The following is a 144,179-nucleotide window of genomic DNA, read 5'->3' on the forward strand; positions in this document are numbered from 1 at the left end:
TTTGAGGAGATTTTTTGTGAAAAATCAGTTGGAGAACTAATTTATCATAAAAAAATATGGAAAGGGGTGTCTCATATTTTTTTTGATATATTTTAGTATGAATTTTTGAATAGGGACGATAACACATCAAAAGTCCATGATCTCTAAGACTCTTCACCCCATCTCTTTACACATTGAAATAAAAGGAGTTTTATTTCATTCTTGTATGTGTAAGAGACATGAGAGAGAGGCCTTCATGTGGAGAGGGGTCTTGGGCATGGTTTCATGGTGTGAAAGAATAGGAAAGTCCTCTTCTCTTGGGGTGTATGCAAAAATTAGGTTTCTAGGGTTTTGGTCCTCAGGGTTTGGGAAGAGAGAAAAAATAAGAGAAAAATTATTTTTCTCTCCATCTTTCTTTCACCTCTTCATCTCCTCCAGAAGTCCATCTTCAACCTCTGAAATGGTTCTAAAGATTTAAAGAAGTGATTCAGATCTGCCAAGAAGAAGGTCTTCATGCCAGCTAGCACTCCCAAGAAGACCGATCAGATCGGGGCTTCGAGTAGATTTTTCGTAGAGACCAGATGTGTGTGCGGCTGTGAGCAATCAGCAAGAATCTCCTTTACCATATCTCTCAGCAGTGATAATTATCAACTCATGTAAAGGTATCGAGTTTTGAACTCAGATTAGAAGTAGATATGATCTACTGCTCACATGCATACATGCTAATTTTATCTTAAATATTTTTCAGATTTTATATGCAATATATCATGTCATAGATCCTAAAGTAGGTTGATTTGATGATTAAATCATATGTATATTAGATTAATTTGATTAATCTAACTATCTTCCACTGTAATTTATTTGAAAAAATTTTGAAATACATACATAAAATTACTTATATTTTCCAACGAATTTAACATAAGACAGAATCAAAAAGCTCATAGATTATTTTTAAAAAAATTAAATTTCTCTTTTTCTCTGTTTTCCAGCAGAATGACTGCTACAATTTCTCATTTGACTGGAAGAGAGTTGAGCAGAATAATAATTTATTCTTGAATTAGAACATTGATCCCATCATATCCAAAAAAATTTATTAAATTATTTAATATTTTTAGATTCATTTGTATAGTTTATTTGAAATTCATCTTATAATTTTTGAATTCTTTATAAATTGGCTGCAAACATCATCCATTTTATACTACATTTACATAAGAAAAATATTTTTAAAAAAATATGCATGGTGTATGTTTTGTATCATTATTATATATATTTAATCTAATGCATAAAAATATTCTTTTGATTTAAAAAAAAAATTGGTCTAAACATTTTTTTTTGTAAAAATATTTTGTGGCTCATAAATGTGCTGGTGCAAGCACGTCATGCAGACGCACAATGCCCGGATAGGTGTGCAGACATCACACGGACGCGCAGCATCCGGATATAGGAGCGCATGCTGCTTTGCCCGGGCCTATCATGCACGAGCGCATAGATAGGACTGGCAAAATATGATTTAATTCATCAATCCGATCCGTATTCGATTTGCTATAAATAAATTTAAATTTTAACTAAATAAATTTGGATCATAAATAGATCGATCCATTTAATCTATTTAATAATTGAATCGAATTTGAATTTTAAATATCTAACCCATTTGATTTGTTTAATATTCAAGTCAGATTGAATCAGATCTCTCATTTAAGCTATTTAACCCGTTTAATCTATTTTTGATCCATTTAATCCGATCTATTTAACATGTTTAATCTATTTAAAATTTATTTAACATGTTTAAAATCTGTTTAATCTGTTTCTGATCCATTTAACTAAATTTGTATAACATATTTAATCTGCTTAATCTATTTAATCTAATTTAATCTATTTAATAATCAGATTAAATGAAACAGATTAAATTATTTATTTAATAAATAGATTAAATTTAAATTTAAATTTTTAATTTATTTAATAAATAAATAAAATTTAAATTAATAATTTTTTATTTCAATCTATATTGATTCGATTTATTTATGTTTCGATCAGTCTCCTCCACGAGGCAGCCTAGAAACGCGCTGGACCGCAAGTGCGCAGTCACGATGCGATCTTCTTTTTTTTTTATACGGCGCACGCGCAGCTCAGTCACGATGCAACATTTATATATGTATATATATATATATATGGTGCGGTGTTTACGTGCAATCACGGGACCTCGTACAATCACGGGACCTCGTCAAGCCCTCTGTTTTTAAAGGTTAACAAGTCAACAATCAACCGTGAGGGAAACAAAACATGGTCAACAGTCAATGGTCGGACACGTGTGGTCTTAATCGTCTTCTTTCTTTGATAAATGATAAGATTTAAAAATAAAATTTACAAAGAGAAAAACTTTTAATATAAATCTAAAAAATATATATAACATGCTATTGAAAAACTTATTTTAAAAGCTTTCCAACGGTATCAATATTTAAATAAAATAATAATTATGTAAGGAAATATATCTAATCAAAAGTTCAATCTTTTTAACCTAAAAAATATTGTTTCTCCATTGTAAAGGGTGTTACCCGATGAGATTTTCCAAAATAAAATGACACATAGGAGAGCATAGTTCTACAAAATCTTGGCCTAACATAAAATATTAAAAAAAAGTATTAACTAGGCTTCAAGAATCCTAATATTGCAAAATAAGAGAAAAATAATACAATATCTAACCATAAGACTTCTGCAACAAACTATAAGTCAAATACGGATTACTGATTCAACCTTCAGGGCTCTGGTACTAATGTTAAAAAATACTTGATATCAATCAGATTTTGAAAGAGTTACCTTGGAAAATTCATAAAAATTGAAACACTTAGAATCTATAAGGTTGAATTACGTATTTTCTACTTCCGAAAGACTTTAGGTAATATGTTCAATTATAATGGAAAACACACAAAAAAATCCATAAGGTTGAATTATGTGCTTTAATTGCAAGAATAAGATGAAAAGAGAGTAATTAAAAATTTACAGATATTCTCTCTAGGGAGTCTTTTCACGTGAATTCTCTTTAAAATAAGAATTCTGACAATATAGGAGAGGGAGAAAGAAAAACTATCATATATTTTCTTCTCTCTTCTAACTAATCCCTCTAATATTTGAATTTAGATGATCTTGATCGGGCTAGCTAGCTCATCATGGAGCGCCCAACCAAATCCAAAACCCAACAAAAGGAGACAAGGTGCAGCTGCTACTTCATAAAGTTACCAAAGCAATTTGCCCAAAATGATAAATTGGGTCTTACAGAAAGCAGATAGAGGAGATGGAGCAAAGAATAGAAACAGGGCAAAGTAGAAAAGGATTTTACAGCACCTCCTTTAGCCGCGACATTAATCAAAAACCTAACGGTGTTAATCTCTAGTAAAGATTGCGGACTTTGCTTGAAATTTGAAATGATAAAACTGAAACCTGGCAAACTGGCGTCCCTACATACAGGATCGACCAATCAGAAGCTATTACAGAATTTTGTATGCCACCAAGATGACTGAAGACGCTTTGCCAAGGAAGATACTAGAATTACTTTTATGCAACAGCACCAGATAATCACAATAATCATCATCTGAGAGGTCTGTCTTGATGAGGGAGGACAAAAGGTCCTACACCAAGTTGAATAGCAGAAAGTAAGGTGAGCATGCAACGAGGGCATCTGAAGACAGTCACAGAAAGACTCCCATATCTTTGAAATGACTGGACAAGATATGAAAAGATGATTAGGGCCTCTCTGATATTAAGTATAGCAACAGGCCTATTATAGTCAAGGGCTTATGGCTTAGCACATTAGGTATTATCCACTTTGACCTACGGCCCATAGTCCGGGGGCTATATGGGTCGTTTTTGGGCCTTACGATTTTGTCCTTTAAAAGGTGCCTCATGTGGGAAGGATTTTTCCTCCTATATAAATTTGATTTTTCTTTAATTTCAATCAATATGGGACTAATGATATCTTTTCTTCTACACCATAATAGGGTCAGGTAATACCTCTTTAAGAAAGACAATTGTAAAGTGAAGATGTTGAGAAGGAACCGTTTGATTCCAGACTTTAGACTACCTGTTCTGAATCAAAAGATAAGGAAACTCCCTAGAAGATATGAGAAGATTATGCTTTAATGCATGAATGGCTTCAGAAGACCTAGGCTAACATTGAGATTCCAAGATCTACTATTGTTAAAAAAGGATGCAACCATTCAATTTTTATTCCTGCATATCTAAAAAAAAAAGGTTAGGGAATAAAAGACTCATTTGATTTGTGGAAAGAACTTTTCTTTCATGGAATATTATTTTGGAGAAGTTGATTCATGAGAATATGATATCCGAATAAATGATTTTGGTTTATTTGATTGTCCATGAGAAAGTAGCTTATTCCAGAGTAGTTTATATTTGATCGAATATCTATTTTTTTGAAAAACTATATAAAATACTTATTATACCCTCAATAGATATAAAATTATTCCTTTTTGCTCCCATCCATTATATAAATATTAGCATAATACTTATATAAATATAATATAATATAATATTAGATCATAATAATTTATTATATTAATATAATATTAATATTTTAACATAACTTTTATTTATATAGATATTATTATAATACTAATATTCTTATTAATATTAATTTATTATATTTTATATTAATATTAATACTAGAATAATATTAATATATTATTATATTAATATAATATAAAAGGCTAGCATTAAAAGGCATATTCAGAGAAAAAATGGTCTCGAATAGAATTCCAAAATCTATCTCTTTCGTGGATTTTTCTTTTCCATAAAATTTATAAAAATTGTATCCCTATATAAAGATCTTTTTCCAATCTCCCTCCTTCGAAAATCCAACTAAAAAAAGAGATTTTCTCTGCTTCTTGAGAATTATACTTTCCCTCCAATTCCCGCCAACCATACAAGTCCAAAATCTTTGGAGAGGCATTGGAGAGCCAACTATTTGACCAAAAGAAAACTGACAACCCATTGCCAACATGAAAATTGCATTTATTCCACAAAGGAGGAAGGGATTCGATTACATCCTTCCAAATTTTTGAACACCATTCAGGGGGCCTCCAACTTTCCAAGAGTTTGCATTTGTTGAAATATAAACCAGCTATTAACCTCCTCCAAGGGGCCTTATCCCCTTCAATATATCTCCATCCTAATTTAGTTAGAAGAAATTGATTAGAGAAAGACAGATTTTGACACCCAAGTTACCTTCTTTCTTTGCAAGGCAAACCTTATCTCAATTCTCCTTACATGACAGACCACTAGCCGAGCTTGAGCCTTTCCAAAGAAAAGATCTCCGAATTTTGTCAAGCTTCTGAATCACCCATCTTGAGAGCTTAAAAAGAGACATATAATAGATGGGTAGAGAGGACAAAACAGTATTGACAAGGGTCAATCAACCACCAAACGAGAGTAGCTTCCTCTTCCAAGCAGTGAGCTTGAAGTCAAAATGGTTAACCAAAGGCATCCAATCAGATTTAGATAATCTTCTATGTTTCAGTGGAAGACCTAAGTAATTGAAAAGAAAAGAAGTTCTACAATTGAGCGAAGATGCTCCATTTTCCAAAAGAGATTTTGAGGGATCAATATCCCCACTGCTTTTTTGGAAATTGATGGTCAGACCTGTGATAAGTTTGAAAGAGTAGAGGCTGTTCTCTAGGACGGCTGCATAATTTTTCTGGTGCTGTTGGGAAGAGAAGGAATATTGCGAGGATTAAAATATTCCTCGATCGCAGCTCCTCACTGTTGGCTGCTGTTTTCAAAATCTTTCAGCTCCTCAATGACTGATCATTTCTATGCAATCAGAAAGAATTGTTGGCCTTTATTAGAATTTGCGTGAAACCCAAAACTTTCTACCGTCTCACGAAGCTTATCTCCTTGTGAATGCTGAAGTGGAGCCTCATTCATTATATTTACCTTCATATATATATATGGAGGCAATCTACTTCAGAAGAGAGTTAATCATGAAGCATGACGGATGAATGGAAGCTGTTCCCAGCCACTGTGCTCTGGAGTCGCCTTCTCTTCATTCTGACTGGCAGAAAACAATCGCCTTGAGCATTCTCCTCATCTTTATCCACATACCTTCTGACCAGAAGCTGGAATTGAGGAACTGCACAAATTCACGGCTCCAAAAAAAAAAAAAGAAAACTGGTGTAAACGTTCCTATCCCTTACTTTCTGCTTCTAGAAAGGTTAGAAACCTTGCTTCCTCAAGCTCAGCTGAGGAGGTCGTGTCTTTGTTTCTTATCTTAACCCCCTCACTACCAATTTGTAAACCTTTTTCTTTTTCTTATGTTCATGCTTACTTGTTTGCTCCCTTGTATATTTTCATGTCATCAATAATAGTGGTGGCTTGGCCACCTTAAGTTTACTTGACAAAAAAAAAAAACAGAAAGTTGAGGAAGCATAAGCTCTAGTATTTTATTTTTGAAGTTTACTCTTTTGTCTTGTGCATTGTCAGTAAATGGAACTTAATGGATCCCAACAGGGTGCTTTAAGATAAGAACAAGTTTCCTTTTGTAGTCAAGGGCTTATGCTGGTGCTATCTAATAACCTAACGAGCGAAGAAGAACGAAGGAAAATTTTAAATGACATGGAATGGTAAATTTTTCGAGAGATATATCCGATGGTGAATGCATAAAAACAATTTCAAGGTGGTTCTAAATTTTTAAATTCAAAAGTAATTTTGAACTAACATTTATTAAACTCAACCCTAGTCAAGCTCAGGTTGATCATACTCCTAACAAATGAGAGGGAAATAATAAAATACATATATACATGTATATATATATACATACATGTATATACACAATATATATGCATAAATGCATACATGCTTATGTGCACACATCTACTTATATCCACGCAAGCATATATATGCATGGATACTGTTACGGGAGAGACTCACCGACTGGGACCAATCCTCCATTAAAGTGCACTCAAGATAATGTGGTGAGGTCACACTAGCTGTGAACCCAGGATCATCAATTCAGCAAACCGCATAAGTAAAACCTGCACCTGATCGACATCCATAACTAACAACCTTGATTTAGAAAAGATGAGAGATATTCCTCTCCTTATAAAGGGCCAGAATGTAGCTTAATGAACTACAGAGCTAGACCTAAAAACTCACAGATTCTGACTAGTGGCCTAGGGCTCAATCTCTAAATAAAAGAGGTACGAAGAAAACCCTCAAGTAAGCAAACTTGAGCACTCGAGAGAAGAGCAAGCCTAAGGGAGGAGGGAGGAGGAAGGAGAACTCTCTCCACTCTTCTGGCTCTCGTTATATTTTCTCTCTACTGTTTTCAAAGCTCCGACTGACTTAAATATCGGAGGGTCTCCGTCGGAATATTCGGACAAGTGTGGACTTTCTTTATAAGTACTTTCCGGCATCATAGAGCTCGAGCGGCATCCAACTTTAGCCACATCAGCATCTCGCCGGAGCCTCACAGCATCAGATACATATGTACATACATATATTCATTGGTCAAGGAAGGTCATTAGACTTATTTCAGATCAATTTGGGTGCTTTGAGTATACCTGGATGAGGTTTGGAAGCAAGAACCATCGTATCCAAGACGTGATCACAAACTGCAACTTCTGGTGGCCATAAATTTCTGATAAGATATTGTCCACCTTCAACATTCCATACACCAAAATAATGCTCTTAACAGGAGGTACAACTACTCCTAACAGGTTTATCAGACTCTACTAATATAGAGGTCCGATGATTTACTGGAGCCAAAATGTGTTGATTAAAGTAAAATTTTCTATCTTTGATGATATTTTAATTGAAAGTATTTTATAATGCAAAAGGAGTTGGGTGATGTGGAAAGAAACAAATTTGAAATAGGAGTTCGAATCTATCTTCCGGACTAGTTTCAATCTTATATAATTTATTCATTAGAATTTCTTATCTCTTTTAACTAGAAGGTGGATTTGACCTAAATTTGGGAAATGCTATCCTGACTAGTACATAAACAAACGCTTTGTATATCTTACCCCCCCCCCCCCAAAAAAAAGGCTTTGTATATCAGATTATTATCTATTAATAAAAATAAATAGAATCGTGTTTTTGAAAGATCTTTTATTTTTTGATATTTTTCTATGAAAGATTCACTACAAAAAAAACTCTTTTAACCGATGGTTATTAGTGATGGTAATTTTGCCGTCACTAATAATATTTTTTATCGACGGCAAATGGCGACCAACAAATTTACCGCCGCAAAAAAAAATATATTAGCAACGGTATTTTTTGCTTTTAGCAACGACAAGATGCGTCGCTAATAAAAAAAATATATTTTATAAATTTGATTCTAGATTATTAGTGACAGAGTTATTTTATTAGCGATGGTATTTTACCGTCGCTAGTAATCCTAAATTTTCCCCCCCCGCCCTTCGATTCCCATAGTTTTTATCTAATTGTGCACCTTCATTTTCCCCCACTCCTTGCTCGTTTTCCCCCACCAGCGACCGACCCCCTCCCCCCGATTTTCCCCTCCCCGAGCCTCTGAATCCCATTTTTCTCTACCGGCGGCTAACCAACTGCCAGATCCTGCTCCCTCAAGCCCCCGGCCACCTCTCCGAGCCTCCATCCGTCGGATCCTGAACCCTTCAGCTGTCTCCTGCCTCCCCGAGCCCCAGCCGCCTCCCCGAGCCCCTAACCTGCTCCCCCCGGCTGCCTCCGATCCCCCTCTTTCCCTTGCTTGCAGATTGAGCTTTTTCGAGCACTGATCCCCTGGCCGCCTCCCCGAGCCCCCGACCTACCTCCCCCCGACCACCTCCCCAAGCCCCTGTCCGTCGGATCCCGAGGCCCTCAGCCACCTCCCGCCTCCCTGAGCCCCGACCAACCTCCTCCCTGCCCCGCTCTACTCACCGCCACCTGCTACCGGTCTCCACTGTCGCCTTCCTCCCAGCCTTCCCCTCCGATCTCCCTCAGGTGCTTTCCTTTCCATAGATCGGAGCCGACCTCCTCCCTGCTCTCCTCACCACCACCTTCCGTTGGTGTGTGCCGTTGCCTTCATCTCCATCATCACCAGCGCCGGCCTTCCCCTCCAATCTCCCTCAGGTGCTTTTTTTTTCTTTTCAAGCAGTATTTTTTTCCTCTTTTTTACTCCAAACTATTCCTGAGTCCTCTAGAACCTTCCCGACCTCTCGTGGATCCTCACCTCTGCTCCGCTCTCCTTTCGACCACTTTCCACCAGTCTTCACCATCTCTCGCCGTCTCCGCCATCACCTTCCTCTCCACCGACGTCGAGCTTTCCCCTACAATCTCCCTCAAGTGCTTTCCTTTGTTTTCATTGATTTTTCCTATAGTTTCTCGATTTTTCCTCCATTTTTTTCATCCTCAAGAGTCCAAAGTGGGTGGAAAGCTTGGAGCGACCGAATAGGGAGGCTTAGATGATGGTTGGAGCTTTGTGCTAGGCAAGTTTTTCCTCTTTTTTTTTCCTTTCATTTCTCTCTTTTTTGGAGATCTATTGGAAGGAAAGCATTTGAGAGAGATCAGAGGGGAAGCCTGATGCCGATGATGATAGGGAGGAAGATGACAACAGAGACCTACAGGACGTGGTGGCAAGGAAAGCGGAGGAGGTCACCATTTATCTTTCTCCCCACTCCAGTAGTCCACTCAAAATCCATCGAGAACCTCTTACATCCGGCTTAGATCTATGTTTTTTCCTCTCCTCCTGGATCTCTGTACCCCACCAAGGAATCGATCATCTCCAACATTTTTCTTCATAAAAAGCTCTCTCTCATCTCAAATGGGTATTTTTTTTATGAATTTTTTTGGTTGTTTCTTTCTAATTTCTCTCCATGTTTCATGTTTTTCCTTCCATCCTTCGACCTCCTTTGCCCGTTCTCCGTCAATGATGCTAATCGAGCATAGATCTTGCCTCTCAGCTTTCACAAATAATGTTTTTCATCTTTTTTTTTTCCATCTCCCTCTTCTTTCTGAGTTCTCCGACAATGGAATGAACCCTAACCCTAGATCTAATCTAACACTAACCTCATCCTAACTCTAACCCTTAAGAACCGAACCCACTGCTAATACTTTTCGAAACCCTAAATATAACCAAACCCTAACCCTAATTCCTCTCTAACCCTCAATCGAATCCTACCGCTAACCCTCCTACGAACCCTAGACCTAACCGAACCCTAACCGTAATTCCTCTCTAACCCTTGCCCCAAGCCAAACTCTAACCTGATTCTAATCCTAACCCTAAATCAATCCTAACTCAACCCCACCCCTCACCTTGGTTAGACCCATAACTCAATTCTGATACTAACCCTAATTGAACCCAGTATTAACCCTAACCCAACTTAACCCCAACCCTGCCACTAACCGAACCCCAGGCCTACCATAACCTATAAACTCAATAACCTAAAATCCATTAACCCATCCCTCCAATCTATTAACCCATCCCTAAAATTCATTCTAGCAGCAACATTTGTCCAAGTTCATGGGCACTGAAAGGTTGCTCCACTACAGCGGCAACTGTGCTTCGAAATTTTTTTTCAGGACAGCAAGGCTACTACATCGTGCCAGCAACTGTCTGAATCCTCTGAGCACCCCTCTCCTCAAATGATGTTATGAAATAAGGAGCAAAAGGCTGTTGTTACTAAAATAGCAACTCTCCTAATAGCTGATGAAAAATTGAATTAGGTTTCTCATATAATGCTAAAAACTATATAATACTAATGAAAAATTAAAAAAAATTACCTGATCCTTAGCTGGCTAGAAACTCCCTCGCTCAAAGCAAGGTATGGTTAGTGGTATCATTTCTTACTGATTATTTTTTTCTTTTTTCTAATTATTGTTTTATTAGTTTGCTTGAGAAGAAACTCAAAGAATTGAGCTAGAAAAGATGAGTTGCATTTTTTTTTATTAGTTTGTTTGATCATTCATTATGCTTTGTATTCCCTCATTAGCTTAATGGAATGATGTCGATGCAAATCTGACAGCTTCTAAATTCTAAGAGGAGAGTTCAATATAGCAAAATGAAGTTGAGGTTCAATATATGAACTTGAGGTTCAATATAACATAATGAAATTATCAACTGCACCTAGTAGGTAAGACTGTAAATCTCATTATCATATTTTTTATTATTAATTTTTTTATTATATTTTTAAGAATATGTTATTATTTTTATAGATTTTGATTCATGAAAAAAATAAATTTTAAGTCTATATAGAAAAATATCTTGTCTTTTAATTTTTTTCATCTTTTTTTTATTTTTATTGATTTTTTATATTTTTTTAATTTTTTTTTACTTTTTACATTTGTAGAAGTCTCAATCAAGTGAGAGGCTCGAAGTGGCTAAATAGAAAAGTTTAGATCTATCTCAACTGGATGGGAGGTTTGGAGCAGACAAGGTAGCTTTCTCTCTCTCCCTCTCGATAAAATTTAAAAAATAATTATAAAATAGATTTTAAAATATTTAATTATAATTTTTTAAAAACATAAAATTATTAGCAATGGTATAATAATTTTTTTATTTTAATTAAAAAATTATTAGCAATGGCAGTAGCAATGATAATTAAAAAATTAAAATTATTAGCAATAGCTTTTTGTCACTAATACCATTGCTAATTATCATTATTAGCGATGGAGAAATTACTGTTGCTAATAATAATAATTAGCGACAAGGTTATTTCTGTCAGATTTTTAGCAACAACGTTCCTTCGCTAATAATATTAGTGATGGTAAAATAACTATTAGTGACGATAATTAGCTATCGCTAATAGTCTGATTTTTTATAGTGATTTGAGTGATCTAGATTGAAGAAATTATTTTTTCTTTCTTTAGCGACCGTACACACATCCATGCATATTTGATATGCATGCACACATGCATGCATGAATATATACATATGTATTTACATACATATTTACATTACATATATATACTTACACATATAATATACATAATATTTAGCTATTTCTAACCTTCCTTGGAGCGTCTCCAAGCTAAAGTTGATCAAGATTGGGTTTAGTAAAGCTTGATATAAAGCTAATATCTAATCAAGGTTGGCTCATTTGTTTGTTTACCAAGCCTAATTCTAGCTGAAATCCGTTGGAGATCATACCAAGCTTGAATTAAGCTTAGTGCAAACCTAACCCAAGCATAGTTGAGTATTTATCCAAGCTTCAAGCAAGCTCAGTTCTAGTTTGATTTAAACCCATTTAAAACTTGATTTAAGCTTGATTGAATTGTTAATTATATGATAATACTATTGTTCAAGTATGTTAGTGATTGATGATATCCTAACTAATATATATTTTTGCTTCTATTATCTAAATTTGAATGTGTGGGGGCCCATGTGAGGGTTTAAACCTACATTAGTTATTTGATAGATAGATATTGGGAACATATAATGCAGGACCAAAGAATTCAAATGATATCTTCCAACTAATTTTTTCTAGATAACATTCTGGATCATTAAAAATTATATCAAAGCGGATCACCAAACTTGATATAGACTATTTTGGATACTATAGGGAAGACTAAATGGGATCTAGAAATGAAATTTGCTATATCAGAAAGCTGAATTATATGCCAAACTTCTGAAAGCTATAACTTCCCCGTATGATGCATGATTAAGATGCCTTAAAAAAACAAAAAAGGTAGTTTTTGAGCTTGACATATGGTATTCTCCTTCCAAATGGTGCAACGCACTGAGTGATTGGGATTAAACTTTATCATTTGGATCCTGAAACGAGTTGGTTAAAATAAAAGTTTTCTTTTTGGGAAAGTCTTTAACCTTTCAATTAAAAAAAAAAAAAAATTCAATCTGGATTATGCAAGAAATGACCTCGTAGTATGAATAGAGACTAGTATCTCAATTCATTATTGATTAATGAAAGCAAAAAAAAAAAATCTTAGAGCCTATTGTGGTCAATCTTTCTACTATTTTCTAGATTTTTTTTAGAGATTCGAGTTGAGTGGGTTAAAAGAATTACTTATCTCCTATCAGATCAGTTTTGATTTGATCATAAGGTTGTATAGGATGAGTGTAGATGAGGAAGATAATAGGTGCTTTAAGACATGTTTCTTTGCTATTTCTAATGGACATATTTGTTTAACATATTGAGGTAGACTAATAATATTTTACCTAATAAATTAGAAAAATTATATTATGTTTGCGTTGCTATCTAATGGGTGTGGATTAAAATGCCAAAACGTTAACCGACTCAAACGAAAAGGATTGCAACAATGCTGCTGAGTTTTGTCAACCCCTCCAATTCTCTCTGTATATTTTTTTTTTTTTTTATTTGCATAATTTAGTTGTTTCTTTTTTTGTTTTTAGTTTCACTCTATGGATTTTTTGTATATTTGATTTTATATTTCTCAATTTGTCTTCACCGTAACTATTTTATTTATTCTTCGCAACCAAAAGCTAAAATTGTTAAAATATTATAAATAATCAAATCTAATATCCCTTATTTTGATGTCATTATTTTTGTCGAGTATGCATTACATGGGCTGATTTACTAATATAGACGTAATTCATTCTATACCAGGAAATTAATAGATGGAGTTGCATTTTTTGCATCCAGCTGCGTGCGTCCAATTGTTAAAACTCTGAGAATGTTTTATAAATAGAAGATAATGTCTGAATTTTACAAAAAAAGAAATCAATGATGTGATTTCCACCGTCTTGGATCAAATTTGGCACCTCTCTCTCGGCACAAGGATTAAGGAAAGAAGACAATCGACAACTGGCTGAGAGAAGTCCTCTTGCATACGGTGTCTAGATAATCCAAGGTGTTGAAGACTTTAATCCATGGTATAAAGGAATTAGAAATAGCCAGACAAACTAAGCTTTCACATAGAAGATTTGATCTTTGCTATATTTTTAACATTTGTTTGACAAACTCTTACCGGGGCCACAATGCATTCCACGTCCCAATATCAATGGCATCTCTTTAATTATATCTGGGACATTTTTAATTATATCTGCAGTTGAAACGGCAATATTGGCATTCAAAATAATTTATTAAAATGCATTACTGAGTTTTCACTTTCGGAGGACGTGATATGAGAAGAAATATTGGCTGCACAGAAGCTCTGGGTCAATCACAGATGACTCGGTAAACGCCCTTAAATATGAGCGTCAGCATTTTGTGTTGGTCATGGATTGTCCGAGACAACCTAATATTAGCTGATGGAAAAAAATTTTGTAGTCATACGGAAAAAATTATGATCAGACTATCATCGTTGCCACATATGTATATTGAAATATCTATAAAGAAAAAGATGATTATGTGATGTTTATCTAAACTGTTCAAATATCTTTAAGATTTATCCATTCTTCTTTTCTTAGTATTCGCGTATGTGGCCACTCATTTCTTGTTGGACTTTTTCGAAGTATATTCGACCATAATTCTTTCCATGATCGGTCCGATTACAAAAATTTTATCCAACTTGATGGCCTTGGGCACCGTATGTTTGTTCTAACTAAATAACGACAAGTAAAATAATTGCTCAAAATATAAAGACTAGCGAGTAAATAAGATCCAATATTACATTTACATCATCTTCATTTTACAGATTGTATGTAATTAATTCTCTAGAGATCTAATTTTAGCACCATTATTGTTTCAAAAATTGAATGTTATTTAGTGATGAAGCACGCAAAATATCAACTTCAAATTTGATGCTATTTTATTGCACTAATATTTTTAATATTTAAATCAGAAAAAGAATTATTTGGTGATAAAGCATGCAAAATATCAACTTCTAACCAAATGTCAAACAAACGTGCATACACCATACCATAGCTATGTATTCTTTTTCTTATAGGAACAGCATTTTTCCCTTGGCCAAATTTCAAACCAACACCCACCATGCACGAAAAGAACAGCCTACCTTCCGCTGATCCTTTCATCACGCCCCTCTTTGACCATCTACTGCCCTCATTCTTCTATATTATTCTTAGGTTAAGGTCACGTGGTCTTGCGCAAAGAATATAAAGTAAATCAGCAGTCCTTGCTGGAAGAACGCCCAGCATCTCGAATTGAGAGATATGGGATGGAGAGGGAAGGAGAAGAAGCTCCCACTGTACCAACGATTGATCGAGGGCTCCGAAGAGGACCGAGCTCCGAAAGGATACATCCCGGTTCTCGTCGGCAAGGGGCAATCGGCCGAAAGGTTTCTCGTCCATGTTAAGCTCTTTAGTGACCCATGCATTATTGTCTTGCTCGAGATGGCTACCGATGAGCTGGGGGGCAAGCAACAAGGGGTTTTGAGGCTCACTTGTGATGCCGATCATTTCCGAAGAGTGGTCGGTGTAATCTCTAAGAACAAGTGATCGATACGGTTTCTTCATCTCTTCTTGTGGTTTGATCACTCAGGCCCGTCTCTTTCATGTTTTGTAACTAGAATGGTAATATGGCTCTGTAATTTTCCAGTTTTAAAGATCGAGCATGCACGTCTCTGTATATTTGTGTGGATGTTTTAGGATGGAAACGGTTGTAGGATGTTCCATCTTCCTACAGGAAAAGGGAGAGAGAGAAAAAAAAGGACAAGAACCATGTATAGCAAGAGTTCTTGATCCTTTAGTGCATGCAAGTCAGATATTCGCTCCCAGATGGTCTTTTAGTGGAAACGGGAATCTATCTGCTGTTTAAGCAATAAACCATTCTGATGACGTCCAATCGAGGAGTATTGTTCACTTAAAAATGTCATTGTTGGCGCAGATCCTTCAGGACAATATCTATAGGTAATTGGATTGTCTTCAAATCACAATTCCTCACGTTGAACTATAATAGTTCTAACCTTTTTAGCCGTATTCTTGAATTTTTTTTTTTTTAATATGAAAAGGGAGGTGTGACCACCCCCAATATGTGTTACCTAAAATATTAAATATATAATCCAACAAAACATCCTCTAAGCCTCAGCAGTTACACAGCTCTAAAAGAGATGCCATTAAATACAGATTAGAGAGGCATAAGACTTGCCATCGTTCTTTTTATGTCCGATTTTTCTCCCCACTTGAACACCAACCCATCTGAGTAAACTCTCTTCAGCACATAAATTAGGTTGGAGATTGCTACTTTGTGTTTGCCCAAGTAAGTTGAAGTCCATTGTTCAAAAAGGAGAACACTGTTGCGTTTCTTCCACAGATCCCAGCTGATCACTGCAACCCAACAATCCCATGCAGCCGATCGGATGTTCATCGGCAGATTAGCTCTTCAGGATGTCCACAGTTCCTCAACAGCTAGAAGGTGGAACTTGAGGCATCGAAAGAACTTGGGAGGTTTGCTGCCATAAGAATTGTACAATATTCATACTCCAAAAACAAGTGATTTGTTGTCTCTTGTTCTTCTCCACACAGAGCAGCTCTGAGGAACCAAAATCTTTCTCTTCTTTAAAGTTTCTGCTATCAGTTACATTTAAAAAAAAAAAAAATTTCTGCCGTCAGGATCTTATTGTGAAACGCGAGCCACAAGAACACTTTCACTTTCTCTGGTATGAGGATTTTCTAGACTCTTTTAAAATTGTCATATATTTGGTTTATATATGTTACAAAAATTGATATTATACTTCTTTTTTATTTAATGTTACTATGCAAAAAGTCCAAGCATCTTTCTCATACTACGCGACCTGATTTTGGAAGATAAAGTCTCTCTTAATTCAGTTTTTTATTTTTAAGCAAAAGGAAAAAAAGATAAATATAGAGTAGAGAAAGCAGAAACAATATAAAGATATATTGATACTATTCTTTTCATAAGTTTAGTTAGAGAAAATAAAAAGGAATTTTAACCGCGCATATCATTTGACAGGATTGATCTACCTTGTGGGGAATCATTACCTGCCGCCTATTCCCTCCACCATCTCAAGCTATCTTTCTTTGTTAGATGTTATTTAAAAATTTATTATTCATTTTGCGAGAAAATATCTGTTTTTTTAATCAAAAAATGATGCATATTTAACGGTCTCTAGAAGATTTTGCCCCCATACGTAGGGATAAGATAAGCTTTAAGTTTTGTATTTGATAAATTTAAAGATATATATATATATATATATATATATGAGAAATTGCTTTCCAGCAAAATCCCAGATGTTGAAGCAGGTTCCAGAGAGATGGAATTCTACATTAAATTATTCATAAGAGGTGGAAAGAAGAGTTTTAAAAGAAATTGACTCTTAAAAATAGGAGAATGAAGCTCAACAAGGTTGGGCTCAGGTCTACTTTGCATTAAAAATTCACTACTAGCGAAGACGGCTCTAAATGAGAAGAGAGGGTCAAGGACCCCTATTGGCCAGGAATACCAAACTAAGTTTGATCTTTCAACATGGTCACTGCTTAGTCTCACCTTGCATGAAGGAAAGATTTCGATCTGTGTGTGTACACATAAACACACATATAATAAGGCTTGGCTACACTTTAGTCCGGATTATAAAGATTTCACATCAATGATTTGAGCAATTGGATGCTGTCTGCAAACTCCTTACATATTATAAATCATATGATTTTGGAGATCCTAATTAACCTAGCCATCAAGTAGTTAAAAAAAAAGCTACTATTTAAATTGTCCAACTTTTTAATCACTTGAAGTCTAGGCTAAGGTTCTCCAAGTCACATGATTTTTTGGTGGAGACAAAATTATGAGCTCCAATATAGATTATAATATAATGATGATGATGCTAATGATGATATAACAGTAATTTGATTTGTTCATGCAAAATCAATAATTAAATAAATTTTTGAACAAAATTCACATTATTTATTACTAACCAATTGATAATTAGAAATGTAGGTCTACTAAAGCACTGCTGATATAGTACTTGATATAGTTGGGAGGTACTATGGTTAATTGAATGTGCTAAATGATGCAGTAGCAAGCAAATTTGCAGCCAAGAACTCTAATAATCAAAAGTTTTATGGTTTTTCATTACAGTTGGCATAAGGTTTTGTCAATTTTTTATATTTTGTGGTTGAGTAATTTAGTCCCATTTTCTATTATTTTTGGTTCGCTATCCTATTTTCAGCATAGCCAAAGATATAAGATGGATTGCCATAGAAGTTTGAGGCAGACTGTTTATTGAATAACAGTGAAGTTCTCTACCACTTTCCTTTTCTCTTCTTGTTTCTTGTGCTATTATCTCTCGCAATATACAGGTTAGGACCTGTGCATACATCGAAACTCTACACAAAGAACTCCTAACTGCCAACCAGGGCTTGGGTGTGGTGGTTGGCACTTCTATCATCAAATATTTGCATTAGGCTAAGGTTTTAGGATGGGATGGTCGTCCTCTTACCATATTAATAATAAATTTAAAAAAAAAAATGAAACTGCCGTAGTGTGAGTATAATACGTAACCCATATTGAGCTTCACAAGACTAAATTTAGATGCATCATCCAACGCCACGGCCAATTATGAGAAAGGGCTACAATTGAAATGTCCCTTCCAATGGTAAACCAACCACCATAGACATGAACTTCTGTATTGACCTTCTCTGAGAAAATTTCTGCATAATAATAGAACTGTGTTACCAAAATGATGAGAATTATGCTAGGAATGGCAATAGATCATAAATGGGTCGGATTAGTCCCTACTTATATCAACCCTGCAATTAAAATCTTCATATCTATACTTATCCTGAGTTAGGTCGAATAAAGTAGATAGTGCAAATCAAATCAGATAAAAAACCCACCATATAAACATTCTAAAATAATTATAATTTTTTTAAAAATTATTTAGATTAAGATTATATCATATCTTATTCAGAGTGGGGCACACCATTATCCAGATCTAACCCTAACCAAAATTACATATGGGTCAGATCAGCCTATATTTATCCATACCCGCCTTGAGTTAAATTGAATAGAATAGGTGATGTAAATTGGATTAAATAGAGAACTCATCGTATAAACATTCTAAAATAATTATAACTTTAAAAGAGATTATTTAAATTAAGATTATATCTAGATTGATTCCAAATAGGACATATCATTATCTACATCCGATGCCAATCCATTTCGGATATTTTATCTAGAATACATACCCACCCTAGATTTTAATCAAGTCAAAAAAACCTACCTCGTAACCAGAACAAGTATCTGATAGATTAGCTATAATTACCATCCCTAATTGCATCAAAGGATTATTAGCTATGGTAGCTCATAGTGATCTTTTCTTTTTCTTCTTCTTCCCTTTCCTCTTTTCTTTTTCGTTTTTTTTTTTTTTTTTTTTTGGTAGAAGGGATGGTGGTCTTTCTTCACAAACGAACAGCATACTAGATGTGAAACTTGGATGCAAGCTCAAGCCTTTGACTTGGTCCTTCTAAATCCAAGCTTCCAAAATAACGATCACACGAAGGAAACCCCTTGCACATTTTTCTTACGCACTTCAGCACAAGGTCAATACAGAAGAGAGGTCACGGGAGCTTAAAAAACTGGCAAACAAGCCGTAACTCCAAATAATCCACAACATTCAATTTGAGTAGAGAACCCAAAATTATTTTGTCTAATACATGGTATAGCAGTTCAAAGACCCAAGAATGTAATCAGTTTATTCTTAACCTTAAGGGAGGCAGGGGTCCGCATTATCATGCCGGAATATGACAACCACCAATTGTGGAAGAATAAACACAAACGTCAGTTGATCCTGATTTAATTAATCAAAAGTGCCGATTGAAAGAAGAATTCAAGTCAAAAAAGGAAAAAACTAGTGACAAAAGCTCCTTTGATTTGTTCCTTGCATCTCACGAAGAATAAATGAATGGCTTATCGAGTGGTGGGGCCATTCCTGAGCGAACCATGCAACTTGATACCACACGTGCCTTGACCAGACAACCAAAGATGATGGCAAATTTTGATATCACAGATGTCACTGGCATGACTGAACATACACCATGCTATCCATTACTCTGGAATCATGATATAGCAAAAACAAACCAACCTCAGCTGCATGGTAGAAAGTATCTTCCCCAAAACAAAGTTACCACAGGGTCAAATATTAGCCATAGCAGTCAATCTGGCTTGAAGGAATAGATGCTTGGTAGCTTGATAAGATTAATAGTGCAGAAAAGAATGACTTTCTCTCCCCCGCTAATCAGTGTAAACAGGGCAAGTGCAATGTTGTCTTAATGGAGAATACCAGCTGGTTTGATGATAACCAGGTCTTGCTGTAGCTTGCATTCCTTCACTAGCTATTTGGCCATCCAAACAAGAGGAATGCGCAGATCTTGCCCAATGGTAAAATGAACCTGTTATTGATCACAAGAATGAGTCACCATGTAGCCATGTACGAGAGAGAATATTTTCAATAAATTGTTATAGGAACAAAGCTCTATATAGTTGATTGCAGAAAAAATTCAAATACATTGATTATTTCAAGTCATATAACGTTGTAAGAGTTTTAGGTATCTGATGGATCAATAAAGCAGACTAGACAGCAAGAACAGATTGCTTTTAAACGAGTCTCATGTATAGGGGAGAGGCTCCAGGTTCTAATCCGAGAGGTTGCATGCCGTCATATTTCTCAAAAAAAAAAAAAGAGAGAGAGAGAGAGAAAAAAAAAAAGAAAGAAAAAAAGAAAGAAATGATAGATTTCTCTAAAACAAGTCTCATGCGCCGAGGAGAGTAGGTTCTAATCTGAGAGATGGCATTTCTACCACATTTCAAGCAAAAGAAAGAAAAGAACAGAATAAAGTCTTCCTTCATGCAGCACATGTTCATGCCATTTTTGCAAAGGACAATTACATATATAGCATCTAAAATTAATCATCCATGGGGGCGGAAATGAGCCGAGCTCGCAAGCTGCTTGAACTCGACTTACGTCCAAGCTCGACTTGGCTCAACTACTCGAGCTTGATAGCAAAATGCCCAACTTGAGAGCTCACGAGTCTAATCGATTATATATAATTTTAACAACATTGTATTTATTTTAATACATATTATTAACTTAATATTTCAAATATAATTTTATGTTATATTTTATTTTAACCAAATATGGCTCGCTTGATATTCGAGTCGAGTCAATCTTGAGTATCATTTTTTCTTGACTGAGTTCAAGTGCCAGCTTGGATATTAAAGCTCCATCGATCTCGAATCGAATTTTGAGTCCGAGTATTTTGAATCGAATCAAGCTTAAACCTCTAGCTACTTGACTCGACTCGATCATACCTCTAATTATATAATAGTCTTGCTAAAGGTTCTTGGCAACTTTATTCGTAAAATTACTAGCAACAAATCACATTTAACAATTCAAGAGCCCTTATTTCCTCGAGCAATTGAGGAAATATATGCAGACTAATTAAGGGCATCTTTTTGGCATTGCATTACACTTTAAAATTCATTCCTAAAATAACTTTCCTTTGAATTCTTAAATAAAAAATCATCAATATCTATATATTGGGGAATTACAGAGACATCACTCCAAGTTTGGATCATTTACATCTAGACCAAAGGTTTAAAAGTGTCAAGTAGATCCCAAAACTTTAAAATTATTATAATGTAGCCTCATCATCTATCTTTGTTAGAGAATGTTATCACATGAGGGTTACTTGATAGCTTAAAAACATTCATTATTTTGATTCAACAATGTACCAATACCAATAGTTTCTTGATGTTGCGTAAGTCATTAAATCTTCATCTTAGAAGAAAAAGATTATATTGGTGCGATCTAATCCATTATCGAAAATCAATACGGAACTTGCCCTATCATACCTTTTTCCGATATATGAAATAGTGAATTGACTAACTCAATTCTTATGAAATCACAAATCAGATCATTAATTTTTATAAAATCCCATAACTGCCCTTCTCGCTAACTTAGCAAGGGGCTCTTGTTTAGCAGAAATAAAAAGAAAGTAGCACTTTGAGATCTGTGTAGACAAATAAATGACAACGGATAAAGTGCTTTAAAATTTATGCAAGCATATGAATGACAATAAATGAAACACATTGAGATCTATATAGAAAGATGAATGACAAACAATGTATACTTTAGGATCTGTATAGGTAGATGAATGATAGAGGATAGAGTACTTTGAGATCTAGACAATTGAATGGATGATGGACGATGAGCCACTTTGAGATCTATGCAAGCAGATGAGTGACAAAGGCTGGAGCACTTTGAAATCCATATAAGCAAATGAATGATAAAGGATGGAGCAAGGATTCAGATCTCAATGGGACGTCCCATGGGACACCGAGATGGGGTACCATCCTGTGTCCAGACAAAGCCATCCTGCTAGTATCCCAGCATCCCAATCGGTATATCTTGGGACATCCTCTGTCCCAAGTATCAGAATAGGACGGGACGACGGTATCTTCTATTCCATGGAAAATCGGATAGCCCCATCCCATAGGATTTAAAACCTTGGATAGAATGCTTCAAGAAAATTCAAATATGAATTTAAATGAATCTTTTTTCATCGATTCTAATATTTCCTAACTATATTGAATCCTTGATTCTTGACGATTCAACATGAATTGCATTCGCACCTATTGGAAAGAGCCGCTAAATCAAATTCTCGCTTAGGTGAAGAGAGTATGACTGCTTTACCAATAGTTGAGACTCAATTTGGGGACGCTTCAGCTTATATTCCTAGTAATGTAATTTCCATTACAGATGGACAAATATTCTTATCCACCGATCTATTCAATGCTGGAATCCGACCCGCTATTAATGTGGGTATTTCTGTTTTCAAAGTGGGATCCACAGCTTAAATTAAAGCCATGAAACAAGTAGCTAGCATATCAAAATTAGAACTAGCGCAATTCGCAGAGTTAGAAGCCTTTGCACAATTTGCTTTTGATCTCGGATTTGTCCAAGCAAACATATAATAGAAAATGAAATGCTTTGAGATCTGTGCAGATGGATAGATAATAAAGGATGGAGCACTTCCAGATTTGTGAAGCGGATAACTAATAGAGGGTTGCTTTAGGATTTTGTATAAGCTAATGAATGTTTGAGATGGAGTGCGTTAAGATCCATACAAACGGATAGATGATAGAGGATAGAGATATAGGACAAAGTGCTTTCCGATATGTGTAATGCAAACGAATGGATGATAGATGGAATGTTTTGAGATTTATGCAAGCAGTCATATGATAGATGATAGAGCGCTTTAATATTTCAGCAAGTAGATGAATGTCTGAGGATAGTGTGCTTTATGATTCATGCTAGGTAGATGGATAATAGAGGATATAGTGCTTTAAGATTTATTAGACGAATGAATGACAGAGAACATAGTGCTTGGCGATCTGTGCAAATGAATGGATCATAGATGAAGCACTTTGATATTATATATATATATATGCATGGGGATGGATGACAAAGAATGTTCTTTAAAATCTGTGCATGTGGATGGAAGCACATTAAGATCTGTGCCAGCAAATAAATTATAGAGAATTGGACACTTAAGATCCATGTAGATGGATAAATGATAGAGAATAGAGCGCCTTAAGGATTGTGTAGAAAGATGAATGACAAAGGACAACCTTTATGAAGCAAGGGTATTTTTGTCTTTTTCTCATTCCGTTAATGGTGTCAAGATCTAGCTTGATGGTTACACCATATTGCAACAAATTTAAAGTTTTGGTAGCTAAATGACACTTTTTAAACTTTTTGAGTCTATAAATGGCTCAAATCTGAAGGGGTGTCTCTATAATTTTTCTTATATATTTATCCTTGCTCATTATATATTATAGAACTACTTATTTGGAAGGGCTTAGCATATTGGAAATGCAAGAAGCAAGCTCACTAGAGCAGAATCTAGAACCTAGATCTTTTAGCCTCTCCTAAAGCATTTTGCAGCTAATGCTTCTTTAACAAGCACCCGCCAAATGATGTTACCAAGCACCTATTTTTTTATTTATTGCAAAGCACTTTCATTACTTGAAAATTATGAAAGGACTATCTTTAAGCAACATCATATGCACCCTCGGACTTTAAAATTCAGGGTGTGAAGATACTTTAGACACTTTGACACCTCAAAGAATTGCTTGATGCTTAAATCATGGAACCTCAAAGATCTCATCATTCATTATATACACATAGTAACAGACACATCATTAAAATGCCCATTTGACTATTGGCTTTTAAGGTTACAGAGTCAGATTCTTCCGGACTTATCGATAGCCCTAATCAAATGTCAGTGTAATACTGGTTTTTCATTTATTTGGATACAGCCTGCAATTGTACATGCAGAGCTCATTGATAGGCAATCTGCATGAAAGGCATATCATGCAGGAACAACATACAGGTTCCTGACAAATGCATTCAGTACTTACACAAGGCTATAATGTTTGGAAGGTGCTTGATGAAAGTAGGCTCTAACCAGGAGTCAGCTACAAATCCCTACCATTTATGCTCGAGTTAGATGCGTTTGCCATATAGATCAAGAGGATGCCTCCAAGTTCTTGGTTTCTGTTAAAATGTTATGTTGGTTGGCCAAAGGAGGAGGTTAAAATGATCAAAATAGAATTATGAAAACTTTATAAGATGAATAAATTAATTTTTAATTCAATTATTCCACATATACCAATGCACAAGCAAAGAAAACAATATAGCCAGGTCGTAATTTAAATCGAGCAACAAAAATATGAAATCAATTGCTTTAGTAACATCCATCCCAATGACGGAGAGATAAGAATGTCTTAAGAGTTAGGACGAACTAGGGTGGGTGAAGTGGAGATGCATGTTTATAGTATTAAATGTCAACTACCACCAAGACTTAGAAGAGAAATCTATAAAATAAATAAATGAGTAGCAAGCTTGTATTGTTTATTGTGTTGGATAGTGTGCCATGGCCATGAGCATAAGAAGCTGGTAGCAAAGATGAGGATCATCTGATTAATGTGCAATAAAATGACTAAAAAGGAGGCAACACTGATGAAAAGATTTTAAATGCATGTTGAAAGGCCAACATAAAGGAATGGGAGACTAAAGAAGACACAAGGACCCTACTGAAGGCAGATCCTCTGTGGGAACGGCAGCAGCATGCGTTGCATCACATTGATGAAATTTAAAGGCTACAAAATATGATTCTGCTCTGAGTTTTTGGGTTCAAATCAGAATTGGCCAGGAATTGAAAGCCAAGGAATAGATTGATAAATACTGATAACTCTTCGAATGGAAAGATCTACTAGATAATAAACTATTGGTTCTGAGTCATATCTGGCAATGATTCTGAGTGCTTTCCTTGCATATTATTGAAGAACCAACAGTTGCATATACATGTAGGAGGATTTGTTTGGCAACTAATAAGCTCCTTTGACATCTCTTCATCAGCATTGATTATATGCTCTGTTTACTAAATTAAAAAAAAAAAAAAGGCACTGCTGGGTAACTGCAGAACTAATATTTAGGAGAGGAATATAATATGTAGAAGAGAAAAGGGTGGGGAGAATAAAACATGCAGTAGAACAAGGAAAGAAACAGAAGACAAGAGAAGAGAGAAAAAATGGCCTGCAGCTTATTTCTTCAATGTCACTCACATGCAATCCTCAAAATCATTGCCATAAGCAGCTGGCTTCACCTCCTTTTATTAACCCTAACCAACTACTAATCCTCCTGAAAATAGGACTCTTAAATAAATATTAACTAAACAGCCAACTAAATCATTGCATATAAAAAGTCGTTCTCAAAAATCACCTTTATTTAATTTTTTTAAATGAAAAGTACTTTTCTTACATTCAATGTTTAATAATCACAAATTGTAGAACAACCTTTTGTGGATTGTTCTACCATACGTTAAGACAATGAGCAATCTCACAAACAGAGACCAGAAGCAAGTTCTTCTATCTCCTCCTAAAAGCATTTTTTATGACTTCTGCTTATTGTAGAAGCACTTCTCATATAGTGTTACACACTCATTTCTTGTGGGAAGTACTTTTTTTTTCCTCTAAAAGCTCCAAAACTATTATTTTTAAGCAAAAGCAAACACGCTCTACAGTTCCCTCAACTAAATAAATCTGAAGAAAAGAGCAGCCGAATTACCCCAATATAAGCCTCAGAGCTGGTCATGGTACTGTAGCATAAACAGTATGCATGAACAGTAGCATATCAACCCACTAAAACAGAAAACACTGACTAGATAAGAACATTGAAAACAAGTTCTGATAAATTGAAAATAAAATAAACTACCCCAACTATTTTTGATGACTTTTTGGATGAACCATGGAAAAGTAGGAACCATATATATACCTTAAAACAACGGGACAAGAATCGTCGTTTATGTTTATTTTTATGTATAAGCTGCACCTAATGGTCAAGTATCACCAACCAATTTTCACTGATAGATTCTAAAGTACATCAATGATGGCAATAGAAGAGTTTCTCGTAACATGTTGAACTACTCAACATAAGATGCCTTTAGAAATGACCCAATGAAATATAAAATAAAAGAAATAGAATTACATAACTTTCCTAAGAGCAAGAAAATAGAAAAACAAAATCGACTTGATCCGATATTAGTGTCACTAAATAAGAAACAACTGATACTTTTTCTCAATGTGCAAAACACCACATATGGTCGATAAAATTAGGATAAGAAACATCTAACAGGATGATATGGATTATTCTCAGTGAACAGTCTCAAGTTCCAATCATTCTTGAGAGAGAAATACAGGAAGGGACTGCATGAGTGGTGCATAAAACTGATTAATAGGTCAAGGAAGTGAAATGACTTGAGCAAAAAAATAACAACAGGCCATTGACAATATTTAAGAGCCCGAAAAAGTAGATGAGTGTGGTTGTATGCTTGATGGCAAATGATAACAAGATATGGACACAAATACAACTCCAATAAGATTGAAGAATTTCTTATGATCTCCAAAATGGAGGAAACATGTGTGGGTTTATCAAGATCCATTTGGCATAAAAATATAGAGTTGGATAAAGCTGCACTGTGAGGAAACAAATAGAATCATCTTTATAACTGGCAATCTATTAAATCATTATATGTCAAGAGTGGCCCTGTATATAAAACTAAAAGGTCATCATGTAAAATCAGACAACTATGATGAAAAAAGACATCACCGATACAATGTAGTTTTGATGCAATCTCTGGTGTCTATGTTCGGATCTCAGTTATACTACACAGATCCATAAAGATCCTATATTACGTAGAAGTCCAGCTTATTGGTCCTTGTTAATTGAACAGAAGAATTGAGAGGATGGTGGAAAATGGATATCATGAATTGGATGACAAAAAAAAGGATGGTAATTATAAAAACATGTTTCAAGCAAAATTAACAATCAAAGTTTGTGCTGATATATGGAAATAGGTAGCAGATATGAAAGATTTTGGATAAAAACCATGTGATTTAATTGGCTCTGCCTCATTTTGAAGCTCCTTCAAACTGTTCCTTGAGCCGTTCATACTTCTTCAATTCATCCATTGATAAAGATGGTGACAGCTCTCCTAAGACCTGGGCAGCATCATAGGCATAATTATCTTTATTTGTGAACCTCACTACCAAGATAGTGTTCAGCTTAACAGTGATAAACTGAAAATTACATACCTTTATAAAATCATTGATTTCAACAACAACTGAATCTGCTTTATCATCAATACTGGAAGAATCTTTACAATTGTCTGAAACCTGGAGCGGACAGAAGACAAGGGAGAAAACCATGATTTGTCAAAGAGACAAAATTATTGAAACACTAAGGTCACTGAATTGCCAGACAACCAGCATGAGTGCCAGTAATGGAAAATACAGCCACATCAGCAAACAAATATGCTGCACGCTAAAGCCCTAAACTCCAACAAAATGAGCACGTGATACGAAATGCTTCTACTAAGTCAGGTATATAAGCTTCAGTATGATTGCAATAAACTGCAAGATATGCTATCTCAGTACTGGACCCCATACCAGTGCCACCCGGTCACTATGTTGATACACCCGGTACAAGGACCAGTTTGGCATACCAAGTGTCCATATGCCCCCTATACCATGCACTGAAACCGAACCAATATGGTCCCAAGTGCATTTTGTATCATATGATTATGACTACCTAGGCTGCTAAGATTAAACAAGCGGATCCAAAGCATACTAACGAGTACACTAGCATCAAGAAATAGGGGTAGCATTACCAGATGAGCAGAGAGTTGTATCTAGCAGGTTATCCAACTGCAGTCCTCAATACTTCTTTATAGTCGTAAAGTACTATCATGCAATCTTTTGTTTGCTTATTAAATCAATTGCATGTCTTGCCAGCCTACTACCTCAATCCATGGCACAATATACTGTCCTGGGAATAGACATGGATGGGGAACTATTGGCTGCACTATGAAATATCATCTACAAGATGACGGCCTGCTATCGTGCAATCTTTTGTTTGCTAATTAAATTAATTGCATGTCTTGGTAGCCTAGCACATCAATCCATGGTTCTAATAGTGTCCAAGGAATTACCTTGGCTGAGGAACTATTGACAGCCATGCAATATCATCTAAAAGATGAAGCCTAATGCCGTCATTGCTATCAGATGCCTAGAGAATGTAAGTTAAATCTAATGGGAATAAGACTTTGTCAGTTTAGACAGCGATACGATGCCACAAGTGGTGTGGATTTCACAAACTAAAGTTTCAAGGGAGGGCTCTGTACATCTTTGGTGAAAAGGCAGCCATGGCTAGCAAATACAATATAAATCTAGATATTTTGGACAGAGACTACCTAATCTAATATTTTATGATAAATGTTGGCTAGTATACAATTTGTTTGATTGCATTTGCAGATAAATAGTGATTTCACTTTGAGCTCTCCCTTAGGAAGTTAGCAATCTGAATCCTATCGCACACCACTTCTAGTGGCCGTGAGAACAATTGGTTGATCTTCTCCTCAATACATAACAAATAGAGAAACCATCTGACATAGAAGAGATTGAATGATTGAGTATACATGCACTAAAATCTACAGCTCTAATTGAAGTGCATCAAGGACGAGCTGAAATATGACAACGCACTGCATAATGACTATGTATATGATAAGGATCCCATGATCAGTTAACTTCAGTGACAGTAGTAGTGGTAGGCAGAGCTTGAAGATGGCCTCCTCAACCCAGCTAGTATCATAGCCAAGGAAGCTAGGGTGAATGTAGAGCGGCAGATAGAGCAACACATGCTATGCTCCCGCACTTTGCAACAGCTGCAACCACAAAGGTCCAGGGGAGTCAATCACTATCACACAACAATATGTTTGAGACCTCCACCTAGAGATATGACAAGGAGACACTACAGAGAAGTCATCATGGCACCCAATCCAATCAAGGTGATGAGCTTAGTCAAGCCACCCAACAGAGCCAATCAAGCAAGGCAGCTAGGGAAAGAAAGCAATTATCAAAACAGCAAGAAAGGAAAAGGAAAGAAAGCTGCAAATTTGTCGGAGAGGGTTGACAAGGAGCTTGTTCACTCAAATTTCAAGACCACTAAGAGTTGCCTAGATTATCTTGCAATACGAAAGATTATAAGTCTGATGGCCAAAGAGGTAGCATTGACATGAGAGGGTGCCTGACTCAGCCATATAGACTGAGTCCATTCACTGAGGAGTCTTGTTTCATTCATATCATGCAAGATGCATACAACAATGCATGATATAAGGCCTACAAGGATACAACAGCATACAAGAGATGGGCCTCTCAACATGCTTTAGGATTTGGCATTGCTGCAATGGATGATACAGCATGAGAGTAGGGCCACTGATGTCTCTAGATCCTCATCATATACCAGATCCCATGATGCATACCCAGCGTACAACCCTATGCATATCATTTGTCTAAGATATTGTATTTGAGTGGCTACTACCGTCCAGAGCCTAAGCCAGGTTAGATTTCATGACTCCAATCATTCCTGGGGTGGGATGGCCATCCCAATATTGGATAGAGGACCGGTATTAGGACAGCTATCCAGGATGCCTAGATTATCATATGCAAGAGTGGGCCCAAGATCTAGGTTGGACTCAAGTCCAAAGCCTCAACTATGAATGAGATCCCAACATTTACAAGCAGCACAAAAACTCCAGCAGGGACTAGATGTTGCTATGTACTTTGTAATCTAGATTTATTTAATATATGTATTTTTCAGTTAAAAATCATCCAAGATCCCTAGATTTTAAAATAAATCATAAAAAATTAGAAATTTGAAAAAAAAAATAAGAAAAAACAAAAACAATGAACCGGTATCGTAACCATACAATTCTCCATATCGAGGTTTGGTACAATACAATACCATATCCTAATGACACTATATCAGATCGACAGTACCCGGTATTGAGATTGTGTCATATACTTTTCTTGCCCTTGAAGCATCAAAAATTTTCTTGGGATCCAATCTCTCATCAACTTCAAAATATATACATGTCTTGAAGCTAATAATCCCTTGAAAAATATGCATAATAGCTGATAAAACAAGGACATAGAATATATTCTATATACTTTAAGTTTAATGATTATCAATTTATATGTATCAGATAAGACAATTCTACAGTTCATTAGAAATAAGTTCCTATACAAGATGTGCTTGATGAGCAAAATCAAGAAACCCCAAGACTGTTTCTTCCCTCTGTGAGACACTGGTGCCCGCATCATATGTAACTTAGATTAGATTAGGTGTTAAACTAAGGTCCAGATCACAGAATAAAAATATAATGACATGACTTCTTAATAAAAAGTGATTGAATAATGAAAAAGATTTCCAAGGAAACAAAGAGTTAGGTGCAATAAGTACCTTACGTTTTGCAGCATGAAACCAGGCATCTGCACATAGTGCATACATGTCTGCTCCGGTAAAATTTGGAGGACACTTCTTAGCTATTGAGAATAAAGATACATTCTCATGCAGTTTAAATTTTCGTGTAAGTGCTTTGAGAACCCTACAAAGGGACAAAAGGTTAAAATCACATCTAACTAGAGTAATCTAATAGTAACAATTCATGTGTGAACAAGAACTTACCTCTCCCTATAAGATACATCCGAATTTACTCCAACATATAGAAGTTTGTCAAATCGACCAGGGCGCAGAAGAGCTGGGTCAATAAGATCAGGTCTGTTACTTGCCCCTATAATAAATAAATCCTGCAGAATTGAAAGAAGAAAAAAAATGGAGCGATCAAAATTATTCAATTGATCAACATCCTTTAAAATACGCAAATAGGACATAGATATGTTGATCAATACCTGACTGGATTCATTTAGGCCATCAATTTCTGCAAGCATCTATAATAAATGAAGATAAGAGTTATGAGGTGTAAAACAAACTATATTATATAAAAGACAACTTTTAGCAGGCAGAGTCCAAATCACCTGAGAAACAACTCTGTCCATGACCCCACCTGAATCTCCAGCGGCTCCTCGAGCAGGAGCAAGGGAATCAAGCTCATCAAAGAAAATAACACAGGGACGTGCAGATCTTGCCTGTAGAAAATGTAATAAATAATGTGCCATGCCAAATATTTACATCTTTTGTGTTTCTTGGTTCAACAAAACAAGATACCTTCTGGAAGATGTCTCGAACATTTTTTTCCGATTCTCCTATGTACATATTAATTAATTCAGGCCCTTTTACACTGAGAAAATTCAACGAACACTCGGTTGCAACAGCTTTTGCCAACAATGTCTGAAATTTTGCAAAACAAGCATTTATTAAGCAAAGCAAATTCTTATTTGTCATCATAAAGGTAATTGTGGTTAACGTATTTTAGATAGCAATGACCACAGAAAACATTTTGATTGTTCAGGCCAGAACCAAAAAATGAGGTAAGTCTAATGTGCTAACCTTCCCTGTCCCAGGAGGGCCGTAAAGCAAAACACCTGACCTCTTGCGCAATCCAGATGAAAATAAATTCTTATGCAGGAGAGGTAACTGCAGGTATTATCATCTTAACAGAATCAGATATAATCCACCTAAGGAATTTACTAATTTTCAGAAGTCAAACTAGTATTAGGACTGCAATTGTATCCCAATGCATGAATCTTGCTCAATTAACAGCCTAAAGGAGCCAAATTAGGAAGACAGAGGCCTATAAGATCCCTAAAACCAGTCACACATACATGCTTGGTCAAAGACCTGAACCTAAAATAAATAATGCCACTTCGCTATGTACACCTATAGGTTAAGAAACAAACAAAAAAAAAAGCAATGCATGAAACCAGAAGGATGATTACCTAACAATCACACACCCAACTGATTCAACTTATACTCCTAACCAGCCATCCACCTTAACATTCTCATCTTTGTCATGCTCGTCTCATCTGAATGGACCTTGGCATAAGCCCAAAAATCTAATCAAGCCATTATTCTACAATTTTTGGATAATCCAACATAAGCATCCTTTATATCACATTGTGGGACTGGTACACGTGGTGGTTTCAGGCCAAGATATATACCATAGTTGCTGTCACTAACGTAATTTAAGTTGCATAGATTAAGACATTTGTCGATCTCAAAAGTTCATCCATTTACCTTTTTTTTTTCCATTTTAAGGGTGGAGGGATCCAGGGCAGCCCACATGCTCTCACAACCCTAGCTCATTTTACTTGGATGTGACTCTAGGCAGACTGCAAAAACATCTCTAAACCCCTGAAATCTAAAAGACATAAGCATAAACACATTTGTCTCTGATTATATATAGCATAATACCAAAGTTCATAATGTTGAAATAATATTATATATCAAATGTCCAGAGAGTATGAATCCCACTTGTTTTTTAAACTATTGATCTGTCTTTTTCCCCCTTATTCCATCTAATTCTATAATCATACCTGCAATTCCTTTTTCACCCCTCCCATTGAGGATCTCAGAAAAACCTATACAGTGTATGAGGTTCAGAAAAAAAAAAAACAAAAGAAGAAACTTTTAATATATTTATTTCTTTTCAGATTTTCAAATAATATATGCTGTGAGTTGTACCAAAAAAAGACTTACTCTATATCTATCTGCTACAAAAAAATGTTAAAAACCTCAAATCTCTTGCTTTCCATCTCTCGTTCCTTGCGATTTCAAAATTCCCAGCAGACTGTGACTGTGAGAGATACTTGTGAAAATGTTTAGTTTCTCTAGAGGTGAGACTCTTCTTTTGGCTTGTGCTCCATAACAAAAGCATGTACAAGCATCAATGTTGTTAGAGCGCCATGTATCTGGCCCCTCTGCCTTTCTACACCCGAGTCCGTGCACACATTTTCCTCCTATGTCCCTTCGTCATGACCATTTAGATCTCACTTGCAATCCTTGACAAGGGTGCAAGGTAGATCTAGCTTCATATATTTTCTGTCAAGAAAATGAGGAATGGATAGTCAATCGATCTCCCTCTTTAGTTGGGATGTCCCGAAGAAAGAGCCTTGCTTTGGGCAACCTTGCTAGAACATGATAATCACATCTTCAGCCGCAAATAAACACCTAAAAATTGAGATGTAGCCTCAATTTCTCTCAGTTTTTTCCCTTCCAGATTATTCCCTACTTCCTAAAACTTGATATGTAGCCACACCAACTTTTATAATATCTACCTCTATACTTGAAGGAAGTAAATAAAAATCTTCTCCACAAACAAAGGGGAATTCATCTTCCTTATTCTCTGGTTTCAGATACAAAAGAAAACAAGAAAAAATATCACTCACCCAACTCCAAAGGGAACATAAATTGAAACAATTCAAACAAGCAATGAAAATATTTACCTACTTCTTGTCTTCTAGTTTCATTAAGGACCACAGAACTGGTAAAAATGCATATAGACCCCATCTCCTTTCCTTCCTCTGGTGTTTTGTTACAAAGAATTTCCACATGTTCTTTCATTGCATCGTACCCCAAAACCCCAACACAAAAAAAGAGAGTCCTTGTCTTGCAAAATAAATAAATAAAGGAATGAAGGAATGCAAGTTTCAGCATTTCCTTTTCTATATGCAACACAACTAAAACAAGCCCCATCCATGCTCTAGTTTTAACAAAGGAAATAGTAAGCATAGAGGTTATATTAAGTAATCGATTTATCTACATGCTATGAATCAATATCAAAATTACACAACTATAATATATATACAAATATATATATATATATATATATATATATATATATATAGAGAGAGAGAGAGAGAGAGAGACACACACACACACACATACCTACCATATAGGAACATTGATATTTTGTGTTATAGTGTATACTGATTTGATTGCATGCAGTTTTTTTTACCCAAGATACCATCAGCTTTCTCCTTTTATTCTGATTGGAAGACCCAAACATCATAATCTCAAAATATTAGGAAAGCAAATGCAACAAAATATTGCCATATATTAAGAAAAAGGATGCAATTAAAAATCATAGTATATTAGGAAAGAAGATGGAACCAAATTACAATATATTAGGAAAGAAGAAGCATTCAAATATCAACAACAATTTCTAATTTTTGTTTTAAATTATTCTCTGCTTTATTTCAGATTATATATTCCCTCTACTTCCACCATAATTCTAGAAGCAAAAGAATAAATAATCATGTGTCATAATTAAGCTATGTTTATTACTTGTATAACATGTATGCCGCATGTGCCTGTTTGTTAGTACACACTATAAGAGACAGCAAGCATGTGATAGAAAAACAAAGAGACTTTAAAGTCCGAATTTATGCAAATGCAGCACAAGCAATAGGCCATAGAAACAAAGATTAAACTTGCTTTTACTTTAGAAATGCACAACTGTATAGATTTACTTAAAAAACTTCCTGTCTTGCTTTAAAAAGACATAACTGATATAGAACAGTACCTGAACGGTATCTAGAATTGATTTCTTCACTTCTTCAAGCCCACCAACATCTTCCCATTTCACATTGGGCACCTAAAGCAGAGCATTTCCAATCCAAACATCCCATATAAATGTAATAAATCCAAGCAATTACCACAGAGGACTCAGACTTGGACCACATGTATACACTATGCATATGATCAGAAAAAATAAGAAAAAGCAAGAACAGTAAGAACACAAATTATATGGCATTAAAAATGCCATGACTCAGAAATTGGCATAGCATCCATATGCAAGAAAATGGTATTAAATATTCTTAGCTTGAACATGTTATCTCACTTTGGGTGTACCCAATGCAGAAGCATTCCTTTTCTTTGATCGTTCCAAAGCTTTTGAGAAGTCTTCTCCACCCAGATGCTTAGCTGCATTTCTATCAGAGCTATTGCCATCCCAACCAGACTTAAAGCCTGCAACAGAATTTTCATCATGCTCACTGAGTCCAACTCTATCATTGTCAGCTAAAAATCTGTGTATAAAACTGGCACTGGCATCAGCAACTAAGGCACGTATATCCCGAGGCATGAAACCCGATGTCTGTGCAATGATGTCTTTTAGAAATTCATCATTAATGCTCTGCAAAAAAAAAAAAAAAAAAAATCATTTCTGAAACCAGAACCATGAAATGTTGAATGTACAAGAAAAGTTGATACCTGATCGTGGATCTTGGTGGCACCTTGAAGTGACTGGGACAGCATGTTAATCCTCTGTGCTTCACTTAAAGAACTCATGCTTATCTCATGGCTGAAGCAACGTCTAATAGGTGGTTGCAGACCTTCAGAAGTATCTGCAGCTGCAACTAGTAATACTCGGTGACTGCTTTCTCTTTCAGCTTCCACTAGATACTGAATCAAAGGAATGCTAGAATAAGAACGCGAAGACCATTATTATATCAGAAAATGCAGTTTATCTAACACTACAAACCCAAGAAAGCTAGAAATGAGTGAAAAATGTTTCAGAAGACATCATACAGAACCATCATTTGCTGCTTTTTCAGGATTGAACTCCTCATCTTCAGAAACTGGCTCCGTAAACTCTCTAATGACTGATGCAACTTCTGAAGTAAGGCTGACTTGATCAGATGGTAAACCTTCATTAGAAGATAGATTGCCAAACACATCAAAGTGGCGAAGTAGAAGAATAGAAGGTGAATATCTGCAAGAAATCAATTTCAAATATACTCAATGCATTTCAATTGCAAAATTTCCGGGACAAAATTATCCAGTGTCTACTTAAAATGAATTTTTTTGGAGAAAATGACCATCTTACAGTAAAATCCAACATCAACATGAAACTATTTCTACTATAAGGAACCCAAAACTTCTCGGGCGAATAATAGAAACACCTAAAGTGATAAAAAGTAATACTATTTTATGTATACCTGTAAGCCATTTTGAACATATTTGCAAGTGCAGCAGGCATCTTCCTCTCTGAAGGAGCCATAAGGTCATGACAACTAAATTCCACTACATGCAAGCCTAAACGACCAGCAACATATCTAACAACAGTTCGCTTACCACACCCTGTATTCAGCATTAGTTAAACATATTTCAAAGTTGCATGTGGCAAACACCTAAAAGGAAACCTACAATCTGTAAAGTGAACATTAAAGTCACCTGCAGGACCATATAAGAACACCGCAACCCTGAATTTTGATGATAGAGCAGAGGGGCATAATGTAGGTGCTAATATGGATGCCAAGAGCTTCACACTATCACCTTGCAAGGGCATAAGTTCATTGTAGTTGCCAATTAATATATCAGGAGGAATAGCACAAGTTGCGCTTCCTCCAAGAACAAGTGCTGTTTGATTACAATTAACACGAAGGATAGATTCATTTAATGGCTCCATAGCCATGACCTGGTTAAAGAATGTGATAGTAAGAATATACAATACATGTCAAGTTCCCAATACATTATGATTTATCTAACAGAGGGATTATTAAGGAAGAAAACAAAACAAACCTTGAAGTAGATTCTATTGCTGGAAAATCTTTTGAGCATATTCTGGTTGCAAGCAACACACATTTCTGAACCACAATACCAATTTATGTGAATACAGAAAACATCACCTCTAGCCAAAAACCTATCAACTTTAAAGTATGCATTCAAAGCTGAGTCAATTATATCTTGACGGTCCCCCACTTCAATTGTTGAATTTCCCCGAAGGGATCCAAGCGTACCACATTCAGGGATCTTTACAAAAGAAACCCTTAAGTGTGACGCATATTTGGGCAAGTGAGGCCATGCATCAAGCTCTATGTGCATAGAGGAATTATTTGTCCGCCTCTCATCTGTCTCATGCCCTTCAGCTTCAAACAAAGATTTTAAGGATTCTTGGCCCCCATGAACAAGAAGTTTCAGGCAAGAGACATGCAACCCAAGGTTAAATGCTAAAAGTGGGGTAACATATGCAACTTCCTGATCCAAGGAGAGATGAATGCTTGATGGATATGTAAATGAAGACAATATATTCATTACACGACAAGAACTCGAAGCCGAGATGGCTTGGTCGGTGCATTCTTCCCGTTTCTCTCCCACAACTGGACGATCAAGGACCATAACCTTAACGATTCTCCCTACGTTAGTATCGGAATTCTTGACAAGAACCTAGAAATCATTATAAAATCAGAAAATTGTCGAACAGAACGCCATAAATATAGACTCAAGAGCCAAAGGTCCCAATCATAGAGGAACAAGTTTGCTACCAGAGATCCAGCTGTGATCGAGAGTCTCTTCAGCACGGAGGCAGAAACACCCACCAAGTGCGAATGCTCCTTCAGCTCATCGCCTCCAGCTCCATCATCCGCAAATTTTAGAATCCCAGATATCAATCGCAGCCCCGGCCGGCCCTGGTCGCCAGATGCACGGTCTCTACCTCCACCATCCTTGATGCCACCGGACCTGGCTGAATTGAGGACGGAATCGAGGAGGGCTCGGGTGGAGGAGAGTATGAGAGGTTTCCGCCCCTCGACCATCTCCGATCCAACCGACCGGCAGCCAAGGAGCTGGAGATCGTCGGACTGAGACAAGAACCTAGTCTGCGTAGATTGGGGTTAGGGTTTTAGCGGAAGGAAGAAAGAATCGCGAAATCTAGTCTTCGTTCGTTCCTCATTTTCTTCGAACGTGTGAGGGAATAGCCTAACCGGGAATAAGCCGCGTTATCCCGCTGGTGTATTTGTTAGGAGGATAGAGCCTGGAATAGGATTTTATATCAACCAAATACTACTTATAAAAGATATGCCGAGGGATGAAGTAGCTGCTCCTGATCTTGAAACCATCTTTTGCCCGTCGTTCAGACGGACCATTACGCCAGCCATGTAAAAGCTCAACCACCTCCTCATGCCACTTTCTTATATCCGTTTTAGGAACAAAAATCATATAAGATGGACATTAGAGAAAAAATTACGGGGGACTTTATAGTTATCATAAATCTTTTAATCTAGGGGATGAGTCTGATCAAGTCTTACTGAAATTTCTGTATCGGAGTAGAGAGTTTAGGGATACGAGATCTGCTAGCATTAAAGTTACCCATATAGCTTACCAGATCTATCTGGCTCAAAACATTGGTCTTTTTGAGGCAAGATGGTGGCTAGCCAGAATTGTGCTCGAGAGCTTTTCAAGCAGCCAAAATTGTGGATGCTTTACGGTCGGAATTGACCTTAAGGAGTCAGGACATCGGGGACCCCTTTGACACTCTTACAGCATCTTGTAGGATTTATATTATCTGGGAGCCCCGACCTCCGATCTTCTTGAGGGTCAACTTTGATAGTAATGTGACTAGTGGCAGAGGTGATGCAAGTTTAATGATCAATGACCCGGATTTTGGATTCATTGCGACTGATAGAATCTGTTTGTTTGGGATCTCCACACTCAACGTGGAGTTTCGAGCCACTTGAGGGGCCATCTCTTTCACGCGTCTAGTGCTTATAGCCCAATGAGTGGTGCTGGAGGATGATTTGACAATGATGGTTAGCTGGATTCGGGGACGAGGGAGGGCTACTGCTTCCAATCCATTGGTCCAAAACACCTGAAGCCTGTTAGTGGAGTGCGCCTTCGTAGATATCAGACATTTTACTGAGAGGTAAATTCTACTATCGATTGGATTGCGAGTTTTATAGCAGATCACTTTAGAGAAGGTAGCTAGACTGATATATCTTTTTTGTCGATATTGTTCAAAGACATCCTTCTTTCTGACTTTTCAGATTGTATTCAACTCATTATATATGAATTCTCTGACTTATCCAAAAAAAAAAACAAAGAGTAAACATAAAAGTCAACGACCTTTTCTACTAATATAGTTATCAGTTCTATGATTTAAAAAAATATAATATTTTTTCTTTCTTATTTTTAAATATATTTTTTATTGATAATATTATATAGCTATATGATACATATGAAACAAATTAATACACATCTTCAAATAAATTGATACATAATTTTTAGAATATGAAGTTCATCAATACATAGAATACGTGGCATACACTTACCAAATTATTATCAAACAACTCAATATGCACCTCCAAGCAAATTAATATACAGCTTCTGATATTTAATATTCATAAGTACACACTACATGGCCTGAGGATTCACACTCATCAACTTGCTAATATATACTATAAGCTTCTTTAATACACACCAATGTCTCTAGGCAAAAAGCATATTTTTGAAACTATGTATCAATTTATCTAAAGAAATATATTAGATCATACTAAGTGTATATTAAAAAAATTTATAGTATGTATTAAAAAGTTGATGAATATGTATCATCATATCATATAGTATGTACTTGTGATATAATATTTAGAAACTGTATATCAATTTTCTTGGAGGTATGTATTGGATTATTTGATAACTAATTTGCTAAGTATGTACTACCTGATCATGTATATATATTAGTGAACTTCATATTTTAAAAACTGTGTATTAATTTATCTAAAGATGTGTACTGGATTATCATGAGATATGTATTAAAAAAACTTACAGTATGTATCAAAAAATCGATGAGTATATATCAGCATACTATGTAATGTGTATAGATTAACATAATATTTTAAAAACTATGTATCAATTTATTTAGATATGTGAATTAGATTGCTGGATAATTAATTTGCTATTAATCATTTAACCGTATATTGTGCATTGATCAATTCCATATTTTAAAAACTATGCATTGATTTTTCTGAATGTGCATATTGACTTGATTATTAATTTGTTTGGTGTATATCACTTGGCTATATAATATGTCTCAATAAAAGTATGTTATAAAAATGAGAAAGTAAATAAATATTATATTTTTTATTATTAATTATGAAACTAATAATTTGTTAATTAATATATTTTTTATATTAATTATGAAACTAGTTTATCTCTCTCTCACTCTCACACTCACACAAACACATAGGGGGTGTTTGGTTGGGGGGAGTGGGAGACTGAAATCAAAATCGAAATAGATGACTTCCATTCTAACTGTTTGATTGGGAGGAGTCTTATTCCGATTCCGATTTCAGAATAGAATGGGAATGGCTCAATTTATATAGAACTCAATCCCTACTCTTCTCTATAGATTCAAATTTTCATTTCAATTTCAATTTCGATTCGATTCCGGTCATGAACCAAATACTTCGAAGGATTTGGCTATTTCGATTTCAATTCCGATTCTAAGTTATTTCGATTCCTATTTCCAATCTGATTTCGATTTCAAACCAAACATCACCGTAATGTATTTGGAGCCTAATGGCTTATAGCATGCGCCAAGGATTGACATTTTTTATTCCAGGACCTGCATATAGGTCCAAAACTGTCCATAAATACACTTGGATAACAACTTTTCTTAACCAAGTCAGGTTCGGGTTAACCAAAACCAATCAACTTGTAAATGGGTCAAATTTGGCTTATAAGCCAAATGGATCATCGAGGCCTCAACAAATTCTTCACAATTTTATTGGAAGAGGAAAAAATTTTCTTCAACCTATTCAACTCAAATATTTTAAAAATTAATATAAAATACTAATTTTAAAAATGAGGTCTAAGCTCTTTAATTTTTACTAGAAATAGTCAAAACTATTACATAAAACCTCAATTTAAACCAGTGAGGTTTAAGACTCCAAAACTGAGCCCACATTCCTCATTCAGTTGAAAAAAGAATTAAGCAAAAGGTAAACTAGCACCGTTTTCACTTTGCTCTGGTCCATTTGTAGAAGCCTATAGTTCAAGGTTTCTATTATACTACCAAAACCCATCCTTTTAAAATCTGATTGGTTCCTTTATAGATGGGCCCAAATTTTCAAAATAAAAGAATATTTTAAAATTCTAACCTAAACAAAAGTTAGGCATGGAATCAACACTAACTTCATTTTCTACTATGTAGCCAATTTTTTTTTGATTTGGCAACCCAAATTTTTGGTTCATAATTGAATACTGAGGTAGATCTCCCAAACCCCGCTCAAACCTTCTTCAAGTGGCTAAAATGGTGCATAACAAGTCTAATTATCCTCATTATCAGGACCTTACTCTCACCCGAATTCCTAACGTGCGAGACTCTTGCTATTATAGGATCCGGAGAAGATTGAATGTATATATACCCTTACCACCCAGCATGCTAGGTGCATAAGACTTCTACATCTATAGCCATAACCCCACATGTCATTGCACTAAACTTCCATCATTGCAAGGTCTAAGGAGAATTAGATGTACAAATTGCTTGTGTGTTTGAAAATTGACACACAGCTATACAAATAAACCTCGTTTGGTTCGTGGGAAGAATTTTTCTTCTCAGGAAGTAATTTCTGAAAAATTATGAGAATTAGATGTAAAAATTGCTTATGTGTTTGAAAATTGACACACAGCTATACAAATAAACCTCGTTTGGTTTGTGGGAAGAACTTCTCTTCCCAAAAAGTAATTTTCTGGAAAGTAACTTCCTAGAAAGTTACTTCCTGAAAATAGGATTTTGGTATATTTGATTGACCATGAGAAGATGACTTATTATAAAGTAGCTTATGTTTAGATGAACACCTATTTTTCTGAGAAAACTATATAAAATACCTATTATACCCTTAGTAGATATAAAATCATACATTTTTACTCATAAACTTTATATAAATATTAATATTATATTTATATTAATATAAATATAATATTAATATATTATAATATAATATTAAATCATAATAATTTATTGTATTAATATAATACTAATATATTAATATTATATTAACATAATATAAATCTTTTAATATAATAAATTTATTAATATAGATATAAATATGATATTATATGAGGCTTCAATCTCTCTTCAATTAGCCCAGGCACCTAAATATTATACTAATATTAATAAAAATATTATATTAATATAAATATTAAAATAATATTAAAATATAATAAATATTAATATTATATTTATATGAATATTAAGATAATATTAATATAAGATTATATTACTATTTAATGCTTCATCCTAATCATCTATTGATATTTTACTAAATTTTAATTATAGATCTTAAAAGGGTATTTTAGGAAAGTACCACTTTCTATGTCACGGAAAGTACCAAAATCCATCTTCTCCATGGATTTTCACTTTTCATGAAATGTAAGAAGTGACTTCTCATGGAAAGTACTTTTTTCACTCTTTTTCTCCTCTTAAAACTCCAACCAAACAAGAGGCACTTTCTTCACTTCCCAGAAAATGCCTCTTCCCCCCTCTACTTTCCGTCAACCAAACGAGTCCTAAAGGAGAAGCCAATGCTCTTCCGAAGCGATAAGCACCACAAATCCATGAAACCATATGTCCATAATCTGAGATGCCATGTGTCCTTCATCCTATAGTGCAGGCAGCCCACTTTGCCGTTAGGTTGCTTACATAAAAAAATAATAAAAAAAATATGGCTGGTTGCATTAGAACAAATAATTAAAAAAAGAGTATGGTGGCCTTACATCCATTTATCTGGCATAAAAAAAAAGAAAAAAAATATGTGCTCTGCGATAGAACCTTCCATGGATATTCATTGCAGGATGGAATTCGATTGAATAGAGTAATTCCCAGATAGCCTTTCTTGACTGATTCAAGAGGAATGATGGTCTGAAAATGTTGGATAAGATTGATGGAGGGGACTGCTCAATTAGAGAAGTAGAAGATACAATATGATGGAGGACAGCTAGTGAGGGTGGATGGGGTTATAAATATCCCTCTCTCGTTATTGGGCAGTATGCTTCAGTGAAAGACAGGATTTTCAAGTGAGTTTTTTCACTATAGGTTAAATTTTGTTTGCATTATTTTCTCTGCTTTAGACTCATCAAACTGTATGGGGTGGTTGCTGTAGGTGTATTGCAGCCATCCATTCCCTATGCTGTATCATCTGAGCAAGGAAAAGGTCTGGTCCAAATCGAGGTGTGATTCATTAGCACTTTCACCTTCAATTGGGGGCTGCTGCATCCTTTGACAACTTTCCTCCTCCTATATTGCATCATGTGGGAGATAAGGTTATTGTGATCAATGTGGATACGGAACCACTGTTCAATGCAATTTGGGAAGGTTGTTGCGTGCGATAGCCTCCAATTCCTGGAGATTGCCATGGATAATTTAGCAGGCATCCATGGTGGCATTAAGGAAAAGGGAGAGGAGAATAGGGTCGAGATGGTTGCTGAACTTTAGCTCAATCCCTTTGGATTTTTTGTGGGGGTTTCTGGATTTGGATCCAAAGGAATTAGTTTTGGATTTTGGATTCGAGCAGGTCAATTCGGGTTTTATTAATTAAACTATTGGTTTAGGCTAAAGGGTCTGGTTTTGATTAACCGACCTAACAGGTTTGGGCTATTGGATGATAGGTTATTGGGAATTGGATTGGGTGGATTTGGGTTAGAATTTTTAGTCAGTTTTTTGGGTTAGGTTAGCTTGGATGATTGGGTTTAGCCTGGGTTTTCCAACAGGGTTCGGTTTGGGCTTAGGGTCAGGATTGGATCCCTGATCAGGGTTAGCATCGAGTAGTCTGGGCTTAATGTAATGGTTGGGTTGACCCTAGGTTTTCGAATAGGGTTCAATGTGGGCTTAGGGTCAGGATTGGGTCCCTGATCAAGGTCAGCTTTAGGGATCCTGGGTTTTCCAATAGGGTTCGATTTGGGCTTAAGGTCAAGGTTGGGTTCCTGATCAGGGCTAGCATCAGAGAGTCTGGGTTAGGGTTTGGCTTGCGGAGGGTGAAATGGCAGAGGGGGAAAGGACGATGGGTGGTGAGGGTCCAGGTTAGGGAAATCGTGATGGTGGTTGGTAGGTTGACGGTCGGTGTGGGTAAGGATTAGGGTTGAGATGAGTAGGATCTAAATTAGGGTTAGGGTTTAGATGGGGATGGTGGTTGGGAGGGTTAGGGTTAACATCGAGGTTCGGGCTAGGGCTAGGATTCGGGTTATGGAGATGGGAATAGCAACGGAGAAGTTTGATAGAAAATGAAGACATGGATAAGGAGAAGAGAAAAAAAAAATGAGAGGGGGTGTTGAATCCAGGATCAGTGGTAGGGGAAGATGGAAAGGATGATGGAAGGTACCAGAGGCGGAGAACCCAGTAGCGAGCTAGTGCTGTCGGCACGCTTCCTCAATGGCAATTGGCTTTAGGCTCCTTAGTGCACATCCTCGATCGATGAAATCGGCCCATACCGATGGGTCTAAAGAGAGAGAAGCATCGAGCGTAGATCTGGTGGGTGGTCGCAGAGCGATGATGGGCTTCGGGGGTGGGGTGGGGCTAGGGGGGAGGGAGGGTTTGGAGGAGGTAGCAGAGTGAAAATGGTTAAGAGAGGAGGCTGACATCCGACAAGGAAGGATCATCGGGTGTGGATCCACCAGGTGGTCGCAGAGCGGTGAGGAGATTCGAGGATGGGGCGGGGACCGGGGGCGGGTTTGGGGTAGGCGACGAAGTGGAAGGATCGAAAAAAGAGGCAGGATTATTTAGGGGGCCATTTGCAGGAAATGATTTATGCATGTGCCACGCATAAAAACCCCATGCGCCCTCATGACGCCCGAGGGACCCCCATAAAATTGTATGCAGAGACTGGTAGCATAAATATTGTATGCGGGTGGTTACATATTCTTGATATTTATAGTTGTTTTGTGCTGACGTCCTCATACTTATATTATGCAAAAATTACAATGAATATATATTGCTATGCTTTTATTTAGATTTATTTGATGAAAAAAATCTGACAAGGTGAATGTTATACCATATTAGCATACATTGATTTAATTTTTTTAAAAAATGCTCATTAACATAAATTACCAAGAAAAATTTTTTAGAGAATAGAAAAATTGAGTATGCTTATTAAATAATTCTTTTTTAGAAATTAGCATGAATTGATTAAATCTCTTTAAAAAAATGCTCATTAACATAAATTGACAAGAATTTTTTTTTGAAATATAGAAAAATTGAATATATTTATTAAATAATTCTTTTTTAGAATCAAGTTTATCATAATTTGATTACTTGTTTTTGAATAAAGCTCATTAACATAAATTACCCAAAATTTTTTTTTAAGGTTAAGAAAATTGAATATACTTATTAAATAATTCTTATGAGATCAAGGTACTTTAATTCTGATGATTGTATATGCACCCCTTTCCTCTATTTTTATTTTTATTATATCATAAAATTTTTATATTTGGATAATATGATTACAAAAAATCTACATATTTTTTCTACAATTCAAGGGACGGATCCCTTGCGTACGAAGATTTATGATATATTAGATGATGACATCAAATGATACTACTTATTTTGTATTAAATATCTATATTCTGCATAAAAAAAATAAAAATAAAACCAACATGATTTTATAAGAGATAGATAATATAATTTTAATTAAAATTATTAATTTCTTCAAATTATTATCATATTTTTACCATTTGTTTTTATCTTTTTTTTTAATTTTAACCCACAATACAATGCGGGTACACCGCTAGGATATCACAATAAAGCAACCTTGCCATCACACCAAAATCATTCTATCTAAAATCATACTTTACCAGCTTAGTTAGCTATCAAGTAAATAATATATTTATTTGAAAATTATATTTTTTGATGAGATATTTGGAAATTATATTATTTTGAGACAATAACTAATACAATTTTCTTATAGTTTGACCTTATATTATATTAATTATGTTCATTGACAGATTTGAAACCACAATTCTTTCACTAGATTCTCAAATTTAAAAACCATAATCTATATAACCACAATCAACATAATACCCTTTTATCTCAAGCCAAATTTTATTCCTCCAAACCGAACCATATAGGGTTGGTCCAGATACCGACTGCCACAACCCAATATTAGCGATGAAATTACTAATAGCCTGCTCTTCTCTTAGTAAATTCTATGCTGTCGCTTGTCATTATTTGATAAATAGAAAACTAAACTCAAAATCATTACATAGTCCAAAACAAAAAGTTGAGCACATTGCAGCAGCAAGGATTTGCAAGACTTAATGAACTGTGACTCACTTAACCTTCCTATTCTCGTTTCTTCTAGCCGCATTTGAAGTATACCTTTGTTTTTTCTGTCTCTTGTATTCATCATACAACTTGATGGATGATAGAGTGTGATTCAACTCTCTCCTCAGTCTCTCATTTTCTGCAATGTCTCTAAGCACCATGAAATGATCTTCCAACCTGTGTTTGACCTCTTCCTCATCTATTGTGTTCTCCACTTTGTGAACTTCATCAGGACTGATGATAACAAAATTCTTTCCCCTCGTCCTTTTACGATTTAGAGAAACTGGTTTACCAGTTGGTTTGAACAGCTCTCGTTCGATTGACGAGTCTTTAAAGGCTTGTGGCGGGGACGTCGTGGAGAGGTAAACCTGATTCTGGGCAGGGTTCATACTTGCCATGCTTGAAATACTAGTAGCCATGGATGAGATGGAGGGATTGTAATGCTTTGCCAGAAGACTAAGCTCCCATAGAACTGAAGCGAGAGCACCACTCAGGTTCGGGTCTGTAGCCTCTGGTTGATACTTCTGTATGTGGGCAGCACCGCAGCAGGGTGAGAGAGAGAGAGAGAGAGAGAGAGAGAGTAAAAGATGGAAGAAAGCAGATATTTGTGAAGAGGGCATAGGTGTTACCACTACTAAACCGGAGAGCGAACCACCACCAGCATCATTCTCCAACAAATTACGGCACTTGCTGTTCTTTTGGAGTAAATGTTTTAGTGTCACCAAGGCTGCATTACAATTACAGAAGTAAATTAGTATGATTGTGGTCACTTCCAGATACCTGACGTTTAGATTGTAATTTTAGAAAGAGGCATAAAATTTCTACTTCCGAATGTCTGCTTGCCAGGTACTATTAAATGCCAACAAGAATGATAGGGGTGAAACCTAGGAGAATTATGAATCTTTTAACAAAAATAGGATCTCCTGCTCTTAATTCAATAGCAAGTGGAAGAACAAAACAGTAAGTATAATTCAGAGAAGAGCAAAGTCTCAGAAAAATATCATTAACTGAATCAGTTTATCATGTCACTTCAAAGCTTGGAAACCTAGCGACATGGATTATATTATTCACATAAAACTCTGCAGGAAGTATAACAACTCCCCCAAAACATTTGTTTCTCTAAAAACATCACCTGATTGTCACATGCAAAGAAAGGTGAAAACATTATAATAACGCTAAAAGATCTCACCAAATAAGAGATATTAAAAAGAAGAGCAACCTGCCATAGCCTCCGCAGAACCAAAGGACAAAGAAAAAGTGGCCAGCCGTTTTACGAAAGCAGCAGCTCTATGCATATCATGTTGTTTTCCTTCCCATAGCATTGTTTTTAAAGCTTCAGCCAACACCTCACCCCGATCCCTGCTAGCACAGAATAACTAGTTGAATCTTCCCAGCTAACTTACATATTTCAAGCATATTCCACAATTCTGGCATAGTATGCTTAAAAAAAATACGTGTAGTGTTAAATGCATAATGTAAAGAATAATCCTGAGATGAAACTCAATTTCCAAAAGTATGAATAAAGACAAAGCCACTGGAAGTTGAGATCACCTAGATGGAATAATTACCAAGTTTAATGGACCAACCAAAAATGCATGATGATGAAAAAAGAAAAATTTAAGTGATTGAAATATCATGAAGAAAGACAAATGGAATAGCATGAGATGGTTATGCACAGGCCAATACAAATTTCTGTACTCTCGTTCCATACTTGTTCTACTTACCTACCACTAAGAGAAGACTGTTAGAGAGCTCCTGCAAATCTCATGGCAATGGGCTAACTAAATCCATTATAGCTTAAGATATATTTCTTAAGAGAAGCAAAAGAATACCAAACCACTTGGATATCAATTGACCCAATAAATAACTATATAAAACATATTAAGTGAATGAGAATCCATTAAGCCAACCATTGGGAGGGATGGTTATGGATATACAAAACTATATCACAACTAGCTAAAATAAGGAGGTTTAAGGTCAATATTTCATACTCTCAGATACGCCCAACATCCACCTCAATCTGCAAGGCATAAGCTTCATGGTCTTCCTATTCATGAAGAGAAATTCAAAACAAGTTGTTTCAATGTATGTCAAGAAAGAGCAAAGAAATTTGTCTTTTGGACTTGGATATCATACTGAACTTCGTAAGTATGATGATGACTATGATGATGAGCGCACTGACTATATGCACTTGATTCAGATGTATCAGAAAATAATATCAGATAAAAAAATAGCAAAATATGTTAAGTATCATCAAGTCTTAATACACTTGGATTGTAAAATAAAAATATAAGTATATACAAGTATGACATTCAAGTCCAAAACAATCAAGAGCATTCAAAATAATAACACCCTCCTAGCTCCACAGATTTTGAAAAAATAATAGCATGATGTGCCCCTACTAAAATGATTTACACATAAGGCAAAAAATTACACCACTGACTTGTGTCTTTTGTACATGACAATTATGCATCACTTTATAGCCTTACCCACAAATTCCAGATTTACTATCCCAAAATGACTTGGGATGGTAGGTTGAGGTAACTTGAGCTAATACTAAAACGAACTACAGTGTATTTGTGGTCTTTGTGGTGTTTAAATCTTAATAAGGTGATGAAAGACTTGGGTATAATGTGGTTTCAAGTAGTCTAAAGTCTAAACATAGGAGCAATTCATGCACTTCATAGTGGAAGCTATGTTCACTCAGAACAAAAATATACAAATTACATAAATAATATAAATCTACTCATTTCTAACTCCTTTTTATAAATTACAGTCTAAGAAATTATAGAATGGTAAAAAAATAAATTTTCAGTAATTTCAGGATTGTTAATGTAAAATATGTTTCATAAAACAAGGCTGGAAGCACTATGAAGTATGTGTAGAACTAAGAGCAGGATTCTGGAGCAGAGAGAGTGATAAATTCTGCTAACCTGTTTTTATTAATGTGAATTGAGAAAAGCAACAGCAAAATGAAGTGATTAACTACCAACAGAACTAATAATTAGTCATATAACTAATGTGGTATGGAAGAAACAAACCAACAACAAAAAAAAAAAGAAACATGGTACATAACAAGAAAGAGATAAAAAATAAAAGAGTGACATGTAGATAAAAAGTAAAGAACATAAAAATTTTTTAGCACTCCAGAAATACATAAAATTAATTGTAATTGGCATTTTTTCTGGCAACTAAGTATGTGACACAAATGGGGATGTATTCATACATCACCCTCCGATATTCCACTTGATAATTGAACAGAATATTAAGCACAATTAGAACAAGTTCTAATATCAAATATACATGCATTGCTGCTATATTATGAAGAATCAAGCTCCTTTTATAAAGAAGGCATTATCAATTCTTCTATAGCCCAAACAAGGCTCCCAAGATGCAGCATATGAATGCAATCCAGCACCCTGAGATAAAAATTTCAAGTCTTTGTGAAGCATAAAAGCTATGGCACGAGTGCCATAAACAAATTATCCATTCAGTGAAGAGGAAAAAAAAAACTTCATCCTGGATAAAGTCCCAATGAGGTCATATAATTCAACTTTAGCTAGACAGTATAAGAAGATAGATTCATAGTAAGCATCTAAGTGATGCAGGACCAGAGATTATGCTCAAAGGAGCAATATAGAATAAGAACTTCTAATAATGGTTATGTAAAGAATAAAGATTATCAAGAAATGGTTCAGGCAAGGATTGACTAGTAGAGCTTGGATATCATTGGAGCAATTGAGATCATGGGTGGAAAGATGATAAATGCATGGAATAAAATATTCTTAACCAAAGAAGCAGGTTAGAAAGAAATTGCAGCAATGATGGCTAGGGCTAAATCCTGACATTCAGTTGATCAGAGTCATAACACTGGTTTCTTTTCTTTGTAGAAGAGTTTTATATTAAGAATTCATGCGAGATGCAAACCATGTATTTCTAAGTAACTCATATGACGAAAGCATACAAGCAAGGTTCTGAGATTTTCAGAACCAAATTGAAAGGAAGTAGGTCCTTTTTGTATATTTTGCATGATATCGTGTATGGACTCATTCTAAATTATGATAAGAACTGCTATTTATGTGGGTTCATACACATCTGACCCCCCGGACCAAGCCACATCGTTCTAATCTGCTTTTGTATGCAGACAAGTTGCATGGTCGGCTACCAAGTGGCCTGCATCTGCATGAGCCCAAGCCCCAGAGATGTGGCCCTATACCTCATATATATCATCTTATTTTGACTCTGTCTTTATTGAACTACTTCTAAATTTCTATTATTTCACCTATCATGATTTTTTTTTTTTTGATATTTTAAATACCAACTGCACAGATGGGCCTAAGAGACTGCATACTCTTTATGCGCTATGCACTACTTTGACCACCTACATACTACTGCCACATTTTTAGATAAGAAATATCACTATATACTAATCATGGAGAACCAATGCACTTCTGGCAAGGGTCTATTTGATCTGTACCAAATTCCGTATCCAACTCCAAACACAACCCCTGCAGTCTCTCTCTTGGTGTTTGTCACAATATTTTTCTTACAAGCCCAAACATTTTAAAAAATAAATAAGGCTTGCACCTCAACTCATTAAGAATTTAAACACCTTGCCTTATGCCTCTGTCTTTTTGAACTTAGTGCAATAGTTGTGATATGCATCTTAAGCAAAGACATGAAAGAAAAACCAAATTGGGAAGATATACCGAGATAAAGAATATGATCGCCATTGAAGAATTTATTTGACAATGAAGCCAGGTGTTGTATAAATATTTCACATAAGAGATGCCAGATGCAAGATCCATGACATGGCTGAGCAGGTCCTAGAGGCACCACTTTTCAATACCTCAGAAGGAATTAGATCGATTTTCATGCGAATGATCATCAGTCAAACAGACAAATACTAAATACTAATAGAGGGCAAAGATACCAGGGTAATAGCAAAGAAATTAACATAACAGATTTGATGTTAATGAAGCTTAAAACATATATCATTTCTACTATATTTACTTATTACTTTGCTAACCCTTTGCTAACACAGAGAGTTTATGAGTCAAACCTGTCAGGTCTATACTCCAAAAGAAGGTTATAAAGCTGAACAAAAAACTCCTGCAGATCAACATTCAGTGCATCTAGGCTGTTCTTCATTACTCTAAATGCCACTATGCAGCATTGGAGACGTTCAGAAACAGACAAGTAACTTTCAGATGAAGAGCCTTCAAAGTAGTAACTGTATCCAGCAAGCTTCTTGAGGCACCCCATAAGATCACCCATAAAATCTAAATCAATCAAGTGCGAGAACTTCCCCAAGCCATTCAAGCATGATGCAAGTAATGGGTGGGATCCAGATGCACCAGATGCTGCAACAGCATGGGCCTTAGACCTGAAGAACTAAATAAGATTAATCCTCTGAAATGACAAGTTACATTTTAATACACAAAATATAAAAGTATAAAAGCCCACATCTTCATAAGAGTTCATAGAGACAGGAGTAACAAAAATGAAGAATTAAATTTTAGTCTCAAAACTGTCCATCTAGCATAACCAAAAAGAAAATCAAGGAAATCATGAACAAAGAAAAATAAAGCTTACACAAAAGTAATCTTTATATAGTGAAGGAGAAAAAGGCCTAATGACAAGACACAGCCACTCGTGCTTTTGATTATATCTGAAAATTTTCTTACCAGAAATGGTTTTAGCAACCAAGAAGGTATGAAACAGAGATCTGGTAAGGATTGAAGTTCAGGAAAACATAAATACTAAACAAACAGATAGTTTGAGCACAAAAGATAAGCATCTATTATTGCAAGTGAATATTCCTTGTTTTTACTAGCAATAATTAGGTAGATGCACCAACAATGATGTGATGAAGATGATGGTGGTGATGCTAATGGCGAGCCCACTATGTAGTAGATGTGGCAATGATTCTGCAAATGGTGGTGTAGCAGCAATTGCAATGGTGGTGGCTCGGCACTAGCAACATGATAGAGGCAGCGATGATGATGGCAGTGATATTGTTAAGGTAATCATACTGGTTGAGGTGGAGGCAGCAGTGGTGGCAACGTCGGTGGAGGCAAAACAATGGTGGTGTTTTTGTTAGTAAGAAAAATAAATTACTTGTTTTGGAAATACCAAAAGTAAGGATTTCTTACTCTCATTTCTTCTAGACATAATAAAAGTAATTTTTGAAAAATCAAAATGAAAACAATAGCATCAATGTGTTTTTTATCTCGGTTACTACGATTTTTCTGTTAAAAATAATTGGAAACAAGAAATAAAATGATACCAAGTAGGCCCTTAATTTTATTGCCTTTTTCAATACATTTCGTTTTTCATTTTGTTGTAACTAGTAATTAAATATCAGCATACCAAATGGTCTCACTTCCATTCATCAGATTATATCATACTAGATAATCATTTCTAGTGATAATGTCATTTAGTTTCCAAGGTTAAAGAAATGAAAATGGAAAAACAACATCACATTATACTGTCAAGTTAATCACAAACAGAATCACATAGTTTTTTATTCTAATATGATCATTCCTAATGCATGGACCTAAGGTTTGGGGGAATTAGCATCCATGTGGTATATCGTCAAGCATTTAACACCAACACTGTTGATCGAATGACATTCAAGTCCAAAAAATGAAGATCAATTATAATTAATCCTACTGTCAAGAAGAGATTATATTTACTCCTTTAACAGTCCAAAAATAGAGATTCTGTAGTGTGTGAAGTGTATTGTAGTTTTAAGATACACTATTACAGACTCTACACCTTTCCACTCACGAAAAGCAAAAGGCAAGCCATAATGCGAAAGGCAAGCCAAAATCATGGAAAGTTACATTACAACTAAAAACTTCTAAAATTTTTGATATAACCAAAATGTAAGGAGCAATCACAACAAAGTTATATATCATGCAAGCACCAAATCAAATAACAGCCACGAAGATAACAATAGGCTTAGCAAAATAAAGATATCAATCAAGTTTTTTTTCCTTTTTTAATAAAAATAGAAGTTTTTTTTTTTTCCATTTTTCAATGTAAATACTTTAGTTTTTTAGATAGATCTTTACAGATGGCTAAAATTTCCTACTTTGAAACTCCTTCCTTCTGCAAGGGGAACCTTGGAGGTTGCTCATTGATTACATGATTTTGAACAGCATAATCAAATTTGATAGCTACCCTATCCACTTACTGGCCTTCTAGGTTTAAGGACAGGCCCTTCGCCAGCTCTAAGATATGCCTGGTTAGGAATTTGACAGACATTTAGAGAGCCGAGTTCTAAACTGTTGCATAAATTTCTGGACCATGCCATGGTTTATAAAGCCAACCCAATTAGTAAGGGTTGTTAATCAATTATTGACAGGATATATTTTGCAGATGCAAGTACACGAGTATCTTCTTGCTCTCCCCATGTAAGACAGATCCAACTCTCATACTCACTTCAATGCAGCAAGGGCAAGATGATGAGAATTTGTACCTCCAAATAATGCTTGAGTTATTACGAAGGATGACTAATCATAATGACAAACTTGAGGTAACCCACTTAATGTTGCATATGCAGCTAAAAGAAACAAGAACAAGAACAGTACACAATTGAATGCAGGAGAGGACCACCTGCAATACAGGAAGGTAGGAGTGCTGAAACAACAATGGAACAAATTACAATCGTCTCATACAAAAGCTAACTTGGTTATGTCTTATTAACAATTTAACATTATATTTCTTTATAAATGGGAAAATAAAAATGCAGAACGAATTTATTACACTAGATAGTTAACTTGGACAGATTCATGGCGAATCTAGGTAGCAGATGAGCTTCTGGGAACTTGTGAGCATCCACAAGCTAGAGCAAGAACAAGTACCAGGATCAGGTTTAACCCCCCAAAAGGTTTCTAAACCCAAGCATGATAGAATTATTTCAGTGAATATTTAGCATGATTTCAGTGAATATTTAACATATTTCAGCTGAACTTTTCATTTCTAGCTTTAATTTTCTTTATTTTCTTGATAATGATAAGTCTTTTTTGATTATCATAAAGCTCAATATTCAAGTAACTATATTGGCCACCCTTTCTGTGGTGTAGAGTAAAACAGCTCAATTTTTCTCCAGTATGAAGCACACCTTGAGAGGGAAGGATCCATGCTATGTTTCAAAATACGGAAATATGTCTCAAAAACAGCAGAAAGTGTTTCTGATTGCATCCTTCGTCGCTCTTCTGAGTCTGGAGCAAATGAAACAGCCTTAAAATCTGCATTGACCTGCAGAGAAAATAAGGTTCTTAAATTAGTATAACAAATCAACACATTGAAAAATTTAAGAAGTGGATTGTTGTAAGGCACCTCTTCTCTCGTTTTCACCATTAATTCCTGCCTGACTTTCTTTCTATCACTCCCTTTCTTTCTATCACTCCCTTGCACTTCATTTGAGCCCTCTTGATTCAGCCAACGCTTTTTTTTCTTGGGTTTCACCTTTTCCTCCTTACTTTCAGATTTTCCAAGATCTTCATCAAATGTCAAGGATAAAAAGACCTAGCAAATCATAAAAAAGACATATAAGACAATAGACAGGAAGCATAAAAAACAGACATCTTCTATACCTCCAGAGGACATGCAAAATATACATATTCATGACTCAGAAGTTCACAGCCAACAGTTCTGAGGAAAATTCCTCCAAATACAATTAGCTTTAGGTAAAATGAAACTGAAAACAGGAAAGCTGTCTAAATTTATAAATAAAAGTTGGGATTATAAAAACATACGTCTATACTGTCGGGATGAAGTTGGCAACTATGGAACTTCACATGATCAGCAATCAATCGAACAGCTTCCAGAGTTGCTTGACCACCATGCTTTCCCTCATTGATGAAAAGTGACCTTATCGCTTCACAACAGAGTTTCCTATGAAAGAAAAGAAAAATAAAAAAAAATCAAATGTCTTAACTGCTCCCAACATATTGACAACATTATTCCTCCAATAAGCCACAATCAGAAAGATACGTGAGCTTCTAGCCATTTTCATCACCAATAAGCAATCATGCTTCTTCTCCAAGCCAAGATTTTGGACAAGATCATGTTCTAAAATGTGACGGCAAAGAGGTTCAAGTTAGTCTATATAGCACTTGCAACAGTTATGCCAGCTGTATAACCATGAAAGTGCAATCAAGGAGATGCATCTGGAACTTCCAATTGAATATATTATATATGTATGTATGTATGTATGTATGTATGCTCATGGTCAAGACAATAATAAGGACATTTGATATGATCATCATGATGACATTGAACTCAATGTGCTTCCGATGAGATTTTCATCATCGTGTCTGAACAGAAAATCACTTTATATGGTCCAAAATCTTAATTTTTATTGCTAATTTTTCTGTAAGATAATATACAAGGTACCCTGCAGTCTAAGCTTGTTTTCAGCAGCATACAAATTATTAAGCATTTCAATAGTATGAGATATTGTAACATGGACATCTGAGAATCTAAATTTATGATACACAATTATATAATATACACTGCCTTCCTGTCTTGAATTTATTTCCCTTGGCAAATACTAATTAACAACATATCGAATCCTATTCATTTTTTACTTAACAAATAAGTTTAAATAAAAAAGTGGATAATAACCAACAGAAATCCTATCAGTGTGGCTCTCCTATCTTTGGCCTTCTCAAATCTCAATTAGGAACATCTCTCTCTCTCTCGCTCTGAAATACTCTATTCACAGCTGGCTTCCCTCCTCATTGGTTTTTGTTCACAGTTCACGACTCACCTCTTACCTCTCCAAGTTCCTATATTAGACTTTCGCTATTGGAAGATGAGTGCATTCATCCCTACAGCAATAATATTTTATAAAAGAAAACTAGCACTTAACCCCTGCATTGCGGGGGTTTAATTGATAATAATGATATATTTTTTTTTGCTATTAATGTTAGTAAATCCAAAAATCAAGAATGCTATAAGGTAGGTTTGTAGAATACATTCTATAAAGAACCATTGCAATATTCTTTGTTTTTCTTTTTTTATTGATTTTTTCGATCGAATTCTTCTGTTGATAGCAGAGAAAGAGAAAGTCTTTTTATTTCTAAATTTAATACTATAGAGAGTGAAAATGAGGGTTGTAAAGGATGGTGCATTTGGCTTGTAATTTTTTTTTAAAAAAAAAATAGATTGAAGGATGCAATACAGATAAATAGCCCAATGGTGCCCCCTCGGCCGCCGTTGCCGCGGCGGCAATGGTGGCTGTGGACAGACTGGAAGCCTTTCAGGCTGTCGATGCCACATCCATGATGTCCGATAGCCATCGACTACAACAGCCTTTGCAGCGGTTCTCATTGCTCCTCCCATCTCTCCCTCTGAAACCCTTCAATCCTAACCTAGGAGACAGAAAGAGATCGAAGGAACGAGGGAAAACATAGGAAAGATTCACGCATACAGAATCCTATAAAGAGATGGAGGTTGCATGGGGACACAGGGGTTCGAGATTCCTTTGCATTTTGAAAAGTTACGTCCTTCTCCGAAGTGGTGACTTCTAAACTTGACATGTGACATTGCGGGAGATTATCCTATAATCTTACTGTTAACACGAAATACCATCCCTAATATCTGTGTATCGCTTTACCATTATTATATAGATATAGATTATATAGATACTATTTATATTTATATTTTTTATTTTAAAAAATATAAAAAATAAAACTTGACACGTGCATTGCGGGAGATTATCCTATAATCTTACGTATCAATATGGAATGCCATCCCTAATACCCGTGTATCGCTTTACTATTATTATATAGATTTAAAATATTCTTTATTTTTTATCATACTATTCGTGCTTTTAATTCTTATTTAAAAAAAAAAATACAACTTGGCACATGACGTTGCGGGAGATTATCTTATAATCTTACGTGTCAACACGGAATACCACTCCTAATACTCGTGTATCACTTTACTATTATTATATAGATTATTTTTTTATCATACTATTTGTGCTTTTATTTCTTATTTAAAAATATAAAAAATAAAAAAATAAAACTTGACACATGGTGTTGCGGAAGATTATCCTATAATCTTACGTGTCAACACAGAATACTACCCCTAATACCCGTGTATCACTTTACTATTATTATATAGATATAGATTTAAAATATTCTTTATCTTTTTTACCATACTATTCATGCTTTTATTTCTTATTTAAAAAATATAAAAAATAAAAAATAAAACTTGAACATGGCATCGCAAGAGATTATCCTATAATCTTATGTGCAATACAAATACCACCCCTAATATCCACGTATCGCTTTGCTATTATTATATAGATGCTTGCTTCATGCTCATGTTTTTTTCCCTTAATTAACACTTTTTAGTTAGGTTTTTTTCCTTTTGGATCAAAAGCATGGAGCTTTATTTAGCAATATGTCAAGTGTTCTTTTACAAACAATCCTTAGTTGATATTCTAGAGTTTGATGAACTCATGATGCAAGAGTCACATTTTGTTACACCAACTAACTTAAGTTAACATATTGTAGAAAACAGAAGTCAGCCTAGTTCCCTACATTTTTGAGATATATATGTTAAAGAAACATCCTTTTCAGTTCTTAATAAAATTGAAAAGTGTACCTCATGCTGATTATATTTGATATCATAAAATAGATATGGATTCAATAAAATTACAACATTGTATGGACATATAAAAAAAACAATTAATTCCTAATTTATGATCCAGGTGTCATTTTTTTAACCATGAAAATTGTTGTTTCTTCATTCAAAAGTCTTTTCTTGGAGAATTTTGCATCCAAATTTAATTGTATGAAAGAATTCGTACACACCTTTACTAAAGATGCATTCAAATTCAATTACATAAAAAATTTTGAATTAACATTATTACAATTTTATTAGATAAATATGCAATTTTGAATAAGTTGAATGTCTCCCACCCCACAATCCTAGCATTACTCCTGTTAATAAAGAGAAACAACTCCAACTATTATCTTATTTAAGGCCCTGGAAGACTCACAAAAGAACAAATGATATAGTATGTAAACGTATGAGAACCTTACGACATCATCCGAGGAGCTTATATTCTTGATGACATTAGCTGATAAGCTCTCACGAAAGTTGAAATGTGGTACAGCATCTAGAAGACTACACATGCAACGGACAGCAACATGGTGAAATGTAGGCTGCTTATCCAAGGTTATCAGTTTTTGAAGATATGCCTGGAACATATATAACATTCACAAAAGTTGTCATGCAACTGTAGAATCACAAAACAATGACCAAATATAAAATTGTCCAATAATAAATAATATATAGGTACAATGCCTGCAACATAAGATTACGTAACCCTAAATGCATCATATGTGATTTCCATGCGATGAAATAGACATTGTGCATGTTATTATATGGATGCGATGCAGAGCTCATAAACCACATAGTCAAAGCTGAGACTGTTTTTTATAACTTCATTCATTTTCTGCTCCACATTAGCTAGTAGTCATACGCTAACCATGTGATGGCAACAACTATAGAAAGTACCATACCATATGCATACATTTATATAATGCACCCAAGAAATCATGTTGCATTGCCTGTACGGTAGATTCACAAGCACAGAAGCTTTAGCTTGTAATATGGAGCTGCTTCCTAACATCGATTCTTTAAATTACTTTACACCACAAAAGCCTCCAATAACCAACACCTATGAGGAACATTTTTAATATACCAGCAATATGATAACCATCAATCAGGATAATCACTGATTTACTAATCATTCATGCTTAGCATTGAGATTTTCTATCAAAAAAAGGATGAACAATTCAGTGGATCTCTTAAATTGGATGCGCACCATTCAGTCTTAAAAAACATCAAATGTTGGAGTAACTTATAAAAGTGTCACGTCTTCCATTTATAAGGGCAAACAGAAATGCATTTAGAAGACTTCCACATCGAGCATCTACCCTTCTATGGAACAACTGGACAGCGTCCATCAAAGAGTAAAGGGATGAAACAAAGTTGTTGACATAAGTGAATATATAAATTTCTGTGCTATTTGCTAAGCCTTTTGGGAACCAAAAGCTCCATCAAAAGCATATATTTCTGAGAAGCCCAATGCACAATATTTTTCCATTACAATCTCTCATTGATCAACATATTCAATTTTCAGCATGTATCAGTAGAGGACCAGTTTTTTTCATTACAACTTACAGTGACCTGAAAGAGATCTAAAAGATCAACTTTTCATTCTCCTGATATGGGATATGAGTTCCATCACCTACTTTAAATTATATGCATTGGGATACCATCCTTTTAACACATTTCTTTATGTTAAAGCGTCCTCCAACTTTGTAGCATGTGTTCACGATGATTCATCCAACAAACTTCAAATTTCCTCCTAAATTCTAAATCCTAATCTTGAAAAGCAAGATTTAGCTCAATGTCCATAAATAGACGAAGCTTTATACATTGTTATTATTAGATTCCACTAGTAAACAAGGAACTATCCAACATAGATTCCATGAGTAGAGTACAAAAGACCAGATTCGTTGTTCATATACTTATACTCAAAGATTATTATTCCAAAAGGTGAAATCTCTACTACATTTATGTGGTTGATACATAAAACAAACTTAATCAAATGCAGTCAAAACCACAACTAAAATTATTTATATAAGCAAGTCAAGTTTGGGCTTTTTGTCTAAAAAGACAAAAATCTGAAGCACTGTTGTTAAGGGCAGTCACTTGGGCAATTAACAGGTGGCCAACCTAAGCCAGGTGCTGCTACTATCCAGGCATCATATAATGGCAGGCATTTGAAACAATGACTGCGAGCAGGGTTTGTAGCAGTACAAAGCCCTCATGCTATATAACTTCAATTGCCGATATTAAAGTTTTAAACTTGTATTTGACCTTGAACCAAAAGGCACACCATTTGATAAGGAAAAACTTTAATGATATCATGACAGACCTAATTATCAACCTATGGATATTAATAAAGATTAGTAGGTAATCAATTTCCAGGATCATGACCCAAATGAGTAACTGGATACATATGATCTCCTAGATATGAATCTAGATCCAACACTATATTGATTATGGGTTGGAATTCATAATGGAAGACTAAGGAAATAACTAGTTCAGGTAATTAGTTGCTTCAGTACCATTTATCCCATTAAGAAGAACACTTCATCTAATCATGACTGTAGAGTCATCTAATTATGCCTGTAGAGCTAAATTTCCTTATTCAGTATTAGGACAAAAACCAGTTAGCTAAAGGAAGGATTTTCAGATAATAAAAACCACAGATTTAAGAAATACAAAAATTGTGGCCACAACTTAGTTAGTCAACTAAAAGGACTGAACAATCGACCAAATTTACCCACTGAATCTGCACAAAATAGAAGTGGAGTGCATTATGTTAGGTGCAACGTTAAATCTTTGAACCTTGTACTGAAGAATAGGCATCAGAATGGTTCTCTACTCATCATGGAACCAATTCTCTGATATCTGCTAGAAGGAACTAAGATCCTCAACTTGGCTTCCTTCATGTTCAACGAAAATTTTAATGAAGTATGGTAAGGAAAAATGGAAGAAATATAGAGTTGATCATTATAAAATTCTAGATGTCATTAATTCATGACAAAGTAGAGTCTAGAGAACTTATGTATAATAATCTTTCAGTGATAGGGTGAAACATAAAATTTAATCACTGCCTTTTGACTTCTACAATTATCCTGGGTTAGGATATACTACTACTTAATACTTATACTTGTATGTCTCCTAATAAGAATCAATATCCACAACTTGGCTTTCTAGAAGTTCAAAGAGAGAAATATTTTAAGGTATGGTAAGAAAGGAATAAGGATTTGAAATAATTAATAATTCTAAATTTACATAGCTCATGACCAAAGTATATTCAAGAGAACATATGTAAAATAATCCTCTCAGAGCTAAAGGAGAAGTTGATATTGGATGACTGCTTCTTTTTACTTCTACATCTATCCTGTGTAAGGGAATACAGCATGTTCCCAAATCCTGCTTGGTACCAATTACAATTTGTGTTTTGGGATGAAGTAGAAAATTTTGAATTGTTACTTTGTTTAGTTAGAAATGCATTTCAACAAGCTTATATGAGCAATCATCTGAATGATGAGCATGGAGTGATTGCATATTTTCCTGATTCTTGTAGTTGCTATGAAGAGGATGATCTCATTAGCAAATAGGCTATTGTTGGTGTTACCATTGTATCATGCTCCAACACTCCTTGCATAAGCAAGACTAATCCACCAAAGCAAATTAGGAAAGTTTAATTCCTATGTCATGAATTTTGCTCTCCATACTCTTACTCTTCTTGTGGTTTGATGCAAAACAAGGGTCCTAGCTGTGATCCATCAGAAAAAGATACTGAGAAAAAAAAATGAATGGCAATGGTTCAAAAATGAAAAAGGAAAGCTTGATGCCTGGCAAAAATATGTTATAGTCATAGAATAGAGAAAAAGAGAGAACCTTGTATGAGCGTAGAAGTGTAGACTCATAGAACCGTGTTTGCTGTACTGCTTTTGAAACTGTCATCTCCAGCTCCTTTTCAGTTGGTAACCTGATACGATAGCTGTAGAGACAGAAACATGTTGAACGAAGAAAGTGCTTCATTGAACATATGCATACACTTTGAAGGCCAGTTTTATTTAGAAGGGGAAGAATCCAGAAATTTGTAGAGAATACCCAGGAATGATGTCTTTGAAAACAGCCAGTAGAGACATCAAGCCAAGCTTGACTATGTTATGGTCTTCATCATCACAAATCTGCAACAACTCCTTAAGGACTTAATATTTGCCTCAGGATTTTCAATCAATGCCATCCCAACTTCTGCCAGTCTAATTTTCTTCTTTGCAAATAACTCTTCAGCTGAAAGGTCCTCCTCCACCTTAGCCTGCAGATGATATCAGAGTTCAATGAGTAATTAGTATACATGTATGCATTTGTGTGTATATACATCCATGATATCAGAGTTCAATGAGTGGTTAGCATGCATGTATATATTTGTGTGTATATACATCTGTCCATGTAAAGAAAAGGTGAAGACAGGAACAAAAGGGTAGATCATCTTCAATTATTGTCACAACTCTCCCGTGTTCCATAAATTGCGGGAGGATGGTGTAATAACAGAATATTATGTTACTGTTCTAGTTGAACTAATCGATATGATCTGACATTCAAAAAGGGGTTATGATATGATCAAAAGGCAGTGATAGAAGAGCCAAAATCATCTACACAGATAGAGGAAAACATGATATAACATACATCTAAATAATCCCATTTATGCTGAGTAAATCAGCAAGCTTCTAAGGTCAAATTGACTTTTCATAACAACACTAGATGCAATGGTCATTTGAAAAAAACACTTTTTAAAATGACCAATTAGTAAGCTAAAACATCCCTAAGCAATGGTATTAATGATATTATCGCCATCATCACCATTATACAACAGCAGCATATCTGAGAGATTGTAAAAAAAAAAAATCCAAATTTATGGGGAAACCTGAACATGCTATGTTGACAACTTTATCATGTACTATGGGTTTCCTCCATCCTCACCAATAACATAAGTTTAGTAACAGATGAGTGTCAGGCTGGAGTAACAAGTATCACGAGTTATACAGCAAAAAATGTAGATCAAATCACAGAAAACTATAACCACACATGCTATTTATATCAAATCACGTGTTAGAAGTGCATTTTTACCATATCACTAAACAGTGAAGGAAATGATTTTAAGTGAGCTAGCTTTAGAGAAGCTGACAGTGACCAACATCTTTCAAAAACTTGATAACATTATTCCTTTTTCTTTTTTCTTCCATTTTTGCAGAAGTTGGTCAGTGATTATAATAACTTAATAGACAGTAATGAATGGGAGAAAAGAGAACCCAACACTAACATGATCAAGGTTCATTGTATCAGTACCAGACCCCATACCGGTACCATCCTATTACGGTGTCGGTACACAATGCGATACGAGACGGCAAGATGTACCAAGTGTCGGTATGGTATGAGACTACATTTTTGGTACAAATGGTGTCAATCGATACAGCAAACCTGAACATGATTGTTACAACAGAAAAGATGGTTTATGCACCACTTTATCTAGATAGCAAGCCACAAGTCTGCTAGAGAATTAGACCACCTAACAACATTAGAATTCCAACTTTACTTAATGTCTATGTGCCACTTCATAAGCTACTCATAAAAAGCGATTTGCAAAGTCCGAGTTGTGGTTAAAAAATTCAAAAAACAGTTAATTCTTTGGCCAGGCTGCTCCAGGTAATGCACTTCATGACATGAGTTCACAGAATATGACCGAAGATTATATCCTAACTAGTAACCAGGCATGTGCAATGCACATCTAAAGATGAGAGAAAATAGAGCAAGTGATAGAGACAAATCTGTTTAGAAGTCCAATCAAGGAGTTCAATATATTTGGAAGGCAAACTAGAGAAAGAGATAAGAGTCCAATCAATTTAGGAGGGGGTCCAATTTAATAGGGAATGCAGATAGAGGGAGAGCACAAATGTTAGTTAATGGAGGCAAGGAAGTTAATGGAGTAATTAATGTATTTTTTAAGAGAAATATGAGGGATATTCTTGGTTGGATGCTCAAGCTTATAACAGGCAGAGGCCACCTATTCTCTGTAAAAGTATTGAAGTATCATGCCACCAAAATGGTTACATACAGCCCACAGGAAGCTATGGACCATAGAAATATTATTTCCATTATTTGTATATCTTTCAATTCATACAATGTCAAATACCATATGGTAATACAAGTTACAATATGCAAATATTTTTAAAGGCTCGACTAATCACAATAATAAAGATCACACACAATAAACTGAACAGATCAAATATTGTAGCTAGACAGAAGCTCCAGGAACTTGGCATTCAAGAACCTGCCTCATCAAAAATATTGACTACAATGGCTAGTGTAGATTGGAAACCATGCCTGTGTATCTAGAACTGCTCCTGGTTGTCTGTCAAATCATTGCCTGCCAGTTAGTAAGCAATTGTCCAATATAGCATTACTGATGGCACCTTTGCATGTCATTTATTATGCACAGCCAGAAAACTTCCAAACAGACAAGTCACATACTGCTACTTTGATTATAAATCATGTCATCACTCATTATAACCTATTCTTTTAAGAGATGCTTTTAGAATGGCAAATGCTTTTCAAGGAATTCCAAAACAGCAGTTGCTTGATCATACATTTCTTGTCATCACAACTTATCCTTGATTCGCAAAGTGAAAATTTCTTGTTACTGATACTATCTTTTACTCACCCAATAAAATTCCACTTCAAATTTCAAGTTGGTCTTAGAATAGTATTTCAATTAAAACATATCAAAATTTTCCATAAAACATAAATTAGCATGAATTTCTAGCACCTCCTATCTAATGCAAATATTCAATCATATTTGAACTCTTAAAGTCTTTCAACCCAATTCCAACATCTCAATAATAAGCAAGTCTATATAAAGCATGAGGTCTACAAATCAACAAAATTTCTATGATCTCACATGCATATAGAAAAGTTAAATCGATCCACCAACAATCCCTTCTGATGATCTACTTGAAGCTTGTGAGCTTGAGTCAAATAGTTCCAAAAATAAAGTGGATGTGTATGTCTATTTGATAAACAAAGGGACTCTTAAGCATGGAAAAAAATCATCAAGCACTGTTCTACATATTTTTCTAAAAGTTTTAGTATCGCTTGGTGATGACTAATGTGATCTAGGTAATTTGAGATGTCAATATTCATCACAGTAATTCTAAATTTTTCAACACATTAATAATGTTCATAATAGTTAAAAATAGGAGCATTAATTTTTGGCCGAAAAAACAAAGAAAAGAGTCCAATTATTCAAACTCATACAGAGAATTGTCCAATGATACTTAGCATGAAATTTAAAGAAAAGAGCAAAGCAATATGGTCTTTTCATATTTTACAAATGGAGGCAAATCAAGCAGTGGATCATCAAATACAGAAGGTAAATGTTTCATAAACTGACAACGATAGCCTATAAGGTCATGTACCAGCACTTCTGAGTGTAGTTTTTCTTTTGAAGCATCAACTTTTGCTTCCTCCTCCACTAGTTTCTTAGCTTCCTTTCTGCTTTTCTTCATCTTTAGCCTTCGTTCTGCTTTTGTAAGCTTTACTACATCAGCATCTTTCTTACCATCTTTCATCCAAGATGCAGATTCATTTTCATTGGGTATGTCTTCAGATCTTAAACCTTTGGCTGCAGTTCATGCTACAAGTGTCAGTAAAGTAGCAATGCTGAGAGTATTCATTGCATGAAACACCACATCAAAATATAAAAATACACAGGTTAATAGAACTGATTGGCAGAAGTCAGCTAAATGGAGAACTGCTCAAATATTCAATATTTAAAAATAAAAGAAACACATGCACACGCACTTGTTCTTTTTCAAATTTGTAAAGGATTTTATCTGAACTATGAGAAGACATTGAGCATATTTTATTTAAGGTAAAAAAAAAAACTGTTAGCGAATTTTTAGCAAAATGAATTTATTTACTAGTCATCCAACTACCCAACTAATCCCACAAGAACTTTTTCATTAAAGACAGCATCCACTTCTTCCTATGTTTGCTAACTGAAATGATTAAATAGATGTTGACCTTGAAAAAAGATGAAGAAATTAAACAGATAGACCATTGCTAACTCAAATAGGTTCTTGTCAGTTTAGTTACACAACTATCTACATTTCTCAGCAAATAAATAAATTATGCCACTGATGCAAATAGCAGAGATAATTACATTAACTTCCCAATGTTACCAACCAAGCTTAAGCACTTTGCAAGACCACAATATCCATGCTTAACCAAAAAATATGTAACAAGTTCATATAAATCAATAGAGTTCATGTCTTCAAAAATACAGGTTGGAATATATTACAGGCAGAGCAGAAAGGGGGTTAGTGGTTACCCATCTTGTATTGCAACTCTCCATCTAATGTTTTAATTGGAAGAGCATCAACAGGATCCATGCAGTGCTCATCTTCCTCCTTGGATTTCAGGATAGCAGCTTTTCTATTCCGCTTCTCATAAAGAGCTTCCAGTTCATCCTCCTTATGATCAGCGACTCGCGTAACATGTCTTCAACACCAAATTCAAAAATGAAAACATAATGAAACAAAATAACGAGGAAATTCAGTGTCATCTGAAAAAAACCGATTTTGATATGAATCCGCAATAAAAATCCAATTTTGCATCTGTAAAATTAATCAGATGAAGATAATAAAACTTCCGATGTCAAGAAACTTTTTGTACCGGTTGATTGAGTTTGTGTCCAATTTGGTGAGAAATTTAGCATATTTCAGATTCTCTCTCACGAAATCGACATCCTCGTCGGATACTTCAACCTCATCGTCGGCAACCTCCTGAGGAAGCTGGGGAGAAGTATCACCTTCTTCTTCTTCCCCATTAGATTCTTCCACGACAAAATAGATTCTACCACGACAAAAGAAAGAAAAAATACGGTTAAATCATCCACCGAAAAAGCAAATAGTATGGAAAATAAACAAGAGATTGCAACAAACCTGCGAACCAACCTGGCCGGAAGAGCTAGTAGGATTTTAGTGGTGGAAGAGGTGCATTTGGAGGAAGAGTATTTAGGGTTAGGTTTTTTTTAATATCCAGCCCAATCGGTCTACCCACTTGGCTCAACCCACCATTAAGAAAATAGTAAAAAAAAAAAAACTAGCACCTGCGCGCACGTGCTGGAAAATACGTGGAAATAGAGGAAGCGAACGAGTCCGAACAACTCTTCTCGACGGATGAAGCTGAATTTGAGGAGGATATTAGGTCCTCCTAGCTCTATTTAAGAGCCTTCCACCCTCTCTCTAATCCATATCGGAAGATCAAGTTTTGGATGGGAATCACGCTCGAATTTATCGTGTTCTTTGGTCCTTAATCCATGGATTTCGGCCGGCGAACCACCTGATTTTGGTCAAAAGGAGATTGGATCAATTCCCCTGTTTTTTGTTCTTGATTTTTCCGAGCGTCTCGTGGATTTTCTAGCAGCTGTCGTCGCCGCCGGTCACTGGACTAGGGGGCTTCGGGTCAAGCCGCCGTGGTCTACCTTCCGGCCATGGGCGCCATCGGTTAAGGGACTCACTCACGTCGGGAACTAAGGGGATCAAACGATCCTCTGTTCCGTGAAAGAAGAGAGGAAGAAAAAGAGGACGCGGGTCCCTATTCCGTGAAGAAAGAAAAAAAAGAAAAAAAAAAAAGAAAAAGATTCTTTCACTTCCCTCTCTCCCTCCTCTCTCTTTACGTCCATCCCTAGTTTTTTCTTTCTCTAAAAAAAAATTATTTCCTCTCCCTTAAGATTCTTTCTATGATATTTTCTCCCTTTAGATTATTTTTTTCTTCTAAATTTTTTAAAATTTTAAGATGATTGATGTTTAAATGATCCTAATAAAGATTTGATCCATAATCGTCAGGCATGACACCAGCATTCATCTTGATCAAATTGATTACTGTTAGAGTTGATCATCTATAATTTTATTTTGAATCATGTGTATACTAATTTAATCATGACTTGATTAGATCATCTTGATCGGACCAATCGAGATGACGGATTATATCGATTGATTAGTTCTATTGTACCTTATTATTTTCTCTCTCCTTTGATCTTCTCTATATGCTTGATTTATGAACTCAATAAAGAATTTTCCGCCTATCATTTGAATCTAATTTGACTTAGAGACAAGCTTTGAACCACCTATGTCTTAATTAGATCTTGATCAGATGAAATTAGATGACCAGATCAATCTAAATCGTTGGGTGCAACTATCTGTCGATTCTATTTTTTTAATTATTTATACTATTTCTAATTATTAGAATTGATTCTGTATGAGATCATAGGTGTTTGGTAATGAGATACTACTATATGATTTATAAACTAAAGATTTTGAAAAAAAAATTTAGAATTATATGATTTGTTAGAATGCGTATAAGATAGGTAATAGTTCACTTTTTTTAAATTTATTAGTAAATTATAAAATATTTTTTTGATTTGATTTTATGAAATGATATATGCATTTGATGAATGATATTTTGTTATTAAAAATATCTTATTTTAAAATATTATGATGAAGCAAAATTAAAAATATTTGATCTTGTTATGCATCATAGTTGATTGATTTCAATACCACAAGACTATATATACCCTTATCGAACTAGAATAAGAAACATGATTTATAAAAAAGACTTTGATTCAAGATGATTTAAACTCTCAGTCTGATTATGTAGAGGATCCCATCAATGGGGGCTAATATTTAGCAATTGATTTGTTCTGAAGAACTATGTCACCACGAGATCAATAGTTTCGAAGATTTTACTGCTAAATAATTACAGCTTACCGCAAAATAACATGCGGTGTTATGATCCTACCACAAAATAATGTGGTCATAATTCATGGTCGATGAGAATTTGATCATTTGAAAAAATTGGATTCACGAAAAAAATTGAATTTTGAAAAGAAATTGAATATGACATGAATAATATTTTAATAATGCTACGTAATAGAAATTGATTTCGAATGATAAATTTTATATATTTATTTTTTATAAATAATTATTTACTTTATTACATGATTTAATCTAACTAAAGTAATGATTGCTTACTGGACTGTTTAGCTTATTATCTCATATTTTACTATTTTTACATATCTTGAAAACTAAGATGACATGAAAATATGTATGGAAGTGATTAGAAGGAGAATTTTGATGCTTTTATTTTAGATTGAAATCTTATGGAATTTGATGTAAGATCTTTTGAATATCATTGAATTTATGAGATACTGAAGTTAAAATTTAGATGATTAAATTTGAACTTAACTTATTGAATTAATAATTCACTGTTGCTTTGTGATAGCATGATAAAATACCTTGCATACTGATAGGAAGAGTTTCCTTTGAGTGTGCGATGATTGCCATGACCTTTAGACTGCAGTCTTAGGTCGAAGGTGTGATAGCTTTAGTGGGAGTCCGAAGCTCCAAAAACCCTATTAGGAGACTCGTTAGGCAAGAAGCGTGTGATAATAACAACGACAAGCATGGGAGGAGGAGAGGAGGACTGCCAACGCTGGCTCGGGGGAGGCACCAAGAGAGAGAAGTAGGAGTAGCAGGCAGGTCAAGCTATGGGGTGGCGCCCAATGACGTCTACATGTAGGGAAGAGAGGAGCGCTCGGGGCTCCCGGTTGTCCACCCTCTAGCCTTCTATGTATCATTTTATATTTTAAAAAAATATATAATTATGTATAATTTCTATTATATAATAAATTAAATATGATCCTTAAATAGTTAAACTATATAAAAGTGGTTTAGTTTTTCAAACTTTCATTTCAAAAAATACCATATAACCGTAATTCCTTTATAAAAAAAAATTACTTATCTTTAAAGATGGTAATTTTCGCAAACCCACTAAATACCCGACCCAACCCAACTCAACAGGACAGATTTTATCCGATCTAATTAGAATCCAAAGCAAGTTCGCATTGGATACAGAAAACGATATGTCCTATCTCGAATCTAATCCAATATAATCTTAATTTATATCTTTTTTTAAAATTATAATTAATTTATAATATTTACGTGTATCTGATCCGATCCAATCTAACCCACATCTCTACTTGATCTGACCTGATCCAATCTAAGGCTAGTATAGGCAGATATGGATATGGGGTTTTTAATTAAGGGTAGATATGGAATTGGCCAACTCAATCCATATCCAATCCATTGTCACTCCTATTCAACTTATACTCTATAGATTTAAAAAATTCTTAGGTTAATTATGTTCTTGGTCCATGAACTAAGTTAGATTTTCTTAAAATGTTCATAAACTACAAAAAAGCTAAAGTTTTTAGTCCTTAAACTATTTGATTAATTTTAATGTTGCCCTCAGACATGATTCTGATAACTTTCTCTCATCGAAAGTCTGATGTGATAATGACCGGTGCTTATATGGATTATCTTTTGCTTGCATGGCTCAACTGGTGCTGATTTGACTTAAAATATTTTAAAAAATGCTATTGATATGTTCAATCTCCGATTTAGAAGACATTCTCTTCTTCTCTAATTGAAAACTGTCTTCTTTCCTAATTTTTGAACAAGACAGTCAATTTTCACCGTAGTTCTACCAAATAATCCAGCATTTGTTCATCGATTAGGATTTCTTCATTTCTCATTGTCTTTACTGTTGTTCTTTTCCATCATAGTCAAGTATGCATCTTAGGTTTATGCGGGTCTAGTTCCATATATGTGTTATTTTTAAATCCAATTGCTCCTCATTTCTACCCTATTGTCTTATGAAATCAAAGATTCTTCTCTATGCGAGCCATCCTCCTGCTGTAATCTCTATGGATAGAAGTTCAACATTGGGTCTAATAGCTCCCACCGATCTAGGATTTCAAATAATGAAGGAGAAAAGTTTTGCTTTTGTGGGCAGCAAGCTCAAATATGGGCCTCATGAGCTAGAAGAAACCTAAGTTAGAGGTTCTTTGATTACCCATAATTTCTTTTGCCCTAACTCACCACTTGATGTTTTCCCTCTTTTGACTTTCAAAAGTGCTTTTGTATATAAGAGATATTCATGCTATGACTACTTTAAATAGTATGATAATAAATATATCCCATAAGAAGGGGTCAAATAAATCAACTTAAGAAGAAAATAGATGTGATGGGAAATCAAGTCAAACACTTGCTAAAGAGAGGACGTATTATGAAATTATTTTATTCTCCTGGTTGGTTATTGGCCTATTGATGTTGAAGAATCAGCAGGAGCAGTAGGACTTGGGGATGCATTGTTTTGTAATGTATTTTGAGATTTTGATGTGGATGATATTGGAGGTTCATGAGTGTTAAATGGGATGTTTGTAATGAATTCACCTAGAATACAATTGAAATCTTTTTGTACTCCTCAATCTATAAGTTTTTTTTCTAAAGTATGCCGTAAACAAATACTTAGTATGTTGTGGAAGTCACCAAAAATTGAGCATGACTGAATAAGTCATTGCAGAAATATTGAGGACCAAATATAAATAGTTTAGAAAGTTTATGTGCTAATGAGATATATATTGTAGAAGCCACCCTATGGAATCATAACAGTAATTCATCAAAATCTAACCAGTATGTGAACATAATTATGCAGCTAAAAGCTATCGGCCATCTGATACGTTGAATAGGTTATGAAATATTTGAAAAAAAAATTATCATTAATAACAATACAGGACCATCATTCCCGACACTATAACACACCAAATGAAATGGGACCATCATTTACACCTTTTAAAATATTACATAAAAGCAAAGTGCCAAGATCAATACCGTTTATATCCAAATAATGAGATGCCTATCACTTACAACTATTGTAATACTATTTATAACATAACAAAATCATAAAGCAACAAATGAACTAGATCTAGCCCTCCCACTACCAGCAAATCTATCCCTTGCAACCCACCCAGGTGCTGAAAATGCAGCCCTCTCACCAGTTGAAACTCCAAACCTCTCTGTAGCGGCAGATCCAGCCCTTCCCTCCTAACTATAGCCCTCTTAGTAGTAAACCAGCTCTCTTAGCAGTAGATCTAGCCCTCCCAACAGCAGAACTAGCTCTCCAAGCAGTGGATCTAATCCTTGTTGTAGCATCCCTTCCATCGGAAGTAGATCTACCTCTCCCAATAACATCATGTGCATGTGCAGCCCTTCCAGTGCCAGCAATAACTCTGCCTACAACTCCTATACTTGCAACACCCCCATATAGTGTAGGCCTCCCAACACAAGCCCTTTCAACTGCAGCCCTCCTGCCACCAGTATGACTGTTCTCAACAACAGCACCATCCATTTATGGAGCCTCAATCCCAGCAGATGTAGAGCCTTATAAGATAGCATTGGTTAGTATATGTTTGTTGTTGTTGATGTCAAATATATGGTTTTTAATATACCTGCATGCCATAATACTCTAATGCAAGTCTAAAGACCATGAATCTTCTATTGCTTCTCCTTTGCCCTTAGCTTTCATAAGCCGAAGTAGAAGTATAACTGGTTCCTTGCTTCTATTTTGGATTACCTTTCACTACTGATTGTTGCAAGTCTTTGAGTTTCGTCCCCATAAATGACATTTTGCATACCTTATCCTTGTATTTGTCTTTCTTAATCTATTTGAAATGAGATGTTATGGTTCATTTGCATCTCTTCTACTTTACTTTTTTGGCCACTCAAGTGGTTTCCTAATTGCTATTGGAGGTAGTGGAGGGACTAAGTTAGTCTTAGGTTACATGTTCTATCCATTAAGTTTTTGGAGGAAGTGAGAATATGTTCTCAGATAGATTTTTTTATTGAAATAAAATTTTCATAAACTCCACGGACCTCTTTTTGAAGAAGTATATATACTATATCAAATGTGCATAAGGTGTATCAGTTAATTGTCACCTGAAATAATTGCATTCATGCTTATCCAAATCCATAACATATTGATTAGGACCATGTTCAACCCCATATATGCTGCCACCAACCCATATTATGAGACAATATCTTGAAACATCCTTAATTTTTCTTTAGCTTCGTCATGATGTTAGGATAAATTAGATAATTATGTTTAAGTATCAATTCTTTCTTCTCAATTATTTTTAAAATCACAGCCTTACATATCATCTCCGGCATTTATACTATAGGCTTTTTCTAGCATGCAATATATAAGCATTAAAAGTCTCAGACAAATTATTTGAGGACATATTACTTGGTCATATCCTAAATGCATGTCTAGACCAAAATCTTGTAGCAGCAGCCACCAACTATTGATACGCAGCTGGATCAATTTGCTCTATTAAATTAAGTTGGAACTCAAAGTCTGCCCTTATTGTAATTCTTGTTGCCTTCCATAGGATATCCTTATGTACCAATTCCTTGAACTTTGTCTTAAAGTTGGCAAACAAATATCATAAGCAGAATCTATGTTCAGCCCCTGGGTAGATCATCAAATGTAGATGGTAAAGCATGCCATAACCATGAAATATGATTAACATATAAACTCTCATAAATAAATTAATCTTTGTCCAATACAAATATATAAATTATAATAATACATTCTACTAGTTAGATATGAATGTCTGGCCTCTCTCCTTATCTGAGGCAATGTCAAGCAGAAGAAACTCTAAGAATCAAGACTAGCTTTCTTTAGATTTAGTTTCAATAACAACCTAGGTAATTGGGTACATACCATCATTTTCATTAATCCCAATTGCAGCAATTAACTATCTCAAACATGGTCCTTTGAGGTGACAACCATCTAGGACAACTATAGGCCTATAGCCATCCAAAAAATTCTACTTACAAGTGGCAAAATAAATATAAAATTTTTAAAAGATTGGTAGACTATTAGGCTGCTATGTATTAAGAAGCATTTTCACTGTACCACTTTTTGTCTTTCTAATCTCCTAAACATAATCCTATATTTTGTTGTATTATTCTATAACAGAACCATGTATCATCTCCACAGCCTTCCTTTTTGTCTAGTAAGCTTTGGATCTTGATGTTTATGTATTTAAATCCTGTCTAAACTACACAACCAACTCACTAGGCTTCCAAGAAGGCTGACTCTTGAATCTTTCAAGATACTTATTGGCTAGATAACTTGATTTCATACTTCTATTCCCAACCTCCCTACAACAGTGTGCTCACTATGATAAGACTTAATCTATATAGCAGATCCATCCTGCATCAAAGAAGTACGCAATTTTTACCTACAATTATTATGGCATATTGCTGCTCTTACCCTCAATTTATCATTTTTCACCAACTTGATATTGTGCCTCCCATTAATTGCATGCTCTTTTGTTGCTGCTTTCAGTAGGGCAAAGCTCTTAAATTTTATACCCAACTTAAATTGAACATTAGTCAAATCAGTTTTTTCTCTAAAAATATTGAATGCATCTTCTCTCTCCTTATCTGAAGTTCTATATGAATCCAAGTCTTCAAAGTATGTATAGTCTGAGGAAACATCCTACCAGTTTTCACCCTCTTTAGCCTTGGGTTCAGATGATTCAACCCTAGGTTCAACTTCTTTAGCACCCTAGGTTCAACCTCTTGAGGCCTAAACTCTATCTCTTCATTATCACTCCCCACATAATCACTGTCACATAGATTATCCAAATTAATATTTTGTCACTCTCATTTCTACTTTCTTCATCCTTAACATCCCTACTTCCTTCTGCATTAGCTTCTTTATGTAAATGAATGGGCACATACACTAAATTAAGCAATGGCTCGGGAATTAAGAAAGGCTACAGCTCCTCCTGCTACATTGTCTCTGGCATAGCTTCTTATTGACCACTCACAACTTTATCTCTATATTCCATATAAAAATGTATTATGTCATCTGGAAGAATATTTGAAACTATGCCTGAAATATCTTGATCATCAAAAATAAACTTCGATCTATTATTTAGATCTTTTTCTAGCTTGACATATTAAAATTAAAAAAATTAGAAACCTCAATATTCTGAATATGCTCTCCATCTCCGAAATAGAGATTTTATCAGGATTCATATTGTCAAAAATCGAAACTTGTCCTACAACATATCTTATAATAGGTCTAAATATGAACTTCCCGTCATAATGAAATATGATAGAAATCATGTCGGAAGCCATATCCACCAATATCATGAGAACCAAATTATATGTTCTTTGAAGATTAGTGATCATTTAAAAATAGAATATATACTATGAGGACCATAGAGATACATTGTCCTAAAAAAAGAACAAAGAATGTATAGAAATAATTATTATATGTAGATTAACATGTAAGAATGTATCTTAACAAAAGAATGCATGTTAAAATAAGATTGCATGGTGTCATTATGAAGTATAAGTACAAGAATAAGCAATATACTAGTTAACAATATATACATACATACAGAAGAACTGACCATTGAACTTCACAAACAAACTAATCTATGAACAAAATTTGATTGGTTTCCAAAGTATATGGACCATTTAAAACCTTGACATATACTCTAAGAATTATACAGATACCATAATATGCATGTTAACATAACATATATGAAAATAAGAATTATATATAGGACAATATAATAATGTATGTTAACATAAGAACACATACTTCCACCATGAATGACAAAGAAAAGAATAGTAAATAATATACAAACTAACAATATATAAATGCATACAATCAAAATAACCTTCACATACACTACTGGGACCATTTAGATACATTATCCTAATATATAAGATATGTAAGAACATAAGAAGTACAAGTACAATAGTAAATAAAACATACAGAAATAACCTATGAACAAAATTAGATTGGTTTCCTAAGGTACTTTATAGACCATTTAAAACATTGGCATATACTATAAGGACCACAAACATACTCTAAATTATAGCACCCATCATATTAAACTTAGCCTAAATAGAAAGCATAGAGTATAACTTCAATTGGCAAACAAAATATAATAAAATATCAATTGGCCACCATGAAGTACAAGTACAATAGTAAGCAGAGCTTATAGAAGAAATAACCTATGAACAAAATTAGATTGGTTTCCTTATGAAAGTTTTGGACCGTTTAAAACATTGACATATGCTGAGAGGACCACAGACAAACTCTAAATTACAGCACCCATCATTTTCAATTTAGGCTAAACAAAATACACAGAGTATAACTTCAATTAGCAAATAGAGCACAATAAAAACATCTACCAAATTGCTTCCAAACCTATCTCAACAATTGTCCTAGGGCACAAAGGCAAGCACACCCTAGGTTTTTTCTAGTAAGAAGAGCAGTTGAAGCTGTATTAGTCTAATAAATATAGAGTTTGATTATAGTAAGGAGCCCAAAAAAATACGAAGTAGGAGGTACCAGATAAGAAGTGTATAAAACTAGGTACCCCTGTTCAGTGAAGTAAATATACAAAATAAGGGAGGATAATGAGACACAAAAAGAGCTGAGATAATACATAGACCATGTAGGAGATGACATACATATAAAAGAGATATATAATGGACACAAGACAGACCTTCCACATATCCTCCATCAGCTAGATATCCCAGAAGCATGCAGTTGTATGTCGAGTAATCTTCTTTTCAAAATATAACCATGAGGCCAGATTGTGGAAATGCCTGCAGCTTGAATACTTGGACTTCTCTATGACGGTAAAAGTAAAACTTGGACTTCTTTTGTCCTAAATACTTGATTTCATAATGGCAAACAAAAACAATTAAAATTTTCAAATTTCTAGATCCTAATTCAGAAACATGACATACATGCATATTACAAACCCAACATTATAAAGCTAGGAAGCTTACATGAGTTTGATGGAGAAGAAGATGCCGAAGATAACGAAAAATGAAGAAATCCTAGCCAACGAGCAATGCGGAAGAGGAATGTCAAATGCACGACTCCGACCAAGATTGCCAAATGATTGGATAAAACCACGCCAAGATGCATGACAGAAATGTTGTTTAGTTGCAAAAAGTATGCGCTCAGTGGTTAAATGCCACTGTTTGGGTTATATTATTAATAAAGGTAGCAACAAAGAAAAGGTAAAAGATGAAGTGAGAAGGGTAAAGAGGGGAGAAAAATGAGGGGAGGGGCCTTAACAAGGTCGTTGAAGTCATCCCTCCACCCAATTTTTTAACTAATTTAGTAAGACAAAATAGGCTTCAAGGCCAAGTTTAACCATCCGAAAGTGGCATGTTGGGCTACGTAAATGGATAATCTCAACTTAAAACCAGGCAGAACCCCAACCCATGCCTTTTTCAACAAAAATGCATTTGCCACATTAGTAAAAAGGGTTGTTTGAGTGAGCAGCAACTAAACTATAGTTTTTTAGCTTCATGGTTAATTGGTTAAGTGGTTGATATCGATGGTTATGGTTATTAAACCCCTTATCTATTATCCAAAGACCAAATAGGGTCTTAGTGATTATGCCCAGGTCATCAAGCCAAGTCTATTTAAAGTGCAACAAATGCTCTATCCAAGATTAGCTTGCTGACATTCCTATCACATTGATGTTATATGCAATGGGTCACAATGTAGATTGATGAATTCAGATCAAACCAAAAGTTGAATAATTTAAGTAACAAGAGCTAGGACCCAAAGTGTGTATATTACAATGATTGGAGCATAGTTTCTCTTCTTTTCTTCTTCTTTTCGTTTTGGTTTATGAAATGGTTATAACTACTCAATTACATAAGTCTACTGGATGGCATCAGAACTCAGGAAAAAAAAGTTTAAAATGTCCCCAAGGAAGAAGGAAGATTGATCAATGTTATGGCTCTGAATTCTTCCCATATCCGCCAACTTGTCTGCCAACCTTATCCATGTTATGTATATATATTGCGGCCTATATCCTTTGAAACTCCACAAAAATGAGAAGATATCATTTACATAAGGATGAATCATCCAAAGAATCCTCTTACCCCATTATAAGATATTCACTAGGGTGAGGGAATCACTCATGATGATTAGCATTTGATGTTTAAGTTAATATTAGAAATTCTCATAAGATGGGCTTCCATTGATTATGGACTGATTTTTACTTTGATTTATTATGTAATACAAGCTAAGTTGTTGTCTGAATAAATGATTAAGAAGCTTATAATTACCTGTGATCATGTTGTTATTTTGGATCATATTGTCTTGGTCATGTGATGTAGGGGATATGGGTGTAGGCTTGATTTGGTTAATAGACTCTATGATGGATAGACCCATTAACATTACTGACTGGACTAAATCCTCACTCCACTCCTTTATATATCCACATGTAGAAATCCTAGAGCATCAAGAGTTTTACATTCCTAAGGGGTCAGCACTTATCCCACTGAGAAGATAGACATAAGGTGGAGACAGACACTACAACAAAATAGGATATTAGCGATGAAAAAAATTCATCACTAATAGCCAATTTTCGATGCTAATAGTTATTAGCGATGAAAATTTCATCGCTAATATTTAGTCGCCAATAATACCGTCATTGATAATTTTTTACGATGGAAAAAAAATTTCATCGTTGATAATTTTTTACAACAGAAAAAATTTTCATTGTAAATAATAAATATTATCGATGAAAAATTTTCATCATTAAAAAATTATTTTTTTTGAAAACTATTTACGATGAAAAATTTTAATCATAAAAAAAGATAATTTATGATGAAATTAATTAATTACAATGAATTTTATTCATCACTATTAATTTAATTAAATTTTTTTATGAAAACAAATTTAAAAAAAATATTAGCGATGTAAACTTTTCGTCGCCAATATAGCAATTTTCAATGAAAATTTTAGTCACTAATAAATATTAAATTAATAACGATAAAAATATTTTTGTTGCTATTAATTTAAATAAAAATTTTTATGAAAATTAAATTTTAAAAATTTTAGCCACGTAAATTTTTCATCATAAATATGATTATTTATGATGAAAATATTTTTATCGTAATTAATTTAATTAAATTTTTTTATAAAAATTAAATTTAAAAAATATTAGCAATGTAAATTTTTCGTCGCAAATACAGTTATTTACGATGAAACTATTTTCATCGCTATTAATTTAATTAAATATTTTTATGAATATTAAATTTAAAAAAATATTAGCGACGTAAATTTTACATCACAAAAATTTCAAATTTTGATGTATATTCACTATTAATTTAATATAAAATTTTAATATTTTTTAATTTATTAAAAAAATATTTATGATCAATTTTTCATCGCTAATATATTTTTTTACGATCAATATTTTATCAAAAATAATTCCATCGCTAATAATTTATAGATATTTTTTAAAAATAATTTATAAATATATATATATTTAATTTATATTTATAATATTTTTTATAAATTAAAAATAAAAAATTAAAATAAAAAATTTACATAATAAATTTATAAATAAAATTTATCATTTTATTATATTAAATAAAAATTATAAGAGGTCTAAAATAAAAATAAAATGCTGCATAAATAGGTCGTTAAGTATCGACATCTACAGAAAGAAAACGGGTTAGGGAAGGGGAGCGCTCGGATAAGCTAGGATCGGCCTGCTGCTGCCTCATCAGCTGTATCATCTGCTCTATTTATGCCATTCACTCCATCATCTGGATCTGAAGCTGCTGGTACTCATCGACGTGTACAGTCAACTCATCAGTTCGTTGCTCAACCTGTCTCTACACCTCCACTAGCCGAGCATCGTAGGCAGCATGGATGTCATCCCTGGACGAGCGTGAGGATGAGGGAGCAGTGATCCCATGCCCTAGACCCCTAACATAACAGGATCTTGTACCAAGCATTTGATCATAGATCTCATCATTTATGGATGTGGTCAAGCCCTCAGGGGTAGGCTGGGATCTGATGTCTATCATACGGTCCTGAAAATTAAAGTTATAGCTATTTTAATTTCGTACTGAAAATCAAACTGTGAATGAAAAAAATAATTAAAAAAACTTACAAAGAGCTCCTGGCTCCCCATCCTCCACTTCCCTGACCATCACTGGTGGGTCCACTGGTAGATATCGATCCTACCAGGAAGCTCCCACTCTCAGCATCTCTCTGTAATTTGAGAATAATTAATTAAAATTTTTTTAAATAGCTAGAGAATTATATACTAATTAAAAATTACTTACCATCTGTTTCATGTGACGAGCGAACGACCTCGAACCCCCACAATGTGGTATGGTCTGTCTAGCTTGATTTGTAATGTTCTGGACATATCTTCTCTGTACAGTGAGCAGTCAAATTAGTAGGTAACAAACTGAATTTAAGAATAAATGATTCAATCATTAAACTCTAAAAAAAAAAAGTTTGGATGTGTAACCTAATATGCCGGATCCTCATAATGCCAGTATATAACAGTCCAATTATCCATAGTGATGTTGTCATAGGGCCGCTGCCACGCTGCCTCCACCCCATGATCCTGCATTACATGGTACCAATGCTAATGGATGTGGTGGTGATAGTCCTTGAAATGCAAAGATAAATGAGCATCCACAGCTCGCCGCACACGATCCTCCTCAAAATCAATAATATAAAAAACATCCTGCCAATAACAAATATTAGAAGAATACCGTGCTAATTAAATATTCACAGTATAATTTATTTTACCTGTTATTGGATGTAGAAAACTTTTCTTTGAGCCGGTACAATGTGACACTAATCGAAAAGCATCACGGGGGCATAGATACGGCATATGATGCCCAGCTCGGTCTGCCACGGCTCGCACCATCCCCTAATGGGCCTGGTGTAGTCGGATGGTATTTCGATACGGAGATGCTGTTCCGGGTGCTCGCATCTCCAATGCTCTAGAACGAGATTTTTCGATGGACCTCGTCCTCGCATCACTACTGGTAGAGACTGGCCTGAAACAACAATAAATAAATCAATAGTATGATAGCTATCCAAATAAAAAAAATTAAATTTTATTATATAAAAAATATAATAATATCACTCAGACCCGCCTCATTCAAACCCGTCTCACTGGGACCTACCAGTGTAGGACCCTCTGGCAACGAAGCTGGTGCGACAATGAAAATCGGTGAAGGCGCTTCAACCTCCAGGGTAGACAGCGAACGCGAACATCATCATCTATCTCTTGGTGCCATACTTGCAATTCTTGACATATAAGTGAATATAATATTAAACAATAATAATAAAAAATAAATTATATTTTAATGAATAGAATTATATCGCATACCGTTATTAGTTGATATTTTGTTTCATTATTGTAAAAATTTCAGCAGTATCTCTCCATGTTTCTCCAAGTATACGATGTAAATATGGTGCCTACGCATTCTATCCACCATATACCCAAAGAACAGTGGACAGATAACTACTGAGTACCACATAATGAAACATGCTCTGGACTTAACCTCCTACGGCCCCCGCCCCCACGGCACTAGTGCAGTCACACACCCCGCACCGCCCGGACTCGGCCCCCGCGACCCTTGCTCCTGCGGTACCACCGCCATCACCTACCCCTCGTAAGCCACTCCCCGCGATGTCGCTGCCCTCTCCAACCCCCCGCAACCCAGATCCCAATTCGGATCTTGATCAGATTCCGATTTGGATCTCAATCCGAATCGAGATCTCGACCCAGATCCCGACCTCGATCCAAGTCGAATCGTAATTCAAATTTTATTTTTATTAATTAAATAATAAAATATTTGATTAATATTTTATTTTTTTATTTTTTTTATTTTTTTTATTTTTTTTATTTTTTCCCCTTATTTTTCTCTTCCCTTCCTCCCTCCTTGCCGTCACGCACCCCTCCCCGCCGTCACCTCCTCGGCCGACCCCCTCCCCGCCATCACCTCCTCGGCCAACCCACTCCGTGGCTCCATGGTGCCGTCGTGTCACGGCCGACCCCCTCCTTGGCTTCATGGCGTCGCCGGCCGCCCACGGCCCCCTCCCCTCCCCCGTCTCACCCCCGGTTGCCCCCCGACCCCATCTCGCCCCCATTTCACCCCCGACCGCCGACTACCCCCTCCCCGACCCCATGGCACCGCCGGCCGCCCACAGCCTCCTCCCCGCCCCCGGCTTCCCCCCAACCCCATCCCGCCCCCGTTTCGTCCCCAGCCGCCCCCTCCTTGACCCCGTCTTCGCCGGCCGATCCCCTCCCCGCCCTGTGGCTCTGCCGGCCACCCACGGCCCCCTCCCCACCCCCGTCTCACCCCCGGCCTCCCCCGACCCCATCCTGACCCCGTTTTGGCCCTGACCGGCCCCTGACCCCCTCCCCACCGATCGACCGACCCCCTCCCTGGCCCTGTGGCACTGCCAGCCGCCCACGCCGCCCCCCGCAATCCCCTTCGCCACCCGGTGGCCCGATCAACACCAAAAAAAGGATTGGAACCTTACCTCTGGCGGACGGCGGACGACGGACGGTGGCAGCGATGGTGGAGAGGTGCTCGTCGGTGGGAAGAGAGGGGGGAGAGCACAGAGAGGGAGAGGGAGAGAGGAGAGGGGAGATGGGAGAGCTCAGGGAGAGCACGGAGAGGGAGAGGGGAGAGGGAAAGAGGAGAGGAGAGAGGGGAGAGGGGGCGAAGGATTTCGCACGAAGGAACATCAAGTTGACATGCATTGAATGCAGAACTATTAGCGATAAAATTTTTTATTGCTAATATAATTATTAGTAATAAAAAATTATTTCATCGTCAATAATTTTCGTCAAAAAAAAAATTTTCACTAAAAAAATTTTTCTCTAAAAAAATTATTTATAATAAAAAAATTTTCATCATTAATAACATTATTAGCAACGAAAATTTTATTTTTCATTGCCAATAATTTTTGTAAAAAAATAAAAAAAAAATTCATTAAAAAAATTTTCTTGCTAAAAGAATTTTGCCCAAAAAAATTATTAACGATGAAAAAATTTTTATCATTAATAACTTTATTAGCAATGAAAATTTGATTTTCGTCGTCAATAATTTCTACCAAAAAAAAATTTTCCCACTAAAAAAATAAAAAGAAAATTATTTACGATAAAAAAGATATATTTTATCATTAATAATATTATTAGCAATAAAAATTTAATTTTCATCGTCAATAATTTCTACCAAAAAAAAGTTCTCTACTAAAAAAATTTTCCCTCTAAAAGAATTTTGCCCAAAAAAATTAATTTTCTTTAATCTAAAAAATTTTTGGTTGAAAAAATTTTCTAAAATAATTTCATCAAAAATTTAAATTTTTATTAATAAAAAAATTATATAAGTAGCTAATTTATAATTTTTTTTAAAAAAATTACGTACATAAAAAAGCAGCTTAGCTATCCTTTGTAATGCATGCTTTTGTGGATTTAAAATATGTTAAAAAGCCTAGTTGATCTTCATATGGTTTTGTTAGGATTGATCAATTAAATGGCCTAAAAATTCAGTGATATTTTTCATATGATTAGGAACTGTGGTCAATACTAGGATTTGTCATCCGACATAGTTTGATTTCTGTACTTGCAGCCATGTTGGTATAAAGGTAATATTTTTTTTATATTTTTTTCTCATTATTTTATTTTCTTGATTAGGAGGGGCTAATCCCCACCTTTTCTATCCTACAATGATGAATGGCAACTGATGAACTAGTTTTTACAGGTAATCTTCTTGATTTTAAGTATTTGCATAATCTAGTTTTATCTAGTTTTTAAAATAATTTTTTATCAATTTATCTATATTTTATTTTTATTCAAAGGACCAGCAGACCAATACATTATCATATATATTAGATGATAATCATTTTTCTGCTGATATATTGCAGATGTTAACTAACAATCTTTGTTACACGTGAGTTAAATTTTGATCGTGTTCTTATGTTTTCACAGATACCTTGTTTAGATCAATTTTTAGATGATTTGCTGGTCTTAGTTTCTATATAGAGTCTGATCTTTCTGATAGAGAATCGACATCAATTGGTGGTTCCAAAGATCGGGCTGCTGTGGTCCATCATCTATCGCAGATTAAGGACAGCATTCAAGAAGTTATATTTTTCTGTTAAAGATGTTATAGGATTTTATTGTCACAAGGGATTATTAGCCAAATTTTTTTAGGATGGTATAGAAGTAAATGACACAATTTAGTCTATTGAATAGTTGATAAAATTTTATTCTTTATACAGTTGAAAGTTGATATTTTTTTTGAATCAAATTTCTTACGTTTAATTTTTTGAGGTAGTTTGCTCCTGGATCTTATAGATGGTTGATTCAATTGTAGGTGAAAAATTTTATTGCATCATCCAATAAAGTTTGGATACTGAGAGAATGATTTCTTTTCAGTATCGAAAGTCATTTTTTTAAATTTTTAATTATTTTTATAATTTTTATAATTTTTATATTTTTTATTTTTTTGAAATATATACGATGAAAATATTTTTATAATAAATAATTGAGTATTTATGATGGAAGATGATTTTTCATCATAAATAATCAATTATTTAGGATATAATATTTTTATCATAAATAATCCATAATTTTTATATTTTTTAAATCTCTTATTTTTTTTGAAATATTGACGATGAAAAAATTTTCATCATAAATAATCGATTATTTATAACAAAAAATTATTTTTCATTGTAAATAGTCAATTATTTATGATGTAATATTTTCATCATAAATAATCTATAATTTTTATATTTATTATATTTTTTTTAAACTATTAATGATAAAAATATTTTTATCATAAATAATTGATTATTTATGATAAAAATAATTTTTCATCGCTAACACTAAGTTATTTATGATATAATATTTTCATCATAAATAATCCATAGTTTTTATATTTTTTAAATTTTTTATTCTTTTAAAATATTGATGATGTAAATATTTTCATCATAAATAATTAACTATTTATGGTAGAAAATAATTTTTTATCGCTAACAGTCAATTATTTATGATGTAATATTTTTATCATAAATAATTCATAATTTTTATATTTTTTAAATTTCTCATTTTTTTTCAAAATATTGGCAACAAAAATATTTTTCTTATAAATAATAAGTATTTATGATGAAAATAGTTTTTCATCATAAATACTAAATTATTTATGATGTAATATTTTTATCACAAATAATTTATAATTTTTATAATTTTTATAATTTTTATTTTTTTCGAACTATTGATGATAAAAATAGTTTCATCATAAATAATTGACTATTTAAGATGAAAAATAATTTTATATTGCTAATGCTAAGTTATTTACGATGCAATATTTTCATCATAAATAATTCATAATTTTTATATTTTTTAAATTTCATATTTTTTTGAAATATTTATGATAAAAATATTTTTATCATAAATAATTAACTATTTATAATAAAAAATAATTTTTCATCACTATCACTAAGTTATTTATGATGTAATATTTTTATCATAAATAATTCATAATTTTTTTATTTTTTAAATTTCTTATTTTTTTTAAAATATTGATACTGAAAATATTTTCATCGTAAATAACTATGATTTATGAAGAAAATAGTTTTTATTATAAATACTAAATTATTTATAATATAATATTTTTATCATAAATAATCGATAATTTTTATATTTTTTAAATTTCTTATTTTTTCAAAATATTGATGATAAAAATAGTTTCATCATAAATAATTAACTATTTATGATAAAAAATAATTTTTTATTAGTAACACTAAGTTATTTATGATACAATATTTTCATCACAAATAATCATAATTTTTTATATTTTTTTAAATTTCTTCTTTTTTTTAAATATTAATGATTAAAATAGTTTTATCATAAATAATTGACTATTTATGATAAAAAATAATTTTATATCACTACCACTAAGTTATTTATGATATAATATTTTCATCATAAATAATCTATAATTTTTATAATTTTTATATTTTTATTTTTTTAAAAATATTCATAATAAAATATTTTTATAATAAATAATTAATTATTTATTATGAAAAATAATTTTTTTATCACTAACCCCAAGTTATTTATGATGTAATATTTTTATCATAAATAATTTATATTTTTTAAATTTTTTATTTTTTTTAAAATATTGATGATAAAAATATTTTTATTATAAATAATTGACTATTTATGATAAAAAATAATTTTTCATCACTACTACTAAGTTATTTATGATGTAGTATTTTTATCATAAATAATCTATAATTTTTATATTTTTTATTTTTTTAAAATATTGGTGATGAAAATATTTTTATCATAAATAACTGTTATTTATGATGAAAATAATTTTTTATTATATATACTAAATTATTTATGATATAATATTTTCATCACAAATAATCTATAATTTTTATTTTTTTTTATTTTTTTCAAAATATTGATGATGAAAATATTTTCATCATAAATAATATTCTATTTATGATGAAAAATTATATTTCATCACAAATACTATATTATTTATGATGTAATATTTTCATCATAAATAATCTATAATTTTTATATTTTTAAATTTCTCATTTTTTTAAAAATATTAGTGATAAATTTTTTTTATCATAAATAATAGACTATTTATGATGAAAAACAATTTTTTATTATAAATAATAAATTATTTATGATGTAATATTTTTATCATAAATAATCTATAGTTTTTGAATTTTTAAAATTTTGCTTTTTTTAAAATATTTATGATAAAATTTTTTTGTTGTAAATAATTGATATTTATGATGGAAAGTACTTTTCATCATAAATATTTAATTTTTATGATGTAATATTTTTATCATAAATAATGTTTAATTTTTAATTTTTTTAATTTTATTTTTTTAAATATTCATGATAAAAATTTTTCATCATAAATAATGAGTATTTATGATGAAAAATACTTTTCATCATAAATACTTTAATTATTTATGATGTAACATTTTGATAGTAAATAATATGTAATTTTTAAATTTTTAAAATTTTTTATTTTTTTTCAAATATTAGCGATGAAGTATTTTCGTTGGGAATAATATTATTGTCGATGAAAAAGTTATTTTCATCGTAATAATTAAATTATTGGTGAAGAAAATATTTTTATCATGAATATTTAGAAATTTAAAATTAAAATAAATATTATATTATTTATGATAAAAATATTCATCACAAATAATTAGTATTTATGATAGAATATTTTTCCATCGCTAATAGCGAACTATTTACAATAAAAAAATATTTTTATCATAAATATTTTATTATTTATGATGAATTTATTTTTTTATCATAAATACTTTTATTGTTGATGAAAATATTTTTATCATAAATAATTCTGTTGTAAAAATACTCTTTTCTTATAGTGAGAGAAGATGGTTTATCATGTTATTGTATGTTTTTCTTCTGTAGGATGCCACTATAGTGATCATCAATATCTATTTAGGATTTTCAAAGTACACTTCAATTTTATCTCTGATTTCTTCTAAGATTTCATGTTCTAATCTCCTGCATTGTGTTCATGAATTTTCTAATATTTGATATCGTAGTATAGATTTTGTAGGAGAATAGAATCAAAATATCAGATTTGATATTAAAAAAGAAAAAAAAATCAATCAGTCATTTGGACTCAATGCTAACATTCAACGATACTGGCATCAAGGTTAAACAACCAACAATAGATGGGAGTAAAGTTTTTCAATGACTACTCATCATCTAATCGATCCAAAAAAAAGGAAGAAGATGAGGGACAGTGGTGCTCAAGTTCCCACCACCATGCCCTTCTTCTCCCAACTAATGGCAGAACTGGTCACCAACAACCATTTGGGATATGCCGTCGGTGATCCTGATGGGTAGTGGTGTCGGACACTGGTCTATCCTCTCCCTCCCATCTTTTTTTAAGAAATTAAAAAAAAGGGGTAAACTGCCAGTGGACTCGACACCGATAGGTAATGATGTTGGCACCAAGGTCGAACAGCTAGCCGTAGGTGGGCAAAGGCTCCAACAATAGTCCGATGACTCAATTTAACAAAAAAAAAATGGAAGGAACCGTCGGATCTCCATTTAGTGGTGGTTCCCCTCTCTTGATCACCGATGAAGTGGCTGTGGCTGGCTGGGTGAGGCATTGAGTTGTCGATTAAGGGCCTGACAGTCATCGACTAAGTTTTGGCAAATAGGGCTATCGGTCCCCTCCCTCCACTTGATCGTGTGATGAGGAGGAATAGCAAAATGATAAATGGATTCTGTGTTTGGGGTTCGGACCCAAAATCTGAAATCTAGTTGATTCACAAAGAGCAGGGATTTTGCAGTTTAGCACTTAAAGTATCTCATAATTTTATAATAGTTCTTAAAAAATTTATTTCTAGTCCATGAAGAACCATTTTTCATATAATGGTTCTTTGAAAATTTTTTGTTAGTCCCTGAGATGAAACTTTATTACATTAAAATCTTCAAATTATTGTTTAGTCCTTGTTCTAAAGTTTATTACATAATGGTCATCTGATAATTATTTTATGATCCCTACAATACACTTTAATTACACAAAGATCCTTAAATATGCTATTGCAGATTTTGAGCTCTCATATTTGGTTTCAATAATGATATATTTTATGTTGATCCTTGATTTAGAACATTGTAGATTTTAATGGGTGGTGACCACGAAAATGGCCCATTCATTGAGATTTATAGAATTCTTCTATTTAATATTTCAGAAGATTGGACATGTTAACTTTTAATTGATTGCCTGCTATTGGTACAGTAAGTTAAATAAATAGATTCATGGACATCCATAATTTGAAGGTTTGTAGATTTCAATAGATGGTAACCATCAAAGTGGCCCATTCACTGAGATTCTCAAGATTCTTTGATGTGACATTTTGAAAGGATTGAGAAACATCGCAAAATTATTGCATACAATCATCCGTCTAAAGGAAGCTTACTGTGTGTTATAATTTTGAAGTAAAATATTTTTAACTGGTGAGTGTGCATAGTTTAAGAATTCATTCTATCAAAGTAGATGGATCTTCAAAAGTTAATGCTACCTTACTAGTTGATTTATTAAACATTGAAGAGATACCTTATATGGGTCACTTTCTTTCTAAAAAAATTTTATGACATTGCACCAAGAGCTCTCATTGAAATAATGTTTATAAAGATTTTCAAGCATATACATGATCCGTATTTACCCATTAATTAACTACATAAAGGTTGTTTAGTAGGTAGCATGTTTGTATTGAATAACATTATATGATGAAGAGGATATCTTATGTGGGTCACTTTCTTTCCAAAAGAAGTTTGTAGCATTGCACTAAGGGTTCTCATTGAGATAATGTTTATAAAGATTTTCAAGTATATATATTGCCCATATTTGTCCATTGGTTAACTACATTAAGGTTGTTTAGTAGTTAATACCTTTGTACTGAATAACATTAATGCTAACATTAAGATTCTAACTAGAATCCACTATAAAATATGGAAACGTGATATGAAGCTAGCACTGAGTTTGATAGATTTGGATGTTGCATTACATGATGATCCTCTATATTAGGTCACTAGTGAGAATATTCTAGAAATGAAAGCTGTCTATGAAAAGTGGTAAAGAGCGAATCCTCTGGGCCTGGAGATTGTGAAGAGATCCATTTCTGATTCCATTCTAGATATTATACTTAAGAATGGTATTGCTAAGCAATTCTTTAATCTCATTAGTAAGATGTATGTAGAGTTAGGATAGCTAATAGATAAATTAATCAATATGAGGTATGATGGCATAATGGTGTTAGAGGTTACATCATGAAATTAGAGAACATTGCACCTAAGCTTAATAGTTTGAGATCCTTATCCTTGATATTTTTTCTTACTCATCAAGTTCTTGATTCTCTTCTGGCATAATTTAGTTAGCTCAAATCTATATATGATATCCATAGAGGATAAATGAAATGTGAATGAACATATTTCTATTTTTGTTCAAGAGCTTTAGTATTTTAGGGAAAAGGATGATAGTGGTAATATGGTGCATCAGTCATGCCTTAAAGGGTTCCACCTACAATTTAAAGAAAAAGGATATCGAAAGAAATGGTCAGACTCATTTGTGAGTGAAAATTAAAATCCTGGAGGCCCACAAGCTGTAATTAGGAAAGATCACAAGTGCTTCTTTTATAAAAAGAAAGAAAAAGATCATGAGGGATTTAAATGTTTCAAGCATAAGAGTCAAGTAAAGAAGAAAATTATGCATGTAGATGTTACCGTCCCTAAAAGTATGGTTGGCTAAGGACATATTCTCTATATTGTGGTGTAGGTGATTGGGTCCTATTTTTTTAAAGAAAGGAATCAAAGGTTAATTGATAATGAAATTATGTCTTCACTTGGCTTTAGTATATTCACCTTGTATTGACTATCTTAGGGGCAAATTTACCAAGACTAAAAGTAAGAAGACTACATGTGGTAATAAACTTTTAGAACTCATTCATATTGGCATAAATGGAACCTAAAATTTCTCTATATATAGTAGTAGATATTTTATTACTTTCATTAATGATTTTTCTCATTATAAGTATGTCTACCTTCTTAAGGAAAAATCTAAAGCACTTAAGCACCGGATAAGTTTTAAGATCTTCAATCTTAAAGTTAAAAAGCAGTATGGGAGATAACTAAGATAGTGAGATTTGGTCATTCTAAGGAATATCACTGTTGATATGATAAATTTGGTCAACAAATGGGACCATTTGCCAAATACTTATAGGAGTATGGGATAGTTTATTGGCTTTACTAAAGAAAGCTGCTAGATGGTTTGTTGACTTTATTAGAAGAAAGTTGACAAATGATTTTTCGACTTCATGAATCCAGTCATTTTCAAGTTGTTTTTGTAGATGGTTAATTTTGATTTTGATTTCAATTTTAAAAAAGAGATTTTAGTTAGTTTGATTTTAAGTATATCTCTGAACTGACATGATTTGACCCTTGCAAATCCCTACTGCCTAAGATGAATGTGCATTAACTTTTAGAGCTAGAATTGTTTGCAACTTTTTTTTGTACGGGGGGAGGGGTTCAAGACCTAAAGAAAAGAAAGATATTACTATCTTATGATGCAAATACCAACAGCATCCGCTAAGACTAAAAGACAAGAAAGAAATTACTATCTAATGAAGCACATACCAATAGCATCTGCAAATTCTAGAACTCTGATATGTTGGAGAAGTGGATGAAGCGAGTGGAGTTTGTATTTCTCTCCTACCCTACTAAATTGTCTGCCGACTGGTTCCCTTCCTTAGAACATGGGATGAAGAAAAGTAATCAAAGGTGTCTGCACATCGGACAATATTAGAAAGCAGAGGATGAGCAAAATCCATTGATGCAAAGTCAGGTGCTATATTTTTTAATCCACTTAATGACTTGCTAGAAATTCTCATAAGATGGGCATCCATTGATTATGGATTGATTTTTATTTTGATTTATTATATAATATGGACTAAGTTGTTATCTGAATGAATGGTTAAAAAGTTCATAATTACTTGTGATTATATTGTTATTTCGGATCCTATTGTCTTAGACATGTGATGTAAGGGATATGAATGTAGGTCTAATTTGGCTAATAAGCTCTATAATAAGTGGACCCATTAGTATTACTAACTGGACTAATTCTCCACTCTCTTTCTCTCTCTCCCTCTCCTTCTCTCTCTCTCTCTCTATATATATATATACCTGTAAAAATCCTAGGGTATCAAAATCTTTACGTTCCTAAGAGGCACCTATCCTACTAAGGAGATAAGCATAAGGTGGAGATGGAGAGTAAAATCTATCCATTGTTGTGTGTTCTCCTTCCGCAGGATGCTGCTACAGTAATTATCAATATCCAGCATTGTTAAGGTGACTTTGATTTTATTTTTAATTTTTTCTATGATTTTGTGTTCTAATCTCTTGGTGTTCATAAACTTTCTAACATTTGGTATCAAAACTTAGATTTTACAGAAGATTATAATCAATATAATGGATTTGATATAAAAAAATCAATCACCCGTTTGGACTCCATGTCAGCATCTAGCGGTGTCAACATCAAGATTAAATGGTCAGCAGCATATGGGATTAAGGTTTTCCAGTGACCACCCATTGTCTAATCAACCACCCCCCTCCCAAAAAAAAAGAAAGAAGATGACGGATAGTGGTGCTCAAGTTCTTGCTACTGTGACCTCCTTCCCTTTGGTGGCTGGACTAGTCATTAGCAACCATTTTGAACAAACCACCAATGATCCCAACTAATGGTGGTGCCAAACATCAGCCCTTCCTCTTCCTCCTCCTCCCATCCTTTTTTGAGGGATCTAAAAAAAAAGGGCAAAGAGCCTAAGGACTTGACACCGACAACCAATGGTGTTGGCATCAAGGTCGAACAATTAGCAATAGGTGGGTGAAGTTTTCGGTGACCATCTAAGGCTCAATTTAACAGAAAAAGGAAGGAACCATCGGATCTCTATTTATCGATAGTTCTCCTCTCTTGATCACTGATGAACTGATGGTGGTTGGTCGGGGGAGGCGTTTGATTGCCGATTGAAGGCCTCTGTGGCCGCAGCCAAGTTTTGGTGAGGAGGGCCACCGGTCCCTTCCCTCTGCTTGATCATGTGATGAGGAAGAGGAGAAGGGTAAATAGCTTCTGGGTTTTGGATTCTAATCCAAAATTCAAAACCCAATTGATTCACAAAGAATGGGAATATTGCAATTTAGCACCTAAAGTATTTCATAATTTCATAACAGTTCTCAGAATATTTATTTCTAGTCCTTGAAGAACTATTTTATTATGTAATGGTTCTTTGAAAATTTGTTGTTAGTCCTTGTGATGAAACTTTATTACATTATAGTCTTCAAAGTATTGTTTAGGCCCTGTTCTAAAGTTTATTACATAATGGTCATCTAGTAATTATATTATGATCCCTACAATATAATTTAATTGTATAAAGATTCTTAAATATGCTATTGCAAGTTTTGTGCTCTCACATTGGATTTGAATAATATATGATACATTTTATATTGATCCTTGATTTAAAGGATTATAGGTTTTGATGGATGGTGACCACCGAAGTGACCCATTCATTGAGATTTGTGGAATTTCTTTATTTGATATTTCAAGAGATTGAATATATTAAATTTTGATTGATTTCTCATTATAGGTGTATTAAGTTAAATAAATTAATTCATGGGCATGGCTGGTTAATCCATAATTTGAAGGGTTGTAAATTTCAATCGTTGGTGACCATTAAAGTGATCCATTCATTATAATTTGCAAGATTCTTCTGCATGATATTTTGAAGGAATCGAATAATGTTGCGAAATTATTGCATACAATCATCTTCCGAAAGGAAGCTTATTATATGTTATAATTCTTGTAATACTCGGCCCATTTAGGCCTTAGACCAGCCCAAAATCTGAGAAGCCCAAATCCAACAAAAAAAAAAAAAAATTGAAGAAGACTCCCTATGGGAGTCTTCTTCCTCCCGACCGGTTCCTAATCGGAGTCCGAAAAACCCCAGGGAGGAGTCAAACTCCTTCTCCTCCAGCTCTATTTAAGGAGGAGATCTCTCCCCTCTCCTTTCCATCAAGAAATCAGGAGCCAACGGCGAGGATCGCCAGAATTTTGCTCGCGGAAGCCGTCACTGTGCTCGCCCCTAATTCTCGCTGGAGATGTCACCGGAGCTCGAGGTAAGCCCTTCTCTTTCTTTTTCTTTTCCTTTCCCTCCTTTCCACGGCACTGTGCACCCTCGCCGACCATCGGGCATGTCGAAAAATCCACTAAAAGATGAGATTCTATATTGTCCTGTTCGGGCTAGCCCTTTTCTCCTCTTTTTTGGCCACCGACGTCGCCGTTTGCGTCATCTCACCCCTAGGATAGGACCCTCATCTCTCTATCCCTCTTCCCTGAAGGTCTTGGCCGTCGGTGACCAGCCAATGATCGAAAAATAAAAAGAAAAAAGGGATGGGTCCTCTGTTTTTTGAAAAAAAAAAACTCGCTGGCCAAACCTTGCTGCCGGCCATTCCTTGCCCCACCGCCGTCGACCGCTACCGCCGGACATCTGACCACCCCGCCGCCCCTCGTCGGAACTGAGCCATCGAGCCCCACTCGGTCCATCCCCTGTTCAGCTGAGAAGAGAAAGAAGAAAAGAAGAAGGAAGAAAGAAAAGAAAAGAAAAAGAAAAAAAAAGGAAAAAAGAAAAAGAGAAAAAGAGAAAAAGAGAAAAGAAGAAGAAGAAGAAGAAAAAGAAAAATAGAAAATAAAAAGAAAATAAAAAAAGAAAGAATTTTTTTCTCTCTTTTCTCTCTCCTCTCTTTACCTTCTCTCTCCAATTTCTCTCTCTAAATTCTCTCTCTATTTTCTCTCTCTAAACCTTTTATCTATTTTTATGAATTTTGTCTCTCTTGGGTCATTCTCTCTCTCTGATTGCATCATAGACCCTAGGATAAACTTGAGATAAAAATATGATGACTTGAGATTGCTCCAAAAATCATGCAGTAGATTGGATCTCGATCCGATCCTTATTCGAAATTGATAACATCGATCATGGTTAATCCATATTAAGTCACCCTGATATGACCTCTGATGATCTCAATCATGATTGTCACTTTTGAAGAATATAAAGATTCTCTCTCTATTTTCTCTCTCTATTTTTTTCTCTAAAAATTATCTTTCTCCTCCTTTCTCTCTCTAAGAAAGACTTGTAGATCATGTATTGGGCCATCTTTTTCTCTTCTAGAGACCTATGACCCCGAATCAATTTAGTATCTGGGTGGTCTATCGGACTAGTCACCCAATCAATCACTTTCTATTATTATTTAATTTTATTGAATTTATAGAATAAAAATTGATCCTGATTTAATATTTTAAATAGAATTATCTGATTTATTTAAGAAAGACTAAAGATCTAGGACGATCGAGGTAAGTAGATCTTACGCTCTTTATTTTTTTTTAAATTTTTATGATTTTTATGCATATGGTCTTTTATTAATGAAATCATATTTTTTTATAAAATAAAGATCAGCATATGTGGTATGAAAAAGTATGTTTTATTATGAGCATTGATCTCATGAATATATCTTATAAAAATAGCATGATTATGAAGCATGAATTTCATTGTCTTTTTCCATTATGTATATGTATGTTTTAAAAAAAATGTATAAAGATTTCAAAGGCTCTCAAATAGCTATGAATGAATTCCTTCGGAAAGGTTGACATCCGGAGCTAGCATCCACACAAAACATGGCCCCGCCAATGGGTATAAAGTTGGCATACGAAAAAAGAACTCTGTCGGTTAAGAAATATGGCCCTATCACGGGTATAATAGTGACCTTAGCATGAATATCTGAGAGTAATATTTTGAAATATGACATGAATACATGAAAAAAATGATTTATGATTCATGATTGTGAAATATACATGATTTATGCATACATGATGAGCTTATAACTTGTTTTATTATATGCTCTATGAAATATTTATTTTTATAATATCTATTACTTGCTAAATACTATATTATCATAGAAAACTTATGCTTGATCCGATAAGAAAGCGTAAGTTCTACTTACTGGCCTAGTGTAGCTCATATTCTTTTTTTTTTCTTGTACAGAGAAATAAGGCTAGGACCGGTGAAGAAAATTCAGGCTTGGGAATTTGTGAAGCAAGTTTGGAAATTTTGTAGTAAAAATTTAATTTATTTTTATGGATTTGTAGCCATTATGAATTTTGAGACTTGGATTGATATTTACTTTTGGATTTAGATGCTCTGGACCAATTTTGGTTTACTTAACCATTTGAATTCAACATTATTATTACTTTTATTTATGATGCATCTGTTATTATATTTAAAGAAGATGAATGTTGGCTTCGTGTTATCACGGGCTGAATCCCTTGATAGCATGGCCGTGTTATGTCCCAGATTTGGAGCGTGATATTTTATGATATTAGAGCTATAGGTTCAATCATGAGTAGAACCTAAAATCTAGCAGTGGATAGTTAGGTCACGTATAGTTAGATTCTGACTTAATTGAATAAAGAAGGATAAAATTTTATTAATTATACTACTGCTCTATTATAAAAATGCAATAACGTTAAATTTGACTAGAAAATGATGATCGATAGGGAGGATGAAACCTTAGCGAATATGGCTTCTAGGACAAAAGAAGCAAGATTAACGTCACGGGGAGCTGCCAATCAACTGGTTAAGCGGGCTCCTGATGCACCGGCTACTCAGGCAGACATTGCTGGTGTATGTCAGGTGGTGGCCCAGCTTATTCAGCAGCAGCAGCAGGCACAAGCTGCTCCTCGACCTACATTATCTATGGAGTCATACTATTAGAGATTCAGAAGGCTCAACCCACCACTATTTGAAGGTGGACTTGATCGTATAGTTACAGAGACATGGATTCGAGAGATGGAGAAGATGTTTGATGCCCTACAGTACCCTGAGAATGTGAAGGTCAGATTAGCCATGCCTATGTTAAAAGGAAATGTTGAGTTCTGGTGGACCGCAATAAAAGCTGCCTATGGGAATAATAATGACCAACTCACTTGGGAAGAGTTCAAAGAGATATTTTATGATCAGTACTTCTATGAAATAATGAGATTGGTAAAAGAGAATGAGTTTCTGGCTTTAAAGTAAAAGGATGATATGACAGTGTTGGAATATGCCAATAAATTTAACGAGCTAGGCCACTTCTGCCCCCAGCTTATAGAGTTTGAAAGGAGCAAAATTAACAGATTTGAACTAGGTCTAAGATATAGAATTCGGTCTCATCTGTCTTCTCATATTTTTAATGACTACAAGGATGTGCTGGAGCGAGCTTTGAAGGTGGAGTCAGAATTAAAAAGATCAGATCTGGAAAGAGGAGATAGAAAGAGACTAAGATCAGTAGGAAATTCAAAGGATCAGCAAAAAAATTTTAAAAATAATAACCCTGATAAGAAGAAAGAATTTATATCCTACTCATATTGTGAAAAAAATCGTAGTGGACCTTGTCTCAAGAAGATAGGAGCATGCTTCTTATATGGCGAGAAAGGACATATGGCTTGTGATTGCCCAAATAAGAAAAAGGATGACTCCATACCTGCCAGACTAACTGACCAAAAATAGAAAGAGAATGCACGAGTGTTTGCTTTAACCCAACAGGAGGCCAACGCAAGTGATCAAGTGGTGACAGGTACTATCCCAGTCAATTCCATACATACTCATGTGCTATTCGATTCTGATTCTTCTCACTCTTTTATATTTCTCAAGTTTGCTACTTTCTTGAATTGTGTGTCTAAAGAATTGAATGAGCCATTATATGTTAGCACACCTCTTAAGAATATTGCTGTTGCTAACATTATTTTTAAGAGTTGCATAATCCAAATAGAAGAAAAAAAATTAGCACCAGATCTGATTCAGTTAAATATGCATGATTTTGACATTATTCTTGGGATGAACTGGTTATGTTCGTACATGCTCATATTGATTGTTTTGAAAAAAGAGTGGTATTTCAAATTTCGGATGAAACACAGTTCTTCTTTCAAGGTGAAGTTCATAATACGGAACCCAAACAATCTTTGAGTATTATCTCAATCATGAATGCAAGAAAAACTTTGAGGAAAGGATGCAAAGTATTTTTGGCCCATATAGTAGATGCCGAGAAGGAAAACATAAAATTGGACAATATTTCAATTGTCAAAAAATTTTCTGATATTTTTTCAGATGAACTACCTGGACTGCCTCCAGATTGTGAGGTTGAATTTAAAATAGATATCACACCAGGGACTGGACCTATATCAAAACTTCCTTATCGGATGGCCCCCGTATAATTGCGAGAATTAGAGGATCAACTACAAGAACTCTTGGATAAAAAGTTTGTCCGGCCAAGTATATCACCTTGGGGAGCTCCTGTGTTATTTGTGAAAAAGAAAAATGGGAGCATACATTTATGCATTGACTATCGGGAGTTGAACAAGGTAACCATGAAGAATAAATATCCTCTTCCTCGAATAGATAACTTATTTGATCAATTACAAGGTGCACAAGTTTTTTTCAAAATTGATCTACGATCAGATTATTATCAACTAAGAATTAGAGATGAAGATGTGTCTAAAACTGTATTCAGAACCAGGTATGGCCATTATGAATTTTTAATAATGCCTTTTGGACAAACCAATGCATCGGCTGCTTTTATGGATATGATGAACATGATCAATTCGTTGTTATTTTTATTGATGATATTCTAATTTATTCTAAAAGTATAGAGGAACATAAGAGACATTTGAGGATTATGTTACAAACCTTGAGAGAAGAGAAGCTCTTCGCCAAGCTTAGTAAGTGTGAGTTCTGGTTGGACAGTGTTATCTTCCTTGACCATGTAATATCTAAGGAAGAAATCTCAGTTGATCCAAAGAAGATAGAAGCCATGGTGAATTGGTCTCGTCCGACTAATGTGATGGAAGGTAGAAGCTTCTTAGGCTTGGCTGGTTATTATAGAAGATTCGTCAAATGGTTTTCTCAAATTACAATTCCTCTAACCCGCTTGACCCAGAAACAAATAAAATTTGAGTGGAGTGTATTAATTATTCAAATCAAAGTTTAGATTTTCGAGTTGATCTAAGATATCTCGCTAGTATTAAATTTTGAGTGACTTATATAAATCTTAACACATAAGGGATAAGATTTTGTCTGAATTTATTGATTAATATTAAGGATTGTGATGAAGGGAGTTTTACAAGAAATAACCAAGTTGATTTTACTTACAAAAATATTGACTTGAGTTCTTTTAGTTTGTTCAAGTTGGAGTTAATTCTTTTGCAAAGAAAGATTGGTTTAGAAATTATCTAAATAATTATAAGATAAATCGAAGGTTAACTTCAATTAATTCTAGACATGTTAGATTCGTGAGGAGTGATGAAACTTATGCAATGATTTCAAACATAAGAAGTGGATAAAGATTTAATTTTGACATGCTATGCCTAAGAGATAGTAAAGATAAAGAAACTTAAAATTTTGTCCTAAGTTTTATATAAAATTTGAAAGTTGGACCTACCTTTGATTGATTTAACATACAAAGATATTTTTATTTTTGATAGACTTAGATAATTTGGTAAGTTGAGATCAGAGTGTGCAGCAAAAGCGTGGTGGTCTGAATTGATTAGAAATATTAATCTTTTAAATCAAAAGATATTATAGAATACATTAGTTGTAAATAAGGAAAGATTTTATTGATAATGAAAAGATACTATAGATATTAATCTAATCTGATCATAGTCTGATAATTTTTACCAGTAGATTATTTTATTATAGATAATGCCAAAAAAAATTTAGATATCTTAAACAACATAACTTAATTTCGAGGATGAAATTATTTGAAGGGGGAGAGAATGTAATATCCGGCCCATTTGGGTCTTAGACCAGATCCAAAATCTGAGAAGCCCAAATCCCATAAAAAAAAATTTGAAGAAGACTCCCGTAGGGAGTCTTCTTCCTCCCGACTAGCTCCTAATTAAAGTCAAAAAGATCCTGGGGAGGAGTCAAACTCCTCCTCCGGCTCTATTTAAGGAGAAGATCTCTCCCCTTCCCCTCCCATCAAGAAATCGGGAGCCAACGACGAGGATCGTCGAAATTTTGCTCGCAGAAGCCGTCACTGTGCTCGCCCCTAATTCTTACTGGAGATGTCACCGGAGCTCGAGGTAAGCCCTTCTCTTCCTTCCTCTTTTCCTTTCCCTCCTTTTCATGGTACTGTGCACCCTCACCGGCTGTCAGGCTCGTCGAAAAATCCATGAAAAGATGAGATTCTATATTGTCCTGTTAGGACGAGCCCTTTTCTCCTCTTTTTCGGCCATCGGTGCCGTCGTTTGTGGCATCTCACCCATAGGATAGGACCCTCATCTCTCTATTCCTCTTTCCTGAAGGTCTTGGCTGCCGGTGACTAGCCAATGATCAGAAAATAAAAAGGAAAAAGGGGCAGGTCTCCTATTTTTTGAAAAAAAAACTCACCGGCCAAACCTTGCCGCCGACCATTCCTTGCCCCATCACCGTCGACCGCCGCAGTCGGACATCCGGCCACACCGCCGCCCCTCGTCGGAAATGAGCCACCGAGCCCCACTCGGTCCATCCCCTGTTTGGTTGAGAAGAGAAAGAAGAAAAGAAGAAGGAAGAAAGAAAAGAAAAGAAAATAGAAAAAAAATGGAAAAAGAAAAAGAGAAAAAAGAAGAAGAAGAAGAAGAAAAAGAAAAAAAAAAAGAAAAATTTTCTCTCTCTTTCCTCTCTCCCCTCTTTACCTCCTCTCTCCAATTTCTCTCTCTAAATTCTCTCTCTATTTTCTCTCTAGATCTTTTATCTTTTTTTATAGATTTTATCTCTTTAAGGTCATTCTCTCTCTCTGATTGCATCACAAATCTTAAGATAATCTTGAGATAAAAATATGATGACCTGAGATTGCTCCAAAATTCATACAGTAGATTGGATTCCGATCCGATCTTTATTCGAAATTGATAACATCGATCATAGTTAATCCATATTAAGTCACCCTGATATGATCTCTGATGATCTCAATCATGATTGCCACTTTTGAAGGATACGAAGATTCTCTCTCCATTTTCTCTCTCTATTTTTTCTCTCTAAAAATTTTCTCTCTTCTCCTTTTCTCTCTAAGAAAGACTTGTAGATCATATATGTCACGGCCCGGCCCGGCCCATGTAACAAACCCAGCCCACAAAGCCCAAATGAAAAAAAAAACAGGGAAAATCGGGAAGAAGACTCCCGATAGGAGTCTTCTTCTCCGATGAAACCGCGGTGATCGGGAGTCCTAGGACCACCAAGAGTCCTAGGGCTCTCTATGAAAAGGCTCTTCCCTTCCTTAGAAGCCCTCCATCGGTCTTTTTCCCCTCTCTTCCTCCCTGATTTCTACGATTGGAGCTGCGGATACTTGTTTCGTGCTCGCTGTGATTGCTCGCCGGCGGGGTCACCGGAGGCCGAAGTAAGCTTTCCTCCTCTTCCTCTCTTTTTTTTCCTTCTTCCTGTGCCTCTGTGCACGACTGTCGGTGATGGGTGTCACCGATTTTTGTCGGAGAAGGGACCCCTGTTTGGTCTCTTCTTTCCTTTGATTTTCCGACGCCAGCAATCACTACCGACCACTGGCCTTGCCTCTCCGAACTCGAGAGAGTTGCCCCCCTCTGCCGTCGACCTTCGCCATGTCGGTCGTGGCCTGAACGGTTGGTCAAGGGAGGGGACCTGTCGGTCCCCTGTTTCGGCCAGGAAGGAGCCCGAGACAAAAGAAAAGAAAAGAAAAGAAAAAAAAGAAAAAGAAGAAGGAAAAAGAAAAAGAAAAAGAAAAGAAGAAAGAAAGAAAAAAAAAGAAAGAAAAGAAAAAAAAAGAAAAGAAAAAAATAAAATAAAATAAATTAATTAATAAATAATGATATAAATAATAAAATATGAGAAAGAAAATTTCTTTCTCTTTCCTCTCTCCCTTCAGCCTGGACTAGTATTTTCTCTCTCTAAAATTGAACTTTCTCTCTCTACTTTCTATCTCTAAGTTATTTCTCTCTCCTAAGATTTTTAAAATTTTGAGAAGAATGATGATGAATTTAAATGATCCTCATGATGAATTTTTGGTATGTGATCGTCAGACGATACACCGACACCCACTTTGATCATATTAGGTATTTTTAAGATTCTATTTTTTATGATTTTATTAAATTATCCACATGATAATCTTAGTATGATTTGATCTAATCGATCAAATTTGTTGAATCATATCGTCTGAGGAGTCCAAGATGAATTTTCTCTCTCTAGAATTTTCTCTCTCTAAAGTTATTTCTCTCTCTATCAATTTTTTTCTCTTGATTGATTTATCAATGAGAGTTTCTTTTAATATTTCTGATTCTAATGAAGAACCCTGATCCATGATTGTCGGACAGCGTACTGGCACCCACCTTAATCAGACCATGAATCTTTAGATTTGATCATCCATGATTTCGATCTAGCCATGACTTGATTTGATCATATTGATTTCACCAATCGAGATATTGGACCAATCGTAATGTTGGATTGTGTCACCTGATCAATTCAAATTATACCTCATGAATTCTCTCTCCTCTGATTTTCTCTCTCCACTTGATTTTATGAAATCGATGAAGAAACCTCGGTCCTATCACTTCTTATCCGATTTGATCTGATAGTCAAACTTTGGATCGTTTAGGTCCTAATTAGATTTTGATTAGATGAAATTAGATGATCGGATCCAATCTAAACTGTTGAAATATGGTATTCGTATTCTTTCTAATTATTAAAATTGATTCTGTATAGGATTGTGGATGTTTGATCATGGGATATCACAATATGATCTACGAACAGAATTTTTGGAAGAAAATTTATAGAATTATGTGGATTTATTGGAATGCATTTGAGGTAAGTAATGTTTCAATTTTTCTAGATTTATCAGTAAATTATAATATATTTTTCTGACATGATTTGTGAAACGATGCATGAATTGGATGAATGGTATTTTGTTATAAAAATATCTTATTTGAAATATTATGATGAAGCATGATTGAACATATTGATTCCATGATGTATTATATTGATTGATTTCGATACTACATGATTATATATTTTATTATCAAAATTAGAATATGAAATATGATTTATGAAGAATTATGATATAAGAAACATTATGAATTGACAACCTGACTATGTAAAGGATCCTGTCAATGGGGACATATACGTTGGCAATTGATTTGTCCTGAGGGTTTACGTCGTCAGAGACAGGACAAACCGTCAGAGAGACCAGCGGTTTCGAAGAACTTTGCTGCCAGATGATTCGTAGCTCACCGCAAGAAGATACGCGGTGTTATGACCCTACCACAGAAAAAATATGGTCATAGCTCATGGTTGACGAAAAAAATTTAAGAACGAAAGAAATTAAAATCTGGAAAGAAACTTAAATTTTCGAAAAAGAAATGAAATTGGCATGAATTATGTTGCATAATTGAAATTGATTTCGAATTGATGAACTCTATATACTTATTTTTTATAAATGATTATTTACTTAAATGCCTAATGAAATCTGTTGAAAAATGATCATTGCTTACTGGGCTGTCTAGCTCATTACCTCTTATTTTACTATTTTTACAGATATTGAGGAATTAAGATGATACAAGATATGAATGGAAGAGTGATCAAAAGCAGAATCTCTATACTTTTATTTTCGATTGAAAGTCTTATTGAATTTGATATAAGGACTATGAATCATTGTTGAATTTATTGAGATATTAAAGAAGAAATTTAGATCGTTATATTTTGGATTTAAATTATTGACTAATTATTCCACTGTTGTTTTAGGATAGCATGATAAGATGCCTTGCATGCTTATGGAAAGAGTTTTCTATGAGTATGCGGCGGTTGCCATGACCCTCGATTCACAATCTCGGGTCGGAGGCGTGACAATATATCGGGCCATCTTTTCTTCTTCTAAGGACCTATGACCCTGAATCAATTTAGTGCCCGAGTGGTCTATCGGACTGGTCACCCAATCAATCATTTTTTGTTATTATTTAATTTTATTGAATTTATAGAATAAAAATTGATCCTAATTTAATATTTTAAATCAGATTATCTGATTCATTTAAGGAAGACTAAAGATCTAGGATGATCAAGATAAGTGGATCTTACGCTCCTTATTTATTTTTAAATTTTCATGATTTTCATACATATGCTTTTTTATTGATGAAATTATATTTTTTTATAAAATAAAGATCAGCATATGTGGTATAAAAAAATATATTTTATTATGAGCATTGATTTCATGAATATGTCTTATGAAAATAGCATGATTATGAAGCAGAAATTTCATTGTCTTTTTTCAGTATGTATATGTATGTTTTAAGAAAAATGTATAAAGATTTCAAAAGCTCTCAAATAGCTATGAATGAATCTCTTTGGGAAGATCGACATCTGGAGCTAGCATCCATACGAAACGTGACCCCGCCAACGGATATAAAGTTGGCATATGAAATAAGAACTCTATCGGTTAAGAAACATGGCCCTGTCACAGGTATAATAGTGACCTTAGCACGAATATCTGAGAGTAATATTTTGAAACATGACATGAATACATGATAAAAATGATTTATGATTCATGATTGTGAAATATACATGATTTATGCATGCATGATGAGCTTATAACTTATTTTATTATATGCTCTATGAAATATTTATTTTTATAATATCTATTACTTGCTAAATGCTGCATTATCATAGAAAACTTATGCTTGATCTAATAAGGAAGCACAAGTTCTACTTACTGGGCTAGTGTAGCTCATATTCTTTTTATTTTTTTTCTTGTACAGAGAAATAAGGCTAGGATCGGTGAAGAAAATTCAGGCTTGGGAATCTGTGAGTAAGTTTGAAAATTTTATAGTAAAAATTTAGTTTATTTTTATGGATTTATAGCCATTATGAATTTTGAGACTTGGATTGATATTTACTTTTGAATTTAGATGCTCTGGATTAGTTTTGGTTTAATTAATCATTTGAATTAAATATTATTATTATTTTATTTATGATGATTTATTATTATATTTAAAGAAGATGAATGTTGGCTTCGTATTATCACGGACTGAATCCCTTGATAGCATGGCCGTGTTATGTCCCGAATTTGGAGCGTGACAATTCTAAAGTAGAATATTTTGACTAGTGAGTATGCATGCTCTAGGAATTTATTCTATCAAAGTAGATAGATTTTCAAAAGCTGATGCTACCTTATTGTTGATTCTATTTGACCTTAGAGGGATAACTTATATGGGTCACTTTCTTTTCAAAAAAAGTTTGTGGCCTTGCGGTAAGGACTCTCATTGAGACAATATTTATAAAAGTTTTCAAATATATATTATCCATATTTATTCATTGATTAACTGCATAAAGATTGTTTAGCAGTTAGTACCTTTATATTGAATAATATTAATATTCTCATTAAGACTCTGACTAGAATAAATTATAAAATAAAAAAATATGACATTAAGCTAGTACTGGATTTGATAGATTTGGATATCGCATTATGTGATGTCCTTTATGTTAGGTCACTAGTGAGAATACTCTAGAATAAAGCTGCCAAGTGGTAAAAAGTGATTCCTCTTAGCCTGGAGATCATAAAAAGGTCCATTTTTTTATTCCATTATAAATGTTATACTTGAGAATAGTAACACTAAGCAATTCTTTGACCTCATTAGTAAGATGTATGTAGAGTCTGGTAAGTTAAAGATTGGATAGGTAATGATAAATTAATCAATTTGAGGTATGATGGCATGATGGTGTTAGAGCTTAAATCATGAAATTAGAAAGTATTGTACCTAAGCTTAATAGTTTGAAATCCTTATCCCTGATACTTTTCTTGCTCATCAAGCTCTTGATTCTTTCCTTATGCAATTTAGTGAGCTTAAAACTATATATATAATCTATAGAGAATAAAGGAATGTGAATGAACCTATTTCTAATTTTTATTTAAGAGCTTTAATATTTTAGGGAAAAGAATGAGAGTGCTAATATGGTATATCAATCACACCCTAAGGGTTCCACCTACAATAACAAAAAATGGTAATGGTTCCAAAACAAATGACCATACTCAAAAGCCTAAGAGTGAAAATTAAAATCTTGGAGGCCCACAAGTTGTAATTAAGAAAGATCACAAGTGCTTATTCTGTAAAGAAAAAAAAGGTCATAAGGGATTTAAATGTTTCAAGCATAAGAGGCAACTAAAGAAGAAAAATTATGAATGTAGATGTTATCGTCCCTAATAAGATAGTTGGCCAAGGATAAATTTCTACATTATGGCATAAGTAATTGGTCACATGTTTTCAAAAGAAAGGATTCAAAGGCTAATTGATAATAAAAGTTTTCATTCACTTGGCTTTAGTACATTCACCTTGTGTTGACTGTCTTAGGGGCAAATTTATCAAAAATAAAAGAAAGAAGTCCATACATAGTAATAAACTTTTAAACACATTCACACCGATATATGTGGATCTCTAAATCCCTCTACTCTACTTATGGTAGTATATATTTCATTACTTTCATTGATGACTTCTCTCACCATGAGTATGTCTACTTTCTTAAGAAAAATCTGAAGCACTTGATAAATTTTAAAATCTTCGATACTAAGGTTGAAAAGCAGCATGGGAGATAGTTAAGACAATGAGATCTAATTGTTCTAAGGAATATCATGATCGATATGGTAAATTTGATCAACAAATAGGATCATTTGCCAAATACTTATAGTAGTATGAGATTATTGCTCAATACACTATGCCTAAAACTCTTGAGATGGTGTGGCTGAAAGGCATAATTGAACTCTTAAGGATATGATTAAAAGCTTGATGAATGGGTACAATTTATGATGATATCTTTAAGATGAGGCTCCAAAAGCCACCATTTATATCTTGAATAAAGTTCTTAGTAACATAGTTCCCAAAACACCTTTTTAGTTGTGGATTGGCAAGAAGCCTAATATTATTCCTACAAAGGTTAAGATTTATAATCCATCAGTAAAAAATTTGGATCTAGAACCATTTATTTTTGTTTAATTAACTATACAGATAATTCTAAAAGGATATGGATTCTACTATCCTGATAGGGGCACAAAGATTGTTGAGTCTGATTATACCATATTTCTAAAGTCTGATATGAATGATTACAGATGCTCTTATATTGAAAATATGACATTAGAGGTAAGACAAATTATTATTCTTATTTCTATTATCCAAGAAAATATATCATATGTTATCCTATTGAAAGAATAGTGGAAGAGCAACATGAGATATATAAACCAATTATAGCACCTCTACAGCCAACTAATGAAGGATCAGTAAAGAGATCATGTAAATGAAAAAAGAAATCTATCATTCCTAATGACTATTTAGTTTATTTAGATGAAAATGACTATCTCATTGGTTATATAGTTAATCTAGTCTCATATGATCAGACTAGTGTATGTTTTCGATCCATTAAGTGGCTTGAAGCTATGTGTAATGCGATGTAGTATATGGTTAAAAATAAACTATGGGATATGGTGGAATTACCTAAAAGGTCTAAGCCTATAAGATGCAAGTGGGCATTTGAAATTAAGAAAAACTCTAATAATAATATTAAATACTTTAATGTCAAATTAGTTGCATAAGGGTACATAAAAAAGAGGCATAGATTACAATAAGAAGTTTTCTCCGATCTCTTGCAAGGATTCTTTCAGAATAGTTATGATATTGGTAGCCCATTTTTACTTATATGTTCATTAAACATGTCAAGATAACTTTTTTGAATAATGATCTTCATGATAAATTTTACATGAATCAACCATAAAGTTTTGTTGAGAGTGAAAAGAACATATGGTATACATACTTAAGAGATATATCTATGGTCTTCAGTGGTTAGTAAAGAAATGATATCTTAAATGCGATAATATTGTGAGTTCTCTTAGATTTGTGAAGAATAAAGTGGATCAATATAGTACCTTAAGATCAATGGGAGTAAATATATCTTCTTTGTCTTATATATAGATGTTATTTTGTTTGCTAGTAGTGACTCTAGGTTGTTACATGAGACTAAACATACACTATCTAAAGTTTTTTAATATGAAGGATCTTAGAAAAATCTTCATTTGTACCTGATATTGTGTTTATGGGTTGTCTCATATAGCTTACATAGTATACTCAGTAGTTTTGGTATGCATAATTATAATACTGGAGATGTACCTATGGATTAGAGAGATAAATTCAGTAGAAACTAGTATCCTAAAAATGATATAAGGAGAGAATCTATGAAGAGTGTGCCATATTCTAGTTTTATGTGTAATTTAAGATATGCACAAGTTTGCATCAAAGAAGTACAATGTATGATGTCAGTGTGGTTGGTAGATATATGGTAAAACCAGGTATGGAACATAACTAAAAAGGTTACGAGGTATTTATAGAAATCAAAATAAAATTTATGCTAATTTGTAGTAAGTCTAATTATCTTAAGGTAATTAGGTATTATGATTCTGATTTTGTTGGTTGTGTAGATGATATGAAATCTATTTTTATTATACTTTTATGATAGCTAGAGGGGTTATTTATTAGAAAAGTATAAAATAAACTATTGTGGTATCTTCGGCTATGCAAGCAGATTTGTGATATATTATGAAACTGTGACTCATGCTATTTGATTGAAAAATTTTATATCAGGACTTATGATTGTGGATTCCATCTTGAAATCACTTAAAATATATTGTAATAATAGTATAGATATGTTCTTTTCAAAGAATAATAAAAGTTTTTAGCACCTCTATCCATATAGAGATAAAATATTTAGCAGTTAGAGATTTGGTTAAAATGGAGATATCATAATTGATCACATAAAAACTAATGAGTGTTGCTGATTTATTGACCAAATTATTTAGATCTAATCTATTTATTAGATGTGGAAAACATGGGTTCATTAGAATCTTTTGATATACTTGGTAAATAAGAGCACTATTTTACAACATCTTTTTCACTATTTTCATATTGAAATAACATATTTACATTTGTGCGCAAATGATTGTTTGTAAATATTATTTGAATAAAAATTTTGAGTATTAAAGATTATCACTTAAGCATAAAGACATTGCTTATATTGTAATTGATGATATCATTGATATCATAATTCGCCTTGAGACATGAAGGACTCATCTTGAGATATATGATGAAATTATAATATAAACTTAAAATTATTACAGCTTTCATTTGAAAACATAGAGAAAGTTTCCTTTAAGACCATAAAGTAGACTGATGATAAACTTTGTATATTTTGATCACATGGATATAAAGTTCATACCACACGTCCTACATTACTAAAATCCATGTCGATGAGATTACTCACATTTGTAACCATAAAGAAGTCTTATAGCAATAAATAGTATGAAGATTGTTGTGATTCAATGTTAGTGGTCTTAGCAATTTAGATTTTGACTAAAGATGTTATCCATTCGGGATATTTGCAAATGTGGCCACATAAGGTGCACTTAGCCTAGGAGCCTTTAAAATTTTATATATATAATAAATATATTTTCTTAAACAAAAAATGGAGGGCTTAATCAATGTTACCCATGTGGGAGAATGTGAAATATTCTCATAAAATAGTCTCCATTGATTGTGGACTGATTTTTACTTTTAGTTAATTACGTAATACGGGCTAAGTTATCATTTGAATGAATCGTTAAAAAGTCTATAATTACCTATACTCATATTATATTTTGGATCCTATTGTCTTAGTCATGTGATATAGGGAATATAGATGTAGGTCTGATTTGATTAATAGGCTTTGCAATAAGTAGACCCATTAGTATTACTAATTGGACTAGATCCCCACATCTCTTTTAGATATATCCACCAATAGAGACCCTAGGACATCAAGATTTCTACGTTCTCAGGGGACATCTATCCCATTGAGAAGACAGACATAAGATAGAGATAGAGAGGAAGATCTATTCTGTCATTGTGTATGCTTTTCTACAGGATTCTCAAGATATGTTTTGATTTTATCTCTGATTTCTTTTATGATTTTGTATTCTAATCTCATGCATGGTGTTCATGAACTTTTCGATAAGTAATAGTATACAAAACTTCATGAGCAGCCAAAGCCTCAGCAAGTTAGTGTTAAGCAATATTCAAGATTCTATGTATGGAAACTTAGGGTGAAATTTGGATTAAGCTTAAATCAAACCAAACCTACATCTGCTTTTGATAGGACTAAGATGAGGTTTTATATTTGAGTTTGGCCTGGTTTCAAAAATCTCAAACCAAAGTTTTCCATCTGTCTTGAACAAACATGTTAGTTCACAATAATCTAAAACAAGTGATAAGAAACATGCTTCAATATTATAGAAATGAAAATAATAATTTAATCACCTTTAGAAGAAGTTCAACAAATGAGAAAAACTATTAAAAGAAAAATTGAATCAAAAGCATATTAATAGTGTGATGTTCCTTGCCAAGGACTAGTTTAGGCCAATGGATGGCTCAATGATAAAAAATTATCAATTTCCTTCTCTACTCTTAGGACTTGTTTAGATAATTGGGCATAAAATCCCATAGAAATCATGGATTGAACTAATACAACCATCAAAATCAGACTGGAGTAGACCTTATTTACAAATACCCAAAGTAACTTTGAGGTTTTTTCTTTCTCTTTATGGACTTCCGACCAGTCCACTCCAGATCCACTTTGGGTATTTGTAAATAAGATCCAGTTGAGCCTGATTTTGATGTTGTATTGAACCAATCCATGAATCTTATGACATTTTGGGTCCAACCATTCAAATAGGCCCTTATGCAATTTCTTATCTATCATCATTTTGGAGTGTGATTACTTAGGAACGAGAGAATATCTTTTCATCTTAAGCATGGACCTCAAGAGCTCATTGACAATGTGATGTTCCTTGCCAAAGACTAGTTTGGCCCATGAGTGGCTATCTCAAAGATAACAATTTGCTAGTTCCCTTATTCTCTATTCTTAGTGGGATTTCTTATCTATTATTATTTTGGAGTGTGATTAGATAGGAATAAGAGAATATCTTTCCATATCAAGCGTGGATCTCAAGAGCTCATTGATAGTATGATATTCCTTGCCAAAGACTAGTTTAGACCAACGGGTGGCTCAATGATAAAAACTTGCCGGTTCTTTTCTTCTTTACTCTTAGAGTCACTTTGGATAGTTAGCCCTAAAATCCCATGAGATTTATAGACTAGGCCAATGCAACCATCAAAATCAGATTGGGCTAGGCCTTATTTGCCAATACCCAAAGTAGCTCTAAGGTCTTTTTTTTTCTTCGTATAGGATTCGAGCCAATCCACTTTAGAGCTACTCTAAGAATTTGTAAATAAGAGCTATCCCAACTTGATTTTAATGGTTGTATCAGTTCAATCCTTGAATCCCTTGAGATATTGGGTCCAACCATCTAAACAGGCCTTTAGTGGGATTTGTTATGTATCATCATTTTGGAGTATGATTAGATGGGTATTAGAGAATATCTTTCCATCTCAAGTCTGGACCTCAAAATTAAAGCTCATTGATAGTGTGATGTTCGTTGCCGATAATTAGTTTAGGCCAATGGCTGTCAGGCTTAAAGATAAAAAATTATTGGTTTTGAATAAGTATGGTACTATAATGTAAGCTTTTAGTTATTTTTTCTATTTTCACTGTTTCTTGCTTAAGCTTCTCTTTGAGGAAAGCTGATTTCTATTTTCTTTTTCTTACACTTTCTTTTCATTTTATAAATAAATATGATTTAATTCTTTACTTTTCTTTTTAGATTTTTTACATGTATACCCTCCTAAATATTCTAATTTATATAAATATCTTTTTAAAATTGATATCTGCATGTATATCCTCATAAAATATCTTTTTCTTACATATGTACCCATATCATCTAACACCGTTAAAAATTAACGGTTTAAAATTAAAATAACTAAAATATCCTTATGGATAGATGTGCAAAATAAAATTATAAAGATATATATATAAATAATAATTTTATGAGGATATTTATGTAAATTTGAATATTTGGAAGGGTATACATACAAAAAATCCTTAACATAAATACATCTCTTTTGGTTTGTTAATTCTTTTCTTATTCTAATAGAAAAAAATTAACATATACAACTAAAATAATAAATTTACTTAATTTATTAATTTACATAGATAAAATAATCTTTTTATCAAATGATAGATCAAAATTATTTTTTTAAAAAATAAATAAATCATAACCATCCATATTTTTTTTAATGTATAATAATATGCTTTTAAGAAAAATATCTAAACCTGATATTAGATGAATAGCTTGTACATTTGCATAAAATAGACATAGTTGTAGATTTGGATATTATATGATAATAAAAATTTATAATCTTATTATATTTTATTTTAAAATTTTTTTATTAAAAATATCTTTATGAAGTGTATAAGATATATCATGTTGTTATAAGATGGACATAATCATCCCATCTTGTATAAAAGTAAAATATAATATAGTATTCTAATATATAAAATATTATATAATATCATCATTATGTTAATATATTATGTAATATGTTACTACATTGTAGAGTAAGAGGGTCTGAATCTATCTAGATGAAATAGATAAAAATTAAATTAAAATTTTTTGTATGTATATCTTCTAAATATTTAAATTTGCATGAATACCCTCGTGAAATTACTATTTATATATATACCCTTATAAATTTTTTTTTGTACATCTATCCATAAGGATATTTTAGTCATTTAAATTTTAAACCATTAATTTTTTAATGACATTAAATGATGTGGGTACATGTGCAAAAGAATAAGAAAAAAAAAAGATATACATGCAAAATAAGTATTTTATGAGGGTATACATACAAATATCAATTTTGAAAAGATATTCATTGAAATTTGAATATTTAGAAGGGTGTACACGTAAAAAATTTTTTTTTTTTTGGTAAGATCCCCACTTTTCTTTTAAAAGGCCAATCAAAATAGTTAGCATGGACACTCAAAAATGGCTCTCTTATTGGATTAAAATCTTTTTCAAATTTAAAGATGGTTGGAAATATCCTGCCCCTATATAGCTCCTATATGCCTTTGATAACTAACTTAACAGTCATCACTAAGTTAACATTTGAAATGATGATTTATTTTTCTTATGGTCTTTTTGTGGTAAGATGAGACTGAGAATTTGAATTTATATGCCAGTAAGGCCTTGGCATGATTCGTTGGCTTGCTCTGTTGGGCTTGTAGGAACAGGCCCAAATTAATATATTTTTATTTTAATTTTTTAAAATTAATTAAAAGGTGTGGAAAAAGGACCCTAGGTAAGGTATCTAGATTGGGTTCGGGTTGCATCATTTGTGCAAAAGAATGATTGATCTTTTTTTACAGCATCAACCATTAAATTCTATTTTGCATGGCTTTCAAAATCCTCCAATCTCTTCCTTTCATTTATTGGCATAGATCACAAAATAGACATGATGCTTTACAAATTATGCAAAGCGCGATCCAAAGGTTAAAATCATGAAAGAAGATCACAAAGATATAACTTCCTCCCATCTACATGACTGAATGGTGGGGATCCAAGTATATGTGCATCTCCACTCCTGAAATTCCCTCAAGCATAAGCCAATATAAAGAGGAGGTATGTACTCTACTCAAGTTTAGCTGACCATCAAACCAAGACACATGCAACAAATGCACATACCCATGATGAATTAATATAATCTTTCCAACGAACTCAACCTATAAGTATTTGATAAACATTCATGATTGGTTCAAACTAATGAAGTGTCATATATGCGATGCAAATAATTACCTAAGAAGTATTTAACAGATAATTATAACCTTAGCATTGGTGGAAATAATATTTGTCAAGTATCACCGGATCCCCACCCGATCCTACTTCATAAAGAGAGAGGGGGAAAAAAAAATGCAGGTGAAATGAATACGACTTTTGAAGTCGACTTTGATAAATTGTTCTGATTTAATAGAAAAGAGTTTTGATGTCAAAAATTATGAATACCTATGTGCAGGAAACTATCCTTCTCTTAATTAATGTGAAAGTAATGGGCATAAAATAGTAGTTAGAACAATCAATGTGTTGCAGTTCCATGTCCCATAAAGTTAGCTTAAATTCATGGCAAAGACATTAGATTTCAAACCAACAGATTTCAACATTAAATGTAGCATCACCCACTGATGGACAAGTTTGAGAGGCCATTTGAGGATCCAATGAATGACCCACTTGGTGCATGAGGCATGAAGCTCCCTTAACCATATGCTTCCAAATAAAGGAGGCGAGAAATGGATGGGAGATTGGCCCGCATAGCCTTACGTTTTTGTTGATGCCTCATAAATGCTGGAGCCTTACCCAAAGAGATCACGACTTCTAGGTGTTCATGGCATAAATGGGTCAAATGAAGGATCCTCAATGTCGATGTCAAGAATAGATTGGTCTTAATGGGTGGCAGTACTGACCCTTTAACATGGGCTATAATTTTCTGGCGATTTAGGTAGACGTTGCTGTCTGTGATGGTTGGATACTTGGACTGTCGGGTGTCAAAGTTTACATGGCATGTCTTTTCCCTCACGAGGATGCATGAATTTGACCCCAAATCACGTAACTTCAGGTGAAATATGTCTCTCCCTCGGAGTTACTGCTCCAGGTCTTCGTGTCTTCCTTCCCAGGGTTTCCGTTGGAGTTATGGGCAAAATCTTTCATGTCTACCTTCATGGTTTCCCTTGGCCATGAGAGAGAGAAAGAGAGAGAGCAAAAGGCAAGAAACTAAACTAGTCATGTCTGGATTTGTAAGTCAGTACTCTGAGCCTAAAACCAAGCAAATTAACTGTAACTTGATGGAAGTAAGCCTTATACAATAAAGATATCGGGCCGGTGAATCAGAATTGGAATTGGTTGGAATGAAAATAAATAATTATATCTTCAAGATATTTAATTTATGATTAAAATTAAAATAAAAATAGATTTAATATTAAAGAAGGTAAAGATTGGATTTTGAAAAATTGAGGCATTCTCAATTTTTTTTAGAATCAGAATAGAAATATGACTCTTTTCAACTAAATAGCTGAATAAAAGTTACTCGTTTCTATTTTCCATCAAACTTCTCCAACAAATATATCCTTAATCTCTTCTTAGTTTTTTATATTTTTTTCTATTTTTTTTCAATGGACAGTAAACGTGAGAATGGATTTGCTGCCGATTCAACACAAAACACGTCACAATGTACCTGAGTGGAATCCATTCCGAGTGCCATGGTTCATTATTTGTTGTCCTCGTTGGACCTTCTATCAAAAAAAAAAAAAAAAAATCCGCTTAGATACTTCCAATTAGGTCAACCCAATACTTACCAATAACATTGGACAATTTGAAGCTTTTATGATGACCTAACTTAAATGAATCAGAAAAAGCTTAATTTTTTTTTATTGATTTAAATTTGATTTTATAATAATCCGTTGCCTAACAACAGAAGGCACCAAATCCTCTATCATCATCAACATTATTATTGTCAAATCATAAAAGATGTTACATAAGAATTGCGCTTCATGCCAAACTAAAATCTTAAAATTATGTGCCTTTCTTAGGAACTAATCTATAGTTATGTGAGACATCTTATTTATCAAAGACTATTTATAGGGTAAGAAAGGAAAGATAGATAATGCAAATGTTCCGAGAACTCATCAAAAATATTTTGAGCTGATTTCTATTAATGATATTGTCAAGATAAGAAAGATATTGAGGAAATTCTAAATAGAAGTTCAACGATAGTAGCTTCTAATTTGCTCAAATCTTATTCTTAATAAACTTTCCTCTCTTTCGTTAAAATAATCTCACGTACTCTCAACTAAATAATTATTAAAAGTGTAGAACAGAAGTGGAGATCGTGCTTATAATTTTTTTTTTTTTTTAAGAGCATTATGCTTGTCGATTCTATTGCAACAATTGGGACCATACTCATTCATTAATTTCTTTTCTTGTAGAGTAAATATTTGTACAATTCATATATTAAAATTTTATTTATATCTAATTTTAATTTTACATCAAAAAATATGTCATAAGTGGACTTTCAAGTAATTTGCATAAGCAAAAATTTCTATTTTCTCCTGAGATGGCCACTAACAACTTGTTTGGTTTATGAAATTAAGAGAAAAATCTATCAATAAAAAAATAAAAAAAATATCTCATATTTAGTTAAAATTTTTAAAGAGTAGTAATGAAAAAATAATTTTTTTATAATTTTTTTAATATTTTATGAGAAAAAAATTTAAATAAAAAATTTTCATTTCCACCGGTTTGGAGTTGGAATATTTTTTTCTAAAAATATTATTAAATTTTTAGATAGAATATGATAAGATTTTTTTTCTTCATTAATAATATAACAGATATTTTATATAATTTTTAAAAAATAAATATTTAATAAAATATAAATTATTTTGAAATATATTTTTTTTATTGATCAATTAAATATGTAAAAATTATTTTTTAGATAATAAATATTTAGGCATCAGCTTTTTTGTGTCCTGCGGGAGCTTTTGTTGCTGTGATTTATACCACATCCAGCCCTAAGGCCCAAAATATTAATCTATTCCCCTTGTCTGTCACCATTCAGTCGCCGTGCGCACGTGACAGTTCACCCAGTTGCACCCAAAGACAACGCAACAGAAAGCGGTGTCCGCATCCACTCATAGCGACGCCCACGAGCTCTGTGTCAAATTGCCGTGGAGATCTACACCCCACCCCAAATTTGGACCTACACAACTGTTAGCTCAAAAGGCCAACCGACACCATGGAGTGCAGTGGTCACGTTTTAGGGTCGATTGGGCACCACAAGAGATACGGGACTCTTAAGGGACTCCTCTTGTGGGGCCCGCGGTGGAGTGTACCACTTGTTCACGCGTGGGAAGAGAACAAAAGGGCGCATTGAATGTTTGCCACGTGTGAGATTAAGGCGGGCCCATGCATTAAATGGTGACGTGGACGTGTGCCACCAGTTGGTGAGGAAGAAAGAGATAAGGGGAAGAGCTAACGGTCGAAGTGTGATGAACGGCAACGTCATCTGTTTGTCCCTCAATCAAACACTTTGCACGGAGAAAAATCTACTTTTTAACCTGGTTCTTTTCATCTTTATAGGTATTTTTACACAGATTTTTATCCTCAAATTTTATCAGCTCTAGGCAAGCTTGCCTTAATGATATCATAAGGAGAACTGCTGCCAAATTCAGTTTAATTGCAATGAAAGTGCGGCAGCTAACTTGAAATAATCTTTTCCTTCATCATAATGTCAATAGGAATAAAAATATATAATAATGATTTACATTAAAATAAAAAGATAAAGAACTTGTTTCCAACCATCACAAACTTTTCTACATTATAATAGAAACAATCATCATATTTTCTAGTTCAGCATAAATTAGGGTTTCAGTAAATATGAAACATATTGGTTGTAATAGATCATTAATAAATTTACACACAAAAAAAAGGATCTTACTTGATCAAATTAGTAAGATAAATTGAAGGTTTAGTTCTCTTTAAAAAAATGGAGGTTTGAGTTAAATCATAAACAAGGATTATATCAATGCTAGCTGGCTAATATAGCATGACGATGGCTATATAAAACTATTTATTTAAAACTTTTTTATGAATATATTAAACATAACAAGTGGCCTCTGAAACTATTCTAATTATATGTCTATATTTTTTTTCAGCCTTTTCTTTTAGCATTTGGCACATCCAGTTTATGTCATTGGTCTTATTTCTTATGCATTGCTATGTCTCTTGCATATATGATGTTTTTAAATGGAGGGAATAGAAAGTTGTGATAACATCATTTATTTTGATTTTTATTCATTACTTTTTAATAAATTATTATGTTTATATAATAATATGTTGAGGCACATTATGTGATAATGATTGATAAAGATTGAATGCACCATGCAGTAGGCTTCTATTATAGTTCAATTATCATTATGAGAATAGGTCAAATAGAAAGATAAAAAGATCAGTTTAATTATATTAGTATCCATCAGCTTCAATTCATCAAGATTCAAATCCTCGAAGTCGAGGGAGTTGACATAAAGAGATTCAAACTTTTGATCCATGACCATAAAACATGGCTTGCCTTGTACAACAAATTCAAGACAGAGGATCCATAGACATCTTTGTGTTGAAAAACTTTTCTTTTTCTCTTCTTTGTAGAAGATCTTAAACGTGAAGTACAACCTAGCACATCCATTGAAGTGAAATGGGTACAAGGGGGCACCATTGAAAAGGTTTTACTCTGTGTATATCTTTATAAATATTACTTATAAATACCGGGATAGGTTTATCTCTCCCTTTCAATTAAAAAAAAAGAAAAAAAAGAATGGAAGTCTTTCATGGCCAAGCTCCATTATAGTCATTTAATAAATCTTTTTAGACTTGATTTATTCCTTCATAGATGGATTACATTTTTAAGTTTGCCTTGGTTATAGATACAATGAACTAAAGAAAGAGCAGGTAAAGATAATAGCAGTTCTAAATTATGTGCAAACTTTTAGGCAACTGCATTGATGAAAACTATACACACAAAGAAAGGAATATCTGTCCATTGACTGTTGTTATTATAATCATCCATTGAATGCCATTTCCTCTAGAATAAATTACATATATATGAATGTATAAGCAAACTCAGAACAAGGACCTTTTTAAAAGTAGCAAGCTAGAAAATGGTAATTAGCAAAGAGTGATATTAAAAATTTTTTAGTAGAATATCAGAGTTTCCTGACATGTAGTTATTTTTTTACTAATTTAAAGTTTCAAGCATATTATTCCGGAAAAAAAAAAGAAAAAAAAAACTATTAACAAAGGCTAAACATTATCTGAGTTTGGAAGAGTTGGAAAATGGAAAAAGTAAACTGCTTAGCTTTTTCATCTCAAGCAACAAGCTACATACATGTATGTCACTGTACATTATCAAAAACTTATTTCTCAAAACAAATAATAAACAATAAAAAATAAAATTATAAATTTATGAGCTATAAATCCAAGATTACAGAGGTTCCCTGCCAGCCCACCATATATTATGCCCAAAATGGAAAAAAAAAGACAATAAAATAAATCCCCTTCATCTTTAACTCCAAAAGATTTTTTTTTTCTTTTTTTACACAAAAGGAAAAACATCAGCTCCCATCTCATTTTTTCTTTCCATGTATCCTCCTACTCAAAATTTAGCAATTTTCTTTCTCCTTTATATTATCATCATCATCAACTAAAGCTAATTCCAGTCAGTGTGTGCTGAGTTGAGGTCAATTTTAGGCTTCTTTTTGAGGGCAGGGAGCGGCACGTGCGAGTCACACCGTGGGCACCTGGGGTCCACCTTGGCGATGAGGACGTAGAGAAGGCAGCCGGGGCAACCGGCGGCGATCAACCCGCCAGAGGCATTGGAGACGTCGGTGGCGCCGTCCTCGTCCTGATCGGCCGCCGCGCGCCGTTTGAAGGAGGAGGAGGTGGTGGAGGAGGAGGAGGGCGAAGGGGAGCCGTCGAATCGGGCGCGGCGGGGGAGGCGGATGCGGGACTCGCGCTCGGCGCGCTCCAAAGCGAACTTGACCTTCTCCAGGGTACACACGCTAAGGTAATCGAAGGATGAGGATGAGGAGGCGGAGGCGGCGGCGGCGGTGGAGGGGGGCGGGACCGCCGCCAGCTTGAGGTCGAGGGCTGTGGAGTCTTCGGGGAGGCCGACGCCGGTGGCGGCGGTGGCGGCGCCGGCGACCGGTGGGGGGAGGTTGAGGTCTTGGACATGGCGGGACGACGGATTGGACTCGCGCTTCGGGAGGTACGCTTTACCGGGCTGTAAATATAAAAATTTTGGATTTTGTATCAGAAGTTTTGGAATATAATGAGAAAAAAAAATCTTTCATAGAAAAAAAAAAAAGGAGTTTTTATTGGAAATAAAACAGCACTGTAATAATATCAAAAGTTCTTCGTGAATTGGAATCAAGATAAATAATATCAGAATAGAACAGTAAATGTAAAAAAACGAAGTTTTATTTTTTTTAAAGGGAGATCTGGAACTGAGAAGATGAAGGACAGGAATTACAGGGTCGAGGAAATCGAGGAGTTAATGGCATAAAATAAGTGGGAAGTATAAAATAATTTAATTTAATAACTTAAATCCTAAGATGGCAGAAATCTACAGTTTAGGGATTTGAATGAAAGGAAAATGAGATTTTGTTCACCTTTCCAAATATGTGGGAAAAAATCTCTCCCAGAATTCGAGCAAACAAAAAGAAATTGAAATCCTTCTCGGAAAAATAGGAACTTTCGTATAAAAATCCGAAAAAAAACCCAAATTTCCGATTTCTCCTTTACAAAACCTGAAACTTCTACAAAACCCCGCAATAACTCAATCCATCGAGTTCAAACAGACGCACAAATTCGAAGAAAAACGGGGAGATCCAGCGAATAACAGTACCAATAGATCAAGTCGCAGCTCCCAACCGGCCGGGACCTGGCGCTCGAGATCCACGTCCCCCGCGGATCCCAGCACCGCGCCGCCACCGAGGAGGTCCCTGGTGACCAAATCCCTCTTCCCCTCCCCCTCCTCCTTGTACCTGCTCAGCATCCGCGCCAAAGAGCTCACATCCGCCGCCATTAACCGACCTTTAAACTTCTCTAGGGTTAGGGTTTTCTCTCTCCTTTTTTCTTTTCGTCCACAAAAAAAAAAGGCTATGAAACGCTTGAACCAGGACAAAGCGCAGAAGAGTTGGATGGAAGGGGAGTCTCAGAGGGGAAGGGAGGGGTTGGAATGGTCCTGTGGAGGAGAGGCCTATTTATATAGTTTTGATTAAATAATATTTAAACAAAGGTTTGGGAAGTAGTAATTAATTTATTAAATGGCTATCCCTCGCGTAGCTATATTAGATAAGGTAATGTGATTTCGTTAATTAATAATTGGGATCGATTATATTATTTATAGAGTTTAATTAGTATTTAAATGCTTTACGTTCTGGGTGCAGAGAAGAAGACTAGAAACAAGGGGGATTTAATGCTCTCCTTGAACCCAGCATTGGAGTGTGCATGCGAGTCTTACATACATGTCATGCATTTATGTTTGAGGAGTAGGTGCCGTTTTGCACAGTAATGTGGTATGCGTTATGGCGCTGGACCGGTATACCACTGAAAATCAGATTAGATCAAATCAGATGTGAATCGAATTAAGTAGAATATAGATCGAATAAAAAATTTATCGATCAGAATTCGATTACTTATTAAACCAATAATCTAATCTGATTTACATAATCGATTTACTATATTGATCAAATTAGGTTAAATAGGTATGATGGATGAACTGGATTAAGGATTCAAATGGGTTAAAGAAGTTAATCATATTAGATTAAATAGGTCAGATCATGATCTAACATAGTTATTAAACATCAAAATGAATTAAAAGGGTCAAAATTCTAAATATGAATCTTAACCTGTTTGATGAATATGTTTAAGTGGGTAAATCTATTTTTGATTTGAATCTATCCATGCCTAACTCGAACTTGCCTAAAGTGGGTTGGCTAGAGGTCAGGTTGAAGAATAAGGTCATAAATTGTTATCCCTATATACATGTATTAGTGTATATAAACAATGAACAGCACATTATATACTGATTTATATTTATATAGGTGAGGTCCTAACTTGTGTAGCCTCATAACACACATCCATGCAAAAATTTCTATATATTTTAGGTGGTTGAGATTGCGAACAATAGCAAGTTAGATCTTTTCTGAATAACATGTACACGTGCTGCATATCATATCAGTCTGGGTGAGGTTTTCACCATTTAGAATTATATGCTCATAAATGTTATAGATATACATTATAACTCATAATTTTATGGGTGCCACACATTAATTGCTACATGATGCATGTAGCAAATATAAAACTATGCAGTACATGTCAAGTATAGAGAATTTTTAGTTATAAGTTAAAGTATTCCATTTTTAGCTTTTGCATAAACCAATCATTTTTACAATTAATTTTTGTCATGTCAAGCCAATTGTTTCAATTTATTTCCTGCATTAAGATGTAAGTCCTATTTACTGTTTTAATATTAGACAAGATAAGCAACAATAAATATATTAGAAAAAAGGATAAAATAATGCTGAAATAGTTGTTGTGATTATGGCTTCCAGATTGTTATAGTTGTCTATCATGATTATTAATTATGAAATTTTAAAAATGGTGTCATGAGCTTTATAACAATAAATGCGCATTATTATTTAGGATTATGCATTCTGATATTTTGTTGGTGAGACTGCTAGGGGGTATATTGTTGAAAAGCCAAGACTTGACTAGATAGACGAGAAGACCATTTGTAAACATATGGCTGTTATCAGTGAAAGCTAAATTTTACTTAGATGAAAGTTTCGAGAAAGATTTTAGGATTTGAAGTTAGATGTTTAAAAGGCTTTGAAGAAAATTATTACAAATATAATGAAGTTAGATGAGAGTGAATTGCTTTCCTAACATCAGATAACGTCTATAATGAAGTTACCTTCTTTTGCTGCCAGAGAAATTGCGTCTCAAAGATAAAGATATTAAATACTGGATAGAGTTAAGTATAAAAGAATCCAATGCGTCTACTACCATGATGACAAAAGCAATCAAATTGATTTAATATTTGATCGCCAAGAAGAGATAAGTTTTTAAGTAAATATGGTTGATTAAATGTTGCATTATTAAATCAATTTAGCTTTAATCTTATAGTTTGAAAAATAATCCAAGTTCAACCTTTTATATGCCACTATAGCTAGACACTTAGTAAGTGTTTATAGATTACTTTTTTTTTTTTTTTTTTGTATAATATCTATAATAGCTAATCACTGTATGCTTTGACAATAAAATGGAGTCATTAAAAGCTATCTATTAATTGCCTTCCTCGAATAGATGAATTTAATTTGATCATAGGTTCAAAGCACCATGTTTTTTCTCCATGTCTTTTTGTAATAACTTTGGCCATTTATAAGTTTGCAACTTTGCCCTTTGGGAAAATTTTTAATTCCTTACTGAATTGTTCCACATATTGTTTGTAAAGTAAATAGTCTTTTGCTGAATTATATTAACCTTTTTATTTATTTTTTGTATTAGCTTTGTAATTATTATTTGTTTTCTATGTAAAGATAAATATGTGCTTATGATACATAGAGTTTCAAATAAGTCACATTCTTTGACATGTTATAATTTAACTCATATTTTAACAATAATGTGCTCAAATTTGGTTAAACTCATCAAATAAGTTAATTAATTTGTTTTTTTTTTTCTCAGTGTCTTTATCCCAACACTCAATGTTAATTAAAATATTCTGGCTAGTGGAAATTACTCAACCTGTGCGATTCGCCTAATACCATCCACTCTCCAAGAGGCTCCAAGCAGTCAAAATGCGACAACTTATTGCATCTTATGACTCAATTACTTGATATAATGAAATATATACTATGTGTATATAGTGAGATATGTATAGAATACATTCAATTTATAAATATATCATATATAAGTGATCTACGTACTTCAAGAAGAAGAAGAGCACAAGCAATTAAGTTGCACCATAAAAGACCCAGCAGGATATTTATAACCCTACTCTTCTAGGCCCCTTGGTCCATTCAAAGCTTCCTCAATCTTTACACAAAAATAAATGCCATCTTCCCCCATCCTCCCCCAGTCATTGTACATTAATGAGAAGTTGGGACTCTTAATCATAGCCATTATGGAGGACCCAAGGTTTCATGGGTGAGTCCCCTACATGGGCTTTCCTTGTAGAGTCACCACCTTGAAAATTAATGGATTCATTCATTATTTGTGGGGTACTCCTATTTATACACATGCAAGTATTCTTCTTCCATTGTGGAAGACTTGCACTGAGTTCTTGCTCAAAGTAGGGGGGGGGGGGGGGGTGTGGGCGGTTGTTGGCTCTCACCAGTCTAAATGGACGGACATGAACAATGTGGTAAGGTTGGAATTAAATGCTCAGGGACTCATTTAACTCATTTATTCAAGCTATTAAAATGGCTTTAATAAGGCTGGGGTTGCAAATAGATTTAATTTCTTCTATCAACAGATATGTTGGTTGGATACTTAAATGGTAATAACTACTGTTTCCCATCGTAATCAGCAGCTGTGCATGCGAGTAGGGAGATTTTAATGGTTAGAAGGCTATAGCCTTATCCTTGATGAAGGCTGCGCATCCTTGAGAAGAAGGCTAGGTCTTGGACGTGAGCATCTGTAGCCACTTGGAGGCCATATTCTTGTCCTTGATGAAGGCCAGAAGCAGACCATGCCATGTACCTTCCCAAACATTGGCCATGGAACCACATGTACAGTAGTAGCGTTCTTGGTGAATGATAATTATTCATTCATAATGTCACTAACATTTTGCCATGCAAACCATGCCTTGTTAAATAATAAAGGATAAATCTTCTGATGGTAAATAGCTGTGGATCATGAATTAATTCTACATTATTCATCCATCATCAAACTCAAAACATATGACAAATAACCCGAGAGCTTGTAACCTAGGCAGGGGCGTTGGACAGGGAGATTCATGGCTTGGATGAAGACTTGGGTCATGGCTCTCCAAAATCTGAGAGAACCGCATAAGACTGGTTTCACAGGACAGAGGACATCTCCAGTTTTGAATGGAAGCAGGCTGGGCATGCCATTAGCCGATAGCCACCTTTTTATTTTTATTTTTATTTTATTTGTACCATCAAAAAAAGACAAAATAAGACCGTAAAAGATGAGATTTAAAAAAAAAATCTCCATACATAATTATCTTCATCTATGCTTTTTTCAATGGAATGAAGATATCAAATTTTGCTTTAGTTTTAGAGCAATTAAGTACCGAGGAATGCCATTAGCATTCCAAACATCCTACTTAAGGTTTCATATAAAGAATATCCACCAGTTGGAGAAATAAATGGCCAGCTTTAAGTAACCCTCATGAACAACACAACGCATGCAAAAGCCTATCATTTAATCCGGGTACAAATACTCGAGAATCATGTCATGAACCTTTATTGTTCCGTAAAGTATGAGTATCTATTTTAACCGTTGGCATATGTGCATTTGTGGGACCACGTTCTGTAGGTCCTTGCTTATCTTCTGGAATTGAAGTTACTACTGAACATCTTTGGGAAGGTGTACATTTATTTAGTCAATGCTAAATTTTGCAGGGGAAGAAATTATATCTTATACTGATACACCAAATGACCATGCACCATATTAATCACTCCATCTCTTTTTTGTGAGCCCCTCATCTTGATAATTGTCTTACAAAAATGAAACGAGCTGATTGATATGATGTACGGCTATATCAATATAGAATATAATTTGCTCGTAGGGAAGTACTGTACACTCGATTTCTAAGATACATGCATTTTTTACGTTAATAAACATAATTTTTTTTTTTTGAAGGTCAAACAACATAAATTCTTGTGAGTTTGCCCCATGGCTTTATTTGCCACATGGATAGTCTTCTACAATAAAAACCTAATAGCTGACGTCAATGGTGCACTGTCCAGCATGTCTTACCAAACCAACTCTTGCAAGCCAAAAAAAAAAAAAAGATCACAACTGATGTGAAAGAATTTTTATCATCATCATGACATCAATGATGGTGTAAAAAAACTTTATATTGGAACATGAAATTCTATCTCCACTCTCTTAGTTTGCAAATGTCCAATCTATTTCCCATTCGAGATCATTTTTGGTTCCCTACATGCACAAGATATTATTATCCAAGACTCTTCTTCCTCTACTCATGGGAACCATCTCACACTAGATCATCCGGCTTGCTCTTCAAATATAATTTTTGCTTAATTTCTCCATGTTTTTTCTAATGATCTAGATCATATTATCTAAAGGGATCATAACCATTCATCTCCTCCCTTTTCAAAAATTAGTATGTGCACAAGTGCCGAATGCTAGCAATACTTTGAAGAGTTCAAGAAGAGATGAACACATTATGTTACCATGCGCTGCATGATGTAAATTTCATAAATTAATTTCCTAAGCATTCGCATCATTATGGCAACTAGTCCTTGTCCATAGAAAATTATATTAACATGCTAATATAATGTCCATAGGACAATTGAATAACAAAAAACATATTCGCCACAATTGAATAACAGACCACTGGACTCATGCCCAAAGCCATTGACTAGCAGCTATGTCCATTTAAGTCAGGATCTTGAGGCACAATTTAGATTTGTTTAGGTTCGGTAGTTGGGAGTCAAGTTCCAATCAAAAAACGTAAAGATTATAATAATATTCTTGTCTTCAACCTCTAGCTCTTGGTGTGACATTCTCTCCATTTATGAATGCGAGAGATCATGAGAGGTATGTATCGGAATTTCCACAGAGATTTCCTTAATGAATGATCGCATGTCCTCAGGTATGTTTCCCTCAAAGGATCATGGATCGAGAGCAATTACACTGATTAAAATAAAATGGCACATAGCGATGAGAGGTAATTAATTAAATGGACTGCAATAAATTGGCAAATAGCCATGAGAAGTACTCAAACGGATTACCGTGGAACGGCACATAGCCATGAGAGGGGAGGAGAAATAACGAAATAGGTACTGGATAGGGGTGTAACCGAACCCAATAGTTGAAAGCTTGAGATCGGCTTGATTTAAAATATTTAAATTTAAAATTTGATTTAAGATCGATCAAATTTTGACATCTCAAGCTCGAACTCGATTTGATAAAAAATAGATAAAATTTGGAATCGATTTAATTTGACCTGAATATCAACCGAGTCATACTCAAACTCAAATTCGAACCTTAACATATTAATAATATATATACATATATTAAAATATATATTATAAATAAAAATAATATTATTAAAAATATATATAAATTAAAATAGGTTTGCAAGCTTTCGAGCAAAATATCTTGTTATTCGAGTTTAACTCGAAAAACTATTGGAGCTATTTGAGCTCAATAATAGCCGAGTTGAACTCAAGCTCAAGCAGCTCACGAGTGATTGACTCGTTGGTACTCTTAGTAAGAACAGAGTGAGTGAGGGCTTTTTTTGAAAATTTTATTGAAAATTATTGGGTTTGATTTGATTAGATCATATAGGATGCGATCCACATTAATATAATATCTATTTTTTAAATTTTTTAATAGGATTTTAACATGGGTTCTAAGATAAAACCTCCAAAATGGTGATAAGATTTAAATTATGATGACTACAATATTTTATTATTTTATTTTCTCGTAACTCAAATAGGAGATAACACCTATATCATCCTGAACTTCATGACTGCATTTGATGGATAAGTTGAAAATTAAGAGAAGCATTGGGTTTTCAGGTTTCTATGTATACAAGCAAGACGTCCAAAGACTATGGATGTGAGAGCCCTAGTTGCTTGACTAGATCCCAATGGTTACCAATTCATTTTTGAACATAATAGTTGCAACCGATTCTAATTAAAACTTCCACTCAACATTATACTCCTCCAAATTTCGAACCTTTGGCTATTTCTTCATACAGATGGCCCAACTACCAACACTTTGTTTGGGATACAAATTCGGAATAGCCCACAGGATAGCTAGCAATAGACCAGCCAATGGACTTAAATTTGACAGGCTATCCTAAAAGAAAAATTCTTTATGCACCGTGCGTGGTGTGAACAGCATGCGGTGATTGACTTATGTGCAGAGCCGAACAACGTGCCAAAATTTTTTTTTTTTTTCGTCAGCTTTATGTGTGAGCTAATCACCACGCACGGTGCGTGCATTCGTGCACCTCGCATGGTGCACAAAAAATTTTCATCTTAAAATAGAGGTGTGCAAAAAACCGATTGGACTATAAAACCAACCCAAAATGAGCTTTTTGTTTTGGTTTGTATTTTTTTAATAAATTCTATCTTCTATAGATTTGAGAATGGCTTGAATTGGAAAAAAATGGCTCAATTTTGATTTGAATTTTTAAAAAATGATTCAAACTAACCCGACTTGGCCTCATATATATATTTCAATATATACTTTATTTTTTAATTTTTTTTAATATGTATGTGTATTTTATTTCTTTAACATTTTTTTATATTTTTCTTATATATAAAATAAATTTTTTATATTTAAACTTATTCCAATCCATTTAGCTTAACTCATTGAACACCAACTTGATAGTTGAACCAAATTTTTCGGATTGGTTTCAAATAGTTTTTATACATGATGGATTCAATTTTGACTTCGATTTTAAGAAATCGATTTGAATCGATTTAATTTAAAAAATACCTCGGAACATACTTGACCTAGCTATTGCACATCTCTACTACCTAAGATGCATATGCATGTTAATTTTCAAAGCTAGAATTTATTGCGTCTTTAAGAGGGCTCATGTGTGTGTGGATTAAGAATTAATTATAGTGAATCCAAGTACCTTGCAAATGCAATGGTGACACAGTAGTTCGAATTTCTCGGGCCAACCTAATTGTTGTGGTCACTTAGTTACATGCATAAATTTCCAAGCTTTCTCATGATATGGCTCGTTAAACCATGATAAAGAGGTGTAAAATGCATGCTTCACATGAATTTGTATAAGTTAGGTATTAGGCATTTGATGTCTCATGAGGCTGAGTCCAACAAGACACGTGTTCTCATTAGGCAATAGCCCTTTATATCATGCTCGTGTTTAGGAATAGAAAATTTCTTAATAATTTATTGTTGGATTTGTGTAATCTATATACTTTTGTGTTAGATATTGTTATAGATAGAAAATTCTTTCTTTGATAAAACCGACGCATAGAGAAGTTGAGCCCAATCCAACCTTGATGCTAGGCGACTCAAGGCACTTGAGCTGACTTTATCTGGCATAACGGGAAAGATCAGCCCCATGTGGATCTTCAAATCCTATAACTATCAAGAATAACTAATGTCGAACGAATAAGGAAGGAGCTAACAAATATATCTCACTAGATAAGGCTGGAAATAATGGACCAATGAGACAAGGCTAACCACCTAATTCTTCAAGCCGACATTCCTGATAAGGCAGGAGATAATAAATATATCTCTTCAGATAAAGTAGGAGATAACAAATATATCTCTCCAGATAAAGTAGGAGACAACAAATATATCTCGTCCAATAAGATAAAGCTAACCGTCTGATTCTCCTTTCTCCTCATGGCACTTCAACCTTTGCCTATAAATAGAGTTTCATAGGAGACCCCCAAGGTATCCAAAGATTTTTATCTCAAAATGCTCACTCCTTCCCATCTATTTCAGATATCTGATTTGAGCGTCAGAGGGTCTCCATCGAAACCAACTTCGATTGAAAACTTATTTTACAGATCCTGTCATCATAGTTCTACCATTGCCGATCTGCATCGCTGCCCAACTATAGCTAATCCAACCCAAGATGGATTTTTGCCATAATATATTGGTGCTAGAAAGAGGGCCTAGGTCTGTTTATAAAAAAATGAGTGCCTTATCAAAGATGCCGACCAGATCCAGAATAGGATCTACAAACCTTCTTGGAAGATCCATACTCCATTTTTCACCATTGCGAGTCAAGCAGATCGGTTAATGACCTCCAGTAGTTCGGCTCAAAACTAGGGGGCTTAAAATGAGGAATGAGATCATAACATCTAGATAAAGAAGGTTATGAAAATCCCTCGATTTTTGAATCATAATGGGTATGCACTTTCTCATTTTAAAATTTGAATTCTTGATGGATCTAAATGAGGAAGAAGATCACAATATCCTGATAAAGGAGGTTATGAAAATCTCATGATTTTTGAATCATGATAGATCCACACTTTCTTATTTCAAAATTTGAACTCTTGATGGGATCCAAATAAGGAAAGAGATCGTAGCATCCAAATAAGAAAAGAGATTGTAGCATCCAAATAAAGAAGGAGATCACAGCATCCAAATAGGAAAGAAGATCATAGCATCTAAATGAGAAAAGAGATCGCAATAGATTAGAATCCAAGCAACAAAGAAGATTACAAAAATCCCTCAGAGTTTTGCCCCCTAAGTCATGATGGATCCATATTTTCTTATCTATCTAAGCAGAATCAAGAATATTCAAGAGAATAGGCTCTAAGAGGAAAAAACTCTTATGGTAAGAGGCTCTCAAGCTCTTATCTATCACTTCATTTTCTTTTCTTCTTGCAGGACCATAAGTCTTTGAGCACACAAGCCAAGGTAAAGATCAAATCGAGCTGAGGTGAAGATCAAGCCGAGCCGAGGTAAAGATCAAATCGAGCTGAGCAAAAATCAAGCCCAAGCCGAGGCAAAGATCATTCTGAATCGAGATAAAGATCAAGGCCGATCCAAAGCAAAGATCAAACAGAGCTAAGGCGGAGATCAAGCTGAGCCGAGATGAAGATCAAACTGAGCTGAGGCAAAGATCAAACCAAATCAAAGTAAAGATCAAGATCGAGCTGAGATAAAGTTTAAGGCCGAGCCGAGGTGAAGATCATACTGAGCCAAGGCAAACAACAAAATAAAGCCAAGCAAAGATCAAGACCGAGTCAAGATGAAGATCAAGGCTGAGCCGAGGTGAAGATCAAGACAAGATCAAGGCAAAGATTAAGGTTGAATTAAGATGAAGATCAAATTAAGCTAAGGCAAAGAATAACCAACTCGAGGCAAAGATCAAACCAAGCTGAGGCAAAAATCAAGGCCGCACCAAAGTAAAGATCAAACAAAGTTGAGACAAAGACTGAGATTGAGTCGAGATGAAAGATCAAGATTGAAGTGAAGCCTGATGCCAAAATAAAGCCTAAGGTCGATTTAAGAAGGCCGACCTCCATGAGTCGATCTCCTGAAGATTGAGTTTCCGAAGCCGACCATCCAAAAGTCGACCTTTGAAGGCCAACCCCCCAAAAGCAAGCTCCTCATGAAAGTTGAGCTCTCAAAGGCTGACCTCCATAAGCCAACCTCTGAAGGCCGAGGTCCCGAAACTGACCTCTCAAAAGTTGACCTTTGAAGGCCGACCCCCCACAAGCAAACTCCTCAAAGCTGAGTTCTCAAAGGCCGATCTCTATAAGCCGACCTTCCGAAGGCTGAGCTTCGGAAGTTGACTTCTCAAAAGTCGACCTCCAAAGGCTGACCTTCCAAAAGCGAGCTCTCAAAAGTCGAGCTCTCAAAGGCTAACCTCCATAAGCTAACTTACTAAATGCTGACCTCCCAAAAGTGGACCTCCGAAGGTCAAACCCCTAAAAATAAGTTTTTGAAAGCCAAGCTCTCAAAGGCTAACCTCCTAAAGCTGATCTTCTGAAGCCAACCTCCCAAAAGTCGACCTCCGAAGGCTGACCCTCCAAAAGCAAGCTCCTGAAAGCCGAGCTATCAAAGGTCAACCTCCCAAAGTTGAGCTCTCGAAAGCCAAAGTGAAAAGATTGACTTAAGAATGCCAACCAATGAAGGCTGACTAGAGGCAAACTAACTAAAATAGGGTAACATGACTTTAATCATCTATTATTTTCTTTACTCCAATGCTCGACGTGACTAAAAAATTGGAGGGCCCACCAAAAGCCAATCTGATGAGTTTTTTTCATTCTTTGTGTGTAGATCTGTGACTTTCAGGCTGATCGGTGCTTATTGCCCATGGACAAGTCGAGCGGAGGCCACAACGACAATGGCCAAAAGGCATCAAGTAGAGCTCACAAACTCCAACCATCTAGGATGAAAAAAACCTCGGCCAATTCATGAAAAATTTCTCGAAGGTACTTTATCTCCAGACGAATATTGCCATGAGAAGGATGCTTCGTTTACGAACATGAATATAGCCAGGAGTTTCTCGAAGATGCTTCATCTTTAGATGAATATAGCTACGAGAAGGGTGCTTCATTTACGGATACTAATATAGTAAGGAGTTCCTTGAAGGTGCTTTATCTTAAGATGAATATAGCTATGACGATTTTCTCGAAGGTGCTTCATCTCAAGATGAATATAGCCATGAGAAAGATATTTTGTCACCAAGATGAATATAATCACGATAATTTTTTCGAAGGTGCTTTATTTCAAGATAAATATAGCCACAAGAAGGATGTTCTGTCATCAAGATGAATATAGCTATAACAATTTTCTTGAAAGCTCTTCATCTCAAGATGAATATAGCCATGAGAAAGATGCTTCATTATTAAGATGAATATAGCCATAATGACTTTCTCGAAAGGTACTTCATTTTAAGATGAATATAGGCACAAGAAGAACACTTCATCATCAAAATGAATATAGCCATGATGACTTTCTTGAAGGTGCTTCGTTCTAAGATGAATATAACCATGACAAGGGTGTTTTATCGCCATGATGAATATAGCCACGTTGACTTTCTCGAAGGTGCTTCATCCTAAGATGAATATAACCACGAGAAGGATCCTTCGTCATCAAGATGAATATAGCCATGATGATTTTCTCGAAGGTGCTTCATCCCAAGACGAATATAGCCACGAGAAGAATGCTTTGTCACCAAGATGAATATAGCCATAATAACTTTCTCAAAGATGCTTCATCTTAAGATGAATATAGTCATGAGAAGGGTGCTTCATCACAAACATAAATATAGCCATGATGATTTTTTTGAAGGTATTTTGTCCCAAGACGAATATAGCCATGCGAAGAGTGCTTTATCATCAAGATGAATATAGCCATGACGACTTCCTCAAAGAATCTTCATCTCAAGATGAATATAGCCATGGGAAGGATACTTCATCACCAAGATGATATAGTCATGATGACTTCCTCGAAGGTGCTTCATCTATGGATGAATTATAGCAATGAGAAGGGCATTTCATCTCAAGCCAAATATAGCCATGATGAGTTTCTCTAAGGAGCTTCATTTTCTGACGAGAATAGCCAACAAGAGGACCTCAGCAACTAAGAAGCAAGGACTAACCTAAGAAACTCTTGAAGCCTTCATGCTCAAATACTCAAGTAAGAAGCTTCTGAAGTCCAAAAGGTAATGACAAAAGAATTTTTGGAGGCTCAAAACATCAGCAATGCGGATTCGAGCCGAGATCAAAGGAATTATTACACAAAGCCACCCAAAGGGCGAGCCAAGTAATACAATACCACCTTCAAGAGACCACTTAAAGTGCTTGAACACCTCGATCTACGCAATCCGACTTAAGAAAGATTATCTGAATGCGGCTAGCTTAAAGTGATACTACAATCTCCATACATCAGATGATTGAATCAAGAATAGCATTGGCTATTACATGTGCTCCCTTCATCTGACCTAATTCTAGTTTAGACTCGAGAGTAAAAGGGCTTATGTTATAGATAGAAAATTCTTTTTTTGATAAAGCTGATGCACCAAAAAGCGAGCACTACAACAAAAAAGATTATTTGCGATGCAAAAAAAGCATCGCAAATACTAAATTTTCATCATTAATACTTATTTGCAATGGAATTTTGGTCGTCAATATTTCATTACCCATTCCTCGATCGAAATAAATACGAGCTAGCTCATTCTTCTCTTACAACTTTAGTATCTATTCTTCGATGGTTCATATACACATGATTTAAATTTTATGATCACCACCATTTAAATGATTAAAATGGTAGCAGAGATCATTTATCTAAAAAATCATCTTAATCAGATGCAGTTTGGTCTTTTGATCACTCATTTTTTATTTAATGATCGAAATCATTGCGTGCTAAATTGACCATGATAATGATGTCTGATTGAAGTAAAATTTTGATAGTATGCTATAAATATTATCGAAATCATCATTATAAATTTTTGGATCCATTGATGATCTCTATCTATCAGATTATTATACGGTCGTTCGTAGTCGTCGAAATCAAATTTTATTGATCGACATAGCTAGGGCTATCAGATCAAGGTGATCTTTTGTCATGATATTTTAATAATAATTATTTAAATAATGAATAATAAAGATAGATTTTAGATTTTAAATTTATAACATATTCAGAAAAAAATATGAAAAAATTTATATTTAGGTTCTATAGCAGTGGTTGAGTAATAACCACTGCTATAGATATATTGCAATAGTTTCTAAAATCGTTGTCATAGATCTATAGCAGCAATTGTCACAATCACTGCTAAATATCTATTGCGACGGTTGATAACCGCTACCATTGACCTATAGCGGTGGTTTTAAAAATTGCTGCCATAGGTTTTGAAAATTTTTTCTCCTCGCACACTATCTTCTTCATTTCGCGCTTCCCCCTCTCTCTCTCTCCTCTCTACTCGAACCCTAACCCTCCCCACCATCGGCCCGGCTGCTACAGCCCCCTCCCTCTAGCGCCGCCACCGGCTCTGGCCCCCTCGATCCTGCCTCCCTTGGCCCCAGCCCCCTTTGGGCTCATGCCCTGCCTCCCTCATTTTCGGCCCTCTAGCACTGCCCTCCTCCTTCTAGCGCCACCCCCCTCCCTCGGCCCCGGCCCCGCTGCCCTCCCTCTAGCACCGACCCCCTCCCTTTAGCAGTGCCCTCCTCCCTCAGCCTCGGCCCTGACCCCTTTTGGCCCCTGCCCTCCTTCTAGCGCCGCCCCCTGCTGCCATCGGTGACCCTTGCAGCTCTGCGCGACCCCCCTTCCTGCAGTAGGTGTGAATTTTTTTTAAAAAAATTTAATTCACAATAATATTTATAATCATTTATAATATTTATAATAATATTTATAATAATTTCATAATAATATTTAAAGAAACCCTCGTCAGTGGGTTCTAGTCCGTGTCGGCTGCTGTGGGCCGTGCTGGCAGGATCTGGGCCATGCCGGTGGCTGTGGACCATGCTAGCGGATTCTAGGCCAGCGGATTTGGAGCCGTGCTGGTGGGTTCTGGACTGTGCTGATGGATTCTGAATCGTACCCACGAGTTCTGGACCGTGCCGTCAAGTTCTGGGCCATCGAGTTCTAGGCCGTGTCGGTGGGTTCTAGGCCGTTGGGCTCTGAGCTGTGCCGGTGGGTTCTGGGTCGTGCCCATGATTTCTGGGCCATGTCGGTAAGTTTTGGGCCTTGCCGTCAGGTTCTGGGCCATCGAGTTCTGGGCCTTGCCGGTGGGTTCTGGACTGTCGGATTTTGGGCCATGCTGGCAGGTTCTGGGTCGTGCCCACGAGTTTTGGGCTATAGAATTAATGTAATTCCTTTTGTAGAATTTATTGCATAAAATTTTTTGGATTACTGTTTAGTCCTTGTTGCTTTTGCTTGTTGCATTGCATAATGATGATACCGAGATTAATGATACTGAGGTTGATGATGATGTTGGACCATGCATACAAAGTGTTCTTCTAAGACAAAACTTATCAGGTGTTGTCGAGATCCAGATATATTTATCAGGAGCGATGGTGATGCCCATATTATAGATATTATCCAGATATGGAGCCTAAGAGGAGAGTTGAATTGGATCTTTTTAAAATTTGTGTGATTAGTAAACTTAAGTAATGTGCTATACTTGTTGAGTGGAGTGAATAGATTAGCTAAAAGAATGAAATCAACCTCAAATAACAAGTAAGCAAGCATAAAGTATAAAAAATAAATGAAGAGATACAAGCACAACAAACACAAGAGATTTATAGTGATTTGGTGCCAACCTTGCACCTACATCCACTCTCCAAGTTCCTATTTGAAAATTCAATCTACTGAAAGGATTACAAGATACAACTCATTGGATAACACTGACGCTTACTATCCAAGCAAGAATATTTATTTTTCGGGTACAAACCAATCTACAACACTCAGATTTCAGATTTGGATCAACGTATCTGAGTTTTGGAACCCCCCAAAATTCAAAACTCAACATACAATAGCAAGAATACAGTGTACAAGAATTTCAGCACAACAACCCTTTAAATGAGCATAATAAATGCAATAAAAATACAATACTTATGGAGAAGAAGCCTTTGTTGAACACTCTCAATAGATTGGCACACTTGAATGTAGCTGGAGAGTGGTTGGTGAGCTGATTGAATACTTCTTTCCTCTCTTTTAGAGATTTTCTTTACTTTCACGAGTGTGAGCTTGAATGCATGATTTTTTTTTTGATTTTCCACCTCAAGAGAGCATTTATAACCTTCATTTGGACTTGAGAGTGTCTTAATATCGATTAAGAGCCATTGGAGAGTATTTAATGCACACTAAATACATCAAAAATAGACTGAAAACTAGTCATTACGAAGCTCGTCCAGAATGAAACGTCCCATGGGATGATGCCTCACTGGCAATGGGACGTCCCATGGGATGCCTCATTTGGCCAGACAGAAAACAAACTCTCTATTTTGGTCTCAGGGTCTCAGGGGTCGATTCACATGGGTCATCCCACTACGTGCCACAAATTAAAGCAGTGCATGCTGGCTACCCAATAAAAGGGGATGACTCAGATGGGTCGTCCTATTTTGTTCCAACCTAAGTTTTTATACATTTAAGGTCCGAAACTTACCAGAACACTCCCAAATACCCTTAAATGAATTTAAGTCAATTCGACACTTCCAAAAGGCTTTAAAAACTTCTTTAATTTGCAGAAATTTCAACTTTGACATATTTGATAGAATTTTTCAAACTCAATATTTTGGACTACCTAAAATATCACTAAAATATTTTTTAAAGAAAAAAAATTATTAGTAGTCTCTTCAAATAGTTTGTGATCATCAAAATCAATTCTTGAAGCAACAATCTCTCCCTTTTTGATGATGATAAAATATTTGAGTGTTCAAAAAAAGATCCATAAAGCTCAAGGGATTGAGTTTGTGAAGTACTTGTAGGAACATGCCAAAGATTAAGTATAGAATATCATGAGATACATATTTTCAGTAAGTTGTAATGTTTTAAATCATTTTGCTGAAAATTGTTTGTGAAGGTATCAGGGTTTTTCAAAAATTATTTCTAATCAGCAAAATTCACTCCATTCTTATATGAAAAAGGTGAAAGTAATTATTTTGACTATTGTGAAAAAAAAATTCTCCCCCTTTCTTATATAAAAAGTGGTCAAGTTGTAAAATTTTTCTTACATTTGTTATCAAAGCAAAAATGATTTATAATTTTTTTTTCTTTCTTGTTTTTAGTATCAGAGCAATATGTGCATAAAAAAAATTTTCATTCTCTTTTTCTGATTTTGGTATCAAGACAAGGATAAAAATATCAGAGCAAGAATCAAAAGAGGATATATTAGAGTATTTTGCAAAATCAAAAATAGATGTATCAATACATTTTAGTATCAAGGCAAAAGTGAAAGTATCAGAGTACAAAAAAAAATAGATGTATCAGAGTATTTTTCAAAAAGTATCAAAATAGAAGTAAAGATAGATGTATCAGAGCAAAAAAATAGACGTATCAGAGCAAAATTCAAAAAAATTTATAAAAATTCAAGAAAGACTACCTTCTCTCTCTTTTTGACATCATCAAAAATAGACTAGAGAGAGTAAGATTTTTAATGAGCTATATGATGGTACATCAGGTATCAGAATAATTTTAAATGTAATAGACATTCAATCATTCACATATAAACAAAAGTTGGCCATACAAAATGATGAAAATAGATAACCTTATATATTAATTACAACAAAATAAAAGGTTACAAGAGTCAAGTACATTTATTACAATGATCAAGTCATAATATATATCTATGAGCATAAAGCTCTCATACATTCAACTACCAAAATAAAATACAACAACTAAGTAGTAGATAACCTAAAACTACTAATACAAAATGATCAGATTAGGAAGCATGGGTATCGAGCTCAAGATCATAACAACTAAAATAGAATCAGCCTCAGCCTCGACTGGATGGTTTGGTCCGAGTAGAAGATGTCGGAGGATGGAAGGCGATAGGCTGAACAAAAGCAGGCTCACTGGATGCGGAGGGCCTGGACTTGAGTTGAGTCCTAATGGCATCTAGCAGGGACAAGACCCCCCTCACTAAACTCAGAGCCCATCAAGATCAGAAGAGACGAAGTCCCTTGAGTCTCTGATATCTACTCAAATTAGCTCAAGTGTGGAACGAAGCAAGCTGTGAAGTCTCTCTATCTCTCGAGCCAAATCAGCCAACTGAGGTGAAGAGGTGCTCGAAGTGCTCGATCCTGCTGATAGTGAATCTAGTATCAGTCTGATCTTCCTCTCAATATCAAAGATCCTACCACTAAATCTGAGCATAGAGCTCTCTACACTCTCTAATCTGGAGCTCAGGTCAGATAATAGCTGTACTAATGAAGAAATATGTAGCACGACTGAGAGATCTGAAGAAGAGGCAGAAAAAGAACTCAGTTGAGGTGGGTGATACTGCTGCTACTGCATCTATTGAAGAATCTGCTGCTGATACTACGAAAACTGCTGAAGCTGCTGAAGGACTTGCTCCTGAAACTGCTGCTGCTGGATGGAGAGAATACCTGCTACTCGCTCAGCTAACAATCCTATCTCATCCTCCCCCATACTAAAAGAAGATGGTATGGTACGGCTCGAAGATGGAGGTGCACTGACTGAGGGTCCTGCCTCGGGATTCGATACAAAGTGATTATCAGGGGCACAGGTGGTGATGAGGAACCCTCCCCCTCAGCACGCTCCTCCTCCTCCTCCTCTTCGATTGTAGCTCCTTATCCCTTGGTCCAACGACCATCTACTATGATAAATCCCATGCGTCGAAGGGAGTGATCGTTGTAGGTGTCAGTGTTCGATAATCTGCAAACAACCTCTCCCTCAAAACTCACTCCAAACTCTCTAAATATCACTGTAAGAGCCATTCCATAGGGCAAGGGAGCCTTGGATTTGTTCAAGGCCTCCCTCATGGCATCAATCATAAGAAAAGATAGATTTAGGAGAGACTCGGAGGCTACATAATGTATCAAGCAGATATCTCGACCAGTCATCAAATCATATCTTCCTCCTCTAGAGAAGAAAATCCTGAAAACCATGTGGTGGAGCAATCTTATCTCTACACTCAAATCCTTAGCTTCAATTTTTATAAACCCCTCCACATCCTCTCTTCCTAAGATGGTCCTGAGCCTGATTTTTTTTTTTTGGAAGCTCATCAAGGCAACTACCTTCACAGGATATCTGAACAAGTCTATCCAACCTAGAAGCATTTAGTATAATTTGAACACCCTTTACAATTGACCTTAGAACTCCATCAATGAAAACTAGATTAGAATAAAACTCCTTGACAAGATCAATGTATACGGGCTCGGACAAACTACAAAAAAATCTCCATCCTTGTTTAATTAATTTTTCACCAATAGAAAATCCATCACTTCTCAAGAAATAAAAATCAACATTCCTTCTCAGGGCTACCTTTCTTGCAGACAGAGAGATCTTACTTGGGATTATAGGAGGAGAGGCTTGAACTAAAACTTGAGCAGTCCTCTTCCTTCTTTCTTCAGCTTCCAAAGGCCTTACAGACTTCCTTTTTTGTGGCAACCGCATCTTGGGGGCCATTGTCCCAATGAGAGCAAGAGAACCGATCAAGTGAATGGAGATGGGTGAAGGATGGATGGAAATGAGGAGAAGAAAAAATTTTGGGGTGATTGTCTCGGATTATGGAGATTAGGGCTTGAGATTTTGATGGAGAGCAAGAGGGAGACGGTTTTGATCAAAGATATGCCGAGAGAATGTGTTTGCCCTAGAATTTGAGGTAGAAATCTAAGATTTATGGATAAATTTATGATCGGTGGAGAGCTAGAAGAAGTATTTTCGATTTGGGATGAGAAGAAGAGGAAGAAGCATAGTGATTGAGTCACCCCACTTAGGTTTTAAGAGAGGGATTAAATGGGTTGGCTCACATAAAATCTATTTGCCTGATCAATTGGGATGCCCCATCTAGAAAAATATTAGGTGATGTGAAAATAATTTAGAAAAGAAAAAAAAATCAAGAGAAAAATTTTGAAAAGGCTTATATCGACTTGAGATGATCATGTAGAGTTCAGATAAATTTTGGTATGATTTTTGATGAGAAATTTCAATAGAAAAAAGTTCGAGATCATATCCGAATAAAATTGATAATTTTAATTGACTTGAAATAATCTTTAAAAAAAGATAGAAGCCTTCCAAAATTAAGATGATGAAGTCGAGGAACTTAGGATGGATTTTGAGAGAGAAATTATGATGAAGGATCAAGCAAAAGGATCTAAGATACCTAATTCTTTTCTAATTTCACAAAATCTATTTTTATTTAATGCTTTAGTGAAAATATCAGTTAATTGCTTTTCAGTATTTATATATTCAAGTGCTACATCATTATTTTAAATATATTTTTTTATAAAGTGATGTCTAATTTCAATATGTTTTGACTTAGAGTGTTGGATTGAATTTTTGATCAAATTAATGCACTAGTATTATCACATCTTATGAGAATATTTTTAAATTCAATTCTAAAATCTATGAGTTATTGCTTAATCCACAAGATTTGAGCACAGTAACTTTCGACTGTAATATACTCTACCTCAATCGTAGATAATGCCATCGAATTTTACTTCTTACTAAATCAAGAGATTAAGTTCACTCCTAAAAATTGATAAGTTCCACTAGTACTCTTTCTATCTAATCTACATCCCGCAAAGTCTGCATCTGAGTAACCTATTGAGTCCAGAGAAGATTGCATTGAAAACTAAAGTCCTAGATTTTGTATTCTTTTTAAGTATTTGAAAATTCTTTTAACAGTATTTAAGTGAGATTCCTTAGAGTTTGACTGATATCTAGCACACATACATACACTGAATATTATATCGGTCTACTAGTAGTAAGATATAACAAAGAGCCTATCGTGCCTCTATAAAGCTTTGAATCAATATTTTTGCCATGTTCATCTTTATCTAATTTACAGGAAGGGATCATAGGTGTACTTACATTTTTGGAGCTCTCCATTCTAAATTTCTTTAATAGTTCTCTTGTGTACTTATTTTGGGTGATGGAGATCTCTACCTTCATTTACTTGATCTTGAGTTCGAGGAAGAAAGTGAGTTCTCCCATTATGCTCATCTCGAACTTCTCCTACATGAGCTTGGCAAATTCTTGACACAAAATTTTATTAGTAGATCCAAATATAATATCATCAATATATATTTATATAACTAATTTTTTTTCATCTTTTCTTTTTATAAAAAGAGTTGTATCTATTTTTCCTCTTGAAAAACTGTTTTCTAGTAAGAACTTACTTAATCTTTCATACCAAGTCCTAAGGGTTTGTTTTAAATCATACAATACTTTGTTTAACTTAAATACATGATCTGGATATTCATGATTTTCAAAGCTTGGGGGTTGTTTTACATATATTTTTTCAGCAGTATAACCATTTAGAAAAGTACTTTTAACATCTATTTGAAATAATTTAAAGTTCGTAAAACATGCATAAGTAAGTAGCATTCTTATGGCTTCTAATCTAGCAATAGGTATAAATATTTATCAAAATCAATTTTTTCCTATTGATTATATCTTTTAGCAACTAATCTAGCTTTATTTCTGATTACATTACCATCTTCATCTAATTTATTCCTATATACCCATTTTGTTTTGATTATTGGATGATTTTTAGGTCTAGCAATAAGAGTCCATACATTGTTTCTTTCAAATTGATTTAGCTCTTCTTGCATGGCAATTATCTAGTTATGATCTTTTTTAGCTTCATCTATTGTTTTAGGTTCTAGGTGTGAAACAAAAGCTACATAATTACATATATTTTTAAAAGAGGATTTAGTTCTTACCTCTTATGTCGGATCACTAATGATTAATTTTTTAGGGTGATTATGGACATACCTTCATTTTCTTGGAAGATTACTTGTATCTTAAGGTTGTTCTTGAATATTTTGATCATTGATGCTCTCATCCTTATATTTTTCTTTCAATTGTTCTTTGTTTCGATCGTTTGAGTCATTGATAGTGAGCTCTTTCATTCTTTCTTCTATGATACCTGCATCATCAGCATCCTCTCTCTTCCTTGATGGAAGATCATTGGCTTCATCAAAAACTACATGAATTGACTCTTCTACTACTAGTGTTTTTTTATTAAAAACTCTAAAAATTTTGCTAGAAGTAGAATAGCCAAGAAAGATACCTTCATTAGATTTAGCATCAAATTTACCTAAACTATCTTTGCCATTATTTAAAACAAAGCAACGGCAACCAAAAATATGAAAGTATCCGATGTTAGATTTTCTACCTTTCTATAATTCATATGGTATTTTCTTTAAAATTGATCTTATTAAAGTACAGTTTAAGATGTAACATGCTGTGTTGATTGCTTCTGTCCAAAAATATTTGGGGAGCTTGCTCTCACATAGCATGGTACGGGCTATTTTTTCAAAGATTCTATTTTTTCTCTCTACTACTTTATTTTATTGTGGTGTTCTAGATGCTGAAAAATTATGATCTATACCTTTTTCATCACAAAATTTTTTCAAATTTTTGTTTTCAAATTCAGTGCCATGGTCACCATGAATTAAAATAATTGATAAATCTTTTTCATTTGAAACTTTTCGACAAAACTTAAAAAATGCTGAAAATGCTTCATCTTTAGATGCTAACAACAAGACCCAAGTGAAACACAAAAAGTTATCAATAATTATAAAACCATATCTTTTACCTCCTAGACTAGTTATCCTTTTAGAGCCAAATAAATTTATATTTAAAAGTTCTAAAGGTTTAGAAGTTGAAATAATGTTCTTGATTTAAAAGAAACTCTTGTTTGTTTACCTAATTGACATGCATCATAAATTTTATCTTTATCGAAACTTATTTATGGCAAACCAAAAATTAAATCTTTTTTAATAATTTTAGATAGTGTGTGCATACTAATATGTGTAAGCCTACGGTGCCAAAGCTAACTAGTCTCATTGATTTTAGCATTCATGGCCATAAAATATTGCATGTTTTTCATGAAAAGATTATCCAAATCAACCAAGTAAATATTGCCATGCCTATTCCTAATAAATCTAGTGCTATCATCAAAAGGACTAGTTACAATATATATAGATGATTCAAAAACTACTTTGTAACCTTTATCACATAATTGACTAATACTTAAAAGGTTATGCTTGAGACCATCTACAAGTAACACATTTTCAATACAAGTAGAGGGAGTGATACCAATGTTACCAATGCTGATGATTTTTTTTTACCATATCTCTAAAGATGACTATCCCTCCATTTTTAGCTTCCAATGTGATGAATTGAGATTCATCATCGGTCATGTGTCTTAAGTATTCACTATCAAGATATCACTTCCATTTTGTCGCTTGAGATGCAAGACACACCTGCACACATAAACTCAAGTTTTAACTTGAGGTATCCAAGCTAACTTGGATCTTTTGGGATTAGTCACAATGGTTCCTTTTGGAACCCATATTTTCTTAACATTTGTACCAGCAGATTTATTTGATAAGCATATATAAGCTTTATGTCCTACTTTGTCACATTTAAAATAAGTAATATTTGGCAATTTATTCATGGATGCATTTACAAAAATATTTTTTAGAAACTTTTATTTTCTAAGAGTATTATAGTCAAGTCCAACTTTATCATACACTGCTCTTTGACTGTCAATAATCATTTGTAGTTTATTTAAGCTTAGGATAAATTTATCAACTATTGATTTCAATTTGGTTACTTCTTCCTTGAGATTTTAATTTTTCTTTATAAGAGTTTTATTTAAGCTTGAAATTTCTTTTTTTTCTTTCAATAGAGTTTGATATTTCATTTCTAGTTCTTTATTTTTATTGACTATTTTTTCCTTTTCTTTAGCTAGTGCTTGGTTTCTTAATTTCAGATCTTTATTTTTTAATCTTAATTTTCTTAGATCATTCAAAAGTTCATAGAAGCTTCTTGCAGTTCATCATAAGAAAATTTATTTTGAGTTTCAGGGGTTACCTCATTTTCATATGCCATAAGGTATAGATTGGCTTCTTCATGGAATTCTTCATGTTCTATTTTAAACAATTCATAGTTATACACAAGCATATTAATTTTAGACTCTTTTACTTAATTTGTGCCCTCATGTGTAACTTTTAGCCTATCTCAAATTTTTTTGACTGAATTATAAGTAAAATACGATTAAATTCATTTGCATCTAAGGCACAATATAAGATATTCATGGCTTTAGCATTGAGCTGAGCCATTTTCTTATCAAATTTATCCCATTCACCTTCCGACTTAGGGAGAGACATACCATCAATTAATTTAATGGGTGTATGGGATCTGTTTACTATGATACTCCACATATCATAGTTAAGTGCTTGAACAAAAATTTTATCCGAACTTTTCAGTAGGTGTAGTTTGACCCATTGAAAAGTGGAGGTCGGTTTGTGGATTGCCCCTCGGCTAGAGATGTGCCAAATTGGGCAGCCATAGATCTTTGGCTCTTGATGGTTAAATCAAGTAAGGGTTAGAGCATCGAGCTCTGATACCACTTGTTATCCAGATATGGAGCCTAAGAGAGGGGGTAAATTAGGTCTTTTAAAATTTATATAATTACTGAACTCAAGTAATGTGCTATACTTGTTGAGTGGAGTGAATATATTAGCTAAGAGAATGAAATCTACCTTAAATAACAAGTAAGCAAGTATAAAGCACAAAGAATAAATGAAGAGATGCAAGCACAACAAACACAAGAAATTTATAGTGGTTCGGTGCTAATATTATACCTACATCCACTCCCTAAATTTTTATTTGAAAATTCAATCCACTAAAAGGATTACAAGATACAACTCATCGGATAATACCGACCCTTGTTATTTAAGCAAGAACACTTATTTTTTAGGTACAAGCCAACCCACAATACTTCAATTTCAGGTTCAGATTAATCTATCCAAGTTTTAAAATCTTCCAAAACTCAAAACTTAAAATACAATAGCAAGAACACAATGTACAAAAATTTCAAAACAACAGCCCCTTAAATAAGCATAATAAATGAAATAAAAATATAATACTTAAGGAGAAGAAGCCTTTGCTGAACATCCTCAATGGATTGGCACACTTGAATGCAGTTGGAGAGTGGTTGGTGAGCTGATTGAA

At 34.2% G+C, this 144,179-nt stretch overlaps 3 protein-coding genes across 6 annotated transcripts; all 3 read right to left on the minus strand.

Annotated features, from left to right (window-relative positions):
• Nucleotides 1-19,598: 19,598 nt before the first annotated feature.
• LOC105033814 (peroxisomal ATPase PEX6) lies at nt 19,599-37,886 on the minus strand. Of its 4 annotated transcripts, none has more exons than XM_010908741.4 (17): nt 37,458-37,886; nt 36,715-37,359; nt 36,367-36,610; nt 36,132-36,273; nt 35,722-35,905; nt 35,404-35,595; nt 35,033-35,326; nt 34,715-34,786; nt 31,741-31,827; nt 31,459-31,581; nt 31,269-31,379; nt 31,143-31,181; nt 30,919-31,040; nt 30,694-30,838; nt 27,489-27,569; nt 27,283-27,395; nt 19,599-20,221 (listed from the first exon to the last, which is right to left on the minus strand). In XM_010908741.4, exons 1-16 carry the CDS (start codon nt 37,725-37,727, stop codon nt 27,306-27,308), a joined length of 2,841 nt encoding a protein of 946 aa, XP_010907043.2. In that variant the 5' UTR covers nt 37,728-37,886; the 3' UTR covers nt 19,599-20,221; nt 27,283-27,305. The 4 variants fall into 4 exon arrangements, 3 of the variants coding, with proteins under 3 accessions (XP_010907043.2, XP_073116742.1, XP_010907044.2); XR_830037.4 differs by having other exon boundaries at nt 20,176-20,221; nt 30,699-30,838; nt 37,458-37,865; XM_010908742.4 differs by lacking the exon at nt 34,715-34,786 and having other exon boundaries at nt 20,022-20,221; nt 37,458-37,865.
• Nucleotides 37,887-45,981: 8,095 nt separating this feature from the next.
• LOC105033815 (nucleolar complex-associated protein 3) lies at nt 45,982-66,753 on the minus strand. Its single transcript, XM_073260642.1, is given in 15 exon segments — nt 45,982-46,746; nt 46,852-46,949; nt 47,442-47,581; nt 51,285-51,608; nt 54,354-54,490; nt 54,572-54,760; nt 54,991-55,129; nt 58,289-58,452; nt 61,739-61,841; nt 61,955-62,054; nt 62,057-62,162; nt 65,320-65,525; nt 66,234-66,403; nt 66,578-66,704; nt 66,707-66,753. Coding segments are annotated over 15 exon segments (2,547 nt in total). The 5' UTR covers nt 66,732-66,753; the 3' UTR covers nt 45,982-46,227.
• A 51,471-nt stretch (nt 66,754-118,224) lies between these two features.
• On the minus strand, nt 118,225-120,014 carry LOC105033816 (uncharacterized). The gene is made up of 2 exons (XM_010908746.4): nt 119,695-120,014; nt 118,225-119,070 (listed from the first exon to the last, which is right to left on the minus strand). Exons 1-2 carry the CDS (start codon nt 119,872-119,874, stop codon nt 118,498-118,500), a joined length of 753 nt encoding a protein of 250 aa, XP_010907048.2. The 5' UTR covers nt 119,875-120,014; the 3' UTR covers nt 118,225-118,497.
• Nucleotides 120,015-144,179: the final 24,165 nt, after the last annotated feature.

Source organism: Elaeis guineensis, chromosome 7 (genome assembly GCF_000442705.2).
Source record: "Elaeis guineensis isolate ETL-2024a chromosome 7, EG11, whole genome shotgun sequence".
NCBI lineage: Eukaryota > Viridiplantae > Streptophyta > Magnoliopsida > Arecales > Arecaceae > Elaeis > Elaeis guineensis.

Coding starts and splice junctions, on each gene's coding strand:
- LOC105033814 (XM_010908741.4), bottom strand. CDS start 37,727: ATGGTCGAGGGGCGGAAACCTCTCATACTCTCCTCCACCCGAGCCCTC. Junction 37,360..37,457: donor CGATCACAGCTGGATCTCTG/GTAGCAAACTTG, acceptor AATGATTTCTAG/GTTCTTGTCAAGAATTCCGA. Junction 34,787..35,032: donor CTGCATTGGGTACACCCAAA/GTGAGATAACAT, acceptor GCTCTGCTTTAG/GTGCCCAATGTGAAATGGGA.
- LOC105033816 (XM_010908746.4), bottom strand. CDS start 119,874: ATGGCGGCGGATGTGAGCTCTTTGGCGCGGATGCTGAGCAGGTACAAG. Junction 119,071..119,694: donor AGCTGCGACTTGATCTATTG/GTACTGTTATTC, acceptor TTATATTTACAG/CCCGGTAAAGCGTACCTCCC.